Here is a 144,179-nt window from a genome sequence, read left to right on the forward strand (position 1 = left end):
AACGTCTCATGACAGTGGGAGTCCTAATCTGCTACCACCAGTAATGTCTTCAAAGAGCTTAATCCATGGATGTGGTTCAGACTCCTCTCAGTTCTCATCATTTTAGTTAGAGGTGTCTGTGACACACTGCATGGGAACTATTCCATAGGTGGCACCAGCATGGGGACTTCGAGTCTGTGATTCACACAAAAGCCAGTGCTCATAATGCAAGCACAGTCAACCCTGCGGTTGCCATTGACCAAGGTATAAAAGAAACATTTCTCATTGACACAGGGGAAGTCAAGGCATTTGTGAGGTTTGGGTCCCAAATAGCCTGTGGCTGTCCCTAAAATAGTAGTAGTACTTGCTGTGGACCTGAAGATCACAGCCAAACTGCCAAAATAGATCTAGGATAGGAAAAGTTTATAAGTCCAAAGGGAATGGCCATAGGGCTGCAGATGGAGAGGGTGGGATAGAGTCTGCCATTAAATTAAGGGGATTCAAGCATTCACAGGAAGATTCAGCAGGGATGAGAAAATAAGAAATCACACTCAAATTATATTAATGTTAATTTTTCACTTGTGTCCAACCTCATTGCAAAATAATAATCGAGGCAAGGAATGTTATCCACTGCATTAGTTCATATGTAATGTACTTTGTTCTCTCTTTTGATTACTGGTAAGTTATATATATTTATAAAATTTGACCAAATAAAATCATTGAAAAATTACCCCACTAGTTGTCATCACATATTAATAAATTCACATATTTATAATAAATTGCATTGCAAATCATTTTCAATTTCACTTTTTTTAAAACTTTTATTCAGTAAATATAAATTTCCAAAGTACAGCTTATGGATTACAATGGTTTCCCCCCCATAACTTCCCTCCTTCCCGCAACCCTCCCATTTTCCACTCCCTGTCCTATTCCATTCACATCAAGATTCGTTTTCAATTCTCTTTATATACAAAAGATCAATTTAGTATGTATCAATTTAGTATATATTTCAACATTTTGCAACCACACAGAACATAAAGTGTATAATACTGTTTGAGTACCAGTTATAGCATTACTTCACATTGAACAACACATTAAGGACGGAGATCCTACATGGGGAGTAAGTGCACAGTGACTCCTGTTGTTGACTTAACAAATTGACACTCTTGTTTATGGCATCAGTAATCTCCCTAGGCTCTAGTCATGAGTTGCCAAGGCTATGGAAGCCTTTGAGTTCGTCAACTTTGATCTTATTCTGACAGGATCATAGTCAAAGTGGAAGTTCTCTCCTCCCTTCAGAAAAAGGTACCTCCTTCTTTGATGGCCCATTTTTTTTTACTGGGATCTCATATTTTTTTTTTTTTTTTGCCAGAGTGTCTTGGCTTTCCATGCCTAAAATACTCTCATGGGCTCTTCAGCCATATCCGAATGCCTTAAAGGCTGATTCTGAGGACAGAGTACTGTTTAGGACATCTGCCATTCTATGAATCTGCTGTGTATCCCGCTTCCCATGTTGGATCATTCTCTCCCTTTTCAATTCTATCAGTTAGTATTAGCAGACACTAGTCTTGTTTATGGAATCCCTTTGACTCTTAGACCTATCATTATGATCAATTATGAATGAAAACTGATCACGTGGGCTAGTGAGATGGCATTCTTATGTGCCACCTTGATGGGATTGTATTGGGATCCCCTGGCACGATTCTAACTCTACCATTTGGGGCAAGTCCGATTGAGCATGTCCCAAATTGTACATCTCCTCCCTCTCTTATTCTCACTCTTATATTTAACAGAGATCACTTTTCAGTAAAAATTTAAACACCTAAAAATAATTGTGTGTTAATTAGAGTTCAACCAATTGTATTAAGTAGAACAAAAAATACTAAATGGGATTAACTATTAAGTTGTATATATCAACAGTCAGGACAAGGGCCGATCAAGTCACTGTTTCTCATAGTGTCCATTTCACTTCAACAGGTTTCCTTTTTGGTGCTCAGTTATTTGTCACCGATCAGGGAGAACATATGATATTTGTCCCTCTGGGACTGGCTTAATTCACTCAGCATGATTATATTTGATCAAGGATCCAAAACTAATCTCTGGAGTAAGGACAGTCTATTCAATAAATGGTGCTGGGAAAACTGGATTTCCACTTACAAAAGCATGAAGCAAGACCCCTACCTTTCACCATATACAAAAATCCACTCAACATGGATTAAAGACCTAAATCTATGACCCAATACCGTCAAATTATTAGAGAACATTGGAGAAACCCTGCAAGATATAGGTACTGGAAAAAGCCCGGTGGCAAAGGCAGTCAAACCCAAAATTAACTATTGGGATTGCATCAAATTGAGAAGTTTCTGTACTGCAAAAGAAACAGTCAGGAGAGTGAAGAGACAACCGACAGAATGGGAAAACATATTTGCAAACGATGCAACAGATAAAGGGTTGATAACCAGAATCTACAAAGAAATCAAGGAACTCCACAACATCAAAACAAACAACCCACTCAAGAGATGGGCCAAGGACCTCAATAGACATTTTTCAAAAGAGGAAATCCAAATGGCCAACAGACACATGAAAAAATGTTCAGGATCACTAGCAATCAGGGAAATGCAAATCAAACCACAATGAGGTTTCACCTCACCGCAGTTAGAATGGCTCACCTACAGAAATCTACCAACAATAGATGCCGGAGAGGATGTGGGGAAAATGGGACACTAACCCACTGTTGGTGGGAATGCAAACTGGTTAAGCCACTATGGAAGTCAGTCTGGAGATTCCTCAGAAACCTGAATATAACCCTACCATACAACCCAGCCATCCCACTCCTTGGAATTTACCCAAAGGAAATGAAATTGGCAAACAAAAAAGCTGTCTGCACATTAATGTTGATTTCAGCTCAATTCACCATAGCTAAGACCTGGAACCAACTGAAATGCCCATCAACAGTAGAATAGATAAAGAAATTATGGGACATGTACTCTATAGAATACTATACAACAGTCAAAAATAATGAAATCTGGTCATTTGCAACAAAATGGAGGAATCTGGAACACATCACTTTTATTTTTTCAAAGATATGTGTTATCATTTACTGCAGAGTTTGAGTTACAGATAGACAGCAGGGAAGACAGATAGAAAGGTTTTCCACCTGCTGGTTCACTCCCCAAATGGCTGCAATGGATGGAGCTGGGACAATGCAAAGCCAGGAACTATGAGCTTCTTCTGGGTCTCCCACATGGGTGCAGGGAACCAAGAACTTAGGCCATCTTCTACTGCTTTCCCAGGCCATAGCAGAGAGCTAGATCAGAGGTGGAGCAGAGACTTAATCCACTATGTCACAGCGTCAACCCTTCAATTTCCATTTTAACTTGAATACATACGATATCTAGCAATCTTAGCTATATATGGTTATAAAAGATAGAATACAGATTTTTAGATGAAAGTATATTCTACATAAATCCTTCTATTAGTCATAAATTTGAAAAGTACGTACTTTCCTTGTGTACACATACATATACTGCATTCAATTACAAATCTGTGCTATCACATTTCTGAAAATATCAGTCTTCCCTTAGGAGAAGTATTTGAAGCTTTTGCATGTTCATCACGTGCTCATCACCATTCTCTGCTCTCCTTGATTTTCCATAGACAAGTTATAATAGTCTGGCTAGCTCAACTGAGTGACAAAACCATATGGTTCAACCTTGAGATCTCAGCTCATTACTCACCAAGCATGTGATTTTGAATATTCACTCATTTTCTTAAAGCAGAATTTTTTTCATTTTCAAGTTGCAGATAATAAATCTTGCTCCATCTTAAGATTTCTCAATAATTAGTTTCCTTGTGCCTATAAGCTGGTACTTAGTACAGTGTTTGGCTCAGTGGATGCTCTTTGTCAATAGTAACATGAATTTTCTTCTGGATACACTAGAGAATAGGGTAGGTTTTTCCAAAGTAAAATGAGGAGAGATCTTTGCACCATTCCTGGATTCTTGGATCATTGATTGACAATAAAATCACTCCTGCGGCCGGTGCCATGGCTCACTAGGCTAATCCTCTGCCTGCATCACTGGCACCCCGGGTTCTAGTCCCGGTTGGGGCACCGGATTCTGTTCCGGTTGCTCCTCTTCCAGTCCAGTTCTCTGCTGTGGCCCAGGAAGGCAGTGGAGGATGGCCCAATTGGTTGGGCCCTGCACCGGCATGGAAGATGAGGAGAAGCACCTGGCTTCTGGCTTCAGATCGGCGCAGTATGCCGTCCATAATGGCCATCTGGGGGATGAACCAATGGAAGGAAGACCTTTTTCTCTGTCTCTCTCTCTCGCTGTCTAACTCTGCCTGTCAAAAAAAAATCACTCCTGTGGAGTTTTGTGGACAGAAGACAATGAAATGGAGGAAGATAGAGCCAGCTCAGTGAACTACAAACCACACTGATTTCCTGCTTGCTCACCATCACCTGGTGACACACATACCCTCTGCTTCTTTCCACAGGCAGTCAAAGCAGAAAGATTTGTCCTGTCTTTGGTCTTCTTTCGTCAATTAAAAACAAATCTTAATGAAAAATGGAGTGAGAGAGGGAGTGGGAGATGGGATGTGAGATGGAGGAGGAGGGTGGAAATGGGGGGAGAAAACCCTATATCCCTAAAAGTTGTACATGTGAAATTTGTAATCTCTAAATAAAAACCTCCAAAAAATTTTTTAAAAAAGTTTGTGGAAAATTCACTTTATCTTTTAATTCCATTTTTCACAAACTTCTTGGAGTCCCCTTGTACATACAAATTATGAAATGATCAGGACAATCAAAGTAACTTACCTATCACCTTACATTTTTTTTTGGACAGGCAGAGTTAGGCAGTGAGAGAGACGGAGAGAAATGTCTTCCTTTTCTGTTGGTTCACCCCCCAAAAAGACCACTATGGCCGGCATGCTGCGCTGATCCAAAGCCAGGAGCCACGTGCTTCTCCTGGTCTCCCATGTGGGTGCAGGGCCCAAGAACTTGGGCCATCCTCCACCGCCTTCCTGGGCCACAGCAGAGAGCTGGCCTGGAAGTGGAGCAACCAGGACAGAATCCAGTGCCCCAACTGGGACTAGAACCCAGGGTGCCGGCGCCGCAGTCGGAGGAGTACTCCAGTGAGCTGCGGTGCCGGCCTCCTTACATAGTTTTTAAAAGAACGTAGGATACAAAAAAGCTGTGAGTATCTAATAGTTTATTTATATCATTACTGGCCTGTATATTAGGTATCAAGAAGTTGATTTATCTCCTAACTGCAAATATGTGTGGTTCAACTAACATCTTCCCATTTCTTTCACTCTCAGCCCCTGGCAACATCTATTCTATTCCATGATTAAGTTTGACTTTCTTAGATTCCACAAATAAGGGAAGACTGTGTGGTATTCGTCTTTCTGTGTCATATTTCAAGCAACCTAATGTCCACATTCATACTTTTGGATCCATGTTATGACAAAATCCCTGAATTTCTCTTAATGTTGAATGTGATTCCATGCATATATCTGTTTTTTCTCTATTCATTTGTTGACAACGTTATTTCCATATCTTGTTCTTCTGAATAATGCTCATATGAATGTGGATGGGCAAGTGTACCTTTGAGACAGTCATTTTATTTACTCTGGATACACATCCAGTAGTGGGATTCCTTTGTCATTTGTTCCATTCTTAATTTTGTTTGATATACCTCGACAGTGTTTCTCATAGTGAATGTAACAATTTCTATTCCCTCAAACAATTTATGTGTTCCCTTTTCTCCACATCTGGTCCAATATTCGTTATCTTTTTACTTTTTTAATGTTTTTAATTTTTAATGAAATAATTTAAAGTATTTTAAGTAGTATGAATTATTTCTTAATAAATATATTAAAATATAGTTAATTTTAAATATTCTAAAATATATACAATAAATATATTTCTTCTGTGAATAAGAAATTCTCAAATTAATGAAAATAATTTCTGAGAATTACCCTACTTTTCCTATCTACCTCTCTCTGTCATTATATTTTTTAAAGATTTATTTTGAAACAGAGTTATTTATTTGAAACAGAGTTACAGAAAGGCAGAGGAATAGATAGAGAGAGAGGTCTTCCATCTGCTGGCCTACTCCCAAAATGGCTGCAACAGCCAGAGCTGGGCTAATCCGAAGCAAGGAGCCCGGATCCTCCCTCAGGTCTCCCACAAGGGTGCAGGGACCCAAGACCTGGGCTATCCTCCTCTGCACTCCCAGGCAAAGCAGAGAGGTGGACTAGAAGTGGAGCAGCCAAGTACTGAACCAGCACCCACATGGAATGCCAGCACCTCAGGTGGCAGCTTCACCCACTGCACCACAGAACGGCCCCCCCATCATTATTTTAAATGATATTCCTTCTCTTTATAAACTACCTTAATAGTGATAAAGTGGAGTTTTAGTATAACATAATGAAAATAACAGTGGATATTCAATAATCTTTTCATACCTTGAGTTTCAGATCATTGCAAAATTTCACACAAGTATCACATATCTTCATGCCTGAGTAGTGAATCTTGATTGATATTGAGTTTTTGCTCACATTTCGAATTCTTCTAACCTCGCTTAGTTAGTTGCACTTGGAATTGCACAGGGCAAACACCTAATTGCATGTCAAAATTCTCAATGCATTGTCAGAGAATTCTAGAACAAAGAACTTTAATGAATCTCCTCACTCCATTGCCCAGGCTTGAAATGAAAAAGTACATATACCATCTGATGAATGAGTATACTCTTTTATCTTTCACACTTCCTTATCTTTGCATGCACTGTCCATTATGCCTGGAATTCTTTTAACAAGGTTAATTGCTTCATTTTTTATCTTAAAATGATACACCAGGGGCCAGCACTGTAGCACAGCAGTCAAAGACCTGGCCTGAGCACCGGCAGCCCACATGGGTGCTGGCTCCAGTCCCAGCTGCTCCCTTAAAATCCAGCTCTCCAACATGCCCTGGGAAAGCAGCAGAAGATTGCCCAAGCCCCTGAACCCACATGGGAGACCCAGAAGAAGCTCCTGGTTCTTGGCCTCGGATGGGCCCAGCCCTGGCCACTGAAGCCATCAGGGGAGTGAATCAGTGGATGGAAGACCTCCTTCTCTGTCTCTACCTCTCTCTGTAACTCTGTCTTTCAATAAATAAAACAAATCCCCCCCCCAAAAAAATGATGCACCAAATTATATAAAATACTGACCATTCACAAGTGTGTTTTTTCATTACTGGCAAAAATTGCTCCTTGAATTTCACATCCCATGCCTTGTCATACATAGAAATAGATTTTAAGATAATCTTTCAGATTTTCTAAAAAACAATCTGTTTGAATGAGTGTCAGAGAGAGGGAGAGACACAGAAAGAAATACCTTCCATCTGCCGGTTCACTCCCCAAATGCCTGCAACAGCCAGGTTTAAGCCAAGTCAAAGCCAAGAGCCAGGAACTCCATTAAGGTCTCCCAGTGGGTGGTAGGGGCCCAAGTACCTGGGCCATCATCCACTGTCTCCCAGGAACATTAGCAGGAAGCTGAATCCGAATTGTGAAGTAGCAAGAACCCAGGCACTCTGATGTGGGATACAGACATTCCAACTAATGACTTAACCCACTGTGCCGTAATACCTGCCATTTTTAGAATTTTAAAGTAATACTTTGATTATATATAGGAAAGAGTGTAGAAGGGAAAAAGATTCATAGTGCTACTCAGAGACCAGAGAAAAATCAAGGTTTATGTTTTAGTATATATATTCTTTCTGTCTCTTTGGTCTGAAGGTTTTATTTTTAAAACATAGTTAATACACAGTATAATTGGTATATACAGTTTTACATCTGCTTTCATTACTTAACCCTGTGGTATAAGCATTTTTCCCTGCCATTCAAAAGAATTTGAATATATTTCTAATGACTGGGCAATCCAGCTTGGAGATCACCAGTTTCTTACTTGAGGCTTTTAAATTTTTTTCCCCAAAAGTGAAAAATTCTTTGAGTGCTCTGTGAAATTACTGAGTCAAAAGCTTTTGTTCTTTGGGAAGATTTTAATGGTTTCTAGAACTATCACTGGTAGATAAGAGTACTCATCTCACAGCAACTCCAGGAACACTAAATATCATTGGTTCCTTAAATATTTGCCACTTATATGTTTTAAGTATTCTTTCAAACTAATAAAGGCTTTATTTTTAAAGCAAAACATATAACACTGATACATCTCCAAGACCAGTATAAGAGTTCAGTGGGTTTTATGAAAAAGAAAATTGTAATTGATCAAACTAAAAATTGGAACCATCGAAGGAATGACCATTGATGATGGTGACCAATGTATGTAGTGTGTGCTTGTCTAAGAGGTTGTTTTATGTTTTCATCTATGTGAAAACATATGATAGGAGAGGAGAAATGCAAAGAAGGTAGCAGATGGTCAAAATTTTAAGAGTCTTTATACACTACAATGTACTCTCCTGCTTTGGATAATTAATCACTAGATCATTTTATAAAGATTTTAATACCAAGGAACACATCCAAAAGTCTAAAATAGATTAGGTTACCCCTAAAGTTCTATAGGTGAGCAGTGGAGCAAAAAATAGTTTGTTTTTTCAAAAGCCAGATTCACAGTAGTGGCACTAAATCTAACATTATATGCTTGCAATAGAAAAGAAGATGGTAATCTTAATAAAGGCTGATCATTTTCATGTTGACTGGAACTCTTGTCCATGAATTCTCTGCCTCTATCAAGTTCCTCAGTCATTTTCTGAAGCTTCTCATTATTCAAGTTCTCACCCACCTCTTTGTGTAAGTGATTCAGATTTCTGATCCTTACCTTTTCTTTTTTTAAAAAAATATTTATTTATTTGAAAGTCAGAGTTATACAGAGAAGAAGAGGCAGAGACAGAGAGAGAGAGGTCCTCCACCCACTGGTCCACTCCCCAAATGGCCGCAGCAGCCAGAGCCAGGCTGATCCAAAACCAAGAGCCAGGAGCTCCCCCACCCCCAGGTCACCCATGAGGGTGCAGGGGCCCAAGGATCTGGGCCATCCTCTGCTGCTCTCCCAGGCCATAGCAAAGAGCTGGATTAGAAGTGCAACAGCTGGGACTCGAACTGGAGCCTACATGGAATGCCAGCACTACAGGTGGTATCTTTTTTTTTTTTTAACTTTTATTTAATGAATATAAATTTCCAAAGTACAGCTTAGGGATTACAATGGCTTCCCCCGCATAACTTCCCTCCCACCTGCAACTCTCCCATTTCCACTCCCTCTCCCCTTCCATTCACATCAAGACTCATTTTCAATTCTCTTTATATACAGAAGATCAGTTTAGCATATATTAAGTAAATATTTCAACAGTTGGCACCCACATAGAAACACAAAGTGAAAAATACTGTTTGAGTACTAGTTATAGCATTAATTAATATTGGAAACACATTAAGGACAGAGATCCTACATGAGGAGTAAGTGCACTGTGACTCCTGTTGTTGACTTAACAAATTGCCACTCTTGTTTATGGCATCAGTAATCACCCTAGGCTCTTGTCATGAGTTGCCAAAGCTATGGAAGCCTTTTGAGTTCACTGACTCTGATCATATTTAGACAAGGCCACAGTCAAAGTGGAAGTTCTCTCCTCCCTTCAGAGAAAGGTACCTTCTTCTTCAATGACCTGTTCTTTCCACTGGGATCTCACTCGTGATCTTTCATTTAGGTTTGTTTTTTTTTTTTTTTTTTTTTTTTTTTTGTACAGGCGGTATCTTAAAAAACTACATCACAACACGAGTCCCTCCATATCTTCAATTTCATCATCACTGAAGAGCTTGAAAGCTTTCAGGATTTCTTTTTCTTTTTCTTTTTCTTTTTTTTTGACAGGCAGAGTGGACAGGGAGAGAGAGAGAGACAGAGAGAAAGGTCTTCCTTTGCCGTTGGTTCACCCTCCAATGGCCACCATGGCCGGCGCACCACGCTGATCCGATGGCAGGAGCCAGGTACTTATCCTGGTCTCCCATGGGGTGCAGGGTCCAAGAACTTGGGCCATCCTCCACTGCACTCTCTGGCCACAGCAGAGAGCTGGCCTGGAAGAGGGGCAACCGGGACAGAATCCAGTGCCCCGACCGGGACTAGAACCCAGTGTGCCGGCGCCGCAAGGCGGAGGATTAGCCTAGTGAGCCGCAGCGCCGGCCCATGGATTTCTTTTTCAACATGTTTCTTAGACAATTTCTGTGTCATCACAGTGAAAAAGTCATGTTTCCTGCCCCTTAATTTTGTTTATTTCCTTTTTTATATTAAATTTGTACATATTTGTCAGGTAAAATGTGTCAGTTTGATACTTGCATAAGTTCAAAGCCCAGAGCCCTCATTGCCACCTTAAATTATTTTTCTTTTCCTTTTTTGATAATAGCCATTTTTACAAATGTGAGGTAATAAAATTTTGGTCTTGGTTAGCAGTGCAGAGCCCATTTTCAAATATCAGTTTGCTGCTTTCACATCTTGATTGGAAAAACTTAGCAGATCCTTTGTCCACTTTTTATTATATTTGTTTTGAGTTGTGTATGGTCTTTGTATTACTCCCTTAATCATACTAGGTTTGCCAATATTTTGTATATTCTTTGCATTCTTTTTTAATTTTTCCTTTAGTATGCCGAAATATTTTTGTTTTAGTTTTTTCAGTCCTACTTCCTTTTGCCAGCTGTGCATTTGGTGTCGTATCTAAATCATTGTTGAGGTCTAGTACAGCCACAGCTGTGGTAGACATTTGTGAAGTGAAATAGTGGATGGTTAAATTCTCTTTCCCTCTTTTTCTCTCTCTATGTGTCTCTTTTTTCTTTCAAACTAATTAAGAACTTGTAAAAACTACTTGGAATACTTGGTAATAAATCAGAGATAGATTATATGAATGAGGTCCTAGTGTAACATAGACTGGTGGTGTGACTACAGTTCATTGTAATGTATTCTTTATTTTATGAGCAAATAAAAGAAAGATATTCCAATGCTCTGATCATGAGTTGTAATGTCAGAGAAGGGAAAAAGTTGCTTATCTTGATTTGATCATTACACATTGTATATATGGATTAAAATTTCACAAAGTTGCCTGTAGATATGTATAATTACTGTCAACAAAACATAAACTCAGAACAGCATCTTACTAGGTGTAAAAATATTTAAATTAATATCACAACTACTATTATGATCTTTGGAGATATTGTATTAAGACAAATGTATTCTGAAAATAACTGAATTGGTATTTTCCCAGGCTAAGTGGAGAAATTAGAAGGCAGTACTTTACCTTAAATTGGTAATCAATATATCTCTTAAATTTTTTCATGTAAGTAAAATGAAGTAGTTCTTTAACTGTCTAATTATCTATGGAATTAATTTGAATTAGGTAAATATCAAACAAGAAATAAGGAAATAAATGGTAGGTTAAATTTAGTGCAAAAATTTATTGAAACATGCATATTCTTTATGATTTTAAATAATTTTGAACAAAAATGAGTGTATTTTAATTTCATGTTTCACAAAATATGTGAAAGCCCTCATATTTGTTGGACTTCAGTTTCTTCTAACTCAGGAGCCTGTCTTCCCAGTCCTAACAGTCTCATGTTTTAAGTGAGTATTCCATGTTTGTAATATTTTGAGAGTTACATAAGCATTACCACAGTCAAAAATTAATGAATTTTAATTAATCCCCAACTACTTCATATTATTTAAAGCCCCATTCACCATTAGTCTCAGACAGGCATTAATCTAAACTTTGTCTCCAGATATTGGCCTTTTCTGGACATATTGTATAGTTGGAATCATACAGTGTTGGAGTATGTACAGTCTTGATTTTGATTTCTTTTTTTGAGTTTTTTTAAAGATTTTATTTATTTATTTGACAGGTAGAGGAAAAGAAAGTGAGAGGGGGAGACAGAGAGAAAGGTCTTCCATCTGCTGGTTCACTCCCCAAATGGCTGCAATGGCTGGAGCTGGGCCAACCTGAAGCCAGGAGCCTGGAGCTTCTTCCAGGTCTCCCAAATGGGTGCAGGGGCCCAAGGACTTGGGCCATCTTCTACTGGTTTCCCAGGCCATAGCAGAGAGCTGGATCAAAAGAGGAGCAGCAGGAACTAGAACTGGCACCATATGGTATGCCAGTGCCTGCCACAGATGGAGGGCTAACCTATTGTGCCACAGTACCAGCCCCTTGTTAATTAACAATTAATTACCAGCTCATGTTGTTAATTTAACAATTAGCACTCTTATGTATGATGTCAGTGGTCACCTGAGTCTCTTGACATGAGCTACCTAGGCTATGGAAGCCTTTTGAGAACATTAACTCCATCAGTATTCGGTAAGGCCATAAGCAAAGTGGAAGTTCTCTCCTCCCTTTAGAGAAAAGTACATCCTTCTTTGATGGCCACTTCCTTCCACTGCAGTCTCACTTACAGAGATCCTTCATGTAGGTCATTTTTTGCCACAGTGTCTTGGCTTTCTATGCCTGAAATGCTCTCACAGGCATTTCAGCCAGACCAGGAAAGCTTAAGGGCTGATTCTGAGGTCAAAGTGCTATTTAAAGTGAATGACATATGGCTCTGCTGTGTGGACTGCCTCTCATGTTGGAATAGTCTCTCCTTTTTAATTCTATCTATTATTACCAGACACTCCATCATATTTATATGATTACTTTAACATAATCCTATCAATATGTTCACTTTAACACTTAATATGATCACTTTAAAAATTAAGATGGCATTTTTACCACCAAGCTTAATGTGATTTGGAGTCCCACGACAGGTTTTTAAACTGTACTCTTAGAAGTAAGTCTGTAGGAATATATGCAGAACAGCTTCACAGCTACAAAATTCCCCTCCCTCTCTTATTCCCACTCTTATTTTTTACTGGGTTCTGTTTTCAATTGACTTGATACAGATATGATTAATTCTATGTTAAGTAAAGAATTCAACAAATAATAAAAAGGAAAAAATTAAAAACAAAACAAAACAAAAAAAAGGGAACTGTTCCTTGGCAGTCAAGACAAAGGTGGCTCAAGTCATTCTTTCTCAAAGTGTCAATTTCACTTCTATAGGTTTCTTTTTAGGTGCTCTGTTAATGCTCACAGATCAGGAAGAACATAGGGTGAAGAAGCCAAAAATGAGGAAGAGGAGTAGAAGGAAAAGGGGGAGGAGGAGGTCGAGTAACTGCCAAGCCATCACAGGCCTCCCCCCGACCAGATATTCCATTGGAAGCTGCTGTGGCCACCACCACCATGGGACCTGTGGAACCCCTAAGCCGCCTCCCCTGGTCCTGTCCTGGGCCTAGAGCCACCCCTCCCCCACCAACATGCTTTTGAGGCACCATCACAGTTCCTGCCTGAGCCCCACCAGGTACCTTGCTTGGTGGCCCTGGAGAGTAAGCACCTGCAATACCAGTCACTAGCCCCAGCAGGCTCCACTGGACTGAGGGTGGAAGAACAGAGAGAAGGGGAGGGGAAACAAAGGAAGGAAGAGAGGATGGAAGGAGGGAGGAAACATAAAAGTGTCTCCTCAGAGCCCTGCTCTGCTTCAGAAGCTGCTCACTCTACCCTGGACTTGTTACGATATCTTTTTGATATTTTTAAATGATTTATTTATTTATTAGAAAGTCAGAGTTACACAGAGAGAAGAGGCAGAGAGAGAGAGAGAGAGAGAGGTCTTCCATCTGATGGTTCACTCCCCAATTGTCCACATGGCCAGAGCTGCACTGAATTCTGACTGGGAAGAAGCTCCTGGTTTCTGGCTTCAGGTTGGCCAATTGGGGAGTGAACCATCAGATGGAAGACCTCTCTCTCTCCCTCTCTCTCTCTCTCTGCCTCTTCTCTCTGTGTAACTCTGAATTTTAAATAAATAAATAAATCTGTAAAAAATATATTTTCAGAATGTCCATTGCTACTATACAGAAATGTAATTGATACTTGTTCTTACTTTTAAATAAATAAATAAATCTGTAAAAAATATATTTTCAGATTGTCTGTTGCTACTATATAGAAATGTAATTGATACTTGTATCATTATTTTATATTCTTAACTTTTACTTTGGGTTTTTAGTGAACTCCTCAGGAGATCTTCTATTTAAAAGATTATGTTTTTTTTTTTCAAATAAAAGCTATTTAATTTGTTTTTCAAAATATAAAAACATTTTGAAAGATTTTGTAGATTATATTTGAAAGGCAGAGTTACAGAGAGAGAGGTAAATACAGAGAGAAAGAGATTCCATGTACTGGTTCATTCCCCAAATGGACTCAATGCCCGACACTGGGCTAGGAGCTTGGAGCTTCTCAGGTCTCCCAAGTGTATCTGTTTTTATGCCAATACCACACGTTTTGATTATCTTTGAATTAAGGGAATGTGAGACCTCCAATTTTGATCTTATTTTTAATATTTCTGTTTTGGATTCTTTGAAATTAAAAATGAATTTCTCTATATTTTATTTTATTTTATTTTCTGCTAAAAATAACTGTTGGAGTACTATAAAGAATCACTTGAATCTATGTCACTTAGGATCATATTAATTTATTATACATTATTATAATCCATAAACACAGGATATGTTTCCATTTATTTCTATGATCATTAATTCCCTTCAATAATCCTTTATAGTTTTCAGTGCTTAGATATTTTATTTACTCTGTTAAGTTTTTTCCTGTGTGATTTATTCCTTTTGATGCTATTCAAAATCCAATTGTTATCTTTTTTATTTTTTATTCATGTAAGTTGAACAAATTTCATGTGTTTCATATACACAGATTTAGGAACATAGTGATACTTCCCACCCTACCCTCTCAACTACCCATAGTCCCAACCACCCTCCCTCCTTCCTTTCTTATTTTTCTTTTAATTTTTACAATGACATACTTACAATTTATGTTATAATCCCAAATTTAAGCCTCAATTAGGTAAAAATTCAACAAATAGTACGTAGAAAAAATAAGCTCTGTTCCTCAGAATATAGATAAGGGCTGTAAACAATAATCAAAACTCAAAATGTCAAATTTTGCTCATTTATGTTTCTATTTTTGTATTCTGTATATTAGTTACCACAAATCAGGGAAAATGTAGGATATGTGTTTTTTAGGGAGGAGACTAGCCTGTTTCACTAAGTATAATGGTTTCCAATTCCTTAAGTTGAATAGTGTTCTGTAGTGTAGATAAGCTATGTTTTCTACATCGAGTCATCAGTTGATTGACGTCTGTTTTGATTCCACAACTTAGCTATTTAAATAGAACTGCAATAAATATGTTGACACAGATAACACTTTCATATGGTGATTTCATTTCCTTTGAGTAAATTTCCATGAGTGGGATATCTAGGTCATACAGTAGATATATTGTCAGATTTCCGAGGAATCTCCATATTGTCTCCAGTATTGGTTGTGCTAATTTACATACCCATCATAACAGTGTATCAGGGTACATTTTCCCCCACATACTCACCAGCATTTATTGTTTATTGACTTTTGGATAATAGCCATTCTAACTGGAAGGAGACTGTGGGGAGCAATTCGGACTATACTGTTACTGGAATTAAGACTTATTCTATGCATCTGCTCTCCCACAATATGGCGCTGGGAGAGAAGAAAGAGGCTTCCAAACAGCTGCCTCCAGTTCAGCCAATAAACTGTAGGACTTGCTCCTGATTGGAGGAGAGCAGCGTACTCGGCGTGTGGGCAGCCGAGTTAGGATTGGCGGAGGAGGACTATAAAGGAGGAGAGAGACGGCATGCACCAGGAACATCTAAGGGGAACATCTAGCTGAAGGAACACCTGTGCAGCCCCCGAGAAAGCTGGCCGGCGGTGTGCCGCTCCCCTGCGGAAGTGGGGAATGTGGCCAGGGGGAACTGCCCTTCCACGGAGGTGGAAGGGATAGTAGCCAACCCGGGAAGAACCAGCAGCAAACCCGGGGAGGGCCGAGCAGACGAGAGAACAGCGCAGGGTCCTGTGTTGCTCCTCCACAAAGAGGGGGAGCGACATAATGGTGCCGTGACTCGGATAGGAAACCTAGGACGGATAGGAAACCTAAGAGGGAAGAAACGGGAAGAAGTGGAAAATGCCGGAGAGAGAGACTAGCAAACAGCCTAGGGAAAAGCCGGACGAAAAAGGTGCCAGAAGAAGCTATTGAAAGCCTAGGCATAGACTCGGATACGGACTGTGGGAAAGAAGTTAGGATTTAAAGTGAAAGCAAGAAGAAACTTAGACTCAGATACGGACTGCAGGTTGAAAGTGAAAGTGAAACCTATAAGAAACTTAGACTTGGATACGGACTGTGGGGAGAGGCCAGGAGAAATGAGGGAGGAATATTGTTGGAAGAAAACTTAGGGAAACATACCGGGTAGAGAAAAATGTTAGGGAGGATGAAGCCGCGAGTGCAGGCCAAGCCATCTTGGAATTCTTCAAGTCAGCCCGGGGAGCAAAAGGCGAAGATCTGGAACCAGAGGCAGAGACGTGGGCCGCCAGGATTCGCCAGGTTAGTCCGGGGAACTTGGACTGAATGCCGGTGGTGGCGGAAACATTCGCGGAAGCCACCGCGTGCAGAGAGAGCACGGGGCGTGAATAGATAGGGAACGCGGGGCTGGCGCGAGGCCGTGGTGCGGGCGCGAAGTGCGTGGAGACCACGGAGTGTGTGCGCAGAGCCGGGAACCCGCCGGCGGGGCGAGGCGCCGGGAAGCCGCGCAGAGCCGTGAAGCTGCTGCGGGGCGAGGTGCTGAGAAGCAGCCTCGGGGCGAGCGCCGCCGGGAAGCTGCAGGGATAAGAGAAACAGAAGTTTAGAAGTAAAATGAGAGAAATAGGAATGTTGGCAGACAGAAGTAAAATGGGAGAAATAGGAATGCCCGGAGATAGAGAAATAGAAAAATAGAAAGGCCTCCCCACAATACTGCAATGAGAAGGCTTGGATTCGGTCTGCCTGATTAGTGAGGCGATGAGCACCTGCGGGCAGCTAGCAGCTTATGCGCCGCAGGTCACAGAAGACAGGCACGTTATCAACACCAATAAGTCACCCCACAACATGGCAATGAGAGAGCTTGGATTCGGTCTGCCTGATTAGGGCGGTAAGCACCAACAGGCGGCTCGACCAGAGTATGAGCTGCAGGTCACCGAAGATAGGCACGAATCAACACCAATAAGCCTCCCCACAATATGGCGCTGAGAAGGCTTGGATTCGGTTTGCCTGATAGGTTTTGTAAGCACCTGCAGGCAGTTCTAGCAGAGTAGAGCATGCGCTGCAGGGCACCGAACACAGGCATGCATCAGTGCCTAGAAACCTCCTCACAACATGGTGAAGAGAGGACCCGGATTCGGTTTGCCTGATTGATAGGACTTGTAAGAACCTGTGGCAACTCTAGCAAGTAGAGCAGAGTGTGTGCCGCGGGACACCGAAGACAGGCGCGTATCAACGCCAAAAAATAGAAAGAAAGGGGGATCTGTGGGGAGCAATTCGGACTATACTGTTACTGGAATTAAGACTTATTCTATGCATCTGCTCTCCCACAATATGGCGCTGGGAGAGAAGAAAGAGGCTTCCAAACAGCTGCCTCCAGTTCAGCCAATAAACTGTAGGACTTGCTCCTGATTGGAGGAGAGCAGCGTACTCGGCGTGTGGGCAGCCGAGTTAGGATTGGCGGAGGAGGACTATAAAGGAGGAGAGAGACGGCATGCACCAGGAACATCTAAGGGGAACATCTAGCTGAAGGAACACCTGTGCAGCCCCCGAGAAAGCCGGCCGGCGGTGTGCCGCTCCCCTGCGGAAGTGGGGAATGTGGCCAGGGGGAACTGCCCTTCCACGGAGGTGGAAGGGATAGTAGCCAACCCGGGAAGAACCAGCAGCAAACCCAGGGAGGGCCGAGCAGACGAGAGAACAGCGCAGGGTCCTGTGTTGCTCCTCCACGAAGAGGGGGAGCGATAGAGACAAATCCTCACTGGGTGTTTTTTTTTAAGATTTATGTATTTATTTAAATGTCAGAATTATATGGGAAGGGGGGGAAGAGGCAGAGAGAGAATCTTCTGTATACTGGTTGACTCCTCAAATAGTTGCAATGGTCAGGGCTGGGTCAAAAGGCAGGAGCCAGGAGCTTCATCTGAGCCTCTCACATATTCCAGGGGCCCAAGGACTTAGGCTATGTTCCACTGGTTTTCTAGGTGCACTAGCAGGGAGCCAGATCAGAGGTCAACAATGGGGACTCAAATTGGCACCCATGGCAATCCTGACTTTGCAGGCAGTGGCTTTACATACTATGCCACAGGGCCAGCCTCTCATTGTGGTTTTTATTTTCATTTCTTTGATGGCTAGTAATCCAGATCATTTTTAAGTTGTTGATCATTTGAATATCATCCTTTGAAAAATGCCTGTTCATGTCCTTTTCCCATTTCTTAACTGGATTGCTTGTCTTGTTGTTGTTGACTTTCTTGAGTTCTTAATAAATTCCTGATATTAATTCTTTATTGCATAATTTGCAAAAAAATTTCTCCCATTCTGTCAGTTGCCTCTTCACCTTGTTGAGCATTTCTTTTGCAATGTAGAAGCTTTTTAGATTAATGCAATTCCATTTGCCTATTTTGTTGTTGTTGTTTTTATTGCCTGTGCTTCTGGGGTCTTTTCCAAGAATTCTTTGCCTATGCCAATGTCTCAAAGAGTTTAACCAATGCTTTTCTGTAGCAGTGTGTTGATATCAGATCCTAGATTTAGGTCTATGATCCATTTTCAGTTTCTTTTTGTTTAAGTTGTAAGGTAGGGCTCTTGTTTCACACTTCTATATGCATAGATCTAATTTTCCCAGCACCCTTTGTCAAAGAGAATATTCTTTCTCCTTAGATTGACTTTAGCTCATTTGTAAAAGATTCATTGGTTGTAGATGTGTAGGTTGATTTCTATTCTGTTCCATTGGTCTACCTGTCTATTTTTGTTCTAGTATCAGTCTGTTTTGATCATAACTGTCCTGTGACATGCTGCTTTGATTACAATAGCCCTCTAATGTGTCTTGAAATACAGTATTGTGATGCTTCTATCTTTGTTTTTATTACTTAATACAATTTTAGCCAATGTCTTTTGTATTTTCATCTAAATTTTAGTATTTTTTTTTCTGTGAGAAATTTCCTTGAAGTTTTGATGGGGATTTCAATGAATCTGTAAATTTTGGTGATAGTATGGATGTTCAGGATATCATTAATTCCTCTAATAGTTGAACCATAATTTTTTTCATTTTTTGTAACTTCTATTTATTTCATTAATATTTTGTAATTTTCATTGTGGAGATCTTTCACATCCTTTGTTAAGTTTATCTTTATTTTAGTAGTTTTGTGAGTGGGATGGTTCTTATAAGTCCTTTCTCAGGTAGTTGTTGGTATATATGAATGATATTTTCTGTGTGTTGATTTTGCATCCTGAAACTGCTGAATTATTTTATGATATCTAATAGTCTCTCAAGGGGTCTTTTTGTTTCACAATGCAAAGTATCACATTCAGAGAGTACCTGACAAAATAATCTGTCATGATAATCTTATTTCCAGCTTCCCAATTTGGTTTCTTTTTCTTGCCTAATGGCTCTAAATAAAACTTTCAGAACTATATTGAACAAAAGTGATAGCAGTGGAGATCCTTGTTTGGTTCCAGATCTTAGTCAATATACTTCCTGCTTTTCCTCAATCTATGTGATGTTGGCTATTTACTTGTGATATCTTTCTTTTATTGTGCTGAGATATGTGGCTTCTATACCCAATTTTTAGGCTTTTATCATAAAATGCTATCATATTTTGAGAAAGTCATATGGATTTAATCTTCATTTCATTGATGCTATGTACCACATTTACTGATCTTGTATGCTCAAACATCCCTGAATTACTGGTATAAATTCCATTTGGTCAGGGGTGGATGGTGTTTTCACTTTATTGTTGAATTCAGTTTGCTTGTATTGTGTCAAATATTTTTGCATCTACATTTATCAAGAATAATTATCTGGCCAGTGCCGTGGCTCAATAGGCTAATCCTCCGCCTTGCGGCACCAGCACACCGGGTTCTAGTCCTGGTCGGGGCACCGGATTCTGTCCCAGTTGCCCCTCTTCCAGGCCAGCTCTCTGCTATGGCCCAGGAGTGCAGTGGAGGATGGCCCAAGTGCTTGGGCCCTGCACCCCATGGGAGACCAGGAGAAGCACCTGGCTCCTGCCTTCGGATCAGCGTGGTGCGCCGGCCACGGCAGCCATTGGAGGGTGAACCAACAGCAAAAGAAGACCTTTCTCTCTGTCTCTCTCTCTCTCACTGTCCACTCTGCCTGTCAAAAAAAAAAATCATCTGTAGTTTTCTTTATTGTTGTTTCTTTGGTTTTTGTCTTTAATGTAAGTCCAACCTCATAGAGTAAGTTTAGAGTGGTTCACTCCCTATCTTCAGTAGTTTAAGATGAATTGGTGCAAGTTCGTCCTTAAAATTTGGTAGAATTCAACAGCAAAGCCACGAATTTCTGAGCTTCTCTTTGTAAGAAGACTCTATTGCTGACTCAATCCCAACCTTGCTTATTGGTCTACTCAGATTTACAATGTCTTCATACATCAATCTTGGTGTATATTTCATAGAGAACTGATAGAGTAGAGCTAATCTAAGTAAAAATGGTGGGGAGTTAGAGAAATTGATTGCTTGCTTTGATCAATTCACATTGTTTTTATGCATTGAAATATTTGGTTGTGTCCCATAAAGGTGTATAATTCAATACAAATTTTGATTAAAAAGATTTTTTTTGTGATTTTTATGAGAAGCAATGAACATGCCAGGGTGAGTAGGGTATGGAGGCTTAGGATAGGCTTCTTTGAATAAGTTCCATGTAAGTCTAGAGTGTAGAGGCTAGATATCCCTGGTTTTCTTTCACCTAGATTTGTAGTGATTTAGCAGAGGAATGGTGGACTAAAACATGAAAGCCCCATACAGAAGGTAGTTTGTGCTGTGGGCTCTGAATTGTTGAGTTTGCCTAGAAAGCTGCACTCACAGGCTAGTCCTTTGCCATCTCAATGAATCAACTAATCCTGAAAACAGATCTTTCCTGGGCAGCAAGGTCTCAGATATTAACTTATGGCTTCAGTTCATCCATTTCATGTAAGGTGTCATCATTGCAGAAATGCATTCATCATATTACTTTATATTATTCATTTCCCCATCTGTAGGAATGTTATCTCTTTCACTTTCCAATATTGTTAAATTATGTCAATTATGTCTTTTCCTCATCAGTTTCACTGTGCTGTGATCTATTTATTGATCTTCTTAAGAGCAGATTTTCATATCATTAGTTTTCTACACCATTTTTCTGTTTTATATTTCATTAGTTTGCACAATGATACATAAGATTTCCTTTCTCCTTATTATATTGTGCTTGTTTTCCTCATTATAGTTTAAGATCGAAGAACATATTTTCAATTTTAAAACATTGATATTTTTCAAGGTAATTGAATTAAAAATTTGATCTTGAATGAAAAAAATCTTTCAGTGAAAGTTAATCATCATCGCTTCTCAGCCTTTTGGCTAAAATCAAGTGTAGTATCTGTTATTATCAGAAAGTTAATCAACAACATGCCCAGAGTTTAATTTTACATCACAGAAATTTACATCACAAAATTAAGTCTTGATGTTTTTGGTAGCTTTCATGTTGGGAATGGTTAACAGCCAATTATACCATTCTTATAATCCAATTCTGGCAATAATTTTTGTTCTGTTTCTAATTTTGGGTGATTATTTTTATTATTCTTGATGTATGAGAGATATAATTTGGCACAGCCACCTAATGTACAAGTTTCACTTAGAGAACTAAGTATACATTTTTAAAAATACCATTCTCCTGTTTGACTATGAAAAGTATCAATATGTTATATATTATGGAATATACTTGTGCTTCAGGAAAAATAATGTGTCTTATAGTAAAATTGAGTAAATTTGTTCTTGGCTCAAAGATTACATGTCACTCTGGATGAGTGTGTAGATATTCCCAATTTCTGTTTGTATTTTGACTTCATTCCCTTCATCCCCAGTACTCTACATCTTGGTCTTCCAGAATGGCACCTGACTTCAATCAAAGGAATCAACTTGCTATATTTTAAGTACAACTATGAAGAGAAACAATTTGAGAAGGATGTACATTTGTATTTACAAAATTTGATTGGTATCTTTCATAATTCTATTCAGTGGTATGTTTTATCTTTGACCTATGCCTCTACAGTTTAGTGGAGTGTCTGTCCCTTTGGTGAATACCCAAAGGTGTGTGCTGGGTATGGCCAGGCAGCTCTGGTGAATGTTCAAGGGTGGGGCAAGAATCCAGGGTAAACCCAAATTGGGCCTGGTAAATCTCTATCGTCAGTAGGTAGAAGGGTATGATCATGCCTGTTGTCATAATTGCAACCTCACTGCCTCTCTTCCAAGTTTATCAATGCCCAGGATTAGCCCACAGTGGACACAAACCTCACATATGCTGGTGCATGAACTGCAAAAAGGATCTGTGAAATCCTCAGAGTGAGCATGGAACCCTCTGTAGTGACCTATCCCAGGAAGTCAGGGAGTTTTGAACCTCTGTTTGCAGATACAATGATTTCCCAAAGCCCCAACTAGGCCCTATGATCTATTTGCAGTCACTGGTTTCCCAAAGTCATGGGGTGCACAGGACCCCCCCTCTGCCCCACAAGCCTTCTCTGTCCATGGAAAGAACAGAGTCATTTTGAGAGTCAGCTGCTTGTGAGTGCTCTGCCCTGGCAGTTTGCATTTGGTCCAGGTTAACTGTTGCCCATGCTGTTACTTTGTTTTACTTTGCTAAGTACATAACAAATATAAAGGGCAAACCAGTCCTACTTAAGATGTTAAAGAGGTTGTTGGTGTATGATAAAACTAAATGAATACATTGAATATGCTTTGTGTTAAAATTCATAGGAGGCTGGCACCGCAGCTCAATAGGCTAATACTATAATGCCTGCAGCACCAGCACCCCGGGTTCTAGTCCCAGCCAGGGCGCCGGATTCTGTCCCGGTTGCCCCTCTTCCAGGCCAGCTCTCTGCTGTGGCCAGGGAGTGCAGTGGAGGATGGCCCAAGTGCTTGGGCCCTGCACCCACATGGGAGACAAGAAGAAGCATCTGGCTCCTGGCTTTGGATCAGTGAGGTGTGCCAGTTGCACCACGCAGGCTGCAGCGGCCATTGTGGGGTGAACCAATGGAAAAGGAAGACATTTCTCTGTCTCTCTCTCTCACTGCCCACTCTGCCTGTCAAAAAAAATTCATAGGAAACCAGTGCCTGAGCTTAGGTAAAGCTAAAAACTTGCCATGGGATTCCAAATCCCATTAAGTTGGCAGGTACTAATGCCACCTACTAGTTAAAGTGATCAATTTAAGTTCATAACTGATCATAAAGATAGGACTAACTGTCAAAAGAATCACATAAATAAGACCAGTGTCTGCTAATAATAATTGATAGAGTTAAAAAGGAGGGAATGATCCAACATGGGAAGCAAGATACACAGCAGAATCATAGAAAAGCAGATGCCCTAAACAGAATTCTGGCCTCAGAATCAGTCCTTAAGACATTCGGATCCAGCTAAACAGCCCATGAGAGTATTTCAGGCATGGAAAGCCAAGACACTGTGGCAAAAAATGACCTAAATGAAAGATCTGAAGGAGGTACCTTTCTCTGAAGGGAGGATAAAAATCCCATTTTGATTATGGCCTTGTCTAAATAAGGTTGGAGTTTGTGAACTCAAGAGGCTTCCATAGCCTTGGCAGCTCATGACAAGAGCCTTGGGTGATTACTGATGTCATAAATGAGAGTGTCAATTGTTAAATCAAAAACAGGAGTCACTGTGCACTTGCCTCCCCATGTAATATCTGTCCTCAATGTGTTGTAATATGAGGATTAATGGTAAAACTAGTCTGTAAACAGTACTTTATACTCTGTGTGTCTGTATGGGTGCAAACTGTTGAAATCTTTACTTAGTATATACTAAGTTGATCTTTTGTATATAAAGAGAATTAAAATGAAAATTAATGACGAATGGGATGGGAGAGGGAATAGGAGATGGGATGGTTTGCAGGTGGGAGAGTGGTTATGGGGGGAAGAACTACTATAATCTAAAAGTTGTACTTTTGAAATTTATATTTATTACATAAAAGTTTTCTATTAAAAAAAGAAGAAAAATTCCTAGAAAAGACTGTTTTTACAATGACCTATGGAAGTGAAAGTTTTATAATTCCCTCTAAGCATTACAGGTGCACATACTTGTCCACTGGATTGGAAGAGGTGGGAAGGGAAAGGGCTCTAGATCAGAATGTTCTTATTGATAAGACACTATCAAATTAGAACCTGTTACATGTATGAGTTTTTTGGGGGGCTACCATGTGGATAGTTGGAAACTGAAGTCCTAACAGGAAGCACCTGGTCTCCCAGTGTTGAAAAGTATCACCTGTTTAAGTAGTTTTGTTATTTCATAGGAGTGGCTATATTTTGGGAATGACATTAAACTTGATGTCTTGGAGAGCATGCTGACATCACTTGTGGTGGACAGCAGCATCAGTGGTGGCCATGAGGAAGTGTACATAGAAGGGTTACCTTCCTGTTAGATTATTCAGAATGTTTACCCATTTTTATATAGATATATTTAAGTTAATATTGCTATGTATTAAAGATAAATAAGTCCCATGCCAGATGCTCCATTTCCAATCCAGCTCTCTGCTATGGCCTAGAAAAGCAGTAGAAGGTGGCCCAAATCCTTGGGCCCCTGCACCCACGTGGGATACATGGAGAAAGCTCCTGGCTCCTAGCTTCAGACCAGCCCAGCTCTGGCTGTTACAGCCATTGTGGAGTGAACCAGCAGATGGAAGACCTCTGTCTCTCCCTCTCTCTGCCTCTCTGTAACTCTGCCTTTCAAATAATATTTAAAGATAAATAATTCCTAATGCCAAAAATATGTTAAAAGTAGAGGTAGTAAGATAATCCCTATATAAATATCTTGTTTGATAGTTTTTGGGAGTGACCCTAGCTAGCTAGCCCTCTTGGAGGGAGATGTCACAGTCCTGGGCTTAGACCCTGGAATGATGGAAGGGGAGGGTGAAAGGAGGGGCTCATTATTTGTATCTCTTTATCTAGAAGATGGTTTTAGATTAGACCAATAAGTATATGTGTGTGTGTGTGTGTGTGTGTGTGTGTGTGTTTTGGTAAATACCATGTTCATTGTGGATAAAGTTCATTCTTTGGAACTTCTACACTTTATGGATGTCCTGGGGTGGCAGCATATAATAAAAAGTAGAGCTGGCGAGTAAGCCAATTTGCCCATATCTTTTTGTTATAATTGATAGAAAACATGCATCTTGGACCTGGAATCATTAAACCACCTCTGAGTAGTGTAGTGTGTATCAGGACTTCCTTACTGGACCAGCAGCAGAGGGGCAAAGGAAGTACAAAGGAGAGGTGTTCTATTTACCTTCTAAGATAGCCATTGGTGGATATGCACTTCTTTTGGCTGTGTTATAGGAGTACATTAAGAAAGTGAATGCAAACTTGCTTTCTTGCTAATATTTCAATAATACCAATCTGATCATGAATTCTCTTAAAAACAGAATACTTAGTATGTACCATTGCTATGTGTGTCACTGTAAACTGGGCAGTAAGGGAATGTAGTGTCTTAATTGTAACTCACCAAAACTTGTATTTAGAGGCCTGTTGCTATTTTGTATTAGAAAATTTTTGTTTCTAAGAAAATCAGATCAATTTTTTTTCCTGACAGATTGAGCTGATGTGTATTCTTGGATATTAAAATACTCACACAGCTTTGTGATTTTTAATTGGTAAATATTCAGAGTGTGGAAAAGCATGATCCATACATTCCATATGATCTCAATTGTATAAAAGTGGATGTGTGTGCACACACAGGACCCAGAAGGACATGATGAATTCAACTGCTTATTATTGTGCATGACTTTGTCCTTTGTTTCTTGTGTTTTTAAGCACTTATTAGTGTGGGGAGCAACTGAGACTAGACTAAGTTACTGGAATTAAGACTTATTCTATGCATCTGCTCCCCCACAATATGGCACTGAGAGGGAGCAAACAACCTCTACGCAGCTGCCTCATCAGTTTGATAAGCTGCAGGAGCTGATCCTGCTCCTGATTGGAGGAGAGTGTCATGCTCATCGTGTGGGCAGCAGAGTTGGGATTGGTGGAAGAGGACTATAAAGGAGGAGAGAAACAACATGCACCAGGAACATCTGAGGAACATCTGAGCAGCCGCTGAGAGCCGGCCGGCGGTGTGCCACTCCTCCGCGGGAGCGGGGAAAGCGGCGGGGGGTGCTGCCCCTCCGCGGAGGCGGGGTGCCGGCAGCTAACCCGGGATGGCGTCGTTCCTCCGTGAGTGAGGGAACGAGCGGCAGCAAACCTGGGAAGAGCAGGACAAAGAGAACAGCGCAGCGTCCGGTGTCCTTCCTCTGCGAATGGGGGAGCGACAATTAGCTTTGAGAAAATAAAGGCTATTTTAATCCCCCAAAGGAGGAACCAAAATTTCAAGGATAACGATTTTTATAAATGTCTTTTTATTTATTTTTCCTAGAGAACTTTCTATACTTATATGTCTTTGGTTTAAAATATAGTGTCCTTTTACATGCACTGAGAAAAGCCCATCTGGGTTACCCACAAATAGAAGGGAGCCAAAATCTGTAGTATTCGAGCCATCATACGATGCTTTCCAAGTCAAATTAGCAAAAAAGTTTATCAAAATCAGAGTACCAAGACTTGAACCAGGCACTTCCATGTAGGATATGGGCATTTCTATGTAGGATATGTTGGCTTTAATCCTTGGTGCCACAATGTCTACCCCTTCATATTGTAAAATTGAAAAATAGAGAGTACTCAAGGTTTTTTTTTTATTTTCAAGATGTTTTTGATTATTCAGATTCTAATGAAATTCTATATGGATTATAGTTTTGCTTTTTCTTACTTTCAAAATTTAGTTGGAATTTTGACAGCCACTTACATTGTACATTAAGTTAGGCAATATTGCTATTTTAACAACTATAATATTTCCCAATACATAGATGTGGAGTATCTTTCCATTTATGGATTATTGTTTAATTTCTTTCAACCTAGTTTTATAGTTTTGAGTGAACAAATCCTTCATCTCATTGGTTAAAATAATTTCCAGGTATCTTATAATTTTGGTATCACTTGAAATGGAATTATTTTATTCATTTTATTTTAAGGTTACACATTATTGTATAGAATTTGTCATGTTTATTTTTCATACTGAAGTTTTTTTAATGAATTTCTGAGATCTAACAGTCTTGTTATCAATGAACTGGGCTTTTCCACATATAAAACCATGCCATCTGTAAAGACACTGATTTTTTTTTCTATATCAACATTTTTGTTTTACTTGCCCTGGCCATAATAGTGCAGTGTCAAAGACAAACAGGAAAAACAAATATCCTTTTATTGATTTTAATCTTGTGGGTAGCACTTCAGTATTTGCCATCAAGTATGATGTTAACTCCCTTAAGGCATTTGGATCTGGCTAAAAAGCCCAGGAGAGTTTCTCAGGCATGGAAAGCCAAGAGACTGTGGCAAAAAATGACCTAAATGAATGATCTCTGTGAGTGAAGTCCCAGTGGAAAGAACTGGCCATCTAAGAAGGAGGTACATTTCTCTGAAGGGAGGAGAGAACTTCCACTTTGATTATGGACTTTTCTAAATAAGGTCGGAGTTTGTGAATTCAAGAGGCTTCCATAGCCTTGGCAGCTCATGAGAAGAGCCTCGGGTGATTACTGACATCATAAATAAGAGTGTCAATTGTTAAATCAACAACAGGAGTCACTGTGCACTTACTCCTCATGTAGGATCTCTGTCCTTAATGTGTTGTACTGTGAGAATTAATGGTAAAACTAGTATTCAAACAGTACTTTATACTCTATGTGTCTGTGTGGGTGCAAACTGTTGAAATCTTAGTATATACTAAGTTTATCTTCTGTATATAAAGAAAATTAAAAATGAATTTTAATGAAGAATGGGATGGGAGAGGGAGTAGGAGATGGGATGTTTTGCAGGTGGGAGGGTGGTTATGGGGGGAAGAACCACTATAATCCAAAAGTTGTACTTTGGAAATTTTTGCTTAAAAGTTTTTTAAAAAATAAAAATAAATAAAAAGCAAAAGAAAATAAAATAGCTCAACACCACTTGAAATTAACTAAGGCTGAAATTTGATGTTTACCTTATTTTAAAATGTTGTCTTAATTTGGAGACTTCTAAAGGGTTATTTCAAAATGTAAATCAAGGAAGGTTAAAAAGGAAAGAGTGTTCTTGGTAAGGAAGTTTAAGAAGGAAAGATTTTTTTTTTAATAAAAAAAGGAGGTGGTTTGTAAGAATTATTTATCCTGATGGCTAGTTTACTCTAGACTGTAATGGAAATGATAGGATATTTGGGTGTGTGGAAGTCACAGAAGGTTATGAAAGAAATTTTTGAACATACAAGCTATTAATCTATTTTTCTTTGACCTAGAATTAGAAATTGATTGTCTGTTAAAACAATGAGTTATTTGCAGTGCATGTATGTTAGTAAATATTCTGATAGTGTTAAAAATTTGTTTAAAATAATATCTCTTTTTAATAGTTTTATTTAATTGGTGACTCAGTTGTTTTTTAAACTGACTCCAGTAAGATATATTTTCTTCCCTCATTCTGACTCTGCTAAAATTGTTCCAGGTTATGGGATAATTCCGTGTGCTAACTAATTTAAGTTTTATTTAATTAATTCTTGGGATGACCAAAGACAGATTTTGTGTTCTGTTGAAGTTATCTATTGTATTCTCTTAATTTCTCTGAGTTTTTATTAAGAGCTGTGGGTTGTTTAAATATGTGCTTATTTAAAAGCATTTGAGTAATCATTTTGTATCAATGATCAAATTTGTTCCATATTATGTCATGATGTAAAGGGATCCTATTTCAACCAGGTATTTTGAGTCTTAGCTAATATGGCTGTTTGGATCATATTAAAGGTACTGTCAAGATGTGAAGCAATGCTAAATTTTGTTATGATAATGTAGAATGATACTGATGCAAATGTCCAAAATTCTAATGAGCTTGTGTTGTTATCAGACATGATGATTATCTTAATGAAAAAGGCCCAGAGACCTAACAGTGTTAAATGCTTGATAAAATCCTACAGGAGCTTTCTAAAATACTGTGTGGAATAAGCAAGTGCCTATTCTTGTTGGTTAATGAGTTTATAATTTTAAACATGGCTATTTAAATCTTTGTCATCCAGAGTTTTATATTCTTCAAACCTTAAAAATCAAATTTACTGCTCATGAAGTTAAATCATTCTTGGTTCTGTATTTAAATGTGCCCTTTTAGGTTCCAAAGGACCTCTTTTTCCCTGACATCTATTGTGTTCAATACTCCAGGACAGTTCTGTAAGCAGATAGAGCCAATAATATTCTACAGGTTCCAACTTATATTATGGTTAACTCAGATCACTAAGAGCAGAAAGTAATTCTAATTGGTAGATGGTAATAAGAAAACAGCTAAAAATCTTAGGAAACTGTTACTGAAGCCACTTTATTGTTCTATCATGTATGTTATATTACATGTATACACATGCTGTTTGCATGGGAAATTTATTAAGAGTTCTGTTTAATTGGCTTGTAGATAAAATATCACTCATAAATTCAAACTGCTAAGTTAATCAAAGATATCTTTTTGGTTCATGTGACCTAAACTTCTGTACCAGATATTATAAATTTGTTAATATGTTTGCACATGGGTTTGCTGGTCAAACAAGTTACACTTGTGTTAGATATTTAAGCAATGTTTCCAAATACGTCCACTATTGTCTTGAAATTTATAGAAGGCATTTGATCTTCAGGTAAATGTTTTCATAAGTTGTTACTAAACAGTTAAAATTGTTTGCTAGTTTTCATTTGATATTCTTATTGTCAGTAAGCAATATGGAAAGCCTAACTTGTTCCCTCATTTCTCTATTCTCTTAAATATAGGAAGCTAATTCTATTCTGAAGAACTCTTTATAACGTACAATTTGATCTTTAGACATTATAAAAGGGATGGCTAACATTTTTCTGTAATAAAAGCATAGCCAAAATGAGAGCTTAAATTATGATTCTACAGTTAGATTTACTCTGCCATGGGCACAGTATGCAGGCAAAACCTCCCTTTTATAAAACCAAACAAAAAGAGAGAGCTTTACTAATGACTTAAAATTTAATAAATAAGGTGGTCATCATTTTTTTACATAGCTTTCCTCTTGGGAAAGCTCAAAGACGAACCACTATCAGAACATGCCTGTGACTACAAATTTCTAATTTAGGCCACCAAAGATTAGGGTCAGAACAACCCCTTGACTTGCATTCTCTTAAAGATTTATTCTGGTCTGTATTAACAAAAACCATGAGGAAGAGGAATCTGGGTTGCAGTAAGCAATACAAAGATAGGCGGCAAACCAATTAATGGCTGCTTTACACAGTGATCTGCCATCAAAGAGACCCAACTGGAAAGTCCACTGCATTGTTTTTCAATGTGGAAAGCCAGGGCTTCAGTAGAAGTCAGCTTATGACGAGCCCTGGCAACTATGCCAGCCAAGAGTTGGGTCACTAGAATCGACCTGCCCTGGAGTCGAAGGGTTCCAGGTCAGAGCCACAGGCCTTGTTCACTTTAAGCTGAAAAGCCAAGCCCTTCACTCGCCCCAGCTTCCAAAGTAACCACTACTGTTGAGGGGGTGGCCAACTAGGGTCAAAAACATTGCAGGCAGAACTGCATATTAACTAATAAAGGTTTTCCTTTTAAAAATGCCACCTACCTTCTCTTCAAGCCAGCTCTCCTCCTAGGCCACCTAGGTAATGGAAGTCAACAGGGTGCCTCCCTTATGATGTACCACATGTAAAGAGATATAGATAGGTCTCAGACTAATAATTGACAAGGCCTTAAGCCCACCTGATTATTTTCAAGCCCTTTCTGTCAGTTTGTATTTGCCTCTCCATGAAAAAAATTTGCTCATGGCTTAGACACTTTTCTTAGGGCCTCTAATAATGATTCTGTCCTTGGTTTTAGATCTTGTGATTTTAGATCCTGTGAGTTTAAATTGCTTGTTAGGTTTGTTTTCTATGGACTTAAAAAAGTAAAATTCTAGGTGGCCATGCACATGAAACCTCTTATGGAAGCAGTTTTTGCAAGCTGCCACCTCCTGCTACAACCCTGTCTTGACTGCCCTTCCCAAAGATGCCCTTTTTCAGCATGAAGCAGCCAGAGTGATCATTGCCCAGTTCCCCCTAACAGATGTTAGGGCTTCAATCTCCAGGAGGAAGAATGTGAGGCATCAGATGGGTTACTAGAAGCCAGGGGATCACAATGGAATTTGGGGTGTAAAATATTTGTTTTCTTCCCCAAAACTTTATCTTTAGCAAGAACAGGCTACCCTCCTTCCTTTGGAATCTCTAAATTTACCATGGAATAGCAAGGGAGCTCCTCCTGAGCTCCCACCCTTAGCAGGTCAGACAGGATGGAGAATTGTAAATGAGACCTTTTGATGTTTTTTTTTGTCCACATCTGGTAACTGAATGACACTATAATCATCAAGGTTTTTTTTTCCTTCAAACTTGTACTTAAAAGTCCCCTTTGGGTTTTCCTCTCTGGGAAGCCCACTCCACTCTGGCTGGAAGTCCTTAATTCTAATAAATATTTTTAAATCTCAAAAAAATCTTTTCCACAATAATGCAAACATCAACACAATGAGGAAACAACCAACAGAAGGGAGAAAATATTTTGAAAGTGATGGAAAGGGAATATTTGCACATCACTGATAGGAATGTAAATTAGTACAGATGTAACAAAAATTATATGATTAAAATAAAAATTACAGATGTATAAAATTGTATGATTAAAATTAAATTGATTAAAATAGGACTATAATATTATTCAGCAGTTCCGATGAACACATAATCATGTATCTAAAGGATATGAAATGTGTGTGTGAAAGAAACATGTGCTTTCCTCATTTTCATTTCAGCCTTATACAAAAGTTGTAAGTGTGGAATTGATCTATCAGCAGATAAGTGGATAAAGCAACCTGACATATATAAATACACACACACACAAAATGGAATATTGTTTAGTCTTAGCATTGAAGGAAATCCTATTAATTCTGACATGGATGAACTTGGAGCACATTCTGTTACAAGAAATACACCAAGTACAAGAAGAGAAATACCTTTGTTCTCACTCATGTGTACATTGTCCAATGTCAATCCTGCAGAAATAGATTTTGGTGGTTACCAACACTGGGAGATGGGGAAGTCAGGAGATATTGATCACAAGGATTAAGATTGGGCAAGGCCAATGAGTTCAAGTGAACTATAAGACATCAGGAGAAACACAGTTTTGAGAACAGTAACATGTTGTTGAAAAGTGCTGAGACAGTAGGCTTTAAGTGTTGTCAGTATAGGAAATGATAAAGATGTGATGTAAATCACATGGCAAATAATTGGACTGAACCAGTCTACAAGTGTACAAATATCAAATCATTCTTCTGTAACCATAAATCCATATAAAGTTAGCCATTTTGAAATGAAAATATACATTAAGAAAAGTTTATTGACAGGGCTGGCATTGTGGCAGAGAAGGTTTATGTTCTGGCCTGAAGTGCAGCATCCCATATGGGTGCTCATTTAAGACCCGGCTGCTCCACTTCTGATCCAGCTCTCTGCTATGGCCTGAGAAAGCAGTACAAGATGGCCCAAATCCATGCACCCCTGCACCCACATGGGAGACCTGGAAGAAACTCCTGGCTTCAGATTGGCACAGCTCCAGTCATTGCAGCCATCTGGGGAGTGAACCAGCAGATGGAAGACTTCTCTCTTTCTCTCTCTCTGACTCTCCTCTGTCTATGTAACTTTTTCAAATAAATAAATCAAAAAATGTTTATTGAGACTGTTTTATCATAAAGAAGAAGGAGAAAATAGATATGACAATAAGAAATAAGTTATTGGAAAATAATATATTTCCTTTCAGTTGCTATATAATATCCATTAATGATGAGAGCTTGGTGGTTCCAGAATTCTGTATGGGGAAAGCTTCTGGCTGATGGATTGGTAGATATGGGGAATGAGCTTCTACCCCTCTGTGCAATGTAGCCCACTTGCTTATAAATCATGAAGCCCATTTTTCTAGCAGGATGTTGCTACCCTATTAGACACAGCAATGACGACATTTTCTGCGCTACACCTAGGGTCATCTGTAACTGATGTGGCCATTCATCTTCTTGCTGAACCATCACGTGGAATGATGCATTACTGGGTGTTTTGCTTATTCCAATATCAATTCTTTCTAACTCTGCCAAATCCTTCAAACCCATCTATTGGCAAAACAGTATTTGGCCCTTTGTTCACATAGTGTAACATAGATGCTCTCCTAGGATACAGTGAATCCCAAGGGCTTGTTAGACCATGATGAAATCATAAAAGCCAGAGGGTTTGAGCAGTCAAAAACATGTTTTTCCTAAGGGTTTTCCCCATAATGAAGAGTTACAGGTGCAGAGCCTCAGACAGGTGATCTTCAATTAATGGGGGAGTTGAAAGGAAACAATAAATACATCAAGGCAGAGCAGTTCTGATCAGAGGGACATTAAGAGCAAGGTCACAGCCATGTATCTTTCTTATAAATATCTCCATTCTGCTTCTAGCTGCTGTTCCCTTGTCTACATCATGAGACTGATACACATTTTGTATATGTTGAGGGCATATAGCAATGCTGAGAATTAGCTATGCCCTACAAAGAGATTAATTCTCTCTGCTCCATGATGAATTTTTGTAACTGGTCCATCCCTATGTTCTCCTCATCTCAGCTGAAACTCCAGGCTTTGGGTATGGCTTGGGAAGACATTGACATGTCATTGTCTCTGATTTTCCTCTTTCTACTCCTATACCCTTTACACACTTCACAGGCCATCACTGATAGAAGCTGCCGCACATACCTGAAGCCAAGTGTCTACAGAAATGGAGACCTTGTGCTGGGTGTGTTTTTCCCCCTTTACTACATGGAAGTGGAAAGAGACATGACCCGGTTATCTTTTTATTGAAGCCTGACTATAAAGTGGCTGCATCTTGGTAAATTCAAGGGTGTGTGTAAGTGTAAAGTGTGGTTATGCCTTCATGTGCATCTATGATTGTGCCTGTGTATTTTCAATCCCTCTTGAGAATTCTGAAAAGTGTGGAAAGAGTAGAGAAATGTAGATGATGCAGGTGAATGAAGGTCATCCACCTTCTTTCTCCATACATGACTTTTTTATTTTCTATTTGTCCTCCAATCCTTTAGAGGCAGATGAGAGTAATCAGTATTTTTGTGCTTGTGCATTGACAAGATATCTCTGATCAAACATTGTGTTCTTATAATGAGTGAGAGTGTTGGAACCACAGGATCCCTACTGCTAGCACTCATGGAAGGGGTACATAGGAATCCTGAAACACAGAGAACCTTAGTTGAGCTCGATGTTAAGAACAAGGGGCTCACTCTGTTGTCTCTGCTGACACAGCCATTGTTCTAATGTGCCTGATACAGAAGCCATGGATGTCTGAGATTTCCCACCCTAAAACACCCTGTCCCACCACTGATCAATAATTGGGTCTTACTGAAGCCATTTGAGTCCTTGATCCTGAAAATAAGAAGAAAGGGAATCATCTTCCAAAAGTAGTTGCTGGCTGTCTCTGGGTTCCTACTGATTTATTTCTCCAAGAACAACAGAGAAACTGCATTCATTCTGAGCTTCACACCTGTGTAGAATGTGCTGTTGGTAACTGGGTTACTGCAATTATGCTTGATGAATGGGTTAGCAGCAGACAATCTGTCTCTGCATATCTTATTTGTTACAACAGTAGAGTGTGATTCTCAAATGTTCAATAAAACTACCTGCTCATGTGTCTGGGAGACTGGGTTTCAATATACCATCTGTTTAAATATGTTGGTATTTTCTTGTCAGTTTCTTTTGGAATTTGACACTTGTCACCACCAGGTTGCCTTACACTGGAAGGAACTGATAGTGTGGATTTTAATTTTTGAGGAATAATTGCAGTCTTGTAGTCATTCCTAACCTGTGCCTTCACATTACCTGGCACGTCTTGCTATATCATTTTAAGTTTTCTCAGCCCTTTTTATTTTCTCTATTAACCAAAATATAAAATAGAACATTTTATGTAAAACATGCATTTTAATTCTCTAGATATGTGGTAGCTACTGATTGTTTGTATTCAGTCAGAGATATGGAGACAGGATATGATGATCTGAAGGTGAAGGGATATCTAATGTCAGGTACTCTGGGGAAAGTAAGGACCAGCCTCATTCAGGAGCACAGGGTGAAAGCCTTAATATATACCACAAATTTAGAGGACAAATTTTTTACCCTGCCTCTCGTCCTCCAGCCCAAGATATATCTGGCCATCCTCATTCTATACAGAAGTGGGACAGTCACCATGTGTTTTTCACATCCTAGAATATTCTAAGCCTATACCTAGGAAAATCCTGATGTGTACTCAGACTCAATTCTTCCTCAAAAGGCTTCCATACCTGACAGTATATCACAAAAATATTTTCCTACAACTTATGGATGTTATTGTTATTGTTTCCATGCCTACTAAGTCTCATTTTCTGTACATAAGCCATGTTTGTTTACCCAGTTTTGGGTATTTGGGATGCTGCTAATGTTTCTGTGATGTCAAGTAATATACAAATGCTAATTTTTATTTAATAGTTTGCATATTTCTCATATAATTAGGGAAAATTCTAGGATCATGGGGTATGCTTCTTCATTGAGTTTTTGGTACTACTTATCAAATACTTGCTGATAAATCAGATTTCCATTTTTACATAAAAAGATGTGTGAGACAAGAAACATGTGACTGGGTTTTTGAAAAAAGATTAATTTATTGATTTATTTACTTATTTAGTTGAAAAACAGAATGAGAGATGGAGAGATAGAGAGAGAGAGAGAGGTTGTATCCACTGGCTTACTGCCCAAGTGGCCATAGTGATAAGGGCAGGGCCAGGTTGAAGCCAGGAGACTAGAACTCCAACCTGGTCTCCCACATAGGAGCCCAAGTACTGGGCCATCCTGAACTGTTTGTCCAGGTTCATTAGCAGGGAGTGGGAATGGAAGTGCAGCAGCCAAGACTTGAACCAGTACTTCAACATGGGATAGTGGTGTTGCAGGAAAAGTAAAGTTCATTTGTAATTTGTTCAATTGTCTGCTTTTTGCACATCTACATCAGCGTTAGAAAGAAGGGACTTGAGGTTTTTCTGTAGCATGTGATCATTTTCTGGCTCTATCCTCTTATGATAATTCTGCTTTGCCTTAGTAACCTCAAAGCCAAATTTCCTGTCAAGTGAATTGACTCATTGTTGATCTGGACATACAGTTCAATGCTGTAAAACACTATCTTTTTTACAGATGTTTAAGCCATGATTTAACATTTTTCCCTATTACTAGCCTTTGGTGAGGTGTCAGACATCCAAATGTCATGATGTAAAGCCTCTTCTGATTCTGGGAACGACCCACCCTATAGCATACCACATCTACAGCAATATCATTGAAATGGGCAAATTTTGATAGCTCTCCAACCTCCATAAAATCCTTGTAGATCTTGTCATTGTAGCTGGCTGAAAATATGACTTCATTCAATCTCTCCAACTGTTTAATATTGTGTGGTGTAGGGGCCCGCACTGTGGTGCAGTGGGTTAAGCTGCTACCTGCAATGCCAGCATCCCAATATGAGTGCTGGTTCAAGACATGGCTGCTCCACTTCTGATCCAGTTCTCTGTTATTGTGCCTGGGAAGACAGCGGAAGATGGTCCAAGTGCTTGGGCTCCTGCACCCATGAGGAGATCCAGAAGAATTGCTCCTGGATCCTGCTATCTGCCTGGCCTATCCCTTACCGGTCTGGCCTTTTGAGGAATGAACCAGCAGATGAAACATATCGCACTCTCTCCATCTCTCTCCCTCTCTCTATCTCTCTCTCATTCTCAATCCCTTTGTAACTCTGTAGGTCAAATTAATAAATCCTTAAAATGATGATGATGATGATGATGATGATATGTGGTATCATATCTCCAAACTCGATTTGGCCTCTCGTCTTCCTTGCCTGCTGTGACTGTTGTTACCGCCTCTATCAATGCCATCGTAACTGCTTTCCAGAGCTCTCAGCACCCTAGGATAAGGCCACTCAACCCCACAACCTGACTTAGTCACTTACAGAAGGGAGATGAGTCAGTGATAGAGACCAGGAGAACTGAGGAGGGCTGTTAGCCTCTAAAAGGGGTAGGAGGTGCTTCTTGCAACCATGAGAGTGCCTGCACGCCTCCACACATGCAGTCAGGGCCCAGACTTTCTTACTTTGTTACTTTACAGATGTTTTTTCCATTGTGTTCAGAGAAGATACATGGTATGATTTCAATTTTTTTAATTTGTTGATCTTTGTTTTATGGCCAAGCATATGGTTTACCCTAGAGAATGTTCTATGCATTGATGAAAAGAATGTGTATTTTGAAGCTGTGAGATAAAATGTTCTGTAGAAATCAATTAGATTCATTTGTTCAATAGTGTAGACTAGCTCTGTTGTTTCTTTGTTGATTTTTGTCCAGGTAATCTGTCCATTGTTGAAAGTGGGGAGTTGAAGTCTTCCAACATTACTGTATTAATTATATCTCACTTTAGACCCATTAATATTTGTTTTGAATAGCTGGGTGCTTTAGAATTTGGTGCATAGCCATTTACTATATTCACATCTTCCTGTTGAAATGATCCCTTAATCATTATATAATGACTTTTGTCTCTTTTAACAGTTACTTTCTTAAAATTTACTTTGATATTATGGCAGCCATTGCTGCTTTTTTTAATTGCCATTTTCATGGAATATCTTGTTTCTGTCTTTGCATTTTCAGTTTGTGTGTATGTGTGTTTTGTGATGTGGATTTCTTGTAGGCAGCATAGATGGGTCATATTTTTTAATCCATTTTGCCAGTCTGTTTTATTTAATTGGAAAATTTAGTCCTTTTGTGTTCAAGGTTATTACTCACAAGTAATTATTTCATATGACTATTTTTGTAAATACCCCGATTATTTGTATGGAACTTCTTTGTACTTCTGCTAGGAGGTTTTCTGCCTTCACATGCTTTCATGCTGCTGACTATGCATCTCTGTTTATGTGTGTAGAACAGCCTTAAGTACAATTTGTAAGACTGATGAGGTGGTGATAAATTCTTCCAATTTTGGTTGTCTTAGAAGGTTTTATATCACCTTCATTTATAAATAAGAACTTTGCTGGCTACAGTATTCTGGTTTGACAGTTATTTCTTTTAGGACTCAGCCAATAGCATTCTTCATGAGAACTCTTCTGTCAATCTAATTGGAGATCCTATAAAGTTCATCTGAAATTTTTCTCATGCACATTTTATGATAGTTTCTTTTTATTTTACTCTTGAACATTTGACCATAATGTGTTATGGTGAAGATTTTTTCTGATTATGTATATTTGGGATTCTATGTGCTCCTTGTACTTGGATGTCCACATCTTTCTCCAAATTAAAGAAATTTTTTGGCTATCATTCCATTCAATAATTTTTAAACTATTATTTTTTCCATTCTTTCAGGAACTTGCAATGCACTTATCATTTGATGGTGTACCAGAGATGCAAAAAACTGTTTTTAGGCTTTCTAATTTTTTTCCTTTTGTCTGAGATATTTTGAAAGTTTTTTCTTCTAGTTCAGATATTCTTTTTCCTCCTCATTGTGTCTATTTTTAAAGTTTTACACTGTATTTTTAATTGACATACTATATTCTACATTTCTAATATTTTGATTTAATTTTTCCTTAATATTTCTATCTCCCTGAAGAACTTCTCCTTCATTTCATACACAAAACTCTGTAATTCACATAATTCTCCATATTTTTGAGTAATTTTATAATCATTCTCTTGAAATCCTTTCAATGATTTCATCAATCTCCTGGTCTTCACAGTCTAACATAAAGTATCATTGTGCTCCTTTGGGGGAGTCATATTTTCTTCTTTGTTTAACTTTCTTGTACTTCTACATTTATTTTTGATGTGTCTGGGGAAATCTTCATTGGTAACTCCTCTGAGGGCTTTGTTCTTGTAAATGTACCTCTGTGGCTCAAAGGAATTCCTGCTCCTTCAGTGGATATACATAGGTGTGAGCTGGGTGGGGTCTAGGTACTCTGGCTAGAATTTTTGGGTGGGACAAGAGTCCAGAGTGACACTCAAGTTAGGTATTAAATTTCCTCTGTCACAGGCAGGGAAAGGGGGTGATCATGCTGCTGGTGTGTTCACAATCCTTTTCTACATCCTCTCAATCCTTATCTACATCAAAGTGAAGCAACTGCTGAGGGTGAGCTAACTATGCTTGTGACATGACCCATGCATGTACCCAAATTGCACAAAGGATCTATGTTTTCTTTAGTGTGATTTCTGTGCCTTCCAGGAGTTCCCACCCAAGGACTCAGGGAGTTCTGGGCTTCTGGAATCAGATAGGGTGACTACCCATGGACTCAGCCACATTCCACACACTTTTTTTTAACTTTTATTTAATGAATATAAATTTCCAAAGTACGACTTATGGATTACAATGGCTTCCCCCCCATACCGTCCCTCCCACCCACAACCCTCCCCTTTCCCACTCCCTCTCCCCTTCCATTCACATCAAGATTCATTTTCAATTATCTTAATATACAGAAGATCAGCTTAGTATACATTAAGTATGGATTTCAACAGTTTGCTCCCACACAGAAACATAAAGTGAAAAATAATAGATGATTTTTTTTAAATGATGATGAAATCAGATCAGACCTATTGTCGTGTTTAATCCCAGTGAGAGTCAAGTTGGGAATTGATAATTTCTTTTTTTTTTTTTTTTACAGATCAGTTTAGTATGCATTAAGTAAAGATTTCAACAGTTTGCACCCCCATAGAAACACAAAGTGAAATATATTGTTTGAGTACTCGTTATAGCATTAAATCTCAATGCACAGCACATTAAGGACAGAGATCCTACATGAGGAGTAAGTGCACAGTGACTCCTGTTGTTGACTTTACCAATTGACACTCCTGTCTATGGCATCAGTAATCTCCCTATGCTCCAGTCATGAGTTTCCAAGGCTATGGAAGCCCTCTGAGTTCTCCGATTCTTATCTTGTTTAGACAAGGTCATAGTCAAAGTGGAGGTTCTCTCCTCCCTTCAGAGAAAGGTACCTCCTTCTTTGATGACCTGTTCTTTCCACTGGGATCTCACTCACAGAGATCTTTTGCCAGAGTGTCTTGGCTTTCCATGCCTGAAATACTCTCATGGGCTTTTCAGCCAGATCCGAATGCCTTTAGGGCTGATTCTGAGGCCAGAGTGCTATTTAGGACATCTGCCATTCTATGAGTCTGCTGAGTATCTCACTTCCCCTGTTGGATCACTCTCCCCTTTATTCTATCGGTTAGTGTTAGCAGGTACTAGACTTGTTTATGTGCTCCCTTTGACTCTTAGTCCTTTCATTATGATCAATTGTGAACTGAAATTGATCACTTGGAATAGTGAGATGGCATTGGTACATGCCACCTTGATGAGATTGAATTGAAATCCCCTGGTATGTTTCTAACTCTACCATTTGGGGCAAGTCAGCTTGAGCATGTCCCAAATTATTCCCACTCTTATGTTTAACAGGGATCACATTTCAGTTAATTTTCAACACTTAAGAATAACTGTGTATTAATTACAAAATTAAACCAGTCATATTAAATAGAACAGATAAAAAAACTACTAAGAGGGATAATGTATTAAGTTGTTCATTAACAGTCAGGGCTATGCTGCTCACGTCACCGTTTCCCATAGTGTCCATTTCACTTCAACAGGTTTCCTTTTTGGTGTTCAGTCAGTTGTCACCGATCAGAGAGAACATATGGTATTTGTCCCTTTGGGATTGGCTTATTTCACTCAGCATGATGTGTTCCAGATTCCTCCATTTTGTTGCAAATGACTGGATTTCGTTGTTTGTTGCTGCGGTATAGTATTCTAAAGAGTACATATCCCATAATTTCTTTATCCAGACTACCATTGATGGGCATTTAGGTTGGTTCCAGGTCTTAGCTATTGTGAATTGAGCTGCAATAAACATTAGGGTGCAGACAGCTTTTTTGTTTGCCAAGTTAAATTCCTTTGGGTGAATTCCAAGGAGTGGGATGGCTGGGTCGAATGGTAGGGTTATCTTCAGGTTTCTGAGGAATCTCCAGACTGACTTCCATAGTGGCTTGACCATTTTGCATTCCCACCAACAGTGGGTTACTGTCCCTTTTTCCCCACATCCTTGCCAGCATCTGTTGTTGGTAGATTTCTGCATGTGAGCCATTCTAAATGGGGTGAGGTGAAACCTCATTGTGGTTTTGATTTGCATTTCCCTGATTGCTAATGACCTTGAACTTTTTTTCATGTGCCTGTTGGCCATTTGGATTTCCTCTTTTGAAAAATGTCTATTGAGGTCCTTGGCCCATCTCTTAAGTGGGTTGTTGGTTTTGTTTTTGTGGAGTTTCTTGATCTCTTTGTAGATTCTGGTTATTAACCCTTTATCTGTTGCATAGTTTGCAAATATTTTTTCCCATTCTGTCGGTTGTCTCTTCACTGTCCTGACTGTTTCTTTGGCAGTACAGAAACTTCTCAATTTGATGCAATCCCAATAGTTGATTTTGGCTTTGACTGCCTGTGCCTCCCGGGTATTTTCCAGAAATTCTTTGCCTGTGCCAATATCTTGAAGGGTTTTTCCAATGTTCTCTAGTAACTTGATGGTGTCAGGTCGTAGATTTAGGTCTTTATTCCATGTTGAGTGGATTTTTGTGTAAGGTGTAAGGTAGGGGTCTTGCTTCATGCTTCTGCACGTGGAAATCCAGTTTTCCCAGCACCATTTATTGAATAGACTGTCCTTGCTCCAGGAATTGGTTTTAGATCCTTGATCAAATATAAGTTGGCTGTAGATGTTTTGGTTGATTTCTGGTGTTTCAATTCTGTTCCATTGGTCTATCCATCTGTTTCTGTACCAGTACCATGCTGTTTTGATTACAACTGCCCTGTAGTATGTCCTGAAATCTGGTATTGTGATGCCTCCAGCTTTGTTTTTGTTGTACAAGATTGCTTTAGCTATTTGAGGTCTCTTGTGCCTCCATATAAATTTCAGCATCAATTTTTCCAGATCTGAGAAGAAGGTCTTCGGTATCTTGATTGGTATTGCATTGCTTTTGGGAGAATGGACATTTTGATGATATTGATTCTTCCAATCCATGAGCATGGAAGATTTTTCCATTTCTTGGTATCCTCTTCTATTTCTTTCTTTAAGGTTTTGTAATTTTCATCGTAGAGATCTTTAACGTCCTTGGTTAAGTTTATTCCAAGGTATTTGATTGTTTTTGTAGCTATTGTGAATGGGATTGATCTTAGAAGTTCTTCCTCAGCCATGGCATTGTCTGTGTATACAAAGGCTGTTGATTTTTGTGCATTGATTTTATACCCTGCTACTTTGCCAAACTCTTCTATGAGTTCCAGTAGTCTCTTAGTAGAGTTCTTTGGGTCCCCTAAATAAAGAATCATGTCATCTGCAAAGAGGGATAGTTTGAGTTCTTCCTTCCCAATTTGTATCCCTTTAATTTCTTTTTCTTGCCTAATAGCTCTGGCTAGAACCTCCAGAACTATATTGAATAGCAGTGGTGAGAGTGGGCATCCCTGTCTGGTACCAGATCTCACTGGAAATGCTTCCAACTTTTCCCCATTCAATAGGATGTTGGCTGTGGGTTTTTCATAGATTGCTTTGATTGTATTGAGGAATGTGCCTTCCAAACCCAGTTTTCTTAGAGTTTTCATCATGAACGGGTGTTGTATTTTATCAAATGCTTTCTCGGCATCTATTGAGATAATCATATGGTTTTTCTTCTGCAGTCTGTTAATGTGGTGTAACACATTGATTGTTTTGCGCACATTAAACCATCCCTGCATACCAGGGATAAATCCCACTTGGTCTGGGTGGATGATCTTTCTGATGTGTTGTTGCATTCTATTGGCGAGAATTTTATTGAGGATTTTTGCATCTATGTTCATCAGGGATATTGGTCTGTAATTCTCTTTCAGTGCTGCATCTTTTTTCCGGCTTAGGAATTAAGGTGATGCTGGCTTCATAGAAAGAATTTGGGAGGACTCCCTCTTTTTCGATTGTTCTGAATAGTTTGAGAAGAATTGGAGTCAGTTCTTCTTTAAATGTCTGGTAGAATTCAGCAGTGAATCCATCTGGTCCTGGGCTTTTCTTTGTTGGGAGGGACTTTATTACTGTTTCAATTTCTGTCTCAGTTATGGGTCTGTTTAGGTTTTCGATGTCTTCTTGGTTCAATTTAGGTATGTTGCATGTGTCCAGGAATGTATCCATTTCTGATAGGTTTCCCTGTTTGCTGGCATACAAGTCCTTGTAGTAATTTCTGATGATTCTTTTTATTTCTGTGGTGTCTGTTGTTACATTTCCTTTTTCATCTCTGATTTTATTGATTTGGGTCTTTTCTCTTCTTTTTTTAGTTAGTTGGGCCAATGGGGTGTCAATTTTGTTTATTTTTTCAAAAAACCAGCTCCTCGTTTGGCTGATTTTTTCTAACGTTTTTCTTGATTCAATCCTGTTGATTTCTTCTCTGATTTTAATTATTTCTCTTCTCCTACTAGATTTGGGTCTGGTTTGCTGTAGGTTTTCTAGATCCTTGAGGTGAATTGAAAGCTCATCTATTTGGTGCCTTTCCAATTTCTTGATGTAGGCACCTATTGATATAAACTTTCCTCTTAACACTGCTTTTGCTGCGTCCCATAAGATTTGGTATGTTGTGCTGTTACCCTCATTTACTTCCAGAAAGTTTTTGATTTCTCTTTTAACGTCTTCTATGACCCATTGTTCATTCAGGAGCATGTTGTTCAATCTCCATGTGTTTGCGTATGCTCTAGGGATTCCTGAGTTGCTAATTTCCAACTTCATTCCTTTATGGTCTGAGAAGCTGCATGGTATGATTCTAATTCTTTTTAATTTGCTGAGACTTGCTTTATGGCCTAGTATGTGGTCAATCCTAGAGAAGGTTCCATGTACTGCTGAGAAGAATGTAAAATCTTTAGCTGTAGGATTGAAAGTTCTGTATATATCTGTTAGATCCATTTGGGCTATAGTGTCGTTTAAATCTACTGTATCCTTGTTGATCTTCTGTCCTATTGATCTGTCTATTTCTGAGAGTGGAGTATTGAAGTCCCCCAGTACTATTGTATTGGGGTCTAAGTCTCCCTTTAAGTCCGTTAATAAATTTTTTAGATAAACTGGTGCCCTGTAGTTAGGTGCATATACATTGATAATTGTTATATCTTCCTGTTGAATTGATCCCTTATTCATTATGTAGTGTCCCTCTTTGTCTCTCTTAACAGTTTTTGTGGTAAAGTTTATGTTGTCCGTTATTAAGATGGCTACGCCCGCTCTTTTTTCATTTCTGTTGGCATGGTATATCTTTTTCCAGCCTTTCACTTTCAGTCTGTATGGATCTTTGTTTGAAAGATGTGTTTCTTGTAAGCAGCAAATAGATGGGTTTTGTTCCTTAACCCAATCAGCCAATCAGTGTCTTTTAACTGGACAGTTCAGGCCATTCACGTTCAATGTGACTAATGATAAGTGGTAACTTTGCCCTGCCATTTGCCAAAGATAAGTTCTAATATCTGCTTGGAATTCCCTGTGATCTTTTGCTGTGAGCTTTCCTTCCTTGGTTTCCTTCCTTTACCTTCTTTCATATTGATGACCGTGTTTCTTTGTTTCTGTGTGTAACACATCTTTAAGCATCTTTTGCAGGGCTGGACGAGTGGCAACAAATTCTTTCAATTTCTGTTTGCAATGAAAAGTCTTTATTTCACCTTCATTCCCAAATGATAGCTTTGCAGGATATAATATTCTGGGCTGGCAGTTGTTCTCTCTTAGTACCTGGGCTATATCTCGCCATTCCCTCCTAGCTTGTAGAGTTTCTGATGAGAAGTCAGCTGTGAGTCTGATTGGAGATCCTCTGAGAGTAATCTGACGTTTCTCTCTTGCACATTTTAGGATCTTTTCTTTATGTTTCACTGTGGAGAGTTTAATTACAACGTGTCGTGGTGAGGATCTCTTTTGGTCGTGTTTATTAGGGGTTCTGTGAGCTTCCTGTACTAGAATTTCTCTGTCCTTCTCCAAACCTGGGAAATTTTCTGCTAATATCTCACTAAAAAGGCCTTCTAATCCTTTCTCCCTCTCCATGCCTTCAGGAACTCCTAGAACCCGAATGTTGGGTTTTTTAATAGTATCCTGAAGATTCCCGACAATATGTTTTAGATTTCTAATTTCCTCTTCTTTTCTTTGGTCTGACTGTGTCCTTTCCTGTTCTCTGTCTTCTAAGTCCGATATTCTCTCTTCTGCTTCACCCATTCTGTTTGTAAGGCTCTCTAGTGTGTTTGTCATTTGATCTATTGAATTCTTCACTTCAGTCACTATCCCAGTTTCCTGTTGTACTAGTTGTTTCGTTTCATTTTGATTCCTCCTTAATATTTCATTTTCACGAGAGAGATTTTCTATCTTGTCCATTAAGGATTTCTGTAGTTCAAGAATTTGTTTTTGAGAACTTCTTAATGTTCTTATCAATTTTTTGAGATCTGCTTCTTGCATTTCTTCTATCTCATCATCTTCATAATCTTGAATTGGGCTGTCTTTTTCATTTGGGGGCGTCATGGTGACTTCCTTGTTTTTATTACCTCGATTTTTGCGTTTGTTATTTGGCATATTGGAGATATTTGGTTTCTTCACTGTGGTGCTTTTTCTAGTTATACTATGACTCTAGATTAAGTGGACTATCTGTTTTTGATGGAGCCTTAGGGCTTGAGATGGGTGTAGCCTGAGAGCTCTGTTTGGTGTGCCAAAGGTGACACTTCCACGTTAGGCGTGGTAAATCTCTCTCTCTCTCTCTCTCTTTTTTTTTTTGATTCAAAAGGGAAGTAATTCCGCACAGCTGAATGAAGTTGAAGGTAGTTAGCAGGCAAATGATATACCCACAGGAGCCAGAGATTGGAAGCTCTTTCCCAAGGACCACACAGGGAATCTCTTCGACCCTCAGAGTGGGCTCAAATTCTCCTTTAGTCTCCCACTGGGTTGCCAAAGTTATGGAATTGTAGCGTCTCTGGAGAGTGCTCACGTGAATTCCGTGAGTTCTCTCCCCCACCGTCTCTTTTTTCACAGTCTCAGTTCAGTAGCACCACAAATTTACTAGGTCCTAATCTCCTGTTAATTCGCCCCGCCCAGAGTCAGGTTTTTCTGCTATGTTCAGGGCCGGTGCAGACCTGAGGTCACTCTGCTTATGACGTATGTCCAAGATGGTGCCTGCTCTTTGTCTTGCTCGCCCTTGAGAGGTGAGCGGAGAGAGAGAAACCCGTGTCCGTACCAGTCACCTTTTTTTTTTTTCTCTCTCTCTTCCAGTTAGCCTGGTGAACTTCCCCCCCACACCGGGGACGTTCCCTCTAGTCTCCTCTCTCCGCTTGCCTGCCGGTGTCTCGGGCTATTGAGGTTCGGCTCACCTCGCGTTCCAGCGCTGGTGTGTTGAGTCTGCCGCTGGTGTCCCGATCTGTGGGCTCCCACGCTCTCCACGCAGGTCCGCTGTGAATCATGTGTTCCGGAAGAGTTTCTTCTGCTGTTTCCTCCCCTACTCTTCCTTGAACCTGCAGTATCTCCACTTTTATTAAACTATCTCTCCCCGGACTATCAGTGTGCCTCCTTCCTATTCCGCCATCTTGCCTCCTCCCCCCATTCCACACACTTTTGAGTTTCCTAGCCTATGCAGAACTCACACAATAAAAGGATTCCCACAGTCACAGGGTGCAGGACTCCCATAGTCACAGCATTCAGGAGATCTTCTCTCTTCTCTGCAGTCCTCCCCATTTATGAAGCAAGCCACCCAATTCCCAGAGCCAGCTGCCTGCCCAACAGAGGTCAGTTGTTTCTCAACCTTGGCTAGATGAGTCCAGTGCTTTGGTGGGGGTCAGAGAGGGAAGCAATACACCCTCCGTTCATGCAGTTAATTGTGCACCCTGTCCCCCATCAGCTCTCCATCCCAGACTCAAAGTTCGGGAAGACTACAAAGTTCTTCCTCAGACAAAATTCATCAGTGGTACACAGGGCAACTGCAGCATCCAGTCACCTTATTCTGGGAAGCAATCCTTCTAATGTAGGACTGCCTTCAGGATTTCCTCTAGGTCTGGTCTGGAGGTTATGAATTCTCTTTACTTTTGCTTGTCTTGTAAAAGTCTTATTTCTGCTTCACTTTTAAAAGATAGTTTTGCCAGATGTAATATTGTAAGTTCTTTTCTTCCATGATCTTGAATATATCATTCCATTCTTTTCACACCTGTAGAGTTGCTGAGAATTCTGCTGTTAGACTATTAGATTTTCCCTGATAGATAACTGACAATTTTGTCTCATGCCTTTAGGGATCTTTCACTAACCTTGACTTTTGCCAGTGTGTCTATGCCTTGTAGAAAGTTTCTATTTGTTGATTCTGGATAGGGTCTTTTGAGCTTCCTATATTTGGTTGTTGATATTTCCTTCAAAACTTAGGAAGTTTTCAACAATTATTTCATTCGGTAGTGTCTCAACATCATTTTCCTTCTATTCTCCTTTAGGTATCACTTTAATAGGAATATTTGTTCACTTAGTGAAATTATGCATATTCCACAGGTTTTCTTTGTCTAAGATACTTTCTTTTTATTTTTGCCCACTTTATTTCAAATTTCAAGTTCTCAGGATCAGAAATTCTTTCATTGACTTGGCCTATTTTGTTGGTAAATTTCTCAATTGTGTGTTTTTTTTTTTAATTTGGATGACAGAACCTTTTATCTCCAAAATTTCTGATTGACTCTTTAATAATTTTTTTCTCTATTTCATATTTCTAATTTGTATCATGCACAGTTTTCCTTGTTTCTCTGAGTTGACTATCTGTATTTACTTTTATCTCATGTGATTCATTAGGATCATTATTTTGAATCATTTTTTAGGTAATCATAGATTTCTTTCACATCAGAATCTACTTTTGGATAGCTATTGTGTTCTTTTGGAGGTTCCATGCTTCTTTGCCTCTTCACTTGCATTATGTTCCTACACAGGCATCTGTACATGTAATGGAATGGTTTCTAATTTATGGAATACCTTTTGTGGGACAACAGGGTTCCACTTGTGTAGTTTCTTTGACTTTATCTGTAGGTAACCCCAGAACTCTAACCTCCAAAGGATTTTTACAGGTCTAATCGATATCAGTAATTCTATGTGTCCCACAATGGTCCTGTCTCTTACAGTTCATTGAGGTAGTGGTTGTATTTTCTAATGGATGAGGGCTTCCAAAGATGTGTGTCTCCAGACCCCAGAGACTTGTATGTCATTTTCACTAGGGTTTGTGGTGATAGTAGCCACATTTCTAGTCTGTTATGCACAAGAAGGGCTGTCCTACTATGTCATCAGACAAGCCTGAGTGATGCACGTGCTTCTGGAACCGATAGTTGTAGACCTGCAATTAGTGATGTGGATGGGAAGTAATACTGAGTAGTAGTAACACTGGGACTTACAGCACCAAAATCCTCAGCCCCATCTCTTATAAATATAAAAGGAGACATTGCTCAGTTCCTACAGAGTGAACACAGGTCATTGTGGGGATTGACAGGTGTGGGTCTGGAACTCTGAAGTGTAGACAAGATTTCCCCTGACTCTGAAGATTACATAGAAATGACTTTGAGGATTGTAATGCTAACAGTCACAACTCTGGATCTGCAAGACAGGATAGGTATCTTATCCATGAAGCAAAATAAAAACATAGATTATGCTGGGACTGTGTACTGGCAGCCGGGGTCTTGTAGCAGTGGAATGGAGACAGAGCCTTCATCAGACCCTGCATGAAAGGCATAGGTGTTTCCAAGACTTATAGAGCCAATAGTAGCAGTGAAAGAGCAGCAGGATACTGTAGAGACCTTACCCATATAAAGCTATGTATCAAGGAAAATCCAATAGTCTAACAGCAGAATTCTCAATAGAAACTCTACAGGTGATAAAAGAATAAAATGCTATATTCTAGATCTTGGAAGAAAATTTCTTATATTCTGAATTTCTGTTAAGATGAAATGAGGATCCTGGTAATTGGAGAAGTCCTCACTTTGTTAGATTACAGTTATATATAGTGGAAATAGTAGTAATGAATACTGGTAATGCAGCCTATATCAGGGCTTTAGTAGAATATGGAAAATAATTCTACACATCTCATTTTGAAGCTGATGATTCTTACAGATTTTCTATCGCATTTGTGCAGGATCTAAAGTTTAATACCTTGCATGCCTTTACTAGGGAAATAGAATTATGCTAATCTTCTTCCAGCTGAACGCAAGAGCTACAAATAGCGTAGAAGAGAATAAAATTTTTTCCTACAAAAAGAAAAATCATCACAATAAGAGAAAATGATGAAAAATAATGTTCTTTATTTCTCCTTCAATTAAATTAAATTAAATATTGGGTAGCTCTCACTAGTCTAATTTTTGCTCTGGATATACTTAGGGTATAACAAGATTGCAATAGGAACTAAAAATCTTTCTGGTTCAAGTATTTATATAAAGGCAACATTTCTTTAGGCAAAAGTATAAAAATTGGAATTCCATAAGTAAAAATTATATACACAAGATTTTTTTACAATAGAAACACTAATTTTTCCTAAATATAAAATTCTGCCATTTGGGAACTGTATAAAAATGTTTCATAAAAATTTAATATAAATTTCATCACATACTATTATTAATCCCAACATCAAAATATAAGAATCAATGCAGATGAAGTAAAGTATGATTGGATAAATATGTATAGCATGACAAAATTTATTAAGAAGAGTTTTTATAAGATTCAAATTATAGATGGAATATAAAAAATAGAAAATACTCAGACCAATTATAAGGAAAATACAAAAGAATCATTCTGAGAATGATAGGACATCCATAATCTTGGACACATAGAGTGTGATTACTCTTATTAAATTCCAAAACGAGCTCATGATTTTGGTGAAGATACCTAGAAAAATTCAGAGAACTTTCAAGCATAAAATGTGAGTTGATGAGGATAATTCAGTGCAGAGAAAAAACTGTAAACTAAATAAATGTCATGAATTCTCTAACAATGAATTAGAAGTCCTGAATCAAATGTTCATTTTCAAGGTAAATGTAATTTAGCAAATCTGCAGTCCTCAGTTGATATATTACAATATAAAATTATAGGTTGTAACCCTGAAAAATGATTCAGTATGGTTACAGAGGATATCACTTCCCAGTGTTTGAACAAGTAGCAATGTAGGTATCATATAAACTATTCAAGAACTAAAAGAGAATAAAAATGCTTTCATATTAGTTTCTGACTTCAAGGAGAGATGGGTTCCCATATTTTGATAAATAAAGATTTTTCTAAAGAGTTAATGAAGATGAGTGTATGCATGACACACTTTGTTTCTCAGGAATCAAAATCCCATTTCAAGATCTTCCAGAGAACTTGGAACCTAAGTCCTGCCATCTCAATGTGCAGTGCTGGAGGATCACTGAATGGAAGCCTGAGTATGCCATTGCAACTTCAGGGCTTGGTTGGGGGTCTTCCCTGAAGTCCATGATCTGATCCTTCTCTGTAATGCTGCCCCTCTACCTAGGTGGTTGTGGAAGAACTACCAGTATGTGCTGACCTTTCACTTTGCCATCCAGGAAATTAATAAAGACAGACACCTACTCCCCAATTTGTCTTTAGGCTTCCAGTTCTACAATGCTTTTTCCAGTGATCAGTTCACCTGTGGAGCACTCTGAGTTGGCTTTCTGGAGACCATATACTTCTCCCTAATTACACTTGCCAGACACAAGAAAAATCAGTTGCAATTATTGCTGGAAGTACAGCAGCATTTTCTGCTGAAATTGGAATGCTGTTGGAGCTCTACAAAATCCCACAGGTAAATGTGCTGTGAACTCTGTAGAGAGATATTTGAATCTCTCTCATTACCATTTTCTCACCTCTGATGAATGAGAAATGTGGAAGCCAACTATACATATCACACCATGGTTTAAAAGAGATACCCAGGAATCTCCAGCATTGTGAAATTATTAACAGGTGAAAGGAGAGTAAGAAAGGGAGTGAGGAGTGGTTATGGAGATCTTTCACTCAGATTACCAGAAATATTGACTGTAGAACACTCAGAGCTCTGTGCCTCAAAAGAGCTACCCATATCATAGAGGAATATTCTATCCTAGGATAGGGCTATCTACAGAGGTATGTACAACCATTTCTGGTTTCCCTTGAAGGCAACATTGAAAATCGGATCTCCTCAAAGATACTAACGAGTGACTGAGGTTAAGTAGTTATTTAGAGTAGTGTTCATTGACTGTCTATCCAAATCTGACTTACATCTACCCAAGCAGATTTCTTCACAAGTGTAACAGCAAATGTTTCATTTGCAACTCTTCATATCACAAATTGTTTTTATTTGAGAAGTAGAAAACAAAGACAGCCAGAGACACTGAAATAGTTGGTTTACTCACTAAATATTCACCATAATGCTTATTTAGCTATATATTGCAGACTGAAATCTAGGAAGTCAATCTAGGTCTCCTATTTTAGTATAAGGATCTTTTTATTTTATTTTTACTTTATTGACAGGCAGAGTTAGACAGTGAGAGAGAGAGAGACAGAGAGAAAGGTCTTCCTTCCGTTGGTTCACACCCCCCCCCATGACTGCTACGGCTGGTGCGCTGTGCTGATCCGAAGCCAGGAGCCAAGTGCTTCCTCCTGGTCTCCCATGCAGGTGCAGGGCCCAAAGACCTGGGCCATCCTCCACTGACTTCCTGGGCCACAGCAGAGAACTTGACTGGAAGAGGAGCAACCGGGACAGAATCCGGCGCCCCAACTGGGACTAGAACCTGGGGTACCGGCGCCACAGGTGGAGGATTAGCCTAGTGAGCCACAAGCGTTGGTATAAGGATCTTAATTTAATCAAGCCACCACTACTGCCTTCCAGGTTCTGTATTCCTGCCAAACACAGATCACAGTAGCATAGGAGAATGTGGGGCTTTAAAACTATTTTACCAAAAATCAAATATGGCAATTTATTGTGTTCTTCATGATAAATTATATTACATTTTAAAACTAAGTTAACTCCAATTTTTTTTTTTTGACAGGCAGAGTGGACAGTGAGAGAGAGACAGAGAGAAAGGGCTTCCTTTGCCATTGGTTCACCCTCCAATGGCCGCCACAGCCGGCGCGCTGCGGCTGGCGCACCGCGCTGATCCGATGGCAAGAACCAGGAGCCAGGTGCTTTTCCTGGTCTCCCATGGGGTGCAGGGCCCAAGCACCTGGGCCATCCTCCACTGCACTCCCTGGCCACAGCAGAAGGCTGGCCTGGAAGAGGGGCAACCTTGACAGAATCCGGCGCCCCGACCGGGACTAGAACCCGGTGTGCCGGCGCCGCTAGGCAGAGGATTAGCCTAGTGAGCTGCGGCGCCGGCCCAGTTAACTCCAAATTATTAAGAGAATAATGTACTAAAGATTTATTTCTCTGTTGGAGTTTATGTCCCATACTAGTTGCTGGGGGAGTAGGCTCTGGTCCACAAGTCTTACAGGGTGAGGATAAGGAAAAAACAGCTACCTTAGTGATACTGCATCCAAAGTTCAGGCATTCCCAGTGCAAGACACTAAGAACACATAGGAATCTCATCCATTTTAAATGCTATGAATAAAGAATCCATTTCTTCTAAAAGTGGTTGACTTTGGGAATGTTTTTTTCTGTGTGTAGAATGAGAGAACTGAATTATCTCCACAGCAGTCACCCTGTACTCAATAATTTTCTGCTCACATACTTCTCTTTAATGAATATCTTTCACCCTCCCCAACAGAGATAATTCCATATGCCACTGAAATGATAGTCATGATAATTATTTTTTTTATTTCAGCTAACATATGGCCCATTTGATCCCATGCTAAATGACAAAGACCAGTTTCCATCTCTCTACCAGATGGCTATCAATGATAGTTCTCTAGTTTATGGAATGATCTCCTTATTGCTGAATTTTGGCTGGATGTGGTTGGCACTCTGTATCTGATGATATGAAAGGAGAGTGGTTTCTTCAAGATCTCAAAGCAGAGATGGTAAAAAAAGGTCTCTGTGTGGCTTTTGAAGTGAAACTTCCTGCTACTAAGAGAATGTTTGCATAAACTGATATCAGTTTCTTGACTAGGCTCAGAAGTTCATCTGCAAATGTCCATATACTATATGGAGAAGTAAGGAGCCTCATCAATGTGGACATTGCAGGACCGTACTTTTTAACCACAGGGAAGGTGTGGGTCATGGCAGCAAAGTGGGATATTGTCATACATGAGACATACCACATGCTACATTCTTTGCATGGGGGCTTCTCATTTTCTCCCCACATGGGAAAAATTCCTGGCTTCAAACATTTCCTAAAGACAGTGAGCCCTTCCCAATACCCAGAAGACTTCTACCTGAGTAAACTGTGGCTCCACATTTTTGACTGTTTACCTGCGGGGTCACTTTGTGGAAAAATTGGAGTGTGCCCACCAAATGCTTCCATTGAGTTTTTCCCTGGAGACATTGACATGATGACCATATCTGACTCCAGTTATTTGGTCTACAATGCTGTGTATGCAGTTGCCCATGTCCTCCATATTATGCTTTTGGAGAAAGCAGAAACAGGATCCCCGGGAGATACAGCCCAGCCTATGCTTCTTCCCTGCTGGGTAAATATACCTCAGAACAGGACATGTATTGAGCACCTGATGGCATCAGATTGGTTTTATGTCAAGATCATTAAGATCCAGAATAATAGAAAATATTGTTTCACATCACCCTAGTTATTGATATCACTGTAATTATTATTTGTATTTGAAGAATTCTGACAATGGGCTAGGAATTCAAATTCTGTAATGACATTATCACAAGGATTTTAAAGATTTATGTTTTACTTATTTGAAAGACAGAGTTACAGAGAGAAGAAGAGAGACAGATCAAGGGGGTGGGCAGAGAATCTTCCATCTGCTGATTCACTCCCCAAATGGCCCCAGTGGCTGGGGCTATGCCAGGCAAAAGCCAGGAGCTGGAGCTTCTTCTGGGTCTTCAATATGGATTCAGGGACCCAAGCACTAGTGCCATCTTCTGTTGTTTTCCCAGGCACATTAACAGGGCATTGGATCAGAACTGGAAAAGCCAGGTTTCAAACTGATGCCCATAGGGGATGCCAGCATCAAAGGTGGAAGCTTAATCTGCTATGCCCCTATAACAATATTTTCTATTGTAGGATGATATGCTGTAAAATATTCTAATACAACTAGTGACAAAGCATAAGAAGAAAAACTTGATTAAAACTATTCATTGGAATGCAGGCAAAACCAGACAATATGGCCTGTGTACCATATCTTACAGCAACAACTTCATTTATATGTATATGTATGTGTGTATATACATACATATATACATACACACTGTGAACTATTCCCTCTATGAGAAATTTGGGGGGAAAATATAGCTGGATTCTAGATAATACCTATATTGATTTTGAGAAATCCAATGATGTTAGGCATGACTACATTTAGAAAATCTGCAACCATCAGGGATAAAAGACTGACACCCCATTGTTAAATGTAAGAATTCTGAGGATATACCTAAGCACAAGGTATGCCCCTTGGGTTAAAAATTAACTAGTCTGGATTTTAGTCCTGTATATTTTAATCCATTACCTACTTATAAAATATATTTAGAATTTCCTGCCTGAACATAGAAGGGAAAAATAAATTTATCAAATTTGTTGAACCAAATGAATTTAAAGCCTGTATAAAAGAAAATAGGCATATGTAAAAATTCACATCATGAGCAGTACTTCTCCATATAATTTCTATGCTTACATATAATAATAATCTTTCATATACCATTTGTACTTTGCTTGTATATTACTTAGAAAAGTAAGTGATTTTGTCAAGTGGTCTTTCAAAGATAAAGTATAGATTATTTGGGATTCATCTACTCCAATTCAATGAAGATATAATAATAGATATTTAAAGAAGAAGACATTAATTTTATCCCATAGCATATGTCATGAGACCCAGAAGGTAAAAGAAAACACACATTAATAACATCCTATCATCAACAGATTTGAAATTTTGTTTTTGATCATACAATGTACTCTGTAACAACAAAAGATATGCCTATTTTCTACAAAAAGCAATTCAAGGGTAGAGAGAGAGAAAAAAAACTCTGTTCATTATATTCAAGCTAAATAGATGTATAAAAATTATAACATACGGACATATATATCATAGAATTTTATAAGTCTGGACCTACTTAAACTATCAGCAATATCCAGTTTTTAGAAAATATTTATTATGAAAATCTTTTTATGGATTTTCAACTCATCTATCTGAAAGACACTAATATTTAATTCAATTATATTACATTTCAAATAGTATACACATATGCATATACCTGTTATACCACCACCATAATGAAGGTATTTAATATATAAATCCATGTTGTGTCCAAATGGAAGAATTAGGGTTAGTTTCCACAAAGTCTCAACTAAAGTTCCATGAGGGAGTTTTCAAAGATCCCAAAAGTCACTCTCTAGGCCACACTCTACAATTTTTCTGATTGGAATAAATACTCTCTATTGTGTTTGTGAAGTAAAAACCATCTACGAATTGAACCCATGTGATGGTGACAAACCAAACAAAATGTAAGCCTCTATAAAAATCTAAAAACTGTTAGGGAGGAGGAAAATGATTCCTTAGTACATATGCACTCCCTGCTACTCCTTTGAATTATCTCCCTCTTTCCAATTATGTTTGTCCTTCACCTTCATCCATTTTTAAAGAAAATAAAATTTACTAACAGTGCTGGGTATGACATATCCTTCCATGAATCAAGAGACCATATGGCACAGTATGATGTCCAGAACATTGGAAATTTTCCTGGTGGTCTTCAATTGTTGGTTAAAATTGGAGTTTTCCTCCAAAAGTCCACATGAGCAAGTCTTGGTCATCAGTGAAGAGATGATAGAATGGCCTCTTGCGTTCAAAGAGGTAAGATTCTGTATCAATGTTGAGCATATATTGGATGATCTGAATAGATTACTGAGACAAGATTAAATGTGACACTTTTAAACTAGGATATACTTCCCATTTCACATCTCAGCTTCAAAATATATGGTATTATACATATTCTGAGCTAACATGTATAGAAAGTGTAATTATATATATGCTACTGGTTTTTTTTTTTTTTTTGGTTGGGTCGTACATATTCATACAACAACTGAGCAAAAGGAATACACAAAATTAATGAGTAGAGATCAAAATATAGACCTAAAGATATTAAGTATGTTCTCCTTATATTCTGAAATCCTTAATCATATATGATGTAGGTACTCATTATTTTAATATACTATGAACACAATTGAATTGAGTTGATGTTATTACCTTTGTATATATTATTCCAATTTTGATTTTTAATTGTGCATGCCATTCACTCTTCAATATATGTTGTACATAAATCTCAAAGCTTTGAGCATTTCTGTCATCTTTTCACAACTGGACTATTCCAGACAATATTTTGTGTGATTTATATAATATCATTTTTTGCATCTCAAATGAGTTAGTAGTTTCCAGAATCTATGCTCTATCTAAACTAAGAAGCCCAGAAGTAAAACAAAATCAGTCACAATTTTGCATATGTTGAAGACCTTCCAATGTAAAAGTCAAGCAACACACTGATAGGTTTAGTCATAGGCTGGCCTTCTATTAGGTTTCTGATCATATACACAGGTGATAAGAATAAATTCAAAGAGGGAGGCCAGCGCTGTGGCACAGCGGGTTAAAGCCCTGGCTTGAAGTGCCAGAATACCATATGGGTGCAGCTTATGGTCCTGGCTGCTCCTCTTTTGATCCAGATCTCTGCTGTGGCCTGGGAAAGCAGTAAAAGATGGTCCAAGATGGGAGACCCGGAAGAAGCTGCTGGCTCTTAACTTTGGATCAGTGCAGCTCTGGCTGCTGCAGCCATCTGGGAGTGAAAATAAAGGAAAAATGATGGATGGAAGATCTCTCTTCTTTGTCTCTACCACTCTCCGTAACTCTGTCTTTCAAATAAATAAAAATAAATCTTTAAAAAAAATTCAAAGAGGGGATGGCATTTTGCCATAGTGAATTGAGCCACTTCCTGTAACACCAGCATTCCATTTGGTGTTGGTTCATGACCCAGCTGCTCCAGTTCTAATTCAGCTCCTTATTAATAGCCTGGGAAAGCAGTTGAATATGTCACAAGTACTTGTGCCTTTACCACCCATATCCAAGACCCTAAAAATCACCTGGCTCCTGGCTTTGGCCTGCTCCAACTTGAGCTCCAGCTATTGTGGCCATTGGAGGAGTGAACCAAAAGTTAGAAAAAAAATTTTTTTTAAATATTTATTTATTTAATTTGTAAGTCAGAGTCACACAGTGAGGGAAGGAGAAGCAGACAGAGAGGTGCTCCATTTGTTGGTTCATTCCACAATTGGTCACAATGGCCAGGACTGTGCTGATCCAAAGCCAGGAGCCAGGAGCTTCCTCTAGGTCTCCCATGCAGGTGCAGGGGCCAAGGACTTGGGGCATCTCCCACTGCTTTCCCAGGCCATAGCAGAGAGCTGGATCAGAAGTGGAGCAGCCGGGATTTGAACCTCTGCCCATATGGGATGCCAGAACTGCACGAGGCGTCTTTGTCCACTTTGCCACAGCACCAGCCCCAGAAAATCTTAATCTTGTCCCTCTCTCTCTGTAACACTCAAATAAAAAAGAAAAGAAAAAAGAATAAACTGAAAAAAAAATTTTCAAAAGAGGTATACCAGTTATAATAAAAATTATACTTTCCTTACTGTGAATATAATTCAGCTACTTGATAATGACAATAATAATGTGACAAGCACATATAAGAGATTCTTGTGAATTTTTAGTCCATTACTTTTACGTTAAAAAGAAAATAAGAGCAAATTAAGGAATAGAAATAGACTGAAGATCATTCAACCAACCAGAAGAATTTTAAAGCAGATGGTTGTATCTAGAGCTACACCTTCAAAATTTATATATACATAAACATATACTAATATATATTACCTATATACTTATATATTACTTATCATCAGGAAAATATAGTTTAGAGTTTCCTAATAATCCAGTTCCTGATTATGAGTTTGTGGAGTGAAGCACTAGATTGTGACTCACATTGTCTGTCCCTCTGGGTTTCCATACCTATTTTTTAAAATTAAATTAAAAAAATAATTCTAGGATCAAAAATAATTTCAAGATCCTGCCACTTACTCACATAATTACTAGAACATGTACAGTATCTAGACACACAGTGGAAAACTTGAATAATCAACAAAATTGAAGAAACAATGATTCAGAGTTTTATAAAAATCCAGTAATGCATATATATAACTTTACATATATTATATTTACATATGTATGCATATATTACCTTGAGGAGAGAGAATGATTAACCTTGGCTAGCATAGCGCTAAGACACTATGTACATAGGTTTCCAGGACACCTATAGAATGTTGTGGGTGATGATCTCACAATGAAAATTTAAATCATCATGGCCATCAGTTCATAGAGCTGGGAATGGTCTAGAATAGATGATTAGTGAAAAAAGTGAGCTCCATTAACTCAAAGATGAAACAAAAAAATTAAATTTCCCAAGGGAAACAATATCAAGTTCCCTAAAAGTTCTTAAAATCTAAAACAAAACAAAACTAAAAGTCACTGCTAATGAGAGAGATGGACCTGACCCAAGATTATACTCAGATACTGTGAACTAAAATTTGCTTGGACAAGTTCCAGATTTTAGAAAATTTATTTCCAAACACTGATAAAGCAAATGGAGTCTTCTTGAAGTTTTTGGTGCTAGAACTGGCATAAATTAGGTTATTGATTTTTTTGATGGTTATAATACATTCAAATGCAACATGAAAAATATAAAGAATGTGTACCTTCCCATATACATTGTATTTTGACTATTGGCTGTACCAATGGGAAATCTGGTAGATGAAGAAATAGCAGCACAAGGAGGTATAATAGAGATTAAAATAGTAATAAAATTATGTTTTAAAATATGGAAAAATATAAGGAAATCTTATGCAGTTTAATAATCTTAAAGCTTAGACAGCACTGTCAATAAAATGAATGGAAATTTTAAGGTGAATGATCAATTTTGAGTCTCTAAAAAGAATGAAACTGTAAATCAAATGTGTCCTCAGTAATGTGTGAACTGTCTAAAATTTTTAATAGACCACAAAAAGGGAGGTTGTTAGGACAATGTGTAAAATTTTGAGTGAATTCATGACATTATAATGTAAATATCCAAAAGAATGACCATAAGTTTACAGTGCTAAGATTGGCTTCCACATGGATATTGATGATACACACAGTTGGAAGTAATAAAATGAAAGACAAAACAAAAAATAGAAATCTGGCACACATAGCAGGTAAAATCATGCTTGAGGGGCTGGCACTGTGGTGCAGTGGGTTAAAGCCCTAGCCTGAGGGTCTGCACTGTGGTGTAGTGGGTAAAGCTGCTGCCTGCAATGCCAGCATACCATATGGTTGCCAATTCAAGTCCCGGCTGCTCCACTTCTGATCCAGGTCTCTGCTATGGCCTGGGAAAGCAATAGAAGATGGCCCAAGTCCTTGGTCACCTGCAACTGAACTGCATGGGAGACCCAGAAGAAGCTTCCTGGCTTTGGATCTGCCCAGCTCCGGTCATTGCGGCCAACTGGGGAATGAATCAGTGGATGGAAGACTTTCTCTCTCTCTCTCTTTCTCTCTCTCTCTCTCTCTCTGCCTCTGCATCTCACTTTGTGTAACTCTGACCTTCAAATAAATAAATAAATCTTTAAAAAAGAATTTAAAAAGCCCTGGCCGGAAGCACTGGCATCTCATTTGGGTGCTGGTTCTAGTTTCCGCTGCTCCTCTTCTGATCCAGCTCTCTGCTATGGCCTGGGATAGGACTAGAAGATGTCTTAAGTACTTGGGCCTCTGCACTCATGCAGGTGACCTGACGAAGTGCCTAGCTCCTGGCTTCAGATCGGCACAGCTCTGGCTGTTGTGCCCATCTTGGGAGTGAACCAGCAGATGGAAGACCTCTCTCTCTGTCTCTACCTCTCTCTGTAACTGTCTTTCAAATAAATAAAATAAATCTTTTTAAAAAAATCCTGCTTAAATTGCTGTTAGAAAGAATGAGTATTTTAATGTGATCTGTAAGTAAAAGACAAATACATAGATTGTTATTTGGTGCAAAAGAGTCCATAATAAACTTGAAAAATTGCAGCATGACAGAGAAATGGGCTTTAGAAAATTTCCAAGATCAGAAGTTAATTAACAGTTCCAGGAACATCAGAAAAATGAACCATATATCCCCTGCTGATGAGAATGAAGGTACTGTCCCTAAAATGTGCTGAAATCCATTAAACGTGACAGCATTAGGACAACTTTTACCATTTAGAGCAGATTGATGACCACTCAATGATAAATCAAACCATGGTACCCATAGTTTTTCTGTGTTATGATTGTAAAAATCTAGGTTATTAATTACATATTTAGGTGATAGTAATAAATTATAAGACATTTAATTTTGATTATAGGGTGTGGAGATTAGTGATTTGGTAGAATCAATAATAGAGTCACAATCATGCAGAAAGGGTATATATGAATAAAATCTTAAAGTTACAGTTAAATCTAACAACAAAATTTCAGTAGCTTAAAGCAAGAAAAGATCATGCTGCCTAATATTTACTCTCTTGGCTAACATACAAAACCTTGACCCAGGAAATTTTTATAGATAATATTTAATTTTGAGTACTACAAAAAAGCAAGAAAATACAAAGATATTACACTAACATGAACCTGAAAGTGTCCACTTTAGTGACATAATTTCACAAAACAATGTACATGGAAGGAGTAACACAACTTGGAGAAATGTAAACAACTTTATGATTTCAAAATGAAAATGCTGGCTAGGATGAGCAAATGTTTTCAGGACTATCATGGCATGCATTTTGCTACTGGGAGAAGTGAAGCGATGTTAGTGACAAAACAGTATACAGGAATTATGTGGAAAATAGACCTTCACATATAAAGTTACACAAGATAATAAAGTCAACACAAGTTAAATCAAGAATATTTCAAGTACCTTGGCTGAATATATTTGAGAAATAACACTGATTTAAATAACTGACTTTTGAAAATTTCCAAAATCAAAGGTAAATATGGAGTTTCAAAAGAGTTCACAAAACAATAAAACATATGACCTGCCAAGGAGAATGATGACACTGATGCTAGATGATTCAATGTAATTTTTGGCATGAACATTATGAGAAGACTGTTATAATTTACATATATTTGATTACCTTAGAAAGAGAATGTAAACCAAGTGGAGCACAGGCAATGTGTGCTGAGACTGGCACAAGCCACACTGCCAATTGGAAAAAACCTAAGGTGACAGGAATAAAGTCAAAATTAGAATAAATATCATAGTAATGTGTACAGTTTATGATATGCATGACATTTTGATTGCTGGATATAGAAATGATCAATTTGTTAGTAAAAGAAAAAACTAAAATCACAAGTGTATTTATGTTCATAAAAATAGCCCCTATTTATCATTTAAAAGAATACAGAAAAATTGGAGGAACTTACCAGGAAACATATAGTGTTTGATACAATACTCTTGACTCTAACATCCAAAATGTCTCAATTTACTGTGCGGAAAATTCCAAAACCCAGTGGTTACATTAAAGTCTTATAAAAACCAAGAAATTAGAAAAATATGTGACATTGAAATCACAAAACTGTCCAGTGTCCCAGCACAGTTCTGAGAAACCATGGTTCTGAAGACCATGTACATGGATGTTACTAGGGTATATTACTGAAGTTTGAGCAATTTCATGATGTCATAATGAAAATGCTGGCCAGAATGGTGGTATGCTTGTAGGGCTGGAATTAACTCACACTTTGATACTGAGGATATAAACAACTGAGAGGAATAAAATGAAAGAAAATAAATGGTCAAATGGGATGCATACAGCAATGAAAAATCCCTTGAATAAGAGAGTTATATTATAGGACCAGTATTTGAGTGAGAAAATACTAGCATAGAGATATGGTATAGAGTATTATAATTGGATAATTTTAAAATACTAACAAAATATTTCAATTCTGTGCAAATCAGGAAAACATATACATTATATACAATACATAATATGTATATAATGTTTAATATGATATTTAATATTATATATATATCATCTGGAAATGAGCATTATGATAGTAGGGCCTAGTAGCTTCTGAAAAGTTGTGAATGGGAAAGTTGCAGGGACAACTTCCAGAATAAACAAGTAGTTGATGACTTCAAAATGAAAGCACAAGCTAGAATGGGCCCAAGCTCCCTGTGCTAGAGATGGCATAAGACAAGTTATTGATGCTATACACAGAATATAACTCAAACAAAACTAAAATATAAAGAATAATTCAAATACAATGTTATACATTATATTTGGATTGCTGAGAGAAACATTGGGAAAAGTGCATGGAAAAGTCATAGAACTTCAAGCAGATAATGGAATTATTTTGGAAAAACATCACAAAAATTTCATTTATGAAATACTAAAAAAGTAGGCACATAAATCGAAAACAATTCTTATTACTTAATAAAACAATTAAAAGTAAATATACAAGTATTTCAATCTAGCTTATTGAAAACTTCAATGTCAATTTTCAATTTTGTGTCTCAAAAAAAAACCATAAAAAATATGTTCTTAAAAGTATGAATAAATCTGGTATCCAAAGTGAACCAATATCCATCCAGAGATGATTAGTAAAAGGAGGCAGGAGACTGGGTGAAAATAGAGGAATATCTGAATCCAAAAAAATGTTCAAAACCCTCACTCCCCTGTTAGGAGAAGTTTGGACTAATAACACAGCCTCTGAGAAGAGGGGAGAATGTTAAGTGGGATTAAAGATTATGTCCATCAGCTGACATTGGCAGTTATAGTTCATGTTAAATTTTACCATTCTATAAAATAATCAGCTCAGCCCAAAAATTTTACTCTATGATTTTGTAACTCTGGTCAGTCATCCACACTTAACTGACATTTATCTTTAATCAAAGTGAATTGTACTAAAATATTAGAGAATTTCAGAACTTACATTGTTTCTAGTAAAAGAGCAATATAAACTTTCCCATTCTCTAATTAGAAAGTTGTTTTAAATCAAAAATAATTTTTATGATTATAAAATAAACTGAAAATATGTTATTGTAAAAATTAAAGGAAAGAGGCCAGAGCTGAGGCTCACTAGGTTAATCCTCCACCTGCGGCGCTGGCACACCTGGGTTCTAGTCCCAGTTGGGTTGCCGGATTCTGTCCTGTTGCCCCTCTTCCAGGCCAGCTGTCTGCTTTGGCCCGGGAGTGCAGGGGAGGATGGCCCAAGTGCTTGGGCCCTGCACCCACATGGGAGACCAGGGGAAGCACCTGGCTCCTGGCTTTGGATCGGCACAGCATGCTGGCCAAAACACACCGGCCGTAGCGGCCACTTGGGGGTGAACCAATGGAAAAAGGAAGACCTTTCTCTCTCTCTCTCACTGTCTAACTCTGCCTGTCAAAATAAAAATTAAAAGAAAGATTAAGAAAGGTAGGAGGAGGGAGGGTGGGACTATAAGTGGTAGGGAGGATAGAGTAGGAATTATCACTATGATGTTGGGTCCGTATATATAAAATACATGAAATGTGTTCACCTTATGTAAATAAAAATTTATATAAAAAAAGCAGCAGTCACAAATAATGGAGCAAGGACATAAACATTAGAGTCTTAGCTCCATGCTAAATGACTGAAAGCACATCCAGACCCCGAGGGACTTCCAAGCCCCTTGTATTCCTGCTCAAACCAGCTCAACCCCTCCTCAGTCACTTAGCCTACAAAAAAATTAAAAGATCAATTGTCTCTCTCTCTCTCTCTCTTTTTTTTTTTTTTTTTTGACAGGCAGAGTGGATAGTGAGAGAGAGAGAGACAGAGAGAAAGGTCTTCCTTTGCCGTTGGTTCACCCTCCAATGGCCGCCATGGCCAGCATGCTGAGGCTGGCACACCATGCTGATCCATAGCCAGGAGCCAGGTGCTTCTTCTGGTCTCCCATGGGGTGTACGGCCAAGCACTTGGCCATCCTCCACTGCACTCCCTGGCCACAGCAGAGAGCTGGCCTGGAAGAAGGGCAACCGGGACAGAATCCGGTGCACCGACTGGGACTAGAACCTGGTGTGCTGGTGCCACAGGTGGAGGATTAGTCTATTGAGCCATGGCACTGGCCATCAATTGTCTTTAAACATAAAAGGACATTATGTAAGTGCCATACATTTTATATGTTAAGGAAAATATAAATAGCGATATCATTGTTGTTGATGCCTCGTCCTTGTTGATTATTTGTAGTGTTTATTTGGTCATTTGGAATTTTTAGATGTTTTCAGATGTTTGTATTCTTTAGGAATCCCTGATTTTTAACATGTTAAACATATAGGAGTTTTAGTGGCACCCAAATAAGTTCTTCCCTTTCAGCCCACATTCCTGAACACAGCTGTCTGGAAATAAGTTCTATCAGCTATTCCAGTGTTACTCCAAACAAGTAAAATCTCTATGCATTTCAAGGAAATCAATTATGCTGCTTCCCACCCAGTTTATCTCTATTTTCTATCAAGAAATTCTAGAGCACAGCTGCTAAGCATTTTTTAACTTAAATTCCACAGATGCAGTCCTTTTTTTTTTGACAGGCAGAGTGGACAGTGAGAGAGAGACAGAGAAAAAGGTCTTCCTTTTGCCATTGGTTCACCCTCCAGTGGCCACTGCGGCTGGCGCACTGCGGCCGGCGTACCACGCTGATCTGGTGGCAGGAGCCAGGTGCTTCTCCTGGACTCCCGTGGGGTGCAGGGCCCAAGCACTTGGGCCATCCTCCACTGCACTCCCTGGCCACAGCAGAGAGCTGGCCTGGAAGAAGGGCAACCGGGACAGAATCCAGCGCCCTGACCGGGACTAGAACCCAGTGTGCTGGCACCGCAAGGCGGAGGATTAGCCTGGTGAGCCACGGCACCGGCTTGCGGTCCTTTTAAAGATTAAAAATATTTGTTCTCCTCACATTCTATATGCCATGGATATCCTTTTCCAGAAAGATTTAATTTCAGTTGAAAAATCTGTCAAGTCTTTTCACAATTACACTTCTTCACACAACTTCAGTTTTCAAAATCTTTAACTGTTAACTTCTTCACCAATATTCCAACTTCCTCTTAAGTTAATTTTCAGCTAATGAACATATAAACTGGGCTCTGTTTCATGAACTACGTACAATATATTTTTCATTTTATCAATTACATGTTCTCTTCATTTGCACTTCCTTGTCAATTGCAGGAGCACATTTCAGAGAATGTACCAGTCATCTTTTCTTGTCACTTCCTTTTTGTTGCTATATTCACCTGTGCTTCCACTGCAAGTATAACACTTTCATAAGTAGGACCTCGATTATGCATTCCTTGTTGCTTAACTGACAGTGGTTTTTAAAATTAGAACAGTATAAAAAAACATAAATACAGCAACCATTTTGTGAACTAACAAGCAACATAATGTACTGAGAATTTCATTGGTAATGTAAATATTTGATTACATACATAATTTTATACTGTTTAAATTTTATAAGGTTAATTTTGTACATATAGGTTTTTTCATAGTCACAGTTTTACATAAGGGATATCTTCAGCTCTGTGGGAAAATCTTTACCCCTAAGAAGTTTATAATTGGGATTCATTTCCAATTACTCAAAATAAAACTAAAATAAAATATATTAATTTTATTTTAATAAACTCTGGAAGATTAGAAATACGTACTCTTTGTGAAATAGCACTGTTGCTCTCATTTCAGTTACTTTGTTAATCAAATCTTGAATTATTGGGTACAATGTGCTTGAACAGTGCTGCAAGTAAAGCAAGAGCCATCCATGCAAGTACTCCTTGACGTAGAAACTTTAATAACCTTTATATGTAAAGAATAATCAGTCATGTCATTACACATCTGATTCAGAGACCTATAGTTCCCTTACAGGTTTATAGTTCATTGTTTCATGATTTTAAAACAAATTAAAGCATCTGTAGCTCTTGAAAAAGTGTCACTTTTGTCCTGTTTGTGTGACAGTAGAAGTACAAATCAGATTTGGTGATGTCTTCTACAGTCTTTGACTCCAACATCTGTTATCTTAGTAATGGTGTCTTAGATATATGGTACAACCATATAGATTTACAGATGGATTGCTCTACTGTCTCATTCTGACTGTGGCATATATGTGGTCTTGTGATAGAACTTTTAACAACTTCAGTTTTCAAAATCTTTAACTGTTAACTTCTTCACCAATATACCAGATTTCTCTTAAGTAAATTTTCAGCTAATGAACATATAAACTTGGTTGTTTCATGAACTACATACAATATATTTTTCATTTTATCAATTACATGTTCTCATCATTTTCACTTCCTTGTCAATTGCATAAGGTAAAAATAGATAAGAATAAGATAATTGCATCTATAAGAATAGATAAGAATAGATAATTGTGATAAATAAGAATAGAAAACATTTTTATAAGAGTTTCCCGTCAATGGGCTCACTAAAGAACAGATGAGGATGGGATGACCTAGTGCTCCCAAGCAGACAGGTCCATGGATCAAAGTCAAACACTTTATCTAGGAATCTCTATGGGATTAAAGTTACAAAAGCTGCTTTTAACAGGAAGGTAACTAGCTTCTAGTAAAGAATATAGGTATGAATGGCTACCCTAAAAGGCATTTAATTTCTTCCTTTAATAATGAGGATCTTGGGGCTGGCATTGCGGTGTAGTGGGTAAACAGCTTCCTGAGATACAGGCATCACATATGGGCACTGGTTCATGTCCTAGCTGCCCCATTTCCAATCCAGCTCCCTTCTAATGGCCTCAGAAAAGCAGCACAAGATGGCTCAAGTACTTGGGCCCCTGCCACCCATGTGGGAAACCCAGAAAAAGTTCCTGGATTCCGGCTTTAGCCTAGCCCAGCCCTGGCCATTGCAGCTATCTGGTGAGTGAAACAGCAGGTACAAGATCTCTCTCTCTTTCTCTGTCTAACTCCAACTCCAACTCCAACTCCAACTCCAACTCCAACTCCAACTTTAACTCTAACTTTCAAATGAATTGTTTTAAATGAGGCTCTCTTTCAGCCATATCTATGGATCAGAGAAGGAGCTAAGAGTAAAGTGACAGATCTGTGCATGATGCCTAGAAGATATGGGACTTGCTTCTTTGAAACATGATAATAACACTATGTACAAGATGTTATTTTGTATTATTAGTCAATTAATGACACAACACTCAAGATATTCCATTTTCTCCTGCTGCCATGTTCAGCTCTTCTGTATTATCTGACTCTGTATCCTATTTAATCCTCCACTCCAGTGCTGATAAAAATCTCCATCTCTGTTGCATTTGGTTGGACTTTTTATTTTAAACATTGACTGATAGCTCCCTTGTAGTCTATCACTTCCTTAAATGTGTATATTTGTTTTATAAATTTATGTCATTATTTAAATTATTCTTATACTACTCAATTATCTTTGTTTATTTTTTCTTCAGTTTTTGCAGACATCAGAATATCATATTTTCACAACAAATGACCATCTCCTCTACTAGACTAGAAGTGTTGAAGACAAGATCTGTCTCTTATGTGTCTTTATTTGGCTGGCACTCAGCACAGTGTGGGCACACAACAGGATTCAGGATTTGCCCAACAGTGATTGTCCATGTTAAAACCCAAACACTGTGGCACAGTAGGTTAATCCTCTGCCTTCGGCACCAGCATCCCATATGGGTGCCGGTTCTAGTCCCAGCTGCTTGTCTTCCAATCCAGCTCTCTGCTGTGGCCTAGTAAAGCAGTAGAAGATGGCCTAAGTGCTTGAGCTCCTGCATCCACATGAGAGAGAGAGAAGAAGCACCTGGCTCCTGGCTTCAGATTGGTGCAGCTCTGGCCATTGTGGGCATTTAGGGAGTGAAAAAATTGAAGAAGACCTTTCTGTCTCTCCCTCTCACTGTCTGTAACTCTACCTCTCAAATAAATAAATAAAATATTAAAGAAAAAAACTCAAAAGAGATGATCTTAGGAATTAAGACTTTCAGAAATGATTAAGTTATGAGGGCAGAATCCTCATGAATAGCATTAGTGTTCTTAGAAAAGAGGTCCTAGAGCTTTTGTTCACCTTCTACCATGTAATGGCAAGAACGTGATCTATGAATCAGAAAGCAGGTCCCCAGCAGACACCGAATCTATAGGCATCTTAATCAGACCTTCACTGCTGTGACATAAATTTCCATGTTTAAGCTGCCCAGTCTGTGGTATTTTGTTTTGGCAGCCTGGACACACTAGATCACCAGCTCTAATCAAGCCTACGCTCCACCTCTGTGCCCTCTTGCACTAGTGACCGAAACATTTAAAACTCTGAAAATGATACTATTGAAACAGTTTATCTAATATCAGTTTAATTTTTTATCTAATACCACTTTTATTTAAGACCTAACCAAAAATTACAAGTATTTTTCAAAAGAGTCAATGTCTTTTGGGCTGGCACTGTCGCACAGCCGGTTAAAGCCCTGGCCTGAAGCACTGGCATCCCATATGGGTGGTGGTTCTAGAGAAAGAATCTTTTATCCAACGGTTCACTACCCAAATGGCTACAATGACCAAGGCTGGACCAGGCTAAAGCCAGGAGTCAAGAGCTTCATCTGGGTCCCACACGAGTGGCAATGTCCAAGTACTTGGGAAATCTTCCAAGGCCCATTAGCAGGGAGCTGGATCACAAGTGGAGCATCCAGGATTTTACTTGGTATCCATATGGGATGCTGGTGTCACAGGCCGCAGCTTAACACACTACAATGCTGGCTCTAGGCTTTTTGAATTTACAGTCCATCTGTCCCTGTCTATGGCAGTTCTTTTGCCAGAAACCATATGATTTTATTATTGTTTATAGCTCTTGATATGTTCCTATGGAATAGTGGTCTTTCTACTTTTTACTTGTTGAATATTATAGTTAGTAGTGCATGGAGCCTGTAGTGCATGGAGCCTGTAATTATAAAGTAAATTGAGAATGTTATTGCAAAAATTAAAGGAACAAAAGAAAGAATGGAAAGAGGAGGAATTGAGGGATGGAGGGAGGGAAGTATGATTCTATTCTAGAACTATACCTATGCAATACATTAATAAACATTAAAAATAGAGTTTGTCATCACCTTGGGTCTACCCAAGCCACAAGTCCCTGAGGTTAAAATAAGCTAGCATTAAAGCAACCAAAAACTTTCTCTGGCTCAATGTTCTGTCCCATGTTTGCATAATGCCTGATCTCTATTATTTTAAAGGATCTCTTTTAATAGAGAGAAAGAGGTCTTCCATTCTCTGGTTCACTCCCCAAATGGCCACAATGGCTGGAGTTGGGTCAATCTGAAGCCAGGAGCCAGGAGCTTCTTCTGGGTCTCCCACACAGGTACAAGGGCCCAAGAACCTCTCTACTGCTTTCCTAGGCCATAGCAGAGAGCAGGATTGATTCAGAGCCCATATAGGATGTCTGCATTGCTGTCAGCAGCTTTGCCCACTAAGCCAGAGCACTGGCCCCTGAAATATCTTTTTGTAGGTGAGAGTTACACTTGTTAAAGGGCATGGGCTTTATCAATAATTGCTGTGCTGGCCTATCCTGGTAATAGGACTTCTACATAAATTATACTCTAAAATTTTCATTGCAATAATATGTACCTTTCATAATTCAGCAAGCAAAATGTAGATAAAGAGGGCTGTGGCAGATTAAGACATTGCTTGGGATGTCCACATCCTATACCAAAACATCAGTTCATGTCCTGGGTTCTATTCCTCCAATCTAGTTTTCTGCAAATATTCATGTGGGACAACACATGGTGGCCCAAGTATTTGGGTTGCTTGCCACCTATGTGGGAGACCCAGATGGAGTTCCTGGCTCACAGATTCAGCCTGTCTCAGTTCTGATTCTTCCTGGCATTGGGGATGAAAGATCTCTCTCATCCTCACCCTCACTCTCTATCCTTCTGTCTGTCTCTGTCACTCTACCTTTCAAATTAATTAATTAAAAATATTGTAGATAAAGAGAAAATTCAGTTTCTTTCATTTGGTCTCCCTCTTTTCTTCTGATTCCTCTCTAGTTTTCTTTCAAACACTGACAACTTCATTCAGAATTCAAAATGTTAAAAGTAGATCACAGTAAAAATTAAAAGAATAAAAAGAAGGAGGAGGAGGGAGGGTGGCAGCATGTGCAGGAGGGAGGGTAGGGTGGGACGTACCACTATGCACCTAAGTCTGTATATATTATGTACACTGAATTTGTTCAACTTGAAAATTAAGTAAATACATTAATTTTAAAAAAGAATGTCACAGTACACAGGTCTTGGAGATTTAAGATCAGGGAAAAGATAGCTATTTGTGAAGATAGTCTTTCTTCCTTTAGAATAAGTATCAAGAATATTTAGATACAAGTTTTAAAATGTTAATAAATCTTGTAAAAATTTATATTTTTCAAATTAATTAATTAAAAATGTCACTCCCCCTCTTCGCGGAGGAACAACACAAGACCCTGTGCTGTTCTTTTGTCTGCTCGGCCCTTCCCGGGTTTGCTGCTGGTCCTTCCTGGGTTGGCTGCTGAGCCTTCCACCTCCGTAGAAGGGCGGCTCCCCCTGCCACTTTCCCCACTTCCACAGGGGAGTGGCACACCGCCGGCCGGCTCTCTCGGGGGGGCTGCTCAGATGTTATCTGGATGTTCCCCTTAGATGTTCCTGGTGCATGTTGTCTCTCTCCTCCTTTATAGTCCTCTTCCACCAATCCCAACTCTGCTACCCACACGCCAAGCACGCTGCTCTCCTCCAATCAGGGGCAGGATCAGCTCCTGCAGGTTATTGGTCAAACTGGAGGCAGCTGTGTAGAAGTTGTTTACTCCTCTCCCAGCGCCATATTGTGGGAGAGCAGATGCATAGAATAAGTCTTAATTCCAGTAACTTAGTCTAGTCCGAGTTGCTCCCCACAAAAAATATTGCAATTTTTACAGTAATTCAAAAATCTGTAAGAATGTTGTTTCAAAACATATCTAGTCCACTTCCAGTCAAGATAATAGCAGGCACTGAATTTCTTCTACCTGAAAGAACTTCAGACAACATGCAGTAAACAATAGTTCTCAAATCATTGTACATTGACACTGAAGGAAAGTCATCCACAAGTGATGGGAAACAGATGATTCAAGGCATACAGTTGCCTCAATTCCAGAGTGAGGGGCCCAGACATACTCAAGTTGCCTCTCTGACTAGAAGGTAGAGTTAGGACTCAGGGGAGCTAAGTCAGCTAGAACTCACAACACAGAATGACAGAGGAAAAAGTGCAGACTGAATTCTGGAGATCAGCAAAAGGTGCCTGTCAAGGGTTAGCAGTCTGTGTGTTTCAGGAAACTAACATAGGCAGCGGTATATAGCACTGGAAATAGCAAGGTAGAGCAGTGGCCAAGGCTTGATAAGGTGAAAAATAATTCCTGTTGACAGGAACCAGAGTAGAAAACCAATAATTCAAGGGGCTTTGATTAGCATAGTTAGAAGGTCTCTCTACTAGAGAGGGAAAATAGTTCCAAAATACTGATTTAGCATCACTGAACAAGTCTTAAAAGCAAGATCTGAAAGGATCAAATTAATTCTAAGTATCCCAAATACACTATGAAATAGAAGAACCACAAGAACATTTATAAGTATAGTAAAATCTGTAGCACAGAAAAAATAATTTCCCAGGGCCAGTGTGTGGTACAGTGGGCTAAGCCACTGCCTGTGATGCTGATGTTCCACTTCCAATCCAGATCCCTGCTAATGCACCTGGTAAGGCAACAAAAGATGACTCAAATGTGTGGGCCCCTGCACCCATGTAGGAGACCCAGAAGAAGCTCCTGGCCTCTAGCTTCTGGCTTCAGCCTGAATCAGTCCTGACTGTTGTGGCCATCTGGGGAGTAAGCAAGTAGATGGAAGATTTCTCTTTCTGTCTCTCCTCCTCTCTCTATATAACTGTTTTCAAACAAATAAAATAAATATTTTTAAAAAACAACAAATAATGTTCCAAATAATTTGTAACCAATAAAAATTATATAAAGATGCAAATATAGTCAAAAATAAGGAGACAAATCAATTCTTTGAAAATCACTCAGAAATTACAAAGACAATAATGTAATAATTTACTCCAATCATTCAAGGAGATAAGCAGAACCTCTTAAATGGCAGTAGGTAAATTAGAAACAAGGCATGATATAATTTTCTAGAGATGAAAACTATGTCTGAAAAGAAACATACAATGTGTATTAATAAAGACAGATTAGATGTTGCAAAAGAAATTATTAGTGAACTTGAAGACAGTAATAGAAAATATCCAAATGAATCACAGACAAAAATAATGAAAAAAAGAAGAGTATTATGAGCTAAAACAGGCTTCATTTGTTTGTAATTCAAGTTTCTGAGCAGGAAATGAATAATAGATATATAAAAGAATTGAAAAAATGATTGAAAAATTCTTTTGTTGGTAAAAAGCTATAAGCCAACAGGTTTTAACATGTTAATAAAACTCAAGTAAACATAAAAAAACACACATAATTATGATGCAATTGCATCACAGTGATTTTTTTATGACATCACAATGATTGTACCATCACAATAGTGAACAACATCACAAATGTTGGTTTATATCACATTGCTTTGCGACATTACAGTGGTGAATGAAAATATAATTGTAGGTATCATAAGCATTGGTTTATGAAATCAGAAGATGAATGATATCACACATTTTTTGACATAATAATGGTTTGACCTCAACATGAAAATGGTAAATCATGCCACAAAACTGTTTATGACATCACAATGGTTGGTTTTTCTGTTACCATGGTGAATGGTATCACAATACTTTATGAAATCACAAAAGTTGGTTGTTGATACCACAGTGGTTGGTTTGTGACATCGCAATGATTAAGGACAATATAATTAGAGAGAATTCAATATGGCTGAATAGGGAACACATGTGATATGCTGATTTTTATTTATTTGTTTATTTTCTATAGAGTAAATATAAATTTCCAAAGTACAGTTTGTGATTTACAGTGGCTCCCCCTCCATAATTTCCCTCCCATTCACACCCCTCCCATCTCCTGCTCCCTCTCCCATTCCATTCACATCAAGATTCATCATTTTCAATTATCTTTTTTTTTTTTTTTGACAGGCAGAGTAGACAGAGAGAGAGACAGAAAGGTCTTCCTTTGCTGTTGGTTCACCCTCCAATGGCTGCCGCGGCCGGCGTGCTGTGGCCAGCACACCGCGCTGATCCGATGGCAGCAGCCAGGTACTTATCCTGGTCTCCCATGGGGTGCAGGGCTCAAGGACATGGGCCATCCTCCACTGCACTCCTGGGCCACAGCAGAGAGCTGGCCTGGAAGACAGACAACCGGGACAGAATTCGGCGCACAGACCGAGACTAGAACCTGGTGTGCAGGCACCACAAGGCGGAGGATTAGCCTAGTGAGCCATGGCGCTGGCCTCAATTATCTTTATATACAGAAGATTGATTTAGTATATATTAAGTAAAGATTTCAGCAGTTTGTACCCACACAGAAACACAAAGTGTAAAATACTGTTTCAGTACTAGTTATAGCATTACTTCACATTGGACAACACACTAAGGACAGATCCCACATGAGAAGTAAGTACATAGTGACTCCTGTTGTTGACTTAACAATTTGACACTCTTGTTTATGGCATCAGTAATCTCCCTAGGCTCTAGGCATGAGTTCCCAAGGCTATGGAAGCCTTTTGAGTTCGCCAACTTCGATCTTATTCTGACAGGATCATAGTCAAAGTGGAAGTTCTCTCCTCCCTTCAGAGAAAGGTACCTCCTTCTTTGATGGCCCCATTCTTTCCACTGGGATCTCAATTGCAGAGATATTTCATTTAGGTCTTTTTTTTTTTTTCCAGAGTGTCTTGGCTTTCCATGACTAAAATACTCTCATGGGCTCTTCAGCCATATCCAAATGCCTTATTAAGGGCTGATTCTGAGGCCAGAGTGCTATTTAAGACATCTGCCACACTATCAGTCTGCTGTGTATCCCACTTCCCATGAGGGATTGTTCTGTCCCTTTTTGATTCTATCAGTTAGTATTAGCAGACACTAGTCATGTTTGTGTGATCCCTTTGACTCTTAGACCTATCAGTGTGATCAACTGTGAACTGAAATTCATCACTTGGACTAGTGAGATGGCATTGGTATATGCCACCTTAATGGGATTGTATTGGAATCCCCTGGCACATTTCTAACTCCACTATTTGGGGCAAGTCTGATTGAGCATGTCCCAAATTGTACATTTCCTCCCTCTCTTATTCCCACTGTTATATTTAACAGGGATCACTTTTCAGTTAAAATTTAAACACCTAAGAATAATTGTGTGTTAATTACAGAGTTCAACCAACGGTACTAGAACAAAACAAAGAAAAAATACTAAAATGGATAAAGTATTACATTGTATGTCAACAGTCAGGACAAGAGCTGATCAAGTCACTGTTTCTTATAGTGTCCATTTCACTTCAACAGGTTTCCCCTTTGGTGCTCAGTTAGTTGTTGCTGATCAGGGAGAACATATGATATTTGTCCCTTTGGGACTGGCTTAATTCACTCAGCATAAAGTTTTCCATATTCCTCCATCTTGAAGCAAATGACCGGGTTTCATTGTTTTTGACTGCTGTATAGTATTCTATAGAGTACATGTCCCATAAGTTCTTTATCCATTCTTCTGTTGATGGGCATTTGGGTTGGTTCCAGGTCTTAGCTATTGTGAATTGAAGTGCAATAAACATTAATGTGCAGACAGCTTGTTTGTTTGCCAGTTTAATTTCCTTTGGGTAAACTACAAGGAGTGGGATGGCTGGGTTGTATGGTAGGGTTATATTCAGGTTTCTGAGGAATCTCCAGACTGACTTCCATAGTGGCTTGACCAGTTTGCATTCCCACCAACAATGGGTTAGTGTCCCTTTTTCCCCACATCCTCTTCAGCATCTATTGTTGGTAGATTTCTGAATGTGAGCCATTCTAACCGGGGTGAGGTGAAACCTCATTATGGTTTTGATTTCCATTTCCCTGATTGCTAGTGATCTTGAACATTTTTTCATGTGTCTGATGACCATTTGGATTTCCTCTTTTGTAAAATGTCTATTGAGGTCCTTGGCCTATCTCTTAAGTGGGTTGTTTATTTTGATGTTGTGGAGTTTCTTGATTTCTTTGTAGATTCTGGTTATCAACCCTTTATCTGTTGCATAGTTTGCAAATATGTTTTCCCATTCGGTCGGTTGCCTCTTCATTCATCTGATTGTTTCTTTTGCAGTACAGAAACTTCTCAATTTCATGTAATCCCAAATGTTAATTTTGCCTTAGCTTGCTGTGCTTCTGGGGTCTTTTCCAAGAAGTCTTTGCTGATACCTATATCTTGCAGTGTTTCTCCAATTCTCTCTAATAATTTGATGGTTTCAGGTCACAGATTTAAGTCTTTAATCCATGTTGAGTGAATTTTTGTGTAAGGTGAAAGGTAGGGGTCTTGCTTCATGATCCTGCATGTGGAAATCCAATTTTCCCAGCACCATTTATTGAATAGACTGTCCTTACTCCATGGATTGGTTTTAGATCCTTGATCAAATATAAGTTGGCTGTAGATGTTTGGATTGATTTCTGGTGTTTCTATTCTGTTCCATTGGTCTATCCATCTGTTTCTGTACCAGTACCATGCTGTTTTGATAACAACTGCCCTGTAGTATGTCCTGAAATCTGGTATTGTGATGCCTCCAGCTTTGTTTTTGTTGTACAAGATTGCTTTAGCTATCCGAGGTCTCCTGTGTCTCCATTTGAATTTCAGCACCATTTTTTCTAGATCTGAGAAGAAGGTCTTTGGTATTTTGATAGGTATTGCATTGAATCTATAAATTGCTTTTGGGAGAATGTACATTTTGATTATATTGATTGTTCCAATCTATGAGCATGGAAGATTTTTCCATTTTTTGGTATCCTCTTCTATTTCTTTCTTTAAGGTTTTATAATTTTCATCGTAGAGATCTTTAACGTCTTTGGTTAAGTTTATTCCAAGGTATTTGATTGTTTTTGTAGCTATTGTGAATGCGATTGAACTTAGAATTTCTTCCTCAGCCATGGCATTGCCTGTGTATTTTGAAAGGCAGAGTGAGAGAAAAAGAGAGAGATCCTCCATCTGCTGATTGAATCACCAAATGGCTGCAATAGCCAGGGCTAGGCCATGCTAATTCCAGGAGCCAGGAGCCAGGAGCCAGGAGCTTCATCCAGCTCTCCCATGTGGGTGCAGGAGCCAAAGTACTTGGGTCATCTTATGCTGCTTTCCTAAGCATGTTTGACAACAGGAAGGTAAAAGAGGAATGGTGGAGTGGCAGCATTCCCAGGGGAGAGTTGGAGAGAAGCAAGCAGGTGAAATACTTCTGAAAGAGGAGAGACACCATGGAGCATGATGAAAGTGCAATCATGTAGCAGTGAGCTGACACACTACCAGTGATGCCCACAGCCAAGGGCTGAAAGAGATGTCATCTCCTTGAAGTGAGGTGAGATGAGACTGTGGCAATATGTACCACTGTTGACATTGCCTGAGGGAGAACACTGTAGAAAACACTGACTTTGAGTCTGGCCTGGAGTGCTAGTCGGCAGCAATGTGACCACATAACCAAGTGAAGGGAGAGCACGTTTCTTTTTCCCCCTTCTCCAAAATGGCACCTGGCAATTTGTAGGGAGGAAATGTCATCTTAATAATATGAGTAGAGGGGCCGGTGCTGTGGAGCAGTGGGTTAAAGCCCTGGCCTGTTCTGGTCCCAGCTGCTGCACTTCCAAACCGGCACTCTGCTATGGCCTAGGATAGCAGCAGAAAATCACCCAAGTCCTTCAGCCCCTGTTCCCATGTGGGAGACCTGGAAGAAGCTCCTGGCTCCTAGCTTCGGAGCAGCGCAGCTCCTGCAGTTGCAGCCACATAGGGAGTGAACCAGTGGATGGAAGACCTCTCTCTCTATCTCTACCTCTCTCTGTAACTCTCTTTCAAATAAATAAAAATAAATCTTAAAAAAATAAGTAAATTTAGGTTTTCTCTGTGAGTGAGATCCCAGTGGAAAGAACAGGTCTTCAAAGAAGGAGGTACCTTTCTCTGAAGGGAGGAGGGAACCTCCACTTTGACTATGACCTTGTCTAAACAAGATAAGAGTCAGAGAACTCAAGGGGCTTCCATAGCCTTGGAAACTCATGACTGGTGCATAGGGAGATTACTGATGCCATAAACAGGAGTGTCAATTTGTAAAGTCAACAACAGGAGTCACTGTGCACTTACTCCTCATGTAGGATCTCTGTCCTTAAAGTGCTGTGCATTGAGATTTAATGCTATAACAAGTACTCAAACAGTATATTTCACTTTGTGTTTCTATGGGGGTGCAAACTGTTGAAATCTTTACTTAATGTATACTAAACTGATCTTCTGTTAAAAAAAAAAGAAGAAATTAGCAATTCCCAACTTGACTTTCACTGGGATTAAACATGACGATAGGTCTGATCTGATTTCATCATCATTTAAAAAATCATCTATTATTTTTCACTTTATGTTTCTGTGTGGGAGCAAACTGTTAAAATCTTTACTTAATGTATGCTAAACTGATCTTCTGTATATAAAGAGAATCGATAATGAATCCTCATGTGAATGGAAGGGGAGAGGGAACGGAAAAGGGGAGGGTTGCGGGTGGGAGGGACATTATGGGGGGGAAGCCATTGTAATCCATAAGCCGTACTTTGGAAATTTATATTCATTAAATAAAAGTTAAAAAAAAGAAAAAAAATAAGTAAAAAATATGAGTGGATGCTGTGATAACTTGTGCACAAGTATGAGATTTTATTGAAGGGATAAATCTATTCCCCACTGATTTTGACTTTGGCCTGGAGAGTTGGTGGGGGCAGAGCACCCACTTAGGACTGTGAGATGTTCCCCTTCCCACAACCTATCACAGGAGCCCAGATTCAAACTGCCAAGGCATAGCACCAACAGGAAGCTGGCTCTGGGAATGCCTCTGCTCTCTCCATGGATGGCCAGGCTTGCAGAGCTGACAGATCCCCTGCTCCCTGTGACTGTGGAAGCCCCACATACTGTAATTTTGGGAATGCTGTGGTTGTGTGACGTGTGTGGGGTGTAGCTACAAGTCTGAGCAGTTGATGTGTCTGGCTTCAGAGGCTCACAGTTCCTGGAGTGCCTGAGGTGGGTCTGTTTTCACACCAAGGACTGCAGAGATCCGCTATGTGGTCCATGTGCCTGTGTGCATGTAGGGTGCAGCCAGTGTGGGCTAGTCCTGGACACTGACCACCTTGGCAAAGAGAAGGTGAGGCTGTGATCATGCCAGCTGACATGATCATACACTGCCCCTGCTAACAGCAGAGATCTACCGCACCTGACTTGGGTGTCACCATCAACTCTTGACACCCTCAAGCACTGACTAGAGATCCTTGGCCCCACCAAGTGTATGACCCTGCATATTCACTGAAGCAACAGATCCTTCAATAAGCCACAGAGGCATATTTCAAAGATAAATGGCATCAGACAAGAAAACCTCATTTGTTCTCCACAATGCCTAAAAATAAATGCAGAAATATAAGAAACAAGAACAAGGAAGACAATGATTCTCTAAAAGAAATACAACCTTTCAATATTAGAATGTGAAGACTAAGGGATTGATGGAATGCCTGAAAATGATTTCAAAAAAATGATCATGGAACCAAGTGCATGAAATAAAGTAATCCAAACACAACAGGGATGAAAAATGTGCCACAGATAGAGTTATTGAAAAGGAATCAGGGGGCCGGCGCTGCGGCATAGTGGATAAAGCCGCCACCTACAGTCCCAGCATTCCATATGGGCGCCTGTTGGAGACCTGGCTGCTCCACTTCTGATCCAGCTCTCTGCTATGGCCTGGGAAAGCAGTGGAAGATGGCCCAAGCCCTTGGGGCCCTGCACCCACATGGGAGAAACCAAAAGAAGCTCCTGGCTCCTGGCTCTGGATCGGTGCAGCTCTGGTCATTGCAACCAATTGGGGAGTGATCCAGCTGATGGAAGATCTCTCTCTCTCTCTCTCTGCCTCTCCTCCTCTCTCTGTGTAACTTTGACTTTCAAATAAATAAATAAATATTAAAAAATAGAAAAGGAATCAGACTGAAATGTTAGATATGAAAAATTCAATAGATCAAACAGAAAATACAATGGAAAGCCTTAAAAAAGACTTTGTGAGGCAGAAGAAAGAGTATCAAAGCTAGAAGACAAATCCTTGGAAATAGATTCAAAAAAAGAAGAAAAAAAATTAGAAAAATGGAACACAGATTTTGAGTTTTATGGGAGATTACTGAATAACAAAACATACATGTCTTAGGAGTTCCTGAAAGTATGGAAAGAGAATGAATTAGATCTATTCAGTGAAATGGTAGCACAAAATTCACCTCATGTGGAGAAAGACAGAGACATTCCAGTACAGGAAGCACATAAAATTCCTACTAGACATTCTCTGAAAGCATTTTCACCACAACATATTATAGTCAAACTTTCAACAGTAAAACATATAGAAAAGATTCTAAAATGTGTACAAGAGTAATGCCAGATTACTGTCAAAGATTACCCAATTAGACTAACAGCTCATTTCTCATCACAAACGCACAAACTAGGAGAGAACAGAGAGACATAGGTCATGTCCCAAAAGGAAAAAAAAAAAAAGCTGTCAACCCAGAATACTGTACCGTGAAATGCTCTCATTTATAAATAAAGATGAGTTAAAGACCTTCCAAAACAATTAGAAGTAGAAAGAACTTGTCAAAACCTCACCAGCTTTACAAAAAATACTAAAGAATGTGCTAAACACGAAAATAGAGAATGACAGTCATCTTTATGAAAGAATGTGAAGACAAAAAATCTCCAAGCAAAAGTATAAAAGAAATCCAAAGAAAACAATCAGAATATTTATGGGAAAATGGCAGAAATGTCATTACTTATCAATAATAACTTTGAACATAGGTGCCTTAAATTCTCCAACTGAAAAATACAGAATGACTGAAAGGAATAAAAGAACAAGACCTGCCTATTTGCTGCCTACCAAAAAACAAACAAACAAACAAAAAAAAACACACCTCATTGTTGAGATGGATTCGTTCTGAGAGGAGGAACATGGTGGGGGCCAGAGGTGCGGAGTCACCACACAGACCCCGGGAGTCAGGTGAAAGCAGTCCAGAGGCAAGCAGCCCACAGACTCATTTATTTCAGGTCGTACAGCAGCTTATATAGCCAAGGCAGCCAATCCGGTCAAGGGGCAGTGTATGCCCTAACCAATCAAAGCCTATTGCCAGGCAGTTTCCAAAGCCATCCAATCACAGCCCGTTGCCAGTCAGGATCTGTTGTCATGTGGTTTTCAAAGCCATCCAATCACAGCCTGTTGCGAGGCAGTTTCTGTTGCCAGTGGCCATTTTGGCATGGCCTTCTCATTCTACCATTACTCATCAACAAAAATACACACAAACTGAAAGAGAAAGGATGGAACAAGATATTCCATGTTACTGGAAAGCAAAAATGAGCATGTGTAGCCATCTTAATGTCAGAAAAAATACACATGAACACAAAAACTCCCAACAGAGACAAAGAAGGACAATTTATAATGATTAAGGGAATATGTGAATATAGTAAATGTATATTTACCCAATACCAGGGCACCTTGCTATTCAAAAGCAATGTTAATAGATAAAAAGAGAGACAGAGTTCAATGCAATGATATTGGAGGACTTCAACACCCTACTTTCTTCACTGGACAGATCAACTAGAAAAATAATAAACAAAGATACAGAGATAATCTAAACTATGGACCAAAAGGACCTGATTAATATCTACAGAACATTTCATACTTCAGCTGCAAAACACACATTCTTTTCAGCAGTGCATAGAACTTTCTCTAAGATAGACTATATGATAGGACATAAAATGTCTCAAAAAATTCAAAAATAATTGAAATTGTAGCACTATTTTTTCTAACCACAATGGAATGAAGCTGGAAATTAACAACCTAAGAAACTCTAAAAAATATACAGCAACAGGAAGACTGAAGAACATACTCCTGAATGAACATGGGATCATTGAAGAAATCAAAAGGAAAATCAAATAAAATCATAGAAATAAATGAAGACAATGACACTATGTCAATCTTATGGGATACAGCAAAAGCAGTGTTAAGAGAGAAATTTATAGAAATAAGTGCCCACATCAAGAAATTAGAAAGCCATCAAATGATCTAACAATGCATCTTTTTTTTTTTTGACAGGCAGAGTGGACAGTGAGAGAGAGACAGAGAGAAAGGGCTTCCTTTGCCGTTGGTTCACCCTCCAATGGCTGCCACGGCCGGCGTGCTGCGGCTGGCGCACCGCGCTGACCCAAAGGCAGGAGCCAGGTGCTTCTCCTGGTCTCCCATGGGGTGCAGGGCCAAGCACTTGGGCCATCCTCCACTGCACTCCTGGGCCATAGCAGAGAGTTGGCCTGGAAGAGGTGCAACTGGGACAGAATCCGGTGCCCCAACTGGGACTAGAACCCAGTGTGCTGGCGCCACAAGGCAGAGGATTAGCCTATTGAGCCACGGCACCAGCCTAACAATGCATCTTAATGACCTAGAAAAAATAACAACAAACCAAATCCAAAATTAGTTGGATGAAAGAATTAATTAAAATTAGAAAGTAAATAAATAAATTAGAAAGTAATTAAATAATATTAAATAAATAAATAAAATAATAAAAAATAAATAATAAATAAATTAGAAAGTAAATAAATAAAATTTAAAAAATATCGGTGAAATGAAGAACCAATTTTGAAAAAGAAAAAAAAAATGGGGGGGAGGAGGCAAGATGGCGGAATAGGAAGGGAGCACACTGATAGTCCGGGGAGAGATAGTTTAATAAAAGTGGAGATACTGTAGGTTCAAGGAAGAGTAGGGGAAGAAACAGCAGAAGAAACTCTTCCGGAATGAGTGATTCACAGTGGACCTGTGTGGAGAGTGTGGGAGCCCACAGTTCGGGATACCAGTGGCAGACTAAACACACCAGCGCTAGAACGCGAGGTGATCTGAACCTCAATAGCCCAAGACACCGGCAGGCAAGCGGAAAGAGGAGACTAGAGGGAACAACTCCGGGGGGAAAAGTTCACCAGGCTAACTACAAGAGAGAGAGAAGAGAAAAAAAGTGACTGATATGGCCATGGGTTTCTCTCTCTTTGCTCACCTCTCAAAGGCGAGCAAGACAAAGAGCAGGCACATATTGGACATACGTCATAAGCAGAGTGACCTCAGGTCTGCACTGGCCCTGAGCATAGCAGAGAAACCTGACTCTGGGTGGGGCGAATTAACAGGAGATTAGGACCTAGTAAATTTGTGGTGCTACTGAACTGAGACTGTGAAAAAAGAGATGGTGGGGGAGAGAACTCACGGAATTCACGTGAGTACTCTCCAGAGACGCTACAATTCCGTAACTTTGGCAACCCAGTGGGAGACTGAAGGAGAATTTGAGCCCACTCTGAGGGCAGAACAGATTCCCTGTGTGGTCCTTGGGAAAAGCTTCCGATTTCTGGCTCCTGTGGGTATATCATTTGCCTGCTAACTACCTCCAACTTCGTTCAGCTGTGCAGAATTACTTCCCTTTTGAATCAAAAAAAAAGAAAGAAAGAGAGAGAGATCTACCACCACTAACCTGGAAGTGTCACCTTTGACACACCAAACAGAGCTCTCAGGCCACACCCATCTCAAGCCTCTAAGGCTCCATCAAAAACAGACAGTCCACTTAATCTAGAGTCATAGTATAACAAGAAAAAGCACCACAGTGAAGAAACTAAATATCTCCAATAGCCAAATAACAAACGCAAAAACCAAGGTAATAAAAACAAGGAAGTCACTATGACGCCCTCAAATGAAAAAGACACCCCAATTCAAGATTATGAAGATGATGAGATAGAAGAAATGCAAGAAGCAGATCTCAAAAAATTGATAAGAACATTAAGAAGTTCTCAAAAACAAATTCTTGAACTACAGAAATCCTTAATGGACAAGATAGAACATCTCTCTCGTGAAAATGAAATATTAAGGAGGAATCAAAATGAAATGAAACAACTAGTACAACAGGAAACTGGGATAGTGATGAGAAATAATAATGAAGTGAAGAATTCAATAGATCAAATGAAAAACACATTAGAGAGCCTTACAAACAGAATGGATGAAGCAGAAGAGAGAATATCAGACTTAGAAGACAGAGAACAGGAAAGGATATGGTCAGACCAAAGAAAAGAAGAGGAAATTAGAAATCTAAAACATATTGTCGGGAATCTTCAGGATACTATTAAAAAACCCAACATTCGGGTTCTAGGAGTTCCTGAAGGCATGGAGAGGGAGAAAGGATTAGAAGGCCTTTTTAGTGAGATATTAGCAGAAAATTTCCCAGGTTTGGAGAAATCCTAGTACAGGAAACTCAGAGAATCCCTAATAAACACGACCAAAAGAGATCCTCACCATGACACGTTGTAATTAAACTCTCCACAGTGAAACATAAAGAAAAGATCCTAAAATGTGCAAGAGAGAAACGTCAGATTACTCTCAGAGGATCTCCAATCAGACTCACAGCTGACTTCTCATCAGAAACTCTACAAGCTAGGAGGGAATGGCGAGATATAGCCCAGGTACTAAGAGAGAACAACTGCCAGCCCAGAATATTATATCCTGCAAAGCTATCATTTGGGAATGAAGGTGAAATAAAGACTTTTCATAGCAAACAGAAATTGAAAGAATTTGTCGCCACTCATCCAGCCCTGCAAAAGATGCTTAAAGATGTGTTGCACACAGAAACACAGAAACACGGTCATCAATATGAAAGAAGGTAAAGGAAGGAAACCAAGGAAGGAAAGCTCACAGCAAAAGATCACAGGGAATTCCAAGCATATATTAGAACTTATCTTTGGCAAATGGCAGGGCAAAGTTACCACTTATCATTAGTCACTTTGAACGTGAATGGCCTGAACTGTCCAGTTAAAAGACATCGATTGGCTGATTGGGTAAAGGAACAAAACCCATCTATTTGCTGCTTACAAGAAACACATCTTTCCAACAAAGATCCATATAGACTGAAAGTGAAAGGCTGGAAAAAGATATACCATGCCAACAGAAATGAAAAAAGAGCGGGAATAGCCATCTCAATATCGGACAACATAAACTTTACCACAAAAACTGTTAAGAGAGACAAAGAGGGACACTACATAATGAATAAGGGATCAATTCAACAGGAAGATATAACAATTATCAATGTATATGAACCTAACTACAGGGCACCAGTTTATCTAAAAGATTTGTTAAGGGACTTAAAGGGAGACTTAGACCCCAATACAATAGTACTTGGGGACTTCAATACTCCACTCTCAGAAATAGACAGATCAATAGGACAGAAGATCAACAAGGATACAGCAGATTTAAATCACACTATAGCCCAAATGGATCTAACAGATATATACAGAACTTTCAATCCTACAGCTAAAGATTTTACATTCTTCTTAGTAGTACATGGAACCTTCTCTAGGATTGACCACATACTAGGCCATAAAGCAAGTCTCAGCAAATTCAAAAGAATTAGAATCATACCATGCAGCTTCTCAGACCATAAAGGAATGAAGTTGGAAATTAGCAACTCAGGAATCCCTAGAGCATACGCAAACACATGGAGATTGAACAACATGCTCCTGAATGAACAATGGGTCATAGAAGACATTAAAAGAGAAATCAAAAATTTTCTGGAAGTAAATGAGGATAACAGCACAAATTACCAAAACTTATGGGACACAGCAAAAGCAGTGTTAAGAGGAAAGTTTATATCAATAGGTGCCTACATCAAGAAATTGGAAAGGCAATGAGCTTTCAATTCACCTCAAGAATCTAGAAAACCTACAGCAAACCAGAACCAAATCTAGTAGGAGAAGAGAAATAATTAAAATCAGAGAAGAAATCAACAGGATTGAATCCAAAAAAAAATTACAAAAAATCAGCCAAATGAGGAGCTGGTTTTTTGAAAAAATAAACAAAATTGACAGCCCACTGGCCCAACTAACTAAAAAAAGAAGAGAAAAGACCCAAATCAATAAAATCAGAGATGAAAAAGGAAACGTAACAACAGACACCACAGAAATAAAAGGAATCATCAGAAATTACTACAAGGACTTGTATGCCAGCAAACAGGGAAACCTATCAGAAATGGATAGATTCCTGGACACATGCAACCTACCTAAATTGAACCAGGAAGACATCAAAAACCTAAACAGACCCATAACTGAGACAGAAATTGAAACAGTAATAAAGGCCCTCCCAACAAAGAAAAGCCCAGGACCAGATGGATTCACTGCTGAATTCTACCAGACATTTAAAGAAGAACTGACTCCAATTCTTCTCAAACTATTCAGAACAATCGAAAAAGAGGGAGTCCTCCCAAATTCTTTCTATGAAACCAGTATCACCTTAATTCCTAAGCCGGAAAAAGATGCAGCATTGAAAGAGAATTACAGACCAATATCCCTGATGAACATAGATGCAAAAATCCTCAATAAAATTCTCGCCAATAGAATGCAACAACACATCAGAAAGATCATCCACCCAGACCAAGTGGGATTTATCCCTGGTATGCAGGGATGGTTTAATGTGCGCAAAACAATCAATGTGATACACCACATTAACAGACTGCAGAAGAAAAACCATATGATTATCTCAATAGATGCCGAGAAAGCATCTGATAAAATACAACACCCTTTCATGATGAAAACTCTAAGCAAACTGGGTTTGGAAGGCACATTCCTCAATACAATCAAAGCAATCTATGAAAAACCCACAGCCAACATCTTATTGAATAGAGAAAAGTTGGAAGCATTTCCACTGAGATCTGGTTCCAGACAGGGATGCCATCTCTCACCACTGATATTCAATATAGTTCTGGAGGTTCTAGCCAGAGCTATTAGGCAAGAAAAAGAAATTAAAGGGATACAAATTGGGAAGGAAGAACTCAAACTATCCCTCTTTGCAGATGATATGATTCTTTATTTAGGGGACCCAAAGAACTCTACCAAGAGACTATTGGAACTCATAGAAGATTTTGGCAAAGTAGCAGGGAATAAAATCAATGCACAAAAATCAACAGCCTTTGTATACACAGGCAATGCCATGGCTGAGGAAGAACTTCTAAGATCAGTCCCATTTACAAAAGCTACAAAAACAATCAAATACCTTGGAATAAACTTAATCAAGGACGTTAAAGATCTCTATGATGAAAATTACAAATCCTTAAAGAAAGAAATAGAAGAGGATACCAAGAAATGGAAACATCTTCCATGCTCATAGATTGGAACAATCAATATCATCAAAATGTCCATTCTCCCAAAAGCAATTTATAGATTCAATGCAATACCAATCAAGATACCAAAAACCTTCTTGTCAGATCTGGAAAAAATGGTGCTGAAATTCATATGGAGACACAGGAGACCTCGGATAGCTAAAGCAATCTTGTACAACAAAAATAAAGCTGGAGGCATCACAATACCAGATTTCAGGACATACTACAGGGCAGTTATAATCAAAACAGCATGGTACTGGTACAGAAACAGATGGATAGACCAATGGAACAGAATAGAAACACCAGAAATCAATCCAAACATCTACAGCCAACTCATATTTGATCAAGGATCCAAAACCAATCCATGGAGTAAGGACAGTCTATTCAATAAATGGTGCTGGGAAAATTGGATTTCCACATGCAGGATCATGAAGCAAGACCCCTACCTTTCACCTTGCACAAAAATTCACTCAACATGGATTAAAGACTTAAATCTATGACCTGAAACCATCAAATTATTAGAGAACTTTGGAAAAACCCTGCAAGATATAGGTACTGGCAATGACTTCTTGGAAAACACCCCAGAAGCACAGGCAATCAAAGCCAAAATTAACATTTGGGATTGCATCAAATTGAGAAGTTTCTGTACTGCAAAAGAAACAGTCAGGAAAATGAAGAGACAACTGACAGAATGGGAAAATATATTTGCAAACTATGCAACTGATAAAGGGTTGATAACCAGAATCTACAAAGAAATCAAGAAACTCCACAACATCAAAAAAGAACCCACTTAAGAGATGGGCCAAGGACCTCAATAGGTATTTTTCAAAAGAGGAAATTCAAATGGCCAACAGACACATGAAAAAATGTTCAAGATCACTAGCAATCAGGGAAATGCAAATCAAAACCACAATGAGGTTTCACCTCACCCCGGTTAGAATGGCTCACATTCAGAAATCTACCAACAATAGGTGCTGGCGAGGATGTGGGGAAAAAGGGACACTAACCCACTGTTGGGGGGAATGCAAATTGGTTATGCCACTATGGAAGTCAATTTGGAGATTCCTAAGGAACCTGAATATAACCCTACCATTCAACCCAGCCATCCCACTCCTTGGAATTTACCCAAAGGAAATTAAATTGGCAAACAAACAAACTGTCTGCACATTAATGTTTATTGCACTTCAATTCACAATAGCTAAGACCTGGAACCAACCCAAATGCCCATCAACAGTAGACTGGATAAAGAATTTAATGGACATGTACTCTATAGAATACTATACAGCAGTCAAAAACAACGAAACCCGGTCATTTGCATCAAGATGGAGGAATTTGGAAAACATCATGCTGAGTGAATTAAGCCAGTCCCAAAGGGACAAATATCATATGTTCTCCCTGATCAGCAACAACTAACTGAGCACCAACGGGGAAACTTGATTAAATGAAATGGACACTATGAGAAACAGTGACTTGATCAGCTCTTGTCCTGACTGTTGACGTACAATGTAATACTTTATCCATTTTAGTATTTTTTTTTGTTCTAGTACCGTTGGTTGAACTCTGTAATTAACACACAATTATTCTTAGGTGTTTAAATTTTAACCAAAAAGTGATCCATGTTAGGAATTTGGTAAACATTATGCTGAGTGAAATAAGCCAATCCTAAAGGGACAAATACCACTTGTTCTCCTTGATAGGTGACAACTAACTGAGCACCAAAAAGGAAACCTGTTAAAGTGAAATGAACACTATGAGAAACGGTGACTTGATCAGCCCTCACCCTGACTGTTGATGAGCAACTTGATATGTTATCCCTCTTAATATTTTTTTTGTTTGTTCTACTTAATACTTTTGGTTGAATACTGCAATCAATAGACAATTTTTCTTAAGTGTTGAAACTTAACTGAAAAGTGATCACTGTTAAATATAAGAGGGGGAATAAGAGAGGGAAGAGATGTGCAATTTGGGACATGCTCAAGCTGACTTACCTCAAATGGTAGAGTTAGAAACATACCAGGGGATTCCAATTCAATCCCATCGAGGTGGCATGTACCTATGCCATCTCACTAGTCCCAGTGATCAATTTCTGTTCACAATTGATCATAATGATAGGACTAAGAACCAAAGGGATCACATAAACAAGACTAGTGTCTGCAAATACTAGCTGATAGAATCAAAAAGGGAGAGAATGATCCAACATGGGAAGTGAGATACACAGCAGACTCATAGTATGGCAGATGTCCTAAACAGCACTCTGGCCTCAGAATCAGCCCTTAAGGCATGCGGATCCAGCTGAAAAGCCCAAGAGAGTATTTCAGGCATGGAAAGCCAAGACACTCTGGAAAAAAAAAACTAAATGAAAGATCTCTGTGAGTAAGATCCCAGTGGAAAGAATGGGTCATCAAAGAAGGAGGTACCTTTCTCTGAATGGAGGAAAGAACTTCCACTTTGACCATGGCCTTGTCTAAAAATTATCAAAGTCAGTGAAATCAGAGGGCTTCCATAGCCTTGGCAGCTCATGACAAGAGCCTAGGGTGATTACTGATGCCATAAACAAGAGTGTCAATTTGTTAAGTCAACAACAGGAGTCACTGTGCACTTACTCCTCATGTAGGATCTTTGTCCTTAGTGTGCTGTACATTGAGATTTAATGCTATAATTAGTACTCAAACAATATTTTTCACTTTATGTTTCTGTGTGGGAGCAAACTGTTGAAATCCTTACTTAATGTATGCTAAACTGATCTTCTGTATATAAAGAGAATCGAAAATGAATCTTGATGTGAATGGAAGGGGGGAGGGAGTAGGAAAGGGGAGGGTTGCGGGTGGGAGGGACATTATGGGGGGGGAAGCCATTGTAATCCATATTCTGTACTTTGGAAATTTATATTCATTAAATAAAAGTTTTTTAAAAAAAAGAAAAAAAAATGATGTACCATTGGTCCAACTAACCAAAGAAATGAAGGTGTAAATGAATAAGAAATGAAAAAGGAGATGTTACAACAGATAACACAGAAATAAAGGAATAATCAGGAATTACTACAAACAGCTATATGCCAACAAATTGGAAAATCAGGAAGAAATGTATAGATTTCAGGGCACATAAAACCTACCAAAACTGACTCTTAAAGACACAGAAAACCTAGACAGACCAATGAAAAAGAAGGAGATTGAATCAATAATAAAAAATAGCTACCCATGTCATGATGCTCTGAAATATAAGTCCTTACACCAGGATGGTGCTCTCTGACCCTGAGTGGGTCTGAGCAGTAAAGGCAGGAATGTGGTAGAGGATTTCCTGAGGTGAAAGAGAAAAAAATCCTATCCTAGGAATGATCAGCATCTAATTGCAATGTAACTAGAAAAAACAATATTAGCAACCATGTATGCATGCACAGTATTGTATGTGACATTAGAATATCCAATGAAATATACTTGTGTAACTAAATATGGGAGAAAAAGAAACTAAAATGATATATAAGAAAATTTCCCTCTTTGGGGCTCAGGCTTCGGATAAAAATCCAATGGAGGGGGCCGGCACTGTAACATAGCAGGTAAAGCCACTGCCTGCAGTGCCAGCAACCCACATGGGCACCGGTTCAAGTCCTGGCTACTCCACTGCCAATCCATCTCTCTGCTATGGCCTGTCAAAGCAATAGAAGATGGCCCAAGTCCTTGGGCCCCTGCCCACTGCATGGGAGACCCAGAAGAAAGTTTCTGGCTCCTGGCTTCGGATCGGCCCAACTCCGCCCAATGCAGCCATTCTGGGGACTGAACTAGTGGAAGGAAGACCTCTCTCTCTCTCTCTGCCTCTGCCTCTATTTAACTCTGCCTTTCAAATAAATAAAATAAATGTTTAAAAAAATCCAACTAACCTTATGCTGGCATAATAGTAATAATAATAAAAGACTGCTTCCTGCCCTGATGACTCATCTCTGACCAAATACCACTGCAATCCACTCATAATTTATCACTAGAAGGGAATTTAATGTGGGCCCAAACAGAGTGGCACAGCGGGTCAAGCCACCACTTGGGGCACCTGCATCCCACATTAGTGTGGTGGTTCCTGTTCCAGCTGCTCTGCTTCCCATCCAGCTTTCTGCTGATGTACATTAGAGATAGCAGATGTTGGCTGAGGCATCTGAGCCCTTGCAAAACATGTCAAAGACCCAGACAGACTTCCAAGCTCCTAGCTAAGTCCTCACCCAGCCACAGTAGTTGCAGGCATTGGGGACAGAAACAGTAGTTAGAAAACCTTTCTGTCACTCTGCCCTTCAAAGAGATGATAATAAATGAGCTATTTTACAAAAGAAATATGGACAGATTGAGAAACTTTCAAAAATAAATTCACCACGATTAACTTCACTATTAACAACTCAATTTTGATAGTTGGTATTCTTAATTTCATATATGAAATAATAAAGTAAAAGATTTGGTGTATCCTTGTAAGGAGTTAAACAAGGAGACAGAAACAGAGAAAGAGAGAGAGAGAGTTCTTCCATCTGCTGGTTCACTCCTCAGATGGCTGCAATGGCCGGAAGCTACACTGATCCAAAACTAGGAGCTAGGAGCTTCTTCTGGATTTCCAATGACAGTGCAAGGGCCCAAGGACTTGAGCCAGCTTCTACTGCTTTCCCAGGCTATAGCAGAGAGCTGCATTGGAAGTGGAGCAGCCGGGACTTGAACCAGCACCCATATAGGATGCTAGCACCACAGCACTGGCCCCAACTGCATTTTTTTAAAATATCAACTGATATAAATAGGGCTTCAAAAATTTACTTCAAAAAAACATATATTTTTTATAAATGTCTGGAGAGAAATTAAACTTGTATTAATGTATTTATATAGCTTTTTATAAATAGGATATTTATATTTTAACTTATGTGTCAAAATCTCTGAAGTCATTGGGTGCAGACAGTTAACTCCAAAGTTGGTGGAATTTTTATTACCTATTAAAAGCACCCCACCTGGGCCAGAACAATTCATTGTAAGTGAGTAGTTTAATGACCAATATCCCCTTGTCAGGGTCAACAGTTACAGATAGGGCTTTCCAATTTCTTTGTATAGTTGCACCCAACCCCTCCTGGCCATCAGCTTAAAACTGCCCTGGCACAGCAGCTTAGCATGCTGTGTCACAACACCAGCCCCTCTGTTCCTTTATTAACTATTAGTATGTACCAAGTGTTCAAAATAGTACCCAATCTCTTTATTGCATGGTCTTTGAGCAGTACTTAGTGCCATCATTTTGGTTCACTCCCCTTTCCAAAGTGTTTAAAACTATTAAAAATCATTAATCATGATAAATTTTCCAGGCTAGAAATAAATAATTGGTAGGATTGTCTTCAAAACATAATCTGCCTGGAATGTATATGTAAAAGAAAACAGGGTGGGGATAGACAGGGAATAAACATGCCCAGAGAACTGTCATCCAGAAACAATAGTTTTGAAGTAAACACGCTAGGTATTGACATCTGCTATGTCACCTGCTCCAGCACCCCTATAGATAATGAAAAACAAAGTAGATGTGCTCCAGTTAGTAACAAAGCCCTCTCATCCAAACAATTGAGGTAAAGCAGCCATTCCTGAGCTAGCAATCACATATTTTATTTTTCTAAATAATACATATTTTTAAAGTAGAACTGTAGAATTAGACTTAAATAGAATAAATTTCTTTAAAAATCCAAAATGAGAGGCTGGCACTGTGGCATAATGGAGAAAACTTCCTCCTACAGTGCCAGCATCCCATATGGGTGCCAGTTAAATTCCTGGCTGCTCCACTTCTGATCCAGCTCCCTGCTAATGTGCTTGGGAAAGTAGTGGAAGTTGGCAAGTACTTGTGCCCCTCACCTATATGAAGAAGCTCTTAGCTCCTAGTTTCAGCCTGGCCCAGCCCTGGTCATTGCAGCCATTTTGGGAGTGAATCAGTGGATGGAAAATTGATCTCTTGATCACGATCTCTCTCTCTGCCTCTCAAATAAATAAATCTTAAAAAAAAAGTTTGCAAACAAATCCAATAATAGATTTCAATATTTATATTAATTTCATTCTATCAATCAGCCTATCTGACTACCTGATTGCAAAGTCCCCTGCCTTATATATCTGAGGTCTGTCCCTTTACATGAGTAGTAAGTAAGGCATTCACTGCCTTACTGCATTTCCACAGTGAGAGGGAAGTACAAAAGAGAATGCCCCATAAAAAAGCACTTTAGGGTGATCACTGATAGATAACATGGATGAGTGCAATACTGACAGAAGCTTCCCACTGGGTGAATGGAAGACTTTAGTTAAGAGGCATTCAGAGTTCCAGAGGAAGGAGATACTTTGGTTCATTTCACATTGCTAAAAACGAGGGGCCCAGGACCACCCAACAGAAAGAACAGAACTGCATAATTCTTCCAAGAAGTAACTAGAAATCTTTAAAAGTTAACCAGTTGAAAGTAAAATATGCATTGAAAACATATGTATGCACATATGGTCTCATTAAACAGAATTATGAAAAGATAAATTTCTTGTATAAACTACTCAAAACTAGAACAATTTCAGGTTAAACAGTGTCTATAATCAGATCATTTTAACATAGCAGAATCTTGAGTCTTGAAACAAGAGCTAAGTGGGAAGCTAAGTGTTTGTATGCATGTTTATATAAAACCATACATTATGGGGGCCAGTACTGTGGCATAACCAGGTAAAGCCACTGCCTGCAGTGCTGGCATCCCATATGGTCACCAGTTTGAGTCCCAGCTGCTCCACTTCTGATCCAGCTCTCTACTATGGCCTGGGAAAGCAGTAGAAGATGGACCAAGTCCTTAGGCCCTTGCACTCATGTGAAAGACCTGGAAGAAGCTTCTGGTTCCTGGCTTCAGATTGGTGCAGCTCTGGCCATTGCAACCAACTGGGGAGTAAACCAGCAGATGAAAGATCTCTCTCTCTCTCTGACTCTCCTCCTCTCTCTGTGTAACTCTGACTTTCAAATAATGGCTCCTGGATTCAGATCAGCCTAGCTATAGCTATTGTAGCCATTTGGGGAGTGACCCAGTGGATGGAAGACCTTACTTTCTGTGTCTCCCTCTCTCTGTCTGTAACTCTCTCTCTCAAATAAAACCTGCCGTGGTACAGCAGGTTAATGCCCTGGCCTGAAGTGTAGGCATCCCATAGGGGTTGCGGTTCTAGTCCCAGCTGCTCCTCTTCCAATCCAGGTCTCTGCGATGGCCTGGGATAGCTAGCAGTAGAAGATGGCCCAAATCCTGGGGCCTCTGCACCTACGTGGGAGACCCAGAAGAAGCTCCTGGCTCTTGGCTTCAGATCGGCACAGCTCCAGACATTGCGGCCATCTGAGGAGTGAACCAGTGAATGCAAGACCTCTCTCTCTGTCTCTACCTCTCTCTGTAACTCTGTCTTTCAAATAAATGAAAATAGATCTTTAAAAAAATAAATAAAATCTTAAAAAATAAAATAAAATAAAAATAAAAGATCTGAAATAATCTAATAACCTAATGGTATCTATAACTCAGTAAATTAAGAAAAATCTAAACACAAAGTTAGCTGAAAAGGAAGCAACAGGCTGGTGCCGCGGCTCACTAGGCTAATCCTCCACCTTGCGGCAATGGCACACCGGGTTCCAGTCCCAGTCAGGGCGCCGGATTCTGTCCCGGTTGCCCCTCTTCCAGGCCAGCTCTCTGCTGTGGTCAGGGAGTACAGTGGAGGATGGCCCAAGTGCTTGGGCCCTGCACCCCATGGGAGACCAGGAGAAGCACCTGGCTCCTGCCTTCGGATCAGTGCAGTGCGCCGGCCACAGCGCGCAGGCCGTGGCGGCCATTGGAGGGTGAATCAACGGCAAAGGAAGACCTTTCTCTCTGTCTCTCTCTCTCACTGTCCACTCTGCCTATCAAAAAAAAAAAAAAGAAAGAAAGAAAAGGAAGCAACAAAGATCAAAACAGTAATAAAAAAGTCAATTGTGAAATAATAGAAAGTAAGCATATTCTTAAATCTTGACAAAACTGACAAATTCTTACATCAAATAAAAAAAGTGCAAATAAAACAAGATATGAAGAGATGCTATGATAGCAGTGCAAAGGATCATAACAGAGTAATATGAAAAATTATGCATCAATAAAATTAATAATCTAGGGGCCCACGCTGTGGTGCAGTGTGTTAAAGCCTTGACCTGAAGCACAGGCATCCCATATCCGGGCTGATTCTAGTCCTGGCTGCTCCTCTTCCTATCGAGCTCTCTGCGATGGCCTGGGAAAGCAGTAGAAGATGGCCCAAGTCCTTTGGCCCCTACACCCACATGGGAGACCCAGAAGAATCTCCTGACTCCTGGCTTTGGAACGGCACAGCTCTGACTGTTGCAGCCATCTGGAGGTGAACCAGTGGATGGAAGACTTCTCTCTCTGTCTCTACCTCTCTCTGTAACTCTCTTTCAAATAAATAAAATAAATATTTAAAAATAATAAAATAAAATTGATAATCTAGGGGCCAGCAAGTGCTGTGGTGTAGGGGATGAAGCCACTATCTGCAGTGCTTGCATCCCATATGGGTGCTGATTTTGGTCCCAGCAGCTCCACTTCTGATCCAGCTCTCTGCTATGGCTTGGAAAAGCAGTGGATGGCCCAAGTCCTTAGGTCCCCTGTACCCACGTGGGAGACCTAGAAGCTCTAGGTGCCTGATTTTGGATCACTCCAGCTCCAGGCATTGCAGCCATTTAGGGAGTGAACCGGCAGAGAGAGGACCTCTCTCTCTCTGCCTCTCTATAACTCTGCCTTTCAAACATCAGCGGCAGACTCAACACACCAGCGCTGGAACGCAAGGTGAGCCGAACCTCAATAGCCCGAGACACCGGCAGGCAAGCGGAAAGAGGAGACTAGAGGGAATGACCCCCGGGGGGGGAAGTTCACAAGGCTAACTGGAAGAGAGAGAGAGAGAGGAAAAAAAAAAAAAGGTGACTAGTACGGACACGGGTTTCTCTCTCTCTGCTCACCTCTCAAGGGCGAGCAAGACAAAGAGCAGGCGCCATCTTGGACATACGTCATAAGCAGAGCGACCTCAGGTCTGCACCGGCCCTGAGCCTAGCAGAAACCTGACTCTGGGCGGGGCGAATTAACAGGAGATTAGGACCTAGTAAATTTGTGGTGCTACTGAACTGAGACTGTGAAAAAAGAGATGGTGGGGGAGAGAACTCACGGAATTCACGTGAGCACTCTCCAGAGACGCTACAATTCTGTAACTTTAGCAACCCAGTGGGAGGCTGAAGGAGAATTTGAGCCCACTCTGAGGGCCGAACAGATTCCCTGTGGGGATCTTGGGAAAGAGCTTCCGATCTCTGGCTCCTGTGGGTATATCATTTGCCTGCTAACTACCTCCAACTTCATTCAGCTGTGCAGAATTACTTCCCTTTTGAATCAAAAAAAGAAAAAGAAAAGAAAGAGAGAGAGAGAGAGATTTACCACGCCTAACCTGGGAGTGTCACCTTTGGCACACCAAACAGAGCTCTCAGGCCACACCCATCTCAAGCCCTAAGGCTCCATCAAAAACAGCTAGTCCACTTAATCTAGAGTCATAGTATAACAAGAAAAAGCACCACAGTGAAGAAACCAAATATCTCCAATATGCCAAATAACAAACGCAAAAACCGAGGTAATAAAAACAAGGAAGTCACCATGACGCCCTCAAATGAAAAAGACACCCCAATTCAAGATTATGAAGATGATGACATAGAAGAAATGCAAGAAGCAGATCTCAAAAAATTGATAAGAACATTAAGAAGTTCTCAAAAACAAATTCTGGAACTACACAAATCCTTAATGGACAAGATAGAACATCTCTCTCGTGAAAATGAAATATTAAGGAGGAATCAAAATGAAATGAAACAACTAGTACAACAGGAAACTGTGATAGTGACTGAAGTGAAGAATTCAATAGATCAAATGAAAAACACACTAGAGAGCCTTACAAACAGAATGGGTGAAGCAGAAGAGAGAATATCGGACTTAGAAGACAGAGAACAGGAAAGGATACAGTCAGACCAAAGAAAAGAAGAGGAAATTAGAAATCTGAAACATATTGTCGGGAATCTTCAGGATACTATTAAAAAACCCAACATTCGGGTTCTAGGAGTTCCTGAAGGCATGGAGAGGGAGAAAGGATTAGAAGGCCTTTTTAGTGAGATATTAGCAGAAAATTTCCCAGGTTTGGAGAAGGACAGAGAAATCCTAGTACAGGAAGCTCACAGAACTCCTAATAAACACGACCAAAAGAGATCCTCACCACGACACGTTGTAATTAAACTCTCCACAGTGAAACATAAAGAAAAGATCCTAAAATGTGCAAGAGAGAAACGTCAGATTACTCTCAGAGGATCTCCAATCAGACTCACAGCTGACTTCTCATCAGAAACTCTACAAGCTAGGAGGGAATGGCGAGATATAGCCCAGGTACTAAGAGAGAACAACTGCCAGCCCAGAATATTATATCCTGCAAAGCTATCATTTGGGAATGAAGGTGAAATAAAGACTTTTCATTGCAAACAGAAATTGAAAGAATTTGTTGCCACTCGTCCAGCCCTGCAAAAGATGCTTAAAGATGTGTTGCACACAGAAACACAGAAACACGGTCATCAATATGAAAGAAGGTAAAGGAAGGAAACCAAGGAAGGAAAGCTCACAGCAAAAGATCACAGGGAATTCAAAGCATATATTAGAACTTATCTTTGGCAAATGGCAGGGCAAAGTTACCACTTATCATTAGTCACTTTGAACGTGAATGGCCTGAACTGTCCAGTTAAAAGACATCGATTGGCTGATTGGGTAAAGGAACAAAACCCATCTATTTGCTGCTTACAAGAAACACATCTTTCCAACAAAGATCCATATAGACTGAAAGTGAAAGGCTGGAAAAAGATATACCATGCCAACAGAAATGAAAAAAGAGCGGGAATAGCCATCTCAATATCGGACAACATAAACTTTACCACAAAAACTGTTAAGAGAGACAAAGAGGGACACTATATCATGATTAAGGGATCAATTCAACAGGAAGATATAACAATTATCAATGTATATGCACCTAACTACAGGGCACCAGTTTATCTAAAAGATTTGTTAAGGGACTTAAAGGGAGACTTAGACCCCAATACAGTAGTACTGGGGGACTTCAATACTCCACTCTCAGAAATAGACAGATCATCCGGTCAGAAGATCAACAAGGATACAGCAGATTTAAACGACACTATAGCCCAAATGGATCTAACAGATATATACAGAACTTTCAATCCTACAGCTAGAGATTTTACATTCTTCTCAGCAGTACATGGAAGCTTCTCTAGGATTGACCACATAATAGGCCATAAAGCAAATCTCAGCAAATTCAAAAGAATTAGAATCATACCATGCAGCTTCTCAGACCATAAAGGAATGAAGTTGGAAATTAGTAACTCAGGAATCCCTAGAGCATACGCAAACACATGGAGATTGAGCAACATGCTCCTGAATGAACAATGGGTCATAGAAGAAATCAAAAGAGAAATCAAAAACTTTCTGGAAGTAAATGAGGATAACAGCACAACATACCAAAACTTATGGGACACAGCAAAAGCAGTGTTAAGAGGAAAGTTTATATCAATAGGTGCCTACATCAAGAAATTGGAAAGGCACCAAATAGATGAGCTTTCAATTCACCTCAAGGATCTAGAAAACCTACAGCAAATCAGACCCAAATCTAGTAGGAGAAGAGAAATAATTAAAATCAGAGAAGAAATCAACAGGATTGAATCAAGAAAAACATTACAAAAAATCAGCCAAACGAAGAGCTGATTTTTTGAAAAAATAAACAAAATTGACACTCCATTGGCCCAACTAACTAAAAAAAGAAGAGAAAAGACCCAAATCAATAAAATCAGAGATGAAAAAGGAAATGTAACAACAGACACCACAGAAATAAAAGGAATCATCAGAAATTACTACAAGGACTTGTATGCCAGCAAACAGGGAAACCTATCAGAAATGGATAGATTCCTGGACACATGCAACCTGCCTAAATTGAACCAGGAAGACATCGAAAACCCAAACAGAACCATAACTGAGACAGAAATTGAAACAGTAATAAAGGCCCTCCCAACAAAGAAAAGCCCAGGACCAGATGGATTCACTGCTGAATTCTACCAGACATTTAAAGAAGAACTAACTCCAATTCTTCTCAAACTATTCAGAACAATCGAAGAAGAGGGAGTCCTCCCAAATTCTTTCTATGAAGCCAGCATCACCTTAATTCCTAAGCCGGGAAAAGATGCAGCACTGAAAGAGAATTACAGACCAATATCCCTGATGAACATAGATGCAAAAATCCTCAATAAAATTCTCGCCAATAGAATGCAACAACACATCAGAAAGATCATCCACCAGGACCAAGTGGGATTTATCCCTGGTATGCAGGGATGGTTTAATGTGCGCAAGACAATCAATGTGATACACCACATTAACAGACTGCAGAAGAAAAACCATATGATTATCTCAATAGATGCCGAGAAAGCATTTGATAAAATACAACACCCGTTCATGATGAAAACTCTAAGCAAACTGGGTTTGGAAGGAACATTCCTCAATACAATCAAAGCAATCTATGAAAAACCCACAGCCAACATCCTATTGAATGGGGAAAAGTTGGAGGCATTTCCACTGAGATCTGGTACCAGACAGGGATGCCCACTCTCACCACTGCTATTCAATATAGTTCTGGAGGTTCTAGCCAGAGCTATTAGGCAAGAAAAAGAAATTAAAGAGATACAAATTGGGAAGGAAGAACTCAAACTATCCCTCTTTGCAGATGACATGATTCTGTATTTAGAGGACCCAAAGAACTCCACTAAGAGACTATTGGAACTCATAGAAGAGTTTGGCAAAGTAGCAGGGTATAAAATCAATGCACAAAAATCAACAGCCTTTGTATACACAGACAATGCCATGGCTGAGGAAGAACTTCTAAGATCAATCCCATTCACAATAGCTACAAAAACAATCAAATACCTTGGAATAAACTTAACCAAAGACGTTAAAGATCTCTACGATGAAAATTACAAAACCTTAAAGAAAGAAATAGAAGAGGATACCAAGAAATGGAAAAATCTTCCATGCTCATGGATTGGAAGAATCAATATCATCAAAATGTCCATTCTCCCAAAAGCAATTTACAGATTCAATGCAATACCAATCAAGATACTGAAGACCTTCTTCTCAGATCTGGAAAAAATGGTGCTGAAATTTATATGGAGGCACAAGAGACCTCGAATAGGTAAAGCAATCTTGTACAACAGAAACAAAGCCGGAGGCATCACAATACCAGATTTCAGGACATACTACAGGGCAGTTGTAATTAAAACAGCATGGTACTGGTACAGAAACAGATGGATAGACCAATGGAACAGAATTGAAACACCAGAAATCAACCCAAACATCTACAGCCAACTTATATTTGATCAAGGATCTAAAACTAATTCCTGGAGCAAGGACAGTCTATTCAATAAATAGTGCTGGGAAAATTGGATTTCCACGTGCAGAATCATGAAGCAAGACCCCTACCTTACACCTTACACAAAAATCCACTCAACATGGATTAAAGACCTAAATCTACGACCTGACACCATCAAGTTACTAGAGAACATTGGAGAAACCCTTCAAGATATTGGCACAGGCAAAGAATTTCTGGAAAAGACCCGGGAGGCACAGGCAGTCAAAGCCAAAATCAACTACTGGGATTGCATCAAATTGAGAAGTTTCTGTACTGCAAAAGAAACAGTCAGGAGAGTGAAGAGACAACCGACAGAATGGGAAAAAATATTTGCAAACTATGCAACAGATAAAGGGTTAATAACCAGAATCTACAAAGAGATCAAGAAACTCCACAAAAACAAAACAAACAACCCACTTAAGAGATAGGCCAAGGACCTCAATAGACATTTTTCAAAAGAGGAAATCCAAATGGCCAACAGGCACATGAAAAAATGTTCAAGGTCATTAGCAATCAGGGAAATGCAAATCAAAACCACAATGAGGTTTCACCTCACCCCGGTTAGAATGGCTCACATGCAGAAATCTACCAACAACAGATGCTGGCGAGGATGTGGGGAAAAAGGGACAGTAACCCACTGTTGGTGGGAATGCAAACTGGTCAAGCCACTATGGAAGTCAGTCTGGAGATTCCTCAGAAACCTGAATATAACCCTACCGTTTGACCCAGCCATCCCACTCCTTGGAATTTACCCAAAGGAATTTAAATTGGCAAATAAAAAAGCGGTCTGCACCCTAATGTTTATTGCAGCTCAATTCACAATAGCTAAGACCTGGAACCAACCTAAATGCCCATCAACGATAGACTGGATAAAGAAATTATGGGATATGTACTCTTTAGAATACTATACCGCAGTAAGAAACACCGAAATCCAGTCATGTGCAACAAAATGGAGGAATCTGGAACACATCATGCTGAGTGAAATAAGCCAGTCCCAAAGGGACAAATACCATATGTTCTCCCTGATCGGTGACGACTGACTGAACACCAAGAGGGAAACCTGTTGGAGTGAGGTGGACACTATGGGAAATGGTGGCTTGATCAGCATAGCCCTGACTGTTAATGAACAACTTAATACATTATCCCTCTTAGTAGTTTTTTTTATCTGTTCTACTTAATATGACTGGTTTAGATCTGTAATTGATGCACAGTTATTCTTAAGTGTTGAAAATTAACTGAAATGTGATCCCTGTTGAACATGGTGGTGGGAATGGGAGAGGGAAGAGATGTATAATTTGGGACATGCTCAGGCTGACTTGCCCCAAGTGGTGGAGTTGGAAGCATACCAGGGGATTCCAATTCAATCCCATCGAGGTGGCATGTACCAATGCCATCTCACTGTTCCAGGTGATCAGTTTCAGTTCACAGTTGGTCATGGTGAAGGGACTGGGAGTCAAAGGGAGCACATAGACAAGTCTAGTACCTGCTAACGCTAACTGATGGAGTAAATAAAGGGGAGAGTGATCCAACATGGGAAGTGAGATACTCAGCAGACTCATAGAATGGCAGATGTCCTAAATAGCACTCTGGCCTCAGAATCAGCCCTAAAGGCATTCGGAGCTGGCTGAAGAGCTCATGATAGTATTTCAGGCATGGAAAGTCAAGACACTCTGGCAAAAGATCTCTGCGAGTGAGATCCCAGTGGAAAGAACAGGTCATCAAAGAAGGAGGTACCTTTCTCTGAAGGGAGGAGAGAACCTCCACTTTGACTATGACCTTGTCTAAACAAGATAAGAATCGGAGAACTCAGAGGGCTTCCATAGCCTTGGAAACTCATGACTGGAGCATAGGGAGATTACTGATGCCATAGACAGGAGTGTCAATTGGTAAAGTCAACAACAGGAGTCACTGTGCACTTACTCCTCATGTAGGATCTCTATCCTTAATGTGCTGTGCATTGAGATTTAATGCTATAACGAGTACTCAAACAATATATTTCACTTTGTGTTTCTATGGGGGTGCAAACTGTTGAAATCCTTACTTATTGCATACTAAACTGATCCTCTGTAAAAAAAAAAAAAAAAAAAAAAGAAATTATCAATTCCCAACTTGACTCTCACTGGGATTAAGCATGACAATAGGTCTGCTCTGATTTCATCATCATTTTAAAAAAATCATCTATTATTTTTCACTTTATGTTTCTGTGTGGGAGCAAACTGTTGAAATCCATACTTAATGTATACTAAGCTGATCTTCTGTATATTAAGATAATCGAAAATGAATCTTGATGTGAATGGAAGGGAAGAGGGAGTGGGAAAGGGGAGGGTTGTGGGTGGGAGGGACGGTATGTGGGGGAAGCCATTGTAATCCATAAGTCGTACTTTGGAAAATTATATGCATTAAATAAAAGTTTAAAAAAAATAAAAAAAATAAAAAAAAAATAAAAAGAAATCTTAAAAAAAAAAGTAACAGGGGCTAGTGCTGTGGCATAGCAGGTAAAGCCGCTGCCTGCATCACCAGCATCCCATATGGATGCTAGTTTGAATTACAGCTGCTCCACTTCAGATCCAGCTCTCTGCTATGGCCTGGGAAAGCAGAAGATGGCCCAAGAGGGTGGGTCCCTGCATGCACAAAAAGGAGACCTGGAAGAAGCTCCTGATTCCTGGCTTCAAATTAGTACAGCTCTGGCCATTGTGGCCAATTGGGGAGTGAACCAGCAGATGGAGGTCCTCTCTCTCCCTCTGCCTCTCCTCTCTATCTGTGTGACTCTGACTTTCAAATAAATACATAAATAATCTTTTTTTTTAAAAAAAAACTATATATTTTTTAAAAAATAGCAATTTTTTAACTATTGAAAATGTATATGAAATGGATCAATTCCTAGAAACATATAACCCACCAAGACTGAAAGTTGAAGAAATCACAGATACTAACAGATCTTAATGAGTAAAAAGACTGAGCAACACAATGTTTCCCTCAAAGAAAAGGCCACAACCTAGGGGGTGTATGACTGGTTTCTACCAAACATTTGAACAACATCACAATACTGATCCTGCAACTCTCCTAACACCGAGGGAACGATATCTCTGTACTCATTTTATAGGGCTCTCATCACTCTGATGTGAAAGCCAGGCAGACACTAAAAGAAAGTAAAACAACAGGCCAATATCTCAGATAAACAGATGGAACATCACTCAGGAAAATACTAGCAAACAGTATTTAAGGGATCATTTACCACAATTAGGTGGGATTTGTTCCTAGGTTGCAAAAATGGTTCAACGTCTACAAACTGGTAAATATGACCCACCACAATAATATAATGAAGGACAAAACTATAGTCCATCACCAGAGATGCAAAAAATGCAGAAAGCTTTAGCAAACCATGAAACCAATATTCTAAGCTAAAGTACTTCAAAAAGTTTGCAGAAAGTGGAAGTAACATAAGTTCACTCTAGTAAAAATATTTTTTAAATCATATGGAACCTTTTAAACTTTTTTTAAAGATCTATTTATTTATTTGAAAGGCAGAGCTTACAGAAAGATAAGGAGACAAAGCAAGAGAAAGAGAGATCTTCTGTCCATTGTTTCACTTCTCAAATTGCCTCAATGGCCATGCTGGGCTGGTCTGAAGCCAGGAGCCAGGAGCTTCTCCCAGACCTCTCACATGGGTGTAGGGGCCCAAGGACTTGGGCCATCCTCCACTGCTTCCCCAGACCCATTAACAGGGAGCTGGATCTGAAGTGGAACAACAGGGACTCAAACCAATGCCCACAGGGGATGCTGGCATTGCAGGTGGCAGCTTTACCTGCTATGCCACAATGTCAACCCCTGAACTTCTTTTTGTTAAAAAAAATCTATTTATTTTATAGTCAGCATGCTAAACAGAGATCTTCCATCGACTGGTTCAAAAACCAAATGTCTGCAATGGCTGGAACTGGTCTAGGCTGAAGCCAGGGACCAGAAACTCTATCCAAGTCTCTCACATGGTTGGAAAAGCTCCAATTGCAGGGAGCTGGATCAGAAATGGAGCACCTGATAACTGAACTGGCACTATCAGTGTCCCCATTGGTGGCTTCACCTGCTATGCCACAACACTGGCCCCATCAGTGAACTTTTAAAAACTCCTAGTGTGAGCATTTCAAACAAAAATTTTTACATAAAAATAACCTTATCTTTTATTTCAACTTTTCACAATCTTTTTGATGTATCCTCATACATGCAATTGGAGTTTGAGATAGAAAGAGAATGAGTAAATCACAAAATGTATAGTCAGTCATGGCTAAAACACCCCATGATTTGTGAACATCAATTTATAGACTGAAAATCCTCAGTGACACCCTAATCTGGATAGATACAAGGAAAATGACCCTAAGGAAATCAGAAACTGAGGAATCTCATAAACAAAATAACTTGAAAGCAGTGAGAGAAATTGTAGTCCATAGTACACCAGGAACAACCAGGCATGATGATGTCTGATTTCACCTCTGAAACAACGGAAAGACATCTACAAAGTTTTGAAAGAAAATATCCTCCAATCCCTGATTAATGATCTAGGGGAACTATTCTAAAATGTGAGGTGAACAGGAGTAGGCACTGTAGTACAATGCATTCAGGTGCTGATTGGAATGCCCATTTATCCTGAGGGTCTGTGTTCAAGTTCCACCTCTGCTTTTAATGTAGCTTCCTGCTAATGTGTCTAAAGGGAGGTGGCAGGTGTGGGCTCAAACACTGGATCCCTGTCACCTGCACAGAAGACCTAGACTGAGGTCTAGTTTCCTGGAACTAAAGCCTGAGCTTGTGGAAATTTGGGAATGAGCCAACAGATGGAAGATGCCTCCCTCCCTCTCTCTCTATCTGTATGTGTGTGTGTGTGTGTGTGTGTCATTCTGCCTTTTAAATAAATAGACATTGAAATACGAGGTGAACAACACATGTTCTGATGAAAACAAACTACTAAATTAATCACCAGTAGACCTGCACTGTGGAATGCTAAAGGAAGTTCACCCTACTGACAGGAAATAATGCAAAATTCTAATGTGGACATACAGGAAAGAATCAGGTTCATTAAAAATGGTATACATGGGTGAGCACAGAGAAAGCATTATGGTGCAGTGGGTTAGGCCATCCCCTGAAATGCCAGCATCCCATTTAAGCACTGATTTAAGTCCTGCTGCTCCACTTCTGGTTCAGCTCCCTGCTAATGCACCTAGGAAAAGCAATAGAAGATGGCCTGAGTACCTGGGCCATTGCTACCCAAGTGGGAAACCTGGATGGAATTCCAGGCTCCTAGCTTTGGTCTTGGCAAGCCCAGTGCCAGTCATGGTTGTCTCTTCCTCTGTCTCTCTTAACTTTGCCTTTCAAATAAAAATCAAACAATAAAAATGTGTGTGTAAAGATAAAAGGCTATATACCTTGTTATTCTCTTAATTTTGTCAAAAGAGGTATGATTAATTGAAGAAAAACTTATACTATGTGGGACACTTATATATTGATTGACTATGTAAACATGTATAAAATCATAGCACAATGTATAGAGGTCAAAAATGGAACTAATCTATTAAACAGCTCCTATATTGGCTATGAAGCACTACAGTATAACCTCAAGAATATTGTAGCAAATTATTCATAGTTTAAATCTTTGGAGGAAATAATAGCAAATTCATGCATAATCAGAGAAAATTAATGAAACAAAGCAGTATATGTTTTTGATAGGACTGCCAAAACACAGTACTATAGATGGGTTGGCTTCAACAACAGAAAATTATTTTGTCATAGTTTTGGAGGATGAAAGTTCAAAGAACAAGCTGCCTCTGGGTTGGTTTCTACTTTCCATTGATGACTTTCCTTTAGGTTTGAAGGTGGCAAAATTCTCACCACAACCTCTCTTGGTCTTTTCTGCAGGTGCTCTCTTCCCTCATTGTCTCTCTCACAAAGTTGCAGTTGGATTGGATTAGGATCCACCTACAGGCCCTCAGTTAACCTTAACTGCCTCTTTGAAGGCATTCTCTCAAATAGTAATTTGGGGATTAGAGTGGCCATTTATAGATTTTGAAAGAAAATAATTCAGTCCATAAAGTAGAACTAAACAAACAAGAGAAGTACCAAAATGAAATATTTAGAATAATTTATAGGTGCAGGCATTTAGCCTCATGGCTAAGATGTCAATTAGAATCTCTTTGTATCACACTGGAGTCCGTGGGCTTAATTCCAACTCCAGCTTCCAGGATGGGTAAGTCCTGATAGGCAGTAGTGATGGTTCAAGTAATTGAGTTACAGGCACCTGTGTGGAAGGCCTGAATTGAACTCCTATCATCTGACTTCAGCCTGGCCCAGTTCCACCTACTGCAGACATCTAGAGAGTAAACTAGTGGATAGATCTCCCTGTCTCTGAAATAAACAAAACATTTATAAATTATTAAACATACTTGATGAGCCAGAAGAAAAGTAATAAAGAAAGAGGAAGAAGTCAGTTGAGACAAATGGAAAACAAGTATCCATATTGTCATAAATATGAATAGTAAGGGCACCATTTCAGCTTTCATGTTCCACAACAATGTAGCATATTCTCATCTAGGTTTCAATTTGAATTATATAACAAAATGTCTTTTTAAGATTTTATTTATTTATTTGAGAGGTAGAGACACAGGGAGAGGGAGAAATGGGGAGAGAGAGAAAGAGAAAGAGAGGTTCTCCATCCTCTGGTTCACTCCCCAAATGGCTGCAACAGCTGGAACTGAGCTGATCCAAAGAGAGGAGCCAGGAGCTTCTTCTGGATCTCCCATTAGTGCAGGGGCCCAATGATTTGGGCCATCTTCCCACTGCTTTCCCAGGCCATAATTAGAAAGCTGGACCAGAAGAGGAACAGCCAGACAAAATGTCTTTTTGATATGGCATCAGAAAGAACAGAGACCAATTTGCACCAATATTAGATAGCTCTAATGTCTTATAATCATGCAAACTTTACCTTGCTTATGTGTATTATCTGATGCTACATTATATTTATTATTATGATTCCATTTTAATTAATAAATCCCCTTGAAGCTTGTATTTTGGTGCTACAGATTAACCCAAGGACCTGGGTCATCTTATACTGCTTTTCCAGGCCATCAGCAGGGAGCTGGATTGGAAGTGGAGCAGCCGGGACTCGAATCAGCACCCAAATGGGATGCTGGCACTGCAGGAGGCAGTGTTACCCACTATGCCACAACACCAGCCCCAATACAAAGTTTTAATAATTAACTGCTTACTGGGGTTTGCTTTACTGGACATAATTACCTTGTGAAGAAGCCTGGGAGTTGCCTGTTGAAGACACAGGACCCAGCTGAGATACAGTTCCAACCACCAGACACATAAGTGAAGCCATCTGCAAGGCACTAGCCTCAGTACAGGCCCAAGATGACTTAACCCTCATTTGTGTGCTCCCTTCAGCAGCACATATATTAACCCTCATTTGTGATCCCAGCCAACACCTCCACAGGAAGTACCTACCTAAGCCCATCTCAAAATGTTGAATTAGGATTATAAGTATAGGGGTTATACTTTAAATTTGCAAGTTTTCTGTTGACTTTTGGCAAATAAAATGCTGTTATGTTTTCGTGAGAAAAAGAACTGAATTATATTCCAAATACAATGATCAGAACTTCATGATCACACACAGATATATTCATGAGCATGAGGCACGCCAACCAGAGGGATGTCAGGAGGGTCACTGCCACATACTTGTCTGCAGATCATAAGACTATGCTCCAGGGGCTGGCGCTGTGGTATAGCAGGTAAAGCTGCCATCTGCAGTGCCCGCATCCCACATGGGAGTGGGAGAGATGGGGAGAGAGAGAAAGAGAAAGAGAGATCTTCCATCCTCTGGTTGGACCAGTTCAAGTCCCAACTGCTCCACTTCCAATCCAGCTTTCTGCTATGGCCTGGGAAAGCAGTAGAAGGTGGCCCAAGTTCTTGGGCCCTCTTCTCCTGAGAGGGATACCTGGAAGAAGCTCCTGGCTCCTAGCTTCATGTCGGCACAGCTCCAGCCTGTGGCCTTTTGGGAACTGAACCAGCAGATGGAAGACTTCTCTCTCTCTGCCTCTCTGTAACTCTACCTTTCAAATCAATTAATTAATTTTAAAAAAGACTATGATTCAATTTTTTACATATATTTTGCGTTGTATGTCATTTCATTTGTATTTATCAAAACAATTAAAGGGATTGATTGCCATTTTAAACATTTGAAAAAAGTTTAATATTAAATGTCTATAGAATTTATGACTATCAACCATTGATAACTAGAATTAAGTGAGGAAAACTTGTATTACAAACCTTTGGGGCTCACACAATCCATAAACAGTATGAGGAGAAAGGATAAGGATAGCCATGCTCAAGTCAAAGTCTCTTAAAACAGTTCTAGATTGACGTGATTCCTAAAATCAATCTCAAAACTAAACATGATTCCTAAAATCAATCTCAAAACTAAACATGAGTATTGAATTAGCTGTGGCAAGACAGCACTGCTCAAAACTAAGAGACCCTGCTATCCACAAATCATGTGACACTGGTCTACTCACTTATCTCCTAAAAATCTACACTGTTCCTTCTCTCTTATAGGCAGATGGATCCTTATCACCTCTCCTGTCCTGCCAGGAAGAACTCTCAGGACAGAGGGGGCATCATCACATCTCTATACCAATGGTGGTTACAGACTAGGCTTCAGAGAGCTCCAATTCTGGAAATAATGGAAGCAGAATGAAGTACTGGGAATGGGCTTGGGGCAATACAGATAGACTCTCAAGACAAATTACCAACTCCACTGCAGGCAACACCTTCAAGACCTTTCCAATAAGTAACATTTCCTAGGGCCTTGCTTCTCATAGATTACACAAACTATCCAATGTCACCGGGTCTGTAGTCGCTTATGCATGAGCTAAGATAGCATCACTCAAATCTCTGTCTTTCTGGGCAGTAGTATCCATAGTTGCCTCAGCCATACCATGCTAGGATTCATCTTTAAAAGGGATTCATTTGTTTGCCTGTGAAGCATTAAGCAGGTGTGGACCAAAGGGTTATCCTTTCAGGTGGATTTCTACTCATGAAATCATTCTTCCTTACAGCAAACTACTGTTTTCTAAAGAAATAGGATCATCTTTCAGCACTCTAATTTCCCTTAGAGATCCAGCATTCTTGGAAACTAGAATTTGTGTGGGTGTCTATAAACCCATACAATGTTATGGGCAGGATACACAGTGCAGCAGGGGGCAGGAAGTTTCACTTGCTGAGGAGATGCAACAAACCCCACAAATACAACTACACTCTTGTGAACAGCCTGTACATTGGCGCACAATGATTTCTCTGGGAAATCAGGACTATGTCACTGGTACTGGGAATGCCTTCAGGTTACAGATGGATAAATCAATGTCATATAGGTCAGTAACAGGATCCTCTAATGGCTGAGCTGGAACTAGACTCACTCCAAACACCTCCCAGCTCATACAATCTGCAGGTGCTCCTTGCTCCACTGCCATCTTGGATTGACCACACCATTTGTGGAACATGTGAAATCAGATTCTGCATGATGGAAGAACACAGGCCTTCTAGTAAAGCACCTACCTCCAGCAGAGTAATCACTCAAAGCTCAGCCTATGGTGGGCTTCCTCACCCTCAGACCTTAGGTTCTAATGACTGTGCTGTTCCCCACAGGCCCAGAGCTGTGGCAAGCAACTCCCTATCAGGCCTCACCCACATGAGAACCATGGATGCTTCTGCTCCCAACAAGAGGAAAACAAACTACTCCCAGGGATCCCTGTGGTCTGTGGATCCCATCTTTCTCTCTGGCACTTACCTTCAGGAACACAGAATACATTCAGTGTCTTTGAATCAGCATCAGGAGGGTTGCAGGGCCTCGAATTTCAGGGAAGAAGAGGACAGGAGTGAGCAACATGACCCATGCTGAGAAAGACCTGAAAAATCCCTTCTCATTGATCATTGCTGGTGCTGTAATGGAAGGGAGAGACTTCATTTCCCCTAGCTTCTGCACACCTTTGCAAGGAAACAAGAAAACTATGTGTCTATTTCCTGGGCACTCAGCTCTGCTACCTTGAGACCAGATGTGATGCATCGGAATTGGCCTCTATCTGCCAACCATGTAGAATTCTGGTGACTAATTTATGGATTCACAAGCTTACATTTTAAAGGAATAGAGAAATTTTACTGTGGACACTGGTGATCACTATCATTATATTTATTTTAATTTTTAGTTCTGACAATTGTACTGTATTTATATAACACATATGTATTTATTGTAGATCTTCTATAAAGCATGGGGAAAATTGCAATGAGTATTTTACTTTAAGATATTTGAACAAGAAACTGATATTACTATGGCAACTCATGCCTAACCTTTAAAAAGATGCTTGCTTAGCAGAGATGTTAAGAAATGTAGACAAGAAACCAAAAAAAGCTAAAAATGATGACCATGACAAGACAAAGAAAGAGAAAACTAAACAGTTCTGGAAAAGGGTCAGAGATAGATATCACAAAGTGAGGCTCACATGGAGCTAAAAACTAAAGGTAAAATTCACAGGCTGCTTCAGGAGTACATTTACATAGCTGTCAAATGCTGCATCTTAAACTGTATGAGACTGCCCACTCAGATTGTGCCACCTTTTACATTTTACTATTGGTAGTTTGCAAAACAATAAATCCTGTGTGTTTATGCAGTGTGTTCTATACCAGTGCTCACCATTCCTCCATCATATTGACTGCACCTAGTTATAGGAATTTAATAGTTTTTAAAGTTTTACATTCCTGTATATGCAAAGATTTATTTCATTGATATGCAATAAAGGCATAGAAATTCTTTAAAAAATAAAAGCATGCTTGCTCTAATCTCTTAAAGTAACTTGTGAGTCTTCCATGGATCATATTTGAGAGTTGGGGAAACTCTTCTATTGCATACACTAGAATAAGATACTGGGTCCCAAGGCTCGTGCCTCCCAAATTCATTGTACAAATACAAAAATTACAATGTCTGGTAGCTACTTGCCAAGGAACTCCTGAAATCCATCTGTTCATCTCTGTCACAAATCCTCCCTTATCCTTTTGAGAGCAGGACCTTAACTTTCCCTGACATTTGCTGCTTTGTGCCACCCACTAGGCAAGGAGGTCAAACAGAATTTCATGGATCTCCCAATACTAAAGAAGCTCCTCTCCAAATAGAGATGGGCATGGCTCCTGTGGTCAGGGATGATATGTTCTTGAGTGGGAGTGTGATGTGCTAACTCTTGGTTAACAACCTACCCATGGTTTCCTCTATACCGAAGATATCATTTGTGCTATTCAAATTCCTGTGGCTTGTCTGACTCCGCCCTTGCTCTACAGTGACTTCATTCCACAAATTAAGGAATGAGTCTCCAAATGTGATCCCTGTTAAATATAACAGTGGGAATAAGAGAGGGAAGAGATGTATAATTTGGGACATGCTCAAGCTGACTTGCCCCAAATGGTAGAGTTAGAAACATACCAGGGGATTCCAATTCAATCCCATCAAGGTGGCATGTGCCAATGCCATCTCACTAGTCCAAGTGATCAATTTCAGTTCACAATTGATCATAATGAAAGGACTAAGAGTCAAAGGGATCACATAAACAAGTCTAGTACCTGCTAATACTAACCGATAGAATAAATAAAGGGGAGAGCGATCTAACATGGGAAGCGGGATACACAGCAGACTCATAGAATGGCAGATGTCCTAAACAGCACTCTGGCCTCAGAATCAGCCCTTAAGGCATTCGGATCCAGCTGAAAAGCCCATGAGAGTATTTCAGGCATGGAAAGCCAAGATACTCTGGCAAAAAAAAAAAAAACAAACAAACAAAAACAAAAAAAAACAAAAAAAAACAAAAAAAACAAAAAAAAACACACCTAAATGAAAGATCTCTGTGAGTGAGATCCCAGTGGAAAGAACAGGTCTTCAAAGAAGGAGGTACCTTTCTCTGAAAGGAGGAGAGAACTTCCACTTTGACTATGACCTTGTCTAAATAAGATAAGAGTCAGAGAACTCAAGGGGCTTCCATAGCCTTGGAAACTCATGATTGGAGCATAGGGAGATTACTGATGCCATAAACAGGAGTGTCAATTGGTAAAGTCAACAACAGGAGTCACTGTGCACTTACTCCTCATGTAGGATCTTTGTCCTTAGTGTGCTGTACATTGAGATTTAATACTATAACGAGTACTCAAACAGTATTTTTCAGTTTGTGTTTCTGTGTGGGTGCAAACTGTTGAAATCTTTACTTAATGTAAACTAAACTGATCTTCTGTATATATAGAAAATTGAAAATGAATCGTGATATGAATGGAAGGGGAGAGATAGCAGGAAAGGGGAGGGTTGTGGATGGGAGGGAAGTCATCTGGGTGGGGGGGGAGCCAATGTAGTCCATAAGCTGTACTTTGGAAATCTATATTCATTAAATAAAAGTTAAAAAAAAAAGGAATGAGTCTCAAACATCTAAGCCTAGGCACCTGCATCTCAGACCAGAGAAGCAACTGTGCCATGAATATATAGATCTCAAAGTTACACTCATTGAAATAGAAAATGAATTTGCAGGTATCAAAGAGCTAGCCTGTACCAAAGAGCATTTGGTCCTATGTCCTTTCCTAGGAATGGTTCCTCCTATTTACATGGTCACACACTTCTGCCACCAGGAGCTGCTCATACTAGGACTGGAGATGTGGACTCTAAGAATTCCTGAGAAGACAGAAAGTAGGAAGACCACGCTCACTGACAGTTTGCTGTCCTTAGGCACTCCCTTTCTCTGTGTCCAAGCTGTATACTCCATGTGTTGACTGGACTTCGCATTTGGAGGATTTATCTTTTCCTGAATGCAGAAGAATGAACAGTCCCTGTTATGAAGATACAGGGACTGACAATCAGGGAGCAGGATTGACAAATGCAGAATCCAACAAAGATTAAGAGCTAAGCGCAATCTTTTCTGATCACCGCTACTAAAAATACTTAGTCATGTACCTGTGCTGTCTGGCCATGTTTGGTTTGGTATTTATTTATTTTATGAATATATTCTTTAAACAGATATTCAGATAAAATTAATATTACCTTTCCTCACAACCCCTGTCCTGAATCAATCATTGTGATGTACAGTTTACATCCTCCTATCACTTTTCTCTTATACTTATATCCACATGTCTATAGAAATGTGCAGTGAAGGAAAGACAGATTTCATGTGGCTTTGAGTTTGGAATACAATATGAAATGTTACATAAAATTCCAAAATAATCCAATACATACTTTTTAAAATTTCAGAAATCATATAACTTTCTTATGTAGTATAGTTGAGTTATGAATATAGCTCACCTATCATGGAATTCATGAACTAAAAGCATACATATAAATCATTCCTTTCCAGTAATTGGTAGCCATCTCTGCTGCCAATTTAGAACACTTTAACACCTCTAAAAGAAAGTAGGAGGTGGGGCAGTTGGCCTAGTGCTGAACATGCTGCTGGGGACACCCAGATCACGTAGTGCCAGGATTTGAGTGCCATTTCCACTGCTGGTTGAATTCTAGCTTCCTGCTAGTTGGAAACCCTGGGGGCACATCCAGTAGGCAATGGCTCAAGTAATTGGGAACCCTAAGCCATTTGGAGACCTGGAGTTAGTTCCCAGCTCGCAGCTTTTTAAAAGTTGTTTTAAAAATAATCAATTTGTTAAAAAAAAAATAAAAAACAGAGAGAGGAAGAGAAATTGTCCACCCAGTAGTTCACTCACCAAATACCTACTATATCTAAGACTGGGCCAGGCTGAAGTCAAAAACCTTAGATCTTAATCTGTGTTTCCATGCAGGTTGCAGGAACCCATGTACTTAATAAACATCACGATGATCACCTACTGCCTCCCATGGTGTGCACTGGCAAGAATATGGAATTGGAAGAGCCAGGTTTAAACTCAGCTACTCTTATGTGGAATGTAGCTATCCAAACAATTTAACTACTGCACCCATCACCCATCTCAGCATAAAATTTTATATTGGAGTATCAGGTGGATATTACCTGCTTTCCATTCATGGAAAACATTTAGAAACAGAAAATAAACCTTTGAAATATCAATTTTTCCTTGGGAGAAAATAGTTCACAGTCTTGTGAGTTTCAGGGTAGAAGTTGGCATTTAGCAATTGGATAAATCTCTGGACATTTATGGGTTTGTTGCCAGACTTAGTGCTCTGGATTGGAAATTATTTATCCCTTCTGAAACTCATGGGGAAATTTAATCCCAATTGTGAGATATTAAAAATTGGGTCCAGGGGCTGGCACTGTGGCCTAGCATGTAAAGCAATCCCACATGGTCACCAATCCAACTCTCTGTATGGCCTGGGAAAGCAGTAGAGGATGGCCCAAGTCCTTGGGTTGGGCCTCTGCACTCACGTGAGAGACCCAGAAGAAGGTCCTGGCTCCTGGCCATTGTGGCCATCTGGGGAGTGAATCAGCCACCAGAAGACCTCTCTCTCTCTCTGCCTCTCCTTTTCTCTGTAACTCAGACCTTCAAATAAATAAATGACTCTTAAAAGGGGGTGGGGTCTAGGACAGACTTTCTTAGAGGTGATTAGGATAAATCCACTCACGTGATTAATGGGTTAATGGCTGATCTCCAGAGGTCTTCCATGAAATCCACTTTGGATTGGCCTCTCTCTCCCTCCCTGAATTTGTCCCCGTGCCACCTCAGGCCTCTGCCAAAAAAAAGGACACCGCCAGACGCTGCTCAACCTCGGGACCAAAACCTTGAACCAAATAAACCGTTTCTACCGCCCACCCGGCGTGCGACACTGTGCTCACGGTAACAGGAAAAAGGACGCAGTGTCCTAGGAAGAGCTACTCCGAGAGAACTCGGCGGTGCACCTGAGACTCCACTCCCCTTGTAGTTAGAAAACTCAGGGCAATCAGGGCACCGTGGGCAGAAAGAGGGGCAGGAGGACCCGCAGACCACAGCTCCTCCCCCAGTGCAGTCCACAGTCTCCCTGAGGACCGTCCCAGCCTAACTGCACAAACAGGGCAGACCTGGGGCTGTGGTCCCTGGGCTGAGCCTGCAGGGGCAGAAGCCCAGGTCCTGGCCACCAGCGCAGCTCCCACCCGGTGGGCCCCACACTCACCATTTCCTCGCTTCCGAGGCATTCTGGAGTTCTTGGGCGGCTCCTGCGGTGCAGGAAGTTCACACAGCGCAGCCCCTGAGGCACCGGAGCCCGCTCAGCAGCAGAACTGGGGACCATTCCCAGAGGTGCCACAAAGAAAGATCCCGCTGGGCTCCGCAGGGTCGCCCTGACGTGCCTGATTGGACAGTGGCCGCACTACGTCACAGAAGGTGTAGCCAATCAGAATCCGCTAGGCTGGGGCGGTTCCTTGGGGCGGTGCCTGGTAACAGGGGAGGTGGGGCTCAGACTGAAGCCGCTGTCTTCTCCGGGCCCGGGCGCTCCGGCAGCAGGGGGCGCTGTCCCTGCTCTGGTGACCTCGGCTTCTGGGCGCCCTCAGCTGTCTGCGGTCCTGCTGGATCCTGTGAGCCCAAGCTTGCTTCCTGAGAGCTGCAGTTTACAAGGTGCTCGCTGAACGCGTGCCTTTCCCGCAGTCTTGGCTTCTTGTTGTTAACTCCTCTGAAGGTTCCTAAGCTGTTTACTTGAATGTACTTAAAGATATCACATGAACTATTTTTCCTTTGATTTCTTTCGCAGCGATTTGTTAGTCTATGTTTTGTTCTTCAAGTTGTTTTCTGTTTATTTCCTGCTGGTGAATAGTAAAACAGTTGATGGCATATATTGACTTTCTACCCAGTGATCTTGTTAAATTTTCTTAATATTTTCTATATCTGAATTATGTTGGATTATCTGTTGATAATGTCATCAACCACATATATTGACAGTTTTGTTGCTTAAAAGTTGGTCCTTTCACCGAATATTTCCTTTTTATTAATTTCTCTGATTATGTTTCTATGTTGAATAGAAATAATGAGAAGAGACAGCTTTGTCTAGGTCTGCTCCCAGGGAAAAAGATTTCAGTGTTCTGTGTCAATTATGCTGTTTTTAATAGGCTCACTATAGTAGGTAATCTTAGTTGGAATAATGAAGTTGCTAATATGTACTTTCTAACAGCTTCTTATTTAAGGTTAGATACTAAATTTGATTAAATCTTCTAATCTAAGTGATTATGTAACTTTTTCTTGTATTTTTACTCACATGGATAATCGACATTCGTTTTTAATGGTTAACCATCTTTTAGTATATCCAGTTTGTTATTAATATATGTTATTAATATATGATTTTGTATATTGTTTAACACAATAATTTTTCTTTATTTCTATTGCTTTTTATTAAAGAGATGTTCCTTAAATTCCTTTTTATTTCATGTCCTTGTCTGATTGTGCCATCAATACAATGTTGGATGTACAAGGGACGTCTTTACTGCATTAAATGATGATACTATTGTAGGCTTTGTAAGAACAGAACAAGGTATCTTTATTTTCCCAAAGAAGCTGTTTATTTAATGAGTACAAACTTCATAAGTACAACATTAGAAATATAGTAATTCAGCTGGTGCTGTGGCTCACTAGGCTAATCCTCCGCCTGCGGCGCCGGCACCCCGAGTTCTACTCCCAATTGAGGTGCCAGATTCTGTCCCGGTTGCTTCTCTTCCAGTCTAGCTCTCTGCTGTGGCCTGGGAGTGCAGTGGAGGATGGCCCAGGTCCTTCAGCCCTGCACCAGCATGGGAGAGCGGGAGGAAGCGCCTGGCTCCTGCCTTGGGATCAGCACAGCGCGGCAGCCATTTGGGGGGTGAACCAACCAAAGGAAGGAAGACCTTTCTCTTTCTCTCTCTCTCTCTCTCTCTCTCTCTCGCTAATTCTGCCTGTTAAAAAAAAAGGAAGATAGTAATTCTGCTGATCATGCTCACCCTTCACACCCACTCCCACCCACATTCTCCTCTTTCTCTAATTCTCACCCATTCTCCACTAAGAAAAAAAAGAACTCTTTCTACACAGTCAATAAAAGTGAAGTTCAAGTCATTGCTTCTTAAAGTGTCAATTTCACTTCTACAGATTTCCTTTCAGGTGCTCTATTAGTTATCACAGATCAGGGAGAACATTTAGTATTTGTCCCTTTGGAAATGGCTTATTTCACTAAGTATGATGATTTCAGATTCATCCATTTTGCAAATGCCTCAATTTCATTTTTTAACCACTGTGTAGCATTCCATAGAGTACATATCCCATAAATTTTTTTATCCATTTTTCAGTTGACAGACATTTAGGTTGATTCTGTGTCTTAGCTATTGTGAATTGAGCTTCAGTAAACATGGAGGGGTGCAGATAACTCTTTTATTTGCTGATTTCATTTCCCTTGGGTAAATTCCCAGGAGTAGGATGGCTGGGTCATATGGTAGGTCTATATTCAGATTTCTAAGGTATCTCCAAACTTATTTTAATGATGATTTTACCACCACCAACAGTGGATTAGGGTACCTTTTTCCACACATCCTGGCCAGTATTTTTAGTTTGATTTCTGTATGAAAGCCATTCTAACTGGGGTGAAATGAAACCTAATTGTGGTTTTGATTTGCATTTCCCTGATGGCTAGTGATCCTGAACCATTTTTCATGTGTCTATTGGAATTTTGGATTTCCTCTTTTGAAAAATATCTGTTTAAATATTTGGCCCATTTCTTAAGTGGGTTGTTTATTTTGTTGTTGTGGAGATGCTTGATCTATTTATATATTCTCATTATTAATCCTTTATCATTTGCATTGTTTGTAAATAATTTCTCCCATTCTGTTGGTTACCTCTTCACTTTCCTGAGTGTTTCTTTTGCAGTACAGAAGCTTCTCTATTTGATGTAATCTCATCTGTTAATTTTTGGCTTTGGCTGCCTGTGCCTCTGGGATCTTTTCCAAGAACTCTTTGCCTTTGCCAATGTCTTACAGGGTTTCCTAAATGCTCTCCAGAAATTTGATAATATCAGGTGATAGATTTAGGTATGTAATCCATTTTTAATTGATTTTTGTGTATGGTATAAGGTAAGGGTTCTGCTTCAGATGCCCACATGTAGAAATCCAGTTTTCCCAGCACCATTTGTTGAAGAGACTGTCTTTGCTCCAGGGATTGGTTTTAGCTTCTTGGTCAAATAGAAGTTGGTTGTAGATGCTTGGATTGATTTCTGATGTTTCTATTCTGTTCCATTGATCTATCCATCTGTTTTTGTACCAGCACCAGGCTGTTTTGATTATAACTGCTTTGTAATATGTCTTGAAATCTGATATTGTGATGCCTCTTTCTTTGTCTTTTTTTGTATAAGATTGCTTTAGCAATTCAAGTTTTCCAATGCCTCCAAATGAATTTCAGTATCATTTTTTCTAGATCTGCGAAGAATGCCTTTGGTATTTTGATTAGTGTCACATTGAATCTGCAAATTGCTTTAGGAAGAATGGACATTATGATGATATTGATTCTTCCAATCCATGAACATGGGAGATTTTTCCAATTTTTTGTGTCTTCTATTTCTTTCTTCAATGTTTTGTAATTCTCATCATAAAGATCTTTGACATCCTTGGCTAAATGTATTTCAAAGAATTTGATTTTTTTGTAGCTGTTGTGAATGTGATCAATCTTAGAAGTTCTTTTTCAGTCATGGCATTGTCTGTATATACAAAGGCTGTTGATTTTTGTCTTATTGACTTTGTATCTTGTTACTTTACCAAAGTCTTTTATGGGTTCCAATAGTCTCTTGGTGGAGTCTTGTGGATCCCCTATATATAGAATCATGTCATCTGCAAATAGGGATAATTTTACTTCCTCATTCCCAATTTGAATCCCTTATTTCTTTTTGTTGTCTAATGACTCTGACTAAAAGTTCCAGGACTGTACTTGTGGGGAGCAACCCGGACTAGACTGAGTTACTGGAATTAAGACTTATTCTATGCATCTGCTCTCCCACAATATGGCGCTGGGAGAGAAGAAAACAGCTTCTACACAGCTGCCTCCAGTTCAGCCAATAAACTGTAGGACTTGCTCCTGATTGGAGGAGAGCAGCGTACTCAGCGTGTGGGCAGCCAAGTTAGGATTGGCGGAGGAGGACTATAAAGGAGGAGAGAGACGGCATGCACCAGGAACATCTAAGGGGAACATCTAAGGGGAACACCTGTGCAGCCCCCGAGAGAGCCGGCCGGCGGTGTGCTGCTCCCCTGCAGAAGTGGGGAATGTGGCCAGGGGGAACCGCCCTTCCACAGAGGTGGAAGGGACGGTAGCCAACCCGGGAAGAACCAGCAGCAAACCCGGGGAGGGCCGAGCAGACAAAAGAACAGCACAGGGTCCTGTGTTGTTCCTCCACGAAGACGGGGAGCGACATAATGGTGCCGTGACTCGGATAGGAAACCTAGGACGGATAGGAAACCTAGGAGGGAAAGACCGGGAAGAACTGGGAAAATATCGGAGAGAGAGACTAGCAAACAGCCTAGGGAAATTACCGGAGAGAGAGACTAGCAAACAGCCTAGGGAAAAGCCGGACGAAAAAGGTGCCGGAAGAAGCTATTGAAAGCCTAGGCATAGACTCGGATACGGACTACGGGGGAAAGCTGGGAGAAATCTCTAAGGTCGAAAGCGAAAGTGAAAGCTAGAACAAACAGACTCGGATGCGGACTGTGGGGAGAGGCCAGGAGAAATGAGGGAGGAGTATTGTTGGAGGAAAGCTTGGGGAAACATACCGGGTAGAGAAAAATGTTAGGGAAATTGAAGCCGCGGGGGCAGGCCGAGGCGGAAACGAAAGCCACTTTGGGATTCTCAAGTTAGCCCGGGAATAGGGGGCGAAAAGTTGAAACCAGAAGCGGAAACGTAAGCCGGATTGGGATCCGTCTGATTAGCCCGGGGAGCAAAGGACGGGAAGCCAGATCGTGGGGCGGAAACGTGAGCTGGGTTGAATTCGCCAGGCTAGCCCGGGGAACTTAGATTGAATGCTAGTGGCGGACACGTAAGCTACGCTGTGTGACTCGTGGAGGCTGCTGCGTGCAGACAGAGCGTGCGGGGCTCAAGTACATAGGGAACGCGGGGCTAGCGCGGAGACTGCGGAGTGTGCGCGCAAAGCCGAGCCGCGCAGAGCCGCGAAGCCGCACAGATGAGAGAGGCGCGGGCTGAAGCGGCTCAGAGCCAGAAAGCTGCTGAGAAGCAGCCTCGGGGCGGGCGCAGCCGGGAAGCCGCGGGGATAAGAGAAACAGAAGTTTAGAAGTAAAATGAGAGCGGGAAGCTGCGGGGATAAGAGAAACAGAAGTTTAGAAGTAAAATGAGAGAAATAGGAATGCTGGAAGATAGAAGTAAAATGGGAGAAATAGGAATGCCCGGAGATAGAGAAATAGAGAAATAGAAAGGCCTCCCCTCAACATGGCAATGAGAAAGCTTGGATTCGGTCTGCCCGATTAGTGAGGCGATGAGCACCTGCGGCGGCTAGCAGCTTATGCGCCGCAGGTCACTGAAGACAGGCACAAATTAACATCAGAAAGGCCTCCCCACAATACTGCAATTAGAAGGCTTGGATTCGGTCTGCCTGATTAGGGAGGCGGTGAGCACCTGCGGGCGGCTAGCAGCTTATGCGCCGCAGGTCACCGAAGACAGGCACGTTATCAACACCAATAAGTCACCCCACAACATGGCAATGAGAAAGCTTGGATTCGATCTGCCTGATTAGTAAGGCGGTAAGCGCCAGCAGGCGGCTTGACCAAAGTATGAGCCGCAGGTCACCAAACACAGGCACGCATCAGTGCCTAAAAACCTCCTCACAACATGGCGAAGAGAGGACCCGGATTCGGTTTGCCTGATTGATAGGACTTGTAAGAACCTGTGGCAACTCTAGCAAGTAGAGCAGAGTGTGTGCCGCGGGACACCGAAGACAGGCGCGTATCAACGCCAAAAAATAAAAAGAAAGGGGGATCTGTGGGGAGCAACCCGGACTAGACTGAGTTACTGGAATTAAGACTTATTCTATGCATCTGCTCTCCCACAATATGGCGCTGGGAGAGAAGAAAACAGCTTCTACACAGCTGCCTCCAGTTCAGCCAATAAACTGTAGGACTTGCTCCTGATTGGAGGAGAGCAGCGTACTCAGCGTGTGGGCAGCCAAGTTAGGATTGGCGGAGGAGGACTATAAAGGAGGAGAGAGACGGCATGCACCAGGAACATCTAAGGGGAACATCTAAGGGGAACACCTGTGCAGCCCCCGAGAGAGCCGGCCGGCGGTGTGCTGCTCCCCTGCGGAAGTGGGGAATGTGGCCAGGGGGAACCGCCCTTCCACAGAGGTGGAAGGGACGGTAGCCAACCCGGGAAGAACCAGCAGCAAACCCGGGGAGGGCCGAGCAGACAAAAGAACAGCGCAGGGTCCTGTGTTGTTCCTCCACGAAGACGGGGAGCGACAGTACTGAATAGCAATGGGAAGAGTGAATATTCTTGTCTGGTTCCAGATCTCGGTGAGAATGCTTCCAACTTTTCCCCATTCAGTATGATCCTGGCCATGGGTTTTTCATAAATTGCCTTGATTTTGTTGAGGAATGTTACTTCTATACCCAAATTTCTTAGAGTTTTCATCATGAAAGGGTGTTGTATTTTATCAAATACTTTCTCTGCATCTATTGAGATAATCTCATGGTTTTTTCTTCAACATTTTGTTAATGTGATGTATCATATTGGTTGAAAATGTTGAACCATCCTTGCATATCAGAGATAAGTCCCACTTGATCCAGGTGAATGATCTTTCTTATGTGTTGCTGGATTTGAAAGGCTAGAATTTTGTTGAAGATAATGGCATCTATGTTCATCAGAGAAATTGGTCTGTAATTCTCTTTCTTTGTTTTATCTTTTTCAGGTTTAAGAATTAAGATGATGCTGGATCATAAAAATAATTTGGGAGGATTCCCTCCCTTTCAATTGTTTTGAATAACTTGAGAAGTGGAGTTAGTTCTTTAAATGTCTGGAAGAATTCAGCAGTGAATAAATCTGATACTGGGCTTTTCTTTATTGGGAGGGCCTTTATTACTGATTTGATTTGTGTCTTGGTAATGAGTCTGTTTAGATTTTCTATGTTTTCATGGTTCAATTCATGTGGGTTGTTTGTGTCCAGGAATCTACCAATTCTTTAAGGTTTCCCAGTTTGTTGGCATACAGCTCTTGGTAGTAATTTCCGATGATTCTTTCTATTTCTGTCATGTCTGTTGTTACATTTCCTTTTTCATTTCTAATTTCTGATTTGTGTTTCTCTCTCCTTTTTTTGGTTAGTTGGGCCAATGTTGTGTCAGTTTTGTTTATTTTTCAAAAAAAAAGTCAGCTCTTTCTTTTGCCGATCCTTTGTATTTTCTTGTTTCAATTCTTTTGATTTCTTCTCTAATTTTAATTAATTCTTTTCTCCTACTAGTTTTTGGTTTGGTTTACTGTTATTTTGCTAGATCCTTCAGGTGCATTGATAGCTCATTTATTTGGTACCTTTCCAATTTCTTTATATAGGCATCTATTGCTATAAACTTTCCTCTTAACACTGCTTTTGCTGTATCCCATAAGTTTTGATATGTTGTGTTGTGGTCTTCATTTGTTTCCAGAAATTTTTTATTTCCCTTTTGATATCTTCTATGACCCAGTGTTCATTCAGGAGCATGGTGTTCAGTCTCCATGTGTTTGCATATGTTCTAGAGATTCCTAAATTGCTGATTCCAATTTTCATTCCATGGTAGTCTGAGAAGATGCATGGTATGAATTCGATTTTTTTTTTTAGTTTGTTGATATTTGCTTATAGCCTAGTATGTGGTTAATCCTAGAGAAAGTTTCATGCACTGCTGAGAAGAATGTGTGTTCTGCAACTGTGGGATGAAAAGTTTTATGGATCTCTGTCAAGTTGCTTTTGACTATAGTGTTGATTAAATCTGCTGCTGTTTCCTTGCTAATTTTGTGTCTGTTTGATCTTTCCATTGCTGGAAGTGGGATATTGAAGTCCCCCATCACTACTGTATTGGAGTCTAAGTCTCCTTTTAAATTCCTTAATATTTTTTTAAATAGCCAAGTGCCCTGTATTTAGGTGTGTATACATTAATAATAGTTACATCTTCTTGTTGAACTGATCCTTTAATCATTTCTTAGTGCCCTTCTTTGTCTCTTTTAACAGTGTTTGAGTTAAAGGCTATTTTGTCTGATATTATGATGGCTCCATCAGGCCATTTTTGATTTCTATTGGCATGGGATATATTTTTCTATTCTTTCTCTCAGTCTGTGTGCATCTTTGTTGGTGAGATGTGTTTCTTGTGGGCAGCAAATATATGGCTTTTGTTTTTTAATCCATTTGGCCAGTCTGTGTTTTTTAATTGGAGAGTTGAGGACATTTACATTCAAGTTAACTATTGATAAGTAAAGACTTTGCCGTGCCATTTTTCCAAAAAATATTCCTATTTTTTACCTTGAATTTCTTTTGAACTTTTACTGAGGGATCTTCTTCTTTTACCTTCTTTTGTAGTGATGACTATGTTTCTGTTTTTCTGTCTGCAACACATCCTCAAGCATCTTTTGTAGGGTCCAATGAGCAGTGTCAAATTCTGTCGATTTCTGTTTTTTTTTTTGTTTGTTTGTTTGTTTTTTTTTTTTTTTTTTTATGGAAGGTCTTCATTTTACCTTCATTCATAAATGAGAGCTTTGCAGGGTATAATATTCTGGGTTGACATTTTTTTTCCTCTTAAGACTCCTAGCCTGTAGGATTTCTGATAAGAAGTACACTCTTAGTCTAATTGAGATCTTCTGAAAGTAAACTGGCATTTCTCTTGTGCACATTTTAGAATCTTTATGTTTCACTGTGGTGAATTTGATTACAATGTGTCATGGTAATGTGGGGAGCAACCCAGACTAGACTAAGTTACTGGAATTAAGACTTATTCTATGCATCTGCTCTCCCACAATATGCCGCTGGGAGAGAAGAAAACAGCTTCTACCCAGCTGCCTCTCACCAACTTGACAAGCTGCAAGAGCCGCTCCTGATTGGAGGAGAGCAGCGTACTTGGCGTGTGGGCAGCCGAGTTGGGATTGGCGGAGGAGGACTATAAAGGAGGAGAGAGACGGCATGCACCAGGAACATCTAAGGGGAACATCTAAGGGGAACACCTGTGCAGCCCCCGAGAGAGCCGGCCGGCGGTGTGCTGCTCCCCCGCGGAAGTGGGGAATGTGGCAGGGGGAACTGCCCTTCCACGGAGGTGGAAGGGACAGTAGCCAACCCGGGAAGAACCAGCAGCAAACCCGGGGAGGGCCGAGCAGACGAAAGAACAGCGCAGGGTTTAGTGTCGTTCCTCCATGAAGAGGGGGAGCGACAGGTAAAGAGCTTTTCTGGTTATGTCTATTAGGAGTTCTATATGCTTCCTGTACTTGGTTCTCTCTTTTTTTCTCCAAATTAAGGAAGTTTTCTGTTATTATTTCACTAAAAAGCCTTCTAATCCTTTCTTTATTTCCACACCTTCAGGAACTTCTAGAACTTGTATGTGGGGTCATTTGATAGTATCCTATAGATTTCCAGCAGTGTTTTTTAACTTTCTAATTTCCTCTTCTTGTTTGGTTTGACTGTATAATTTCTTGTGCTTTATCTCCTAAGTCTGATATTCTTTCTCATGCTTCACTGATCCTGTTGTTAAGGCTCTCCACTGCATTGTTTACTTGTTCTATTACATTCTTCATATCATTTTGATTTCTCTTTAAGATCTAATTTCATGGGAGAAATTTTCTTTCATATCCTGTATGGATTTCAGTAGTTCATGCATTTGCTTCTGCTTACTTTACGTAATCTTATGATCAATTTTCTGAATTCCATTTCCTGTATTTCTTCCATCTCATCATCTTCACATTTAGTATTGAAGTGTTGTGTTCTTTTGGGGGCATCATGTTTTCTTCCTTATTCTGATTTCTTGAATTTGTGTATTTATTGTTCAGCATTTTTTGGAGATACTCATTGGTTTCTTCTTTTTGTTGTGGTGGTGGTGGCTTTTATCATTGTACTATGACTCTGTAGGTAAGTGGAATGTCTGTTTTCAATAAGTATCTAGAGGCTTGTAGTGGGTGTGGCCAGGGCACTCTGTTCAGTTCTCCAGGGTGAAGGGTGTGCCTAAGGTGACACACCCAGGTTTGTCTTGGTAACTTCTCTCTCTCTCTCTCTATTTTAATCAGAAGTGAAATTTATTCTGCTAAGCTGAGCTCCTTTCCTCAAAGGAGACCAGTGTCTGAATGCTAGCCCCAATGGTTGAAATGTTCATCTGCTTTGTCCCAAGAACCATATAAAGGATCTGTTCAGTCCTCAGTGTAAGTTCAGATTCCCCAGCAATGTCTCTCACCAGGTAATCAGGAAGCCTGGAGCATGTGGAGTCTCCTATTGTGACTGCCCAAAGTCCAAGCCACACTGTGAGTCCTCCCACACACCCTCAGCTTTTTTTCACAGTACCAGTACAGAAGCCTCACATAGTTACAACTCCTAGTCCCATTCATTCTCCCAATTCGAGTCAGTAGTCTCCACTTGGCTGGTTACTGGGCACAGACATGAACTGGTACAATTGTTATATATGTCCAAAATGGCATCCACTCTATCTGCTTGTTACAGAATACCATTGTAAAGTGATCAGGGAGAGAAAAACGTGTCTATACTTTTTTTTTGGCTCTGCCTCTTTGGTAGGGGCACTATTCCCCACAGGGATCCAAGTCATTTTTCCTTGAGGCTCTTCCTGCTGCTTTATTGCCAGTGACTAGGGCTGCTGCAATACGGTCTCACCTCACTTTCCAACGTTGGTACATAGGCTCTCAGCTGCTGGAGTTCCAAGTTGTGGGTATCTAAGCCCTCCACGTAGGTCCACCGTGTCTCTCTCATTTCGGTAGAGTTTCCTCTGCCATTTTCTCCCTAACTATTCCCTGAGACTACAATCTCTCCACCTTTTTAAAAACTATCTTCTCCTGTACTAGAGCAGTAAGCTCCCTCCCTACTCTGCCATCTTAGAATTGCCCCCATTATTGAGTTCTTTTCCAAGAAGTCTTTCCCTATGCCAATGTCTTGTAGGGTATCCCCAATTTTTTCTAGTAATTTAATGGCATCGGGTTGTAGATTTAGATCTTCAATATATTTTGAGTGGAATTTTGTATAAGATGTGAGGTAGGTGTCTTGCTTCATACTTCTGCATGAGGAGATCAATTTTTCCTGGTACCATTTGCTGAAGAGTCTGTCCTTGCTCCAAGGATTCATTTTAGTTCCTTAGTCAAATATAAGTTGGTTGTAGATACTTTGATTGATTTCTGGAATTTCTATTCTTCTCCTTTGTCTGCATATCTGTTTTTTTTTTTTTTTTTTTTTTTTTTTTGCCAGTACCAGTCTATTTGGCTATAACTGCCTTGTAGTATGTCTTGAAACCTGGTATTGTGATGCCTCCAGCTTTGTTTCTGTTGTGTAAAATTGATATAGTTATGCAGGGTCTCCTGTGCTTCCATATGAATTTCAGCATCATTTTTCTATATCTAAGAAAAATGTCCATGGTATTTTGATTGGTTTCACATTGAGTCTGTAAATTGCTTTTGGTAATGTGGATATTTGGATGGTATTGACTTCCATTCCATGAATATGGAAGATTTCCTATTTTTTGTGCCTTATCCTTTTTTTTCTTTTTAACTTTTATTTAGTAAATATAAATTTCCAAAGTACAGTTTACGGATTACAATGGCTTTCCCCCCATAACTTTTTTGCCTTCTTCTATTTCTGTCTTTAACATTTTGCAATTTTCATCATAGAGATCTTTGACAATCTTGGTTAAATTTATTCCAAGGTTATTTAACTTTTTGTATATTTATTGTTAATGGGATTGATCTTAGAAGTTTTTTCTCAGCCATGACATTGTCTGTGTATACAATGGCTATTGATTTTTGTGTGTTAATTTTATATCCTTCCACTTTACAAATCTCTTTTTGGAGTATCAATGGTCTCTTCTTGGAGTCCTTTCTTCCCTTATATATAGAATCATGTCATCTGCAAATAGGGTTAGCTTGACTTCCTCCTTCCCAATTTGTATGCTTTTTATGTCTTTTTCTTGCCTAATGGCTCTGGCTAAAACTTCCAGAAATATGTTGAATAGTACCGGTGAGAGTGGGAATCATTGTCATATTCCATTCTTAGTGGGAAAGCTTCCAACTTTGCCCTATTCAGTAAGATGTTGGCTGTGGGTTTGTCATAGATTGCCTTGTCTCAAGGAGTGTTCCTTCTATACCCAAGTTGCTTAAGGTTTTCTTCAAGAAAAGATATTGTATTCTATCAAATGCTCTCTCTACATCTGTTTAGATATCATTGGGTTTTCATTCTTCAGTTTGTAATGTGATATATCACATTTATTGATTTGTGAATGCTGAAACACCCCTGTATACCAAGATTAAATCCCACTTGGTCTGGGTGAATGATCTTTCTGATTGTGTTGTTTGATTAAATTGGCTAGTATTTTGTTGAGGATTTCTGCATCTATATTCATCAGGGAAATTGGTCTATAGTTCTCTTTCTCTGCTGTATTTTTTTTCTGGGTTTAGGTGATGCAGGCTTCATAGCAGGAGTTTGGGAGGAGTGTCTCTTTTTTAATTGTTTTGAATAGCTTGAGAAGTATTGAAATTAGTTCTTTTTTAAATGTCTGGTAGAATCCTGTAGTGAAGCCATCTGGTCCTGGGCTTTTCTTTGTTGGGAGGGCCTTTATTATTAATTCAATCTCCATCTTAATTATTGGTCTGTTTGGCTTTGTATGTCTTCATGGCTCAATTTTGGTAGGTTGTATGTGTCCAGGAACCTATCCATTTCTTCTAGGTGACCCTATTTGTGGGCATACAGCTCTTTGTAGTAATTCCTGATAATTCTTTTTATTTCTAAAACAAATATATTTAAGAGAATTTATCACTGTCATTTGAGAAAATTGACATGCTTAGCTTATTACTTTGATCAAAGGCTATCTAGTGTTCCATCTACTCATTAGAAGAATTTTCAGGCCGGCGCCATGGCTCAATAGGCTAATCCTCCACCTGTGGCACCAGCACAACAGGTTCTAGTCCTGGTCAGGGCACCAGATTCTGTCCCAGTTGCTCCTCTTCCAGTCCAGCTCTCTGCTGTGGCCTGGAAGTGCAGTGGAGTATGGCCCAGGTCCTTGGGCCCTGCACCAGCATGGGAGACCAGGAGAAGCACCTGGCTCCTAGCTTCAGATCAGTGTGGTGCGCTGGCTGTAGTGCGCTGGCCGCAGCAGCCATTGGGAGGTGAACCAATGGAAAAGGAACACATTTCTCTCTGTCTCTCTCTCTCACTGGCCACTTTGCTGTCAAAAAAAAATTTTCATGGATAAATGCAATTCAAAAATCCATCTGTTTCAAAACATTTCCATGCCAAAGATGTAGATGCTAGAATCCTCAATTATCTGCTCTCTTAATGTTTCATATCATTATATATTGTATGAAATATAATATGTGTAATTAGATTTTTAAAAATATACTTATTTATTTGAAAGGCAGAGTGATAGGATATTTCCCATCAGTTGCTTCATTCCCCCAAAGGCCTGCAATAGCATGGCTGGGTAAACCTGATTCAGGAGCCAGTAATTTAGTCTGTGTTTCCCATGTGGGTGATAGAAGCCCAATTAATTAGACCATCACCTGCAGCCTCTCAGGGTGTGCATTCATAATAGGGGCTCTCTGAGGGGTCAGACCTGTGGCAGAGGAGATAAAGCTGCTGCCTGTAATGCTGGTATTCCATGTGGGCACAGGTTCAAGTCCCAGCTGCTCTGCTTCTGATCCAGCTCCCTGCTAATGTGCCTGAGAAAGCAGCAAAAGATGGCCCAAATCATTGGTCTCCTGAACCCACATGGGAGATCTAGAAGAAGCTCCTGGCTTGTAGCTTCAGATCCAACCTACCCCAGCTGTTGCAGCCATCTGGGGATTGAACCGGTGGATGGAAATCTACTTCTCTCCCACCCCTAATTCTGCCTTTCAAATAAACAAAATAAATGATTTTTTTAAAAGGCACTCTGATATAAGTAGCATTGTTATTGCTGTGGCAAATGCTTGTCCCTGTAATCAGTAAAATACAGCTCTTTCTAATAGAGAGCTGTTCTGAAATTCACAGCCTCAGAGAACATCAGCACTTTACATTATCTCAAGTTAAAACCAACATTCTTGCAGAAATTATCTGAAGTTCTTTTCAGAACAAGTGAAACTCCACAAAGCAGAAGGGCATCTATGCAAACTCATGGGGGCTGTTTTTATAACCATTTAGAACTTTGACAGAGCAAAAGTGTTCATCATGTTTCCTTTTACTTTTATAGCTGTTGTACAGAATTAGGGAGAAAAGTTTGTTAACGAGGTCATAGTGTAATTACCTTGATCTTGAGTTTAATTCAGGTTAAGCAGACTATGCCTTTTAGATCATAAAGCTGATGTGATCATGAACTTTAGAATAAAAGAGATCACAGACTTGTGCGAAGTGTCTGAAAGTTTGAGCCCTCAAATGTAGTGACTACAAAATCAATGAGTCAGTCACAGAAATTTTCCAACTATTTTGACTCTTGTTAGTACTAGGAAAAATTTTGCACCTCCTTTGTATTATCATCTAGTTTTTATTTATTTATTTATTTTTGACAGGCAGAGTTAGACAGTGAGTTCGTTCACCCCCAAAGTGGCCGCCATGGCTAGCGTGTTGCAGCTGGCGTGCTGTGCCGATCCAAAGCCAGGAGCCAGGAGCCTCCTCCCAGTCCCCCGTGCGGGTGCAGGGCCCAAGGATCTGGGCCATCTTCCACTGCACTACTGGGCCACAGCAAAGAGCTGGACAGGAATTAAAAAAAAAGATTTTGGGGCAGCACTGTGGCATAGTGGGTAAAGCCACTGCCCGCTGTGATGGCATCCCATATGGGTGCTGGTTCAAGTTCTGGCTACTCCACTTTCAACCTAGCTCTCTGCTGTGACCTGGGAAAGCAGTGGAAGATGGCCCAAGTCCTTCCCTGCACCTGCATGGAAGACCTGGAAGAAGCTCCTGGCTCCTGGCTTCGGATTGGTGCAGCTCCGGCCTTGGCATCCATCTGGGGAGTGAACCTGTGGAGGGAAGACTCTCTCTTTGTCTCTCCTCTCTGTGTATAACTCTCACTTTCAAATAAGTAAATAAATATTTTTTAAAAAGATTTTTTATCAGCTCATTTAAAAGTCAGAGCAATAATAAGGGAGGTACAAAGAAATATATTTTTCATTCACTTGTTCACTCTGCAATGCTCACATCAGCCAATGCTAAGCAAGTCTGAAGAAAGGAGACAGGAACTCCATCCAGGTGGCACAAACTCAAGTACTTGGGACATTATCCCATACTTCTCAGGTGCATTACACAAACCTGGATTGGAAGCCATAGAGTTGCTAGGACTCAAACCAGGCACTTTGAATTAGGATGCTCAGGTCTCAATCTCTGAAGCACACTATCCAACCCATAATCTAATTTTTAATTTTCAGGTGACCAGGCACAGGGCAGCAGGGTTTTGAGAACAGTAGGTTATTGTACACAGCAACTCTCTGTTGATTTGTAATTCATAATGATAGTCAAGAGGATAACTGAATTATGGTTCTGCAGCTAAGTTTTCTGTGGTTAATCTAAAGGGAGTAAACAGGAATAAACAAGTGAAAACACATCAGTAGTTAAGATGGTACTTGGTGGGGGGCAGTGTTATAAAGTGGTGGGTAAAGCCACCACCTACAATGCTGGTATCCCATAATGGGCACCAGTTCATGTCCCAGCTGCTCTACTTCTGATCCAGATCTAAGCTAATGGCCTGAGAAAGCTGAAAATGGACCAGTTGTTTAGTGCCCTGCCACCCATATGGGAGACCTGCATGCAACTCCTGGCTCCTGGCTTCAGCCTGGCCTAGACCTAGCTGTTGCACCCATTTGGGGACTGAATCAGATAATGCAATCCCCCCCCATCTCATCTCTTTGTGACGCTTTCAAATCAATCTTTAAAAAAAAGGATGTTTGGGATGTGCCTGTATTCCATATTGGAGGGCTTAGAGTTTAAAACTGTCTCTGCTTCCTATTTCAGCTTCCTACTAATGCAATGCATACCTTGGGAGGCAGCAGGTGATGGATGAGACCCCTGATATCCTGCCACTCATGTGAGTAACCAAGATTGATTTATGGGTGCTTAGCTTTAACCTCAACCAGTCCTGTTTGTCATAGGCATTTGTGAAGTGGATAGAAGAGATTGCTATCTGTGTCTCTTTGTCTCTCAGCCTTTCACATAAGTTAAAATGAATACAAATTTAAAAAGAAATAATCAAACAAATAATCATAAGAGTAAGTTACTAGAGGAGTGGATTGAAGGTTTCCAATAAAGACAAAAAGTAGGAGAGCAGAAGATTTGCACTGGTGGGTGGGTAACACATTGACAGTAGGGACTCAATTTTAGAGCACTCAAGACTCCATCTTGAGAAAACACCCCCCACCAAGAGACTCTGGTATGAAACTATGATCTAAAAAACTCAGAAAATAGCAGTCCACTACATCACACTTAGCAGAGCATAGAAACCCCCCAGCAGGATCCCTCAAGCTATACCAGATAGGCTATACCTTGGTTAATGATAAGATTGTAATTTGTCTATGTCTCACATATGCTTTAGGCCAACACCTGGATTAATGTCAAGATTATAATTGGAATTGATAAGACTGTAATTGGTATTGTCAAGATTATAATTGATATAAGTTTCACATAGGTCTTAGGTTGGCTTGACCCCAGTAACCATATATTCCCCCTGATCCTAGCAACCATGTATTCCCCTTCCCATTTTTTGTGGTTTTTGTTTTGGAGTTGAGAGTTCTTTAGGTCATGAGGCGGCTCTCTACTTCTGGCAATAAAGGAGAGTCAAATTTTATCCATGTGTGTTGCTCCTCTGTTTGCACTCACTCAAGTAAACAGTGGATAGGAATTGAAGGAAGGAATCTTGTAGAAATGACTTTATTCCGAGACTCAAGCATAATGTGTTTGGGTGAGCATGTTGATATGAAGGTGGAAGTGAATGTGATGTCAGTGTTCAGTGTAGGGATAAGAACCATTACTTCTGTTTGTGTGGTTCTGAGTTCATATCTTAGATGAATGCTCATATGACTAGTGAAGCCACTGGCTGAAGAAGAAATTTTTCTTTGGGAGAAAATTTTATGCTTTATGTTGCAGACATACCAGAGTACTTCATTTTGTGTAAATGGAGTTAAAAATAAGTTTATTTTCTGAAAGTAGATCTTTGTCAAAATTAAGAGTGGAAATGGGAGAGGGAGGAAGAAGGGTTAGAGCATGGGCGGGAGGGAGGGTAGGGTAGGAAGGACTGCCATGGTCATAAATCTGTATATATAGAATACAGGAAACTTGCATAACTTAATTAAAATTTAAAAAAAATTTAGATTTATTTGGATGCAAAAAATTGTGAAATCTGTACACACAAGAAATCTTCAAAAAGTTAATGAAAACCGCATTCTATGAAAAAATTGCATGCATTCCAAATGATTTTCTCATTATGGGTAGTTCAAAAATTTTATAGAAACCTAAGCTACTTACCTTTTAATTCCATTTTAAAATGAGGTTTTTGAAGTTCACTTAGACCTTATTTTAGGCCTCTGACACACAATTAGAAATTAGAACCTGTAATGTGTCTCACTTGAGTTATTAGACATGGCAATCATAGAGTTAACAATGGATGGGGCCATCACAGTGGCTCAATAGGCTAATCCTCTGCCTGCGGCACCGGCACCCCAGATTCTAGTCCCAGTCAGGGTGCCAGATTCTGTCCCGGTTGCCCCTCTTCCAGTCCAGCTCTCTGCTGTGGCCTGGGTGTGCAGTGGAGGATGGCCCAAGTCCTTGGGCCCTGCACCCGCATGGGAGACAAGGAGAAGCACCTGGCTCCTGGCTTCGGATCAGCGTGATGCGCCAGCCACAGCTTTCTTCCTTCCTTCCCTCCCTCCTTCCCTCCCTCCCTCCCTCCCTCCCTCCCTCCCTCCCTCCCTCCCTCCTTCCTTCTTTCCTTCCTTCCTTCCTTCCTTCCTTCCTTCCTTCTTTCCTTCCTTCCTTCCTTCCTTCCTTCCTTCCTTCCTTCCTTCCTTCCTTCCTTCCCTCCCTCCTTCCTTCTTTCCTTCCTTCCTTCCTTCCCTCCCTCCCTCCCTCCCTTCTTCCTTCCTTCCAGATTTATTCATTTTTTAAACATAGAGTTACAGAGAAAGAAAGAGAGAGAGAGAGATCTATTTGCTAGTTCAATCTGCAAATGGCTGCAATAGCCAGAGCTGGACCAGTCTGAAGCCAGGAGCCAGGAGCTTCTTACAAGTATCACACATGGATGGAGAGGCCCAAGCACTTGGGCCACCCTCCACTGCTTTCCCTGACACATTAGTAGGGCACTGGATCAGAAGTGGAGCAGCCAGGACCCACAGATCCCTATATGGGATGCCAGCATCACAGGTGGTGGTTTTACCAATTATGCTACAGCACCAGCCCCTCCCTCTTTTCTTAATGGGATATTCTATCTGTTGCACCTTGAGCCAACACACCAGGCTACTTCTCCAATATATAATTGTTCCTATGTCTCCAAAAATGAATTATCAAGGGTAAATATGATATTCCAGGTATAATGAAAGAAGTATAAACTGAAATACCAATGCAGTAATATTTTTAAATTGCATAGCATAAAAGAGGTATTTTGTCAAATTATCATTCCACATGTGTAGGAAAAGGTGAGTGGTAACATGAAAATATGGGAAATTCCCAGTGCATGGAAGAGGATATGAGGTATTCATGGAGCATGAGAATGCTTTAATTTGCTAGATGCAATAGTATTTCTAGATGTATATTAAATTGATTTAGTGAATGATGAATCTAGTTAGACCAGGATAAATATCCTTGTCATATACTCTGTCAGATGCAGCCACAGGATTGGCAAACATTTTGAGTCACAAAGCTATCTTTAATCAGGAGACATAATGACTAAGAGTCTGCAGTCTTAGTAAATATGTGGTAAAATAAGTAACTAGAATTAACTAGAAAGTCAAATTAAGAAGATGGAACTGGATGGAATAGAGGGGGAATTCCCTTGCAGTGCCACCAGTGAGTCACATGGGACAATATTATGAATTAATTAGAAGATGGCATTCCTGATAAAGCTTAGATCTGATGTGTGCCCCTGAAGATGAACATGTTTGGATTCTCAGTTTTTAAAAAGGTAAACCTTAGGGCCGGTGCTGTGGCACAGTGGGTTAATGCCCTGGCCTGAAGTGCCGGCATCCCATAAAGGTGCTGGTTCAAGACCTATCTGCTCCACTTCCAATCCAGCTCTCTGCTATGGCCTGGGAAAGCAGTGGAAGATGTCCCAAGTCCTTGGGCCCCTGTACCTGTGTGGGAGATCTGGAAGAAACTCCTGACTCATGGCTTCAGATTGGCACAGCTCCAGCCATTGTGGCCAATTGGGAAGTGAACCAGTAGATGGAAGACCTTTCTTTCTCTCTCTGCCTTTCCTCTCTCTGTGTAACTCTGACTTTCAAAATAAATAAATAAAACTAAAAAAAGAAGAAAAAGGTAGATCTGAAGTCAAATTCTTGCTATGCCATACTACTTAGCCAAGTACTTTTGTTATATTGCTAAAGCTTTGAACTACCTTCTCACTTAGAATTAGATAATTAATCTGTAGTAGCAGATTTACATTGGTTCTATTAGTGTGGGATGGCAGTGTTTGTGGCTTAGCAGGTAAAGCCACTTCCTGTGATGCTGGCAACCTATATACGCACTGGTTTATTCCCAGGCTGGGCACCATCTGGTATACCAGCTGCCTTATTTCAGGTCCAGGTCCCTGATATTGGCCTGGGAAAAGCAGCAAAGGGTGGTCCAAGTACTTGGGCTCCTGCTACCCATGTGGAAGACCTGGATGAGGCTCCTATCTCCTGGTTTTGGGCTGACCCACCCTAGCCATTATGATTTTATTTATTTATTTGAGACATAGATGTAGAGAGAGAGAAAGAGAGAAAGAGAGAGAGAAATGTCTTCTACACACTGGTTCGCTCCTCAAATGGCCACAACAGCTGGAGTTGGGCTGATCTGAAGCCAAGATCCAGGAGCTTCCTCTGGGTCTCCCATGTGGGTACAGGGGCCCAAGTGTCTGGGACATCTTCTACTGCTTTCCCAGCTGTAGCAGAGAGCTAGATCAGAAGAGAAGTCAGGACTAGAACCAGTGCCTATATGGTAGCTGGGCTGCAGGCAAGGATTAACCTGCTGTGCCAAAACACAGGCTCCAGTGTGTAAGTCTCTTGAATCTACAAACTCCATCATTCTTCAGACAAGGCCATGAGGAAATTGGAAGTCCTTGCTTCCTTTTAGAGAAGAGTACATCCTCCCTTGATGACCACTTCTTTCAACTGGAGTCTCAGTCACAGATCCTTCATGGAGGGACACTCTTTGCACAAATGTCCTGGCTTCCCACACCTGAAATGCTCTCGTGTGCCTTTTAGCCATCTTGATATGGACTGATTCTGAGGCCACTGAGTGTTACAGCAATTGCCATTCTATGAGTCTGTTGTATGCACTGCTTCCCATGTTGGAATATTTTCTCCTCTTTAACTCTATCTACATTATCACTATAGAAATGCTGCTTTTACTACCCGGCTCATGGGTATTTGGGATTCCATACAAGTTTTCAAACTGTATCCCTAGAAGTAAGTCCTCAGGAATGTATATAGGACTAAGCATCTGAATAGTTTGTTTTTAGTACCAGAGAAGATAAAAACAGACCTGGCTATTCATAAGCCCAATTATCATTAAGCATGTGACTTGGATTCATTTCATTAACTGTAATTTTGACACATTACAGTCTCTATTTGTACACAAAATGAGGTCCATTATTTTACCCACTACATTGAGGGGGTTCTTGGTAGGAAAATGGTGCAGTTTTATCTATGGCATGGTCTACACCCTGACATCATCCTAGGCTCTAGCTCCACCACCATTGCTGGAAGCCAGGTGCTCACATGGCCCAACCATCATTGTGAAGCTCCACCCTTATCCTAATGGGATTTGCTGCCCCTGCTTCCCTGTCCACCCTCTGGCAAAGTTTTAAAAGGACCTGTTCTTGAACACATGGCCCTATCTTCTCTTCCACTCTCTCCTCTCTCATCTCACTTTCTCTTGCTCACTCTCTCTTCTCTCTGCGCTCTCTCTCTCTTATAATCTCTTTCTCCTTCCTTTCCACAATAAACCCTTTCCCTTACTCTGCTGTTTGGTGTGTTTTGTGACAATCTTACAGTTCCCATTTTTTTTAAATAACCAGTGTATAGCCAAAGTAACATGCTAAAATAAAAAGAAAAACATCCCAGAATGCAACAGAGAATACTGCTGCCTGGTTTGAGATGGAATTTCAGAAAGTCACACCAGACCTGGGGTATAGAACCCCAGGAAGTCCAAGAAAACCAGAGTAAATCTGAAACAAAAAAAAAAAAATAAATAAAAAAGAAAACCCTGCCTGGTCTGAGATGAAAATTCAGAAGGCCACTCCAGAACTGAGATAAAAATTTCAGGAAGCCCATGAGAACAAGGGTTAAGGTACAATAAAAGCTAAAATAAAAAGGGAAACTGCCTGGTTCAAGATGAAATCCCAGAAGGACGTGCCTGACAGGGAATAAAAATTTCAGGAGCTCCAAGGGAACCATAGAAAAGCTAAAATAAATAAATAAAAGAACTAAAATGCAAATGTCACTCAGCAAATCCCTGCCATTCCTGCCACCCATGCTGGGTCTCAACACCTCCTGGTTTATACAAGCTACTTCTGTCCCCAGCGCTGTGGGATTTGAGGGTGCCTTGCAGGCCTCAGCTCTGCCAGGCCAGGACCAACACTGCAGCACACAATCAGCTATGAGGGCTGCCATATTGGGGATGGGTCTGTTGCCCATCTTCCAGGAAGGGTAGAAGTCCTCATGGGGACAGCCATCTTGGCAACCACATGTTTTTCCTGGAAGTACAATATGGGGCAAAAGTCCCACTCTCCACTGCAGGCAGTGGAACCTCCATTGTGTTTGGAGTCCTGCCTTCCTGATGCTATGCTATCTTGGTTACTGGGCAGCAGAACTTATTCTACCACCAGAAATTTGCAAATGAAAAGTTGTCTAGCATGCCTGATTTGAAATGCAGAAATCTGAGGCAAAGCAACATCTATGATTTTAAAAACCTTTCTGTAAAACTAAAGGCTTGATTTTTAACATCCACAAATATATAAATGGTCCTTAAGACATGTTACAGTCCACTTGGAAACATTTATGTATTGCGAAACTGTCACAGACTTGCTCCTCTTTCTCCTGCCTTTCTGTCCAAATTCAATTAATGCTAACAGTCCGTATTAGGCTCTGCTCCCCAAAACAAACCAAAATCAGAGACACAAAAGACAATCTTTGCATTTTAGCTGAGCTTCCCAAACTGCAAGCACTGAGAGAAAAGAGACTGGGAGACAATGAAACTTAACCAGGCATTGCTGAGACAGAAACTGCTTGAATTCTATTTAACATTCTGCTCCATTAGAAACAGATTTCTCTTGGCTGGCTCTGCCAGTATGTTGGGGGCTAGGTCTGGCCCAGACTCTTACTTCAGGCTCTATTTCTTTCTTTCTTTATTTATTTTTAATTTTTTTATTTTTATTTTTTTTGACAGGCAGAGTTAGACAGAGAGAGAGAGAGAGAGAGAGAGAAAGAAAGGTCTTCCTTTTTCCATTGGTTCACTCCCCAAGTGGCTGCTATGGTGGCGCTGCACCAATCCAAAGCCAGGAGCCAAGTGCTTCCTCCTGGTCTCCCATGTGGGTGCAGGGCCCAAGGACTGGGGCCATCCTCCACTGCACTCCTGGGCCACAGCAGAGAGCTAGACTGGAAAAGGAGCAACCAGGACAGAATCCAGCACCCCAACCAGGACTAGAACCTGGGGTGTTGGTGCCGCAGGTGGAGGATTAGCCTAGTGAACCACAGTGCTGGCCTAATTCAGGCTCTTGTCTGTTACTTTGAGGAGAATTCTAAGCACAGGAACAAACATGACCTTCAGTGTAATGAAGTTCATTTATAGAGTGAGAATAATACAGAAGGACCTAAGGACTTTATTTAGGGAGAGTGGGCCAGGAAGGGTAAACAGGAACTTCCATATCCTGCTTTACTTGGGTCCACGAGAAGAGAGAGCCCTGCTGTTCACCAAGATTCTTATTGAAGTAGGCAGGCATACAAGTTAAAATCAATTAGGTTTGTTAGCTAGAAGACCATGCCTTCGCCATGCCCCTGTGTGACCTCACACCCTACCTGGCTACACCTGAGTGCCCACCAGCTATCAGGTTAATTAACCACTCCCCTTTGGAAGTGGGTTAAAAGCCTAGGACATGGTGTGTCCCTCCCTCACTTCTTTGCCCTGGCCTCTTGCCAGGAGGGGGCTTGCTGTAGCCCTGTGCCTCCAGGGTGCATGACCTTCGGCCCACCCGCCCTAGGCTTCCTGGCCTAGATGCTCCTCCAAATGGCTGGTTCCTGGTGCTTGGTATGAACCCAGATTTACCTCTCTCTTAGGTAAAGCACTCACTGTTCTATGATTTCTCTCACTGAATAAAAGCCTAAAATGTACCATGCTGCCTCATTTATTTATGCTGGAATTTAGAATTATTCTCCAAATATTAGGCAAGAACCCTCTTGAGCTTATGAACATTGGGGATCTATTAATAAGCATATGGTGATATCATATGGCACCCATGTTCCGGTAACATATGTGGCACCTCAGATGGCAGTTCTGGGGAACTTCAAGGGACCATATCTCCATGTAGATTTTAGGGGGTCATCTCCGATATCATAATGAGCTTCAAAAAGGGAGTGGTTACACAGTCTGACAAGTGGGTCGATAGGATTACATGAGGCAGGCAAGATGTGGCCTCTAGTTTATGAACTATCTCTATCTTGAGTTTTCTCACATCAATTTGAAAATTGCATAAAGCAAAGATTAGAAATTTATATTTACAGCAGTACTGATATGTAAAATCATTTTTTTTTCTTTTTAAAATTCAGCTCCCACATATATGGTAGAACATGTGATAAGTGTCTTTCTGGAACCAACTTATTTTTTGCAACTTAATGTCCTCCAGCTGCATGCATTTTGCTGCAAATGGTAGAATTTTATTACTTTCTATAGCTAAATAAGACTCCATTGTATATATATGCCACATTTTCTTTACTCATTCATCTGATGACAAACACCTTAGTTGATTCAAATTTCAGCTGCTGTTGTGAGAGGCCAGAGCTCTGCCATGACAGACTTCTCACAAGACAAAGGAACAGACTAGGCTCCAGAACATGCCTGTTGAAAAAAAAAAAAAAACTGACACTGGGAAGTTCTTGGCCCAGCAGCACCAGGTGGGGACAACCAATAAAGTGGGCAGACTCGATGTATGGCCATATGTGGAAAGAAGGAATGTGGATGTAATACTTTTTGCCTGGCAACTATAAAAACCCTCAGGAACAAAGCGAAGGGGGTCTTGGCCTCCCGGCACTGTGTTGCTTAGGAAACCAGACCCGAGCATGCTGGACCTATAAATAAAGTCCCTTTGTTCTTTGCATTTTGGTGAGTCTCGCTGGTTCTTTCTATCTGGGTGATCCAGAACACAACACTGTGACTCCCTCTTTTCCAATTTTGGTGGCTTTTATTTCTTGTTCCTCCCTAATTGCTGTTGTTAAGACTTACTGCACAATATGGAACAAGAATGATTTCTAGTTTTAGATCTCTTTGAAATGCTTTCAGCTTTTTCCCATTCAGTATGATACTGCCTCTTGGTCTGTGATATACAGTCTCCATAATTTTGAGGAATATACCTAATAAATTCTGTACATAATTTGTTGAATGTTTTTTTTTTTTATTATTTGACAGGCAGAGTTAGACAGTGGGAGAGAGAGAGAGAAAGGTCTTCCTTCTGTTGGTTCATCCCTCAAATGGCCACCATGGCCGGTGCTGTGCCAATCTGAATTCATCAGCCAGGTACTTTCTCCTGGTCTCCCATGTGGGTGTAGGGGCCCAAGCACTCAGGCCATCCTCCATTGCCCTCCAGGGCCACAGCAGAGAGCTGGACTGGAAGAGGAGCAACTGGGACTGGAATCCGGTGCTCATATTGGATTTCGGCATCGCAGGTGGAGGATTAACCAAGTGAGCCATGGCACTGGCCCCATTGTGGAGTGTTTTATGATGAAAGAGCATTTAATCATATCACATGCCTTCGCTGTATTTATTGAGCTGACCATATGGTTTTTATTATTTTATTTTGTTGATGTGATTTGTGACATTTATTGATTTTTAAATGTTTAACTACCCTTGAATCTGGGATAAATCCCACTTGATCATCATGCATGACTGTTTTGATGTGGTTTTGCAATCAGGTTGCTAATATTTTTTTTTGAGAATCCTTGCATCTCTGTTCATTAAGAATGCAGGTCTGTAGTTTTCTTTTCATATTGTATTCTTGTTCAGTTTTGGTATCAAAGTGATATTGGCCTCATAAAAATGTTTGGCAGAGTACATTATTGTTCAATATTTTGGAAAAGTTTGAAAAGTTTTAGAGTTACTTTCTCCTTGAATGTTTTGTAGAAATCAATAATAACGCCATCATTTCCTGGACTTTTACTTGATGGAAGATTTTTGATTACTACGTCAAATTCCTTGCTTGTTACAGGTCTATTTAGATTGTCTTGTAGGGATTGGAGTCCCTAGCTTGCTAAATGCTGGTTTTGCTTGCTTGCCTGCCTGCTGTGTAGACCTCGTCTTAGGCCATGAAGGGGGCAGGCCAGGTCCTTGAGAACAAAGAAAATAAGCTCTCCTGGAATTTATGACCTTCTTTTCCCCACCAGCTCCCATGGAATTTATGGCCCAGTGCTTCCCACCAGTGCCTCCCTGTGCCATCTCCTTTGTGTGGCCTTCCTGCCACTTAACGTATATAGCCTATACATTTAAATGAACCAATGATCATGTTAGGTCCCAATACCTTGCCATATAGAGAGTAAGAAGGTAACCTACGTAGGAGATGACCTGCACCCTTGTAAGTATGAGGCTATAAAAACCTCTTTTATGCAAACGAGGGGGCCTTTTGCCTCTGTGAGACTAATGGGCTGTGTGCGGGTAGGGGGTCCCAGTCAGCTGGTAACAAATAAACCTCTGCTTTTGCATCCAGGACTGAGCCTTGTGCATTGATTGGGAAATTCAGACTCTACAGTTTATAACTTCTTGATTTAATCTTGGAAGGTTATGTGTATCCATGAATTTATCCACTTCTTTGAGGTTTTTCAGTTTATAAGCATAAAATTTTTCAGAGTAACTTCTTATGCTTCCTGGTGTTTCAGGGGTGTTGGTTGTTATGGCTTCCTTTCCATTTCTAGTTTCATTTATTTGAGTTGCTTGATTTTTTTTCTCTTTTTCCTTTGTTAGTGTAGCTAGATACATATCTATTTTATTTATAATTTTGACAAATCAGCTTTTTATATAGTGATCATTTGCATTGTTTTTTAGTTTCAGTTTCTTTCTAAAAGATCTATTTATATATTTATTTGAAGATAAGAGTTACAGAGACAGGAGAAGTGACAGAGAGAATGGGAGACAGAGAGAAAAGGATTTTTCATCTACTGATTCACTCTCCATAGTGGCAATGACCAAGACTGGGCCAGGTGAATCCAGGAGCTTCATCCAGGTATCCCACTTGGGTGACAAGGACCCAGGAATTTGGGCCATCATCTGATGTTTTTCCCAGACCTTTAGCAGAGAACTATATTGGAAGTGGGGAAGCCAGGACACAAACCAACACTCATATGGTTGCCAGTGTCACAGGCAGTGGCTTTAATTGCTTTGCCACAATGCTGGGTCCTCAGTTTCATTTATTTCTGCTCTGATCCTTATTATTTCTCAGCTACTGCTGATTTTTGGCTTGGTTTGTTGTTGTTTTTCTAGGTCATCATAATGCATGATTACATCTTTGAGATATTTTTCTTTTTGAATGTTGGCATTTAATTCTGTAGATGTCCCATTTTATTTTTTTTAATTTTAAGACACAGAGAACAGATTTGATGATTTTGATAGATACAATTCTAAGAAGATAACCATTCTTCCCTCAATCCCTGCTCCTTGCAATTCCTCTTTCTTATTTCCTTTATTTTTCTTTTAATTTTTATATTAACATGACTTTAATTTACTTTATAATCATATGTTTAACCAGTGGTACCACAGTGCCAGCTCCTGATTTTTACTTCTATTGCAGGACCCCCTTCAGAATTTCTGTAAGGCTGATCTGGTGGTTGTGAAAGCTCTCAGGTTTGCTTATCTGCAAAATAACTTATTTCCCCTTCACTTTTTCTTTTCTTTTTTGATAGGCAGAGTGGATAGTGAGAGAGAGAGATAGAGAGAGAGAGAGAAAGGTCTTCCTTTTTGCCATTGGTTCACCCTCCAATGGCCACCACGGCCAGTGCACTACGGCTGGTGCATTGCGCTGATCTGAAGCAAGGAGCCAGGTGCTTTTCCTGGTGTCCCATATGGGTGCAGGGCTCAAGGACTTGGGCCATCCTCCACTGCACTCCTGGACCATAGCAGAGAGATAGCCTGGAAGAGGGGCAACCTGGACAGAATCTGGCGCCCCTACTGGGACTAGAACCTGGGGTGCCAACGCCGCAGGTGGAGGATTAGCCTATTGAGCCATGGCGCTGGCCTCCCCTTCATTTTTAAAGGATAATTTTGCTGGATATAATATTCTTGGTTAAGACTGTTTTCTTCTAAGACCTTGAATATGTCATTCCACTCTCTCCTGGTCTGTGGGTTTTCTGCTGAGAAACTGATGTTAACCTAATTGGCTTTCCTTTGTATGTAACTCAATGCTTTTCTCACACTGTCTTTGGGATTCTCCCCTTGTTCTTTTCTCTCTCTTTTTTAAAGATTTATCTTATTTACTTGTAAGGTAGAGTTACAGAGAGAGAGAGAAAGAGAAAGAGAGAGAGAGAGGCAGAGGCAGAAAAAAGGATCTTCTACCTGCTGGTTCACTCCCTGAATGGCCACAATGGCCAGGGATAGGCCAGACCAAAGCTAGGAGCCAAGAGTTTTGTCTAGGTCTCCCACATGGGTGCAGGGGCCCATGGACTTGGGACATCCTCTGCTGCTTTCTCAGGCAATTAGCAGGAGCTGAATCAGAAGTAGAGCATCCAGAAATATAACTAGTGCCCATATGGGATGACAGCACTGCAGGCAGTAGCTTTATGCACAGTCCACAGCGCTGGCCTCTATTCTTAACTTTTGAAAATTTGACTACAAAATGCCTTGGAGAAGATTTTTTTGGGTGAGTCTGGTTGGGGTCCTTTCAGCTTCTTGAATCTTAATGTCTAAGTCTCTTTCTAGATTTAGGAAATTTTCAACTATTATTTAATATAGCAGGTTCTCAATGCCTTTTTACTTTTCTCCTCCTGAATATATGATACAGATAGTAATTTATTGGTTTTCCACATTTCAAGTAAGCTTTCTTAATTATTCTTCATTTCTTTCTCCTTATTTTTGTCTGACTGGATTGTTTCAAAATCTTGTTCTTGTGGTCAGTCCTCTATTTGGTCTATTCAGATGATAAGGCTTTCAAATATATTTTTTATGGGGATGGCACTGTGGCACAGCATGTTAACACCCTGGCCTGAAGTCCTGGCATCCCATATGGACACCAGTTCTAGACCTGGCTGTTCCACTTCTGATCCAGCTCTCTGCTATGGCCTGGGAAAGCAGTAGAAAATGGTTCAATTCCTTGGGCTCCTGCACCCATGTGGGAGACCCGGAAGAAGTTCCTGGATCCTGGCTTTGGATTGGAGCAGCTTCGGCCGTTGCATACAATTGAGGAATGAACCATTGGATGGAAGACCTCTCTCTCTTTCTGTTTCTCCTTCTCTCTCTGTGTAACTCTGACT

General features: G+C 40.0%; 2 pseudogenes; one reads left to right on the top strand and one right to left on the bottom strand.

Moving 5' to 3' along the window:
* Positions 1 to 21,453: 21,453 nt before the first annotated feature.
* On the top strand, positions 21,454 to 21,624 carry LOC138848857 (U2 spliceosomal RNA; annotated as a pseudogene).
* Positions 21,625 to 36,200: 14,576 nt separating this feature from the next.
* LOC149127955 (N-alpha-acetyltransferase 50 pseudogene) lies at positions 36,201 to 115,446 on the bottom strand (annotated as a pseudogene).
* Positions 115,447 to 144,179: the final 28,733 nt, after the last annotated feature.

Source organism: Oryctolagus cuniculus, chromosome 2, assembly GCF_051225735.1.
Source record: "Oryctolagus cuniculus isolate XC-2025 breed Fujian yellow rabbit chromosome 2, ASM5122573v1, whole genome shotgun sequence".
Lineage (NCBI taxonomy): Eukaryota > Metazoa > Chordata > Mammalia > Lagomorpha > Leporidae > Oryctolagus > Oryctolagus cuniculus.